The sequence below is a fragment of the Chlorocebus sabaeus genome, chromosome 11 (assembly GCF_047675955.1).
Source record: "Chlorocebus sabaeus isolate Y175 chromosome 11, mChlSab1.0.hap1, whole genome shotgun sequence".
Lineage (NCBI taxonomy): Eukaryota > Metazoa > Chordata > Mammalia > Primates > Cercopithecidae > Chlorocebus > Chlorocebus sabaeus.
Window position 1 is genome coordinate 26,559,154 of NC_132914.1, and position 143,923 is coordinate 26,703,076.

Below are 143,923 nucleotides of genomic sequence, written 5' to 3' on the forward strand. Positions count from 1 at the left end.
ACTCTGAAGCCCAAATAAAATAATGCTTGCACCCTACAATATTTGTGCCCATTTTGAATTTACATAAATTCTTTAATACCATGCCTTAATTTATCTTCTTTTCTTAAAACATTTCACAACATTAAGATCATTTTTTCCCTAATTTCAACCCATGAACTAATTCAACAAATGTTTGTTATCTCCTACATGCCAAGCACTATACAAAATGGTTGAAAAAACCTTCACACCAATTATGGCCTAAAACTATAAACCCAAAGCCACTTAACCTCTTGGGATGTCTGTATTTATATCTTCAAAATAATGGCTGGGCATGGTGGCTCATGCCTGTAATCCCAGCTTTCAGAGGCCAAGGCGAGTGGATCAGGAGTTCGAGACCAGCCTGGCCAATATAGTGAAACTCTGTCTCTACCAGAAAATACAAAACTTAGCTGGGTGTCATAGCACTTGCCTGTAATCCCAGCTACTCAAGAGGCTGAAGCATGGGAATCTCTTGAACCCGGGAGTCGGAGGTTGCAGTGAGCTGAAATCGTACCACTGCACTCCAGGCTGGACAACAGAGTAAGAACCTGTCTAGAAAAAAGAAAGAAAAAAAAAGAAACTTACTCTCTTCTGGGTTTTTTAACCTTTTTTTAACATGAAACCTTCTCGAATTATATTTTTTTCTTATTTCTGACAGAGTCAGAAATATTTTTCTTTCTTAATCCTACAAGAAAAAAATAATACAAACACAGTGATCAACACCAACAGACAAGAGTATTGCCAGCCCACAGGGGAGTACCAGGGTGGCCTCACACTACAAGCTCAGCCGCACCTACAGGAGTACCTGCTATCATGGCTGGTGTCTCCCACATGAAAGACAGGCCCAGTGCTGCCTCATATTCCAAATTTTCAAGAGAAGCCCAACATATAGATTTTTCATTTGAAATATACCCACTTAGAAACTTTGGCAACCAATTCAAAAAAGTATAAGAACTTGATTTGGGTCATTACTGTGAAGAACAAACAACATACAATTGAGGCAGCTTTGGCCTGGGAGTTGTCAGTTTGAGACTTTGGGACTAGGTGATCTCCGAGATCTTTTTCTACTTAAATAGTTCTATGGCTTTCATGAGAAGGCCTTGAGGCTTGGAACAGAGTGGCATGAAGCCAATTAAAATCACAGCTGCAACTGCCAGAAGAGACAGTCTCAGTGTTATATGCATCCTGAAAAAAGGATGGTCCTAAGAGAAGCCATTCATTATGTTTAATAAAGTGGCTGGTAACAAGAAGTTAGGAAGAAGATCATTAAATCTAAATTAGATGATGTGTATTTTTAGGTGTGGGTTATAATTCTCCTGAGAACTGTGGAACACCAGATCTTTGATATTTGATATTAATAGGGATTGAAATTGATATATCTTCTGAAATGGGAAGACCACTTTGGTACATTATTGATCAAATTTTTACATCATCAGCATTCACAGAATCTCACATCACAGAGAAAGTGCAGAACAGTTCCTTGAGAGCACTCACTGGACCATATTACATCACTGATCCCATTGGTTCAGTAGACACATGGCTTCCATTGTGATATGCATCCACCACTGTGTTAGCTTAAGGCATCTCAAACTGAAGACAGGCACCTAGTTTCAGAGTTCCAGAGAACATGAATTTATATCTTGGCAAAACGTTTATTAGTCGTGTGACCTTGGACAAGTTACTTAAATCTCTGGATTCATTTTTTCACCTGCCAGATAGAAATTGTGAATATGAATTAATACATGCATGTAGATCCGGGCACAGTGACTCACCCCTGTAGTCCCAGCACTTTGGGAAGTCAAGGCAGGAGGATCGCTTGAGCCCGGGAGTTGGAGACCAGCCTGGGCAACATAGCGAGACCCCATCTCTCTCTCTCCCTCTCTCTCTCCATATATATATATACACACACACACACACACACATACATACACACACATATATATGTACACACATGTAAAAGACTGACATAAGGTAGGTATATTCAGCAAATGTTGCAAATGTTGGTAAAATGAAAGAATGTAAGTAACCAATTGGTTTTGATTCCAGAAAGATTCCAGCAAATCTAAGACAGAGTTTCTCATGAGAATATCCTAACACACTAGAGGGTCAGACCAAGGGTAGGAAAAGGCTGTAGCTAGGGTCTGTGCATAGGAAATTACACATAACCCAGAGCTTACCTTATCTTTGCAGCAGCCAGCCTGTCAAAATCTGAACAAACCCATGGAGGTGTCAAGCATATCGAGAAAATGCAAAGATGCTTTTCACGTCTCAAGAAACAAAATCCTTTATTATTTGTGCACTTTGTTGTATCTCAAGTCATAACTAAAGCCCAGCTGAATAAGCCCACTTTATTCTATCACAGTATTCTGGTAGAAATTAAAGCAGAATGTATACAGCTAAGGGGTAGCAAGGCTGGACACTCATGCTGTCCAAGCTCTGATTATGCTAAGAATTCAATTTAGTTTATGAAAATGTCAGAGACTGTCTCTGTCACAGCTACTCTGACCTCATGAGATCTTCTCCATTGACAACCCCATAAAATCACTGCAGCAGCTAGTTTCTAGGCCACCATAATCCTTTAAATAATAGCTCAAACAAGACACAAGAACATTTATCAAGAGTAGAACTGAAGGTCAGGAGGAAATTTTTGGCTAATGGATCCTGTGACCCTTTTTTTGGTGGTAAAGGAGAGGGAGACTGTCAAAATAAACAATAATTTAAAACTTCTGATATTCTGAGTTAGTGCTAATATTTAGAACGTAATGTATTTTTATCTTGGATAGGTGTCCCTTCAGTGTTGATTTTGATTCTTCTAAGATTTGCCTCTAGCCTTCAGCTCATTTACAATCTCCCCAGCCTAAAAGATGGTGTACAGATTGCCTGAGATAGGGACTAACAGCTGTGTTTTTTCTGGCAATTCAAGCACTTTGAATATAGGTCTTGGCATTTGAAATGCTAGCCTGCAAACTCTGCACTGAAGTTCTTTGAGAATTTATCAGTTTGTGCTTAGGGACTTTTCAAATGGAAAAATGAAGTTATTCATGTTTTCACAGGCAGTTCCAAATTCCAAATTGTGTCAAGGGTAAAATGTTTCTGTGTTTGAAAGGCCAAGGCAGAATTGCGTAACCCAGAAGAGGACGATATAATGCTACCCAAGGAACAAATTGCAAGGCTTTAAATATTTGCTATTATAATTCTATAAATTTATGCAATAGGAAGTGGTTCTTTCTTGCCCCTTAGGGGAACTGAATTTGGTTTTCATAATAAATGTGCAAGGCTCTGAGAATTAGAAATTCAAATAGTTACTATAAAGAAAGAATGTTTTGCTTTATGTGTTTCCACACTTGGGAAGCTGTTTCTGAGTTTTGCCAGTGGCATGCTGTGTGAGTTTTTCCATGTTGTAATAGGTAATTGAGATTTGGGCAATTTTTATCTTTTCTCTTTTTAAACAATTGAGACTTCAGAGTCTGTGAAGCTGGACTGCCATATTGGTTCCCAGAATTCATTACCCAGACATCTTTCCAGGCCACGTACTTCTGACCACTCATTTTTTCACTCATGTTTCAAGCCACGGAATGGGATATGGACTACATAACATGAAAACTAAGAGAACTACGAGTGCATTGTAATGATTGAGAAGTTGTGAAGTGTGTAGAAGGATTTCTATTTGCAGTAAGAATTTTTATATCTAAGTTTGTACATGAGTAAGAGTTTCTACAAAACAATACACCAGTTAAACTAGCAATACTAAAGAAACCAGTACCAAGTTCTCAGTTAGTTTGAAACTGAGAGTTTCAAGAGGTAAATTCTAAGTAAGGACATGATGTGAAATGAAAATATAAACAAATAGGAAGAGAGGACCACTGAGAAAAATATCCTGGTCTAGTGGCTCTTAATCCCAAAGCTCAGTTTTCCCACATCACTTGTGCTGCATTCTGTCTGCAACTATTTTCATTTGGAAACCAAGCAACTGATTTCAAACTATAGGTATATATCTTGGAATATTTGCAAGCAATGGACTTGGTGAGGAAGGGTAGTTAGTTAAAACACACACACACACGGACACACACACAGAGAGAGAGAGAGAGAGAAATCAAGACAGCTATTCTTGTAGGTTCTATGTGTCAAGACTGTTTTGAAAGCTAACATTTTTTTTTCCAGAAACTCTGGTACACACCCTAGACAACCACAGTAAAAGCATAAGATTTTGTAAGCGCTTAAGAGGAGAATGATAAAGGACTTAGAAGTCGAACTCTCCCCAGAAGTTTCTTTCATCCAAACAGAACAAAATCATCAAAATTATGTAACCAAATACTTTTTTTTTTAAGGGTGGGACAGACTGTTTCTTTTAAAAGCATACAAAGTCAATCCAAATTTTATTCAGGCTGATATTATTTGTTGTGATTTGTTTGGCTTTATGGCGAGCACAGGTGTACATGTTCTTCTCTGAAGAGCCTGAAGATGGAAGACAGTGTGCTTGTTCCATTTCCCATTAGAAGGGCGTACCATCATTCTATCCATCCTGGCGAGAACTTAACATTTGACATAACAGAGTAATAGGCATAAATCTTGCAAAGGTAAATGTATTAAACAAACAGAAGATAGCAGCATACGATTGCCTAAAATGATTATGCTATTCTACCCACTTTTTTGTTTCTTTAACTAAAATGACACAAAAGCCATCTATGTTTTTTCCTTGCAATGTTTTGATTTCAGAGCATATTTCTCCACATTGCAATGTTCCAAACAAAGTTCTTTCTTAATCTGGCTTTCTTAGCAAATGAGAAGAAAAACTTAAAAATCAGTAATACATAAAATTTATAATCTGTAAGAATTGGGTGATTTGAAGTAAATAAGTTTGATCAACTTGTGTGTTTGAAAGTTCAATATAGTGCACACAGGTCTGCAGGTATCTGAACAGGTGTGAATTTCAGAAGAACCATAACTTTTAATTTTCACCCAATTTTTTAATTTAGCCATATATATTTTAATTTACCCAATCAGATAACAGCCTACCAACTAATTCATACTTAAGAGGTAACATTCCTTTCACAAATATTTACTAAGCTTCTGACATATGCTAGGCAATAACTAGTCATTAGGCTATGACGGTATCTAGAATGAATCATTGCCCTCCTCACACCTATAGTGATCCAGCATAAAAGGTAGGCAATCAGACAAGAAATAACACAGAGGTGCTAAAGTGTGATGACACAGTGCTTACAGAAGAGCACATATCCAAAGCATCTAACTTAGTTAAGGTGGGATAAAGAAAAGCTTATAGGAGGCACCACACACAAATATCTCCCTTCTGGTATTTGCCAGTACCTAAGCTTATGCAATTGTTGGTTGCCACGTTTATCATGTCTGCTCCTGCTAGCATGGAAGCTTCTTAAGGACAGTGACTATTTTGTTCATTGCTGTATCCCTAGGACCTAAAGCAAGGTCTGGTACAGAACAGGCACTCAGTAAGTACTTGCTGACTTAATGACTGACTGGTTAAAAAAAAAAATGGTGCTGGGGAGGGAGCCATCTGAGCCATACTGAGGAGTTTAGACTTCATCCCTCAGCCAGCGGAAAGTATGGGGAAGTTTTCAGGAGGGCAATGGCACAATCTGATATAATGTACCACACTAGCTCCACAGAGAAAATGGACTGGGCAGAGAAGGGCAAGGCTGATGGCCTTTAGTCAGGGAGCTACACCAAGTGTGGTTCAAAATTAATTGAGGGTGGTCTAAAGATTGTGATGGTGATAGGGTTGGAGAGAAGTGGGCAGATTCAGGAGATGTTTAGGAAGTGTCTATAATTAGACGTGATGGAGGGAGAAAGGGGAATAGTCAAGAAGGTTTCCAGGCTTGAGTCACTGGCTGGTTGGATAATGTTAATATTCACTGAGACTACTGAGACAGGAAGCAGTGGAGCAGGAGGGGTTTTTTTGGGAAAGATTAAGGGTTTGGTTTTGAGCCTGTGTACTTTGAAGTGTCTGCATGACACCCAAGTAAAAATTGTCCAATAGATAATCTGATAAATAGTATTGAATTTCAAGCTAAGAGTGAAGTCTGAAATGCAGATATAAGTTGAACTAACTCAACGCAGAAATTCAGTTGCACCCCAAACTTGTTAGGGAGTTACAATAACCAGAACAGAATTTTTGTCTTTCCGTTTTCATGCCACTTGATGTGCCTCACTTGCTAAGCATTAGCTGCTGATGATGACAACTTCTTGGTGTCAGACTCGTCTTCAAGTTGAAGTGCCGAACTGCATTGACAGGGACCTGGCCGAGTACAATTTCCAAATTGCTTGGCAGCCAAAAGAGGTGAAAAACTCATTACCAAGCCATCTGTCCTGAGATTCTGTCCTGGTTTCTAGGCCAGAGAAATTTGAATAATTTCAAAAAAACTTAAATAGCACACACAAATTAGTGTTCATTCGCTATCCGCCCCATATCCTAGTTTCTTGTGCATGAACAAATCCCTCAGAAAGTTGGGCATGGTGGCAGTATTAGCAAGTAGATACCCTAGCTGCAGCCTTCATTTCTATAGAAAACATAATTTAACAGAGGATCGGAAGCCTTTCCATTAAGTACGCTACTTTTGGAACATAAGTAACTTTTGTTACTAGTATTATATTTTACTCCCAATTCTATGTTCCACTTTTAATCCTGAAATAAAATATTCATGTACAATAAAATTAAAAGGTAATAATAGCAATGAAATTTATCTAATGGTCAATTTGATTCACTTGTAGAAAAACTTTGCTGGATTTTTATTTATTTTATTTTATTTTATTTTATTTTATTTATTTATTTTTTTTTTTTTTGAGACAGAGTCTCGCTCTGTCACCCAGGCTGGAGTGCAGTGGCTGGATCTCAGCTCATTGCAAGCTCTGCCTCCCAGGCTTACGCCATTCTCCTGCCTCAGTCTCCCGAGTAGCTGGGACTACAGGCGCCCGCCACCTCGCCCGGCTAGTTTTTTGTATTTTTTAGTAGAGACAGGATTTCACTATGTTAGCCAGGATGGTCTCGATCTCCTGACCTCGTGATCTGCCTGTCTCGGCTTCCCAAAGTGCTGGGATTACAGGTGCTGGATTTAAATCTTTCCTCCCCTCTTCCTTTTCTTTTCATTCTCGCTCTCATTTTCTGTCTCTCTCTCTCCCCTCCACTCCTTGCTTCTATTTCTTTTTCTTCCCTGTGAACCCAAAAGCATGTGAGACAGGTCTCAAGCAATTTAGAAAGTTTGTTTTGTGAAGGTTAAGGACACACCCATGACACAGGCTCAGGAGGTCCTGACAACATGTGGCCAAGGTGGTCAGGGTGCAGCTTTGCTTTTATACATTTTAGGGAGACATAATACATCGATCAATACCTGTAAGAGTTACATTAGTTCAATCCAGAAAGGCAGGACAACTTGAAGTGGGAGCTTCCAGGTCATAGACAGATTCAAAGATTTTCTAATTGGCAATTAACTGGTTAAAAGTTATTATCAATAGAAAGGAATGTCTAGGTTACAATAAGAGGTTGTGGGGATCAAGGTTTTATCAGGCGGATGAAGCCTCCAGGTAGCAGACTGAGTGAGAATAGATTGTGAATATTTCCTATCAGACTTAAAGAGTCTGTTCTATCAGTAATTCCAAAAGGCAGGAAAGTATAATGAGGCATGTCTGGCTCCCCCTTCCCATCATGGCCTGAACAAGTTTTTCAGGTTAACTTTGGAAAGCCCTTGGCCAAGAGGAGGGGTCCATTCAGATGGCTGGGCGGGCAGTGTGGTGGCTTAGACCTTTTTTGTTTGTTGGTTGGTTAGTTTACACTTTGTATAATAAAATAACATGAAATTTCGAGTCAGACAGAACTAGGTTTGAGTCAGGTCTCTACCTTATTTTAATGGAATGGCCTGAACCTATTCCTGAGTTTTAAATAATCATAATATTGATTATTTAAAATATCACAGGGTTACTGTGAGGGTTAGATAAGAAAATATAGACAAAGGACATTGCAGAAAGATGACTCACAGGATGTGTTCCACAAATGTCATTTATATTCCCTTTTCCTCCAATATAAAATGTCATTTATATTTCCATTTTCCTCCAGCAAAAAGGCTGTGGGGTATCAGCATCATGAAACTTGCTGGAAATAGTTCAATTAGTTTCAGTGAGTGGAGGAAGAGAAAACTAGGCGGCAATTGATTCAAAAGTAAATGAAAAATAATGATTTGTAGATAGTAAGTGAGGCAGCCACTCTGTCAAGAGGCAGAAGAGGGTATAAGAGTGGAGCAACCGTAGGAAGGAGAATCAGAGTCAAGAAACATTTCTTGTTGCTAGTGGTTGATTGCTTTTTTAGGATGAGACTTGAGTATGCCCATAACAAGAGAAGAGGGCTGATGGAGGGGAGGAATATAAACATGAGAGAGACCAATGATAGAGGAAAATCCTGAAGGAAATAGAATAACAGCAGCACTGATTAAAAGTAACTGTAGCTATGAAAACAAATTGCCAGCTGAACACAAGCTCCCCTTGGGCAATGCAAGCAGGACTTTGGAGACCTGGGATCGCTATGATCCTGGACTTCATTCAGACTTTTTCTATTAGCCAGCAGTGCCAGGGCCCTCAGTGGATCTGTAGTTCAGGGATGAAGGGTACTGTAGGAATCCACTGGAAGTAGCTGCCTTCCCCTGTTACCTTAAAAGGTAATTACTCATTGTATATCATATATCAAGTGATGAAGAGTTATAGAGCTTAGATAAATGCCTGTTTGTGGGAAGTATAGACTACAGTTGGAATACAAGCTCCATCATTTATTATTTGCATGATCTTAAGAACAGTTTTTAAATTTCTCTAACTTTCTTTAACTCTAAAATAAGAATAATAGCTCCTAGACACGAGAACTGGAGATAATGTATGCCAAGTAACTAATAATGATTAGCATACAGGGACCACTTTTTTTTTAATTGTAGGGTGTCAGAATACTATAATTTGCCTATTTGCCTGTTATTGAATAGTTCTTTGTTTTGTTTTCTTTTCTTTTCATAAACCTTTCAGCACATATAATATAACGTGCTTGCAGAGATTTAAGCTGTTATCACTATTATCGTTGTTACTCTAGGGTAGTCAAATGAAGAGATTGTCCCAGAATTCTGAATGTGGCCTGAACCAACAGACCTGTGACATTCCCCAGAAGAACCCAGGCCTTTGGTGCCACAGACACACGTGATGCAAAAATTACCATGACACCCAGTTTCAACAAGAGAAAAGAAGGGACATTTGTATTACAGCTGAGGACATTCACTCGAATAATCTTTCCTAAGACTTCAGCATCTATTCTTTATTTTCATCAGATTTAAAATCAGTATGATTCTTCCCAATGTAATAGTAATTATGACACCAACAAAAGCGCAAACTACAGAAATGCAGAGGTTAAAAGAGTGTCTAATTTTATTTCACTTAAGAACATTATTACTGTTATTATTATTAAGTATTGTATTTAGCCAGTAATTTCAGCTAGACTAATTCTCATTATGAGTAGATTTTTAATATGAAGAAATCGGAATGTCTGAGGCTTACTTCATAATAGTCCTATTTTTGTGCTGCCTTTCCTCAATCCTGACTTCCTGTTCCAGTAGAAAAGGCAGAATCTAAGATGTATTATGTAATTACATTGAATAGTGAAGAATCCTTGGAAAGATTTAAAGGGATAGGGCAAAGGTATGGGGTAAGAAAAGACCATATGGACCGATCCTTTGGTAAAGTAGAGAAGCACTTCGCAAAATGGAGTGTGCACATAAGTCAACTGGAGATCTAGTTACAGTACAGATTCTGATTCAGTAGGCCTTTGGTCAGGTCTGTGGTTTTGCATTTCTAACAAGCTTTCATATGCACTGCTGCTAGTTCCCCTCCCTCTCCCTGACACTCTGAATACTGGGGAAGAACCTAAAATCCAGTCATGAGTCGGGAGGAACAATGACATGTGCCCTCCTTCCAGCTCAGCATCACAGAAAGTGTCTGAAAACTTCAAGCACTGGCCCCTTGCCATTTGGAGTCTCCCACGTTGTAACACAACAGCTCTATGACACTTTGATGCTAGCAACCGACTTATACCCATCCAAGGCAGAGGGCATAGGCTATGGAAACACGTTATCTAGAAACCTGACAGACATCGGTCAAATAGCCAGAGGAGTAGCAGTAACAAGATGATGTCATCTGTGGAGGACACACAACAAAATCAGGACCAGGAATGTAATTGGTCGCCTTTCTCGGAACCAGGCCACTCACATGTGGGCCCAATAGTGATTCTCAAAGTAGATCTTCTGGGAAAACCCATCGCAAATCTTTCTCCTGAGATTTTTTTTTCTGGTGGGCCCTTCAACAGAGGGGTTCCTCTCCACTTTCTTTAAAATAAAACAAACTCAGACTCACAAATTATTATATACTAAGCATTTATTTTAAAAAGAAACAAGAAAAATATGTGAATAAATCAATACACTAGAAAGGCCCTAATTTCTTTTAGAATCATATACTTCAATGACAATGCAAGAATTATAGTGGAAATCCATACTCCAGTTTATCTCCTGTTATGGGTGTCTTTTCAATAGAATATTTCCTTTTCTAAAAGCAGTCACCCTTTTGGGGCAGTGGAGACAGGCCAGTTATACCTACTTGCTTTTCATTGTCAAAGGTAGTACGTATCCTATAATGATTTCAGGAAAGATTGGCAAAGATGTACTGTGCATAATGATGTTTACTCAACAGTGAGCTATCACAAATGTTTCAGTGGTTTTTTTTTTCTCTTTAACATTCTAATGGAATATCAGAAGCCTCATTTCCTGGTTAGTCAATAAGCATCCTGCTTTAGGCTTGGATGAGCACTAGGCACTCTTTCCACTGCTGAGTGAGTGATGGCTGTACTGTGACAGCTGACACCTTCACTAAATCGTTATTCTTGGAAACAAGGCAATCTATAAATTCAGGGGCCGATTTTGCTGGCTGGGTGTTTATATCTATATTTGCTACCTTGGGAGCGCACTAACATTATTTCAGGACAACTTGTATAAGTAGAGGTATATCCTAAATTTTACAATGGAATAGCAGCTTCTTCTGGGGGTTTCCTGGTGTGTTTTTTTTGTGTGTGTTTTTCTTTTTCAGTTATTTCAGTTTTGCCTTCTGGGTGCCTTAATATAAAAGAACCCCTGAAAGGGTCTTTCAGATTTATCTTCTTAAACTCTGCTCATCCTCTGGGCTAAAGAGTTGTTGCAATTGCTTCAGAAATGGAAGCACTGATTTGTATTTCACAGGTATTTTCAAAGGTGCTGCAGCACAGCGGGACCCACGTCCGCTTGTCTTCATTCCCTTGATAAGTAGGAAAGCATCCTGGAGGAGAGGCAGGCACAGGCTGTCACTGGGAAGCCGGAGTTCTTATTCCCTGTGAGAGTCATTCATCCCTGCACTAACATCACACCTTGTTTAAACCACCCAGACAAAAATAGATCTCCACTTGAGCTGGAAAAGCAGTGAGATGAAGAAGTACAGAACTACCAGTCTAAATACTTCGGTCCTTTCTGTAAAAATGACTGCCTGCTGGCAGGTAACCTTGGTCAGGTCAGTTCACTTAAGGCTGCAAAGAACTAATTCTCGTTTGCTGCCAACCCAGTGAACAAACACTTTTTAAAATAATGAAAAACATAGACAAAGAAAATGCAGCAAATTAACTTGAAGCTGATAGGATATGAGGTTAAAACATCACTGATGACATTTGGATAGGAAACAAGTACTGAACAAAGGCACACTTGCTTTTTTTTCTTTTTAAATAAGCAGCAAATCTTGAAAAAAATAACCAATTTTAATTAATAATAGTTTTATTGTATCAGTGAACTCTTTATAGGATGTAGCTATTAAAATAAAATCAACAGTTTGACAATTACCTTTTCTTCATTACTCTCCAATTGTTTTACAGGGATTGCTTTCTTCCCAACTAGATTTTAAACTCTTCAAGGGCAGCAATAATATCTTTTTCATTCGGGATTTAAGATCAGACCTTTGTGCTACCCATGTGCTCAACATTGGCAGAGAGGTGGGAAAAAATTCCAGTCTGGTCCCTAAAGAAGTGCTCCATGTATAATAAGAGAATAAAATGTGCTCTTGAGCTACTGACTTTCTAGTTCCTCCATTCTGACAGTGGCACAGCTGGATCAAACCGGAAGTACCATGGGGAATGGTAGGGCAGATGGAGCAGGTGAGGACATTTTGTACTCTGGTTCTCCCTTATGGGTATTGGCCCTGGTACTGTGGCAACAACTCATTATCTTGCTGCTCTTAATGAGATCTCATTGGGGTAATTTTTACCTTTCCTTGAGTTTAAAGTTCTATCCTTTTGTTTTAACAAAATTGAAATATCTATATACAGTGATTCTTGCCATAGCCATTTATTTTACAATGGTAATCCCACTAATAATTATCATTTATTGAGCATGTATTAAATGATGGGTACTCTAAGTTGATTTTCTAATTAAATCTACTCAAATCTCCTCTGCAGTAACTATTATTAATCCCAATATAGAGATAAGGAAGTGGAAGCCTAGAGATCTTATGCCTGGAAAATGAAGGAGGAGGTATTTGAAACCAGGTCTGTGTACAACGCCTGCACTTTCCTAATACAAAAGTCTTGAATGTCTGCAACTTATTCTTATCTTGGAAAACAGGCATTTGTATGTTTGCCAGATTCTATGGCTACTGAATAAACTAAGTGCAGCAGGCTAGGAAAATGGATGGAGTAACCATTTGTTCCAGGCACAGTTAAACTACTACCATAAACATTACTTAATGATGACTGAGATGCAGTTGAGTTTTGAGATGTAGTTGCTGCCTTCAATCAACAGAAATACAAACTCAACCTTCTAGGCTGATAGACCCTGGGTGATTTATGAGACGAGACACAGATTGACTAGACTGCCAAAACTATATCTTTTGTTCTTTCCCTCATGATTTCATCCATAACAGAAATGCAAAAAATTGTCGATGCAGACACCAAAAAGAGTGAAAAGAAAAGTCACAAACTGGGAAAAAAAGACTTGCAATCCACATCACTCACAGAAAGAACTCCACAAATTAATTAGAAAAAGACAAAGGACTCAATAGAAAAATGAACAAAACGCTTGAATAGGCTCTTCACAGAAGGGAAGACACAAATGGCCAATAAAAAGGAAAAGATACACAGCCTCATTGGAAATCAGGAAGTTGAAAATTAAAACCACAGTGAGCTATCATGTTATATAAACCAGATAGGCAAAACATTATAACTCTAGTGAGAACATGGAGTGTCCCAGCACTTTTACAAGGCTAGAGGATATGTAAGTGGGTAAATTTGAAAAGTAATTTAGCATTATCTAGAAAGCAATTTGGCATTTTCTAGAAAAGTTGTTTTGCTCTTAGGTATATGCCATAGTGACAATTTTTGTCCATATGTACAGGGAGACAAATGGTTCGAAGTAATACTATGTGTAATAACCAAAAAAAAAAAAAAAAAAGAATAAAATGAGAAGCAGCCAAATGCAACCTCAATCAACAGATTGACAGCAAATGGATAAATAGATTGTGGTATATCCATGTGATAGAGCAGTGAAAACATACAAAGTATAGCTACATATAACAATATAAATGAATCTGGAACTAAAGATTGAATGAAAAAGCTGTTGCAGAGGGACACATAGAAGAAGATTCCATTTATAAAGTTATTTCATGTGCAAGACTTTTGCTATCTTTGATAGCAAGTGAACGGTAACACAAAATTCAGGTCAGGACAGGATGGTCTGTGAAGGGACCAGGAGATCCTGGGAGGGCGCTCATAAAAGGTCAGAACTAAACATAGTACTCTTTTTATTAAACTTGTGCCCAGGTGATCATTGCATAATTATTTATTCTTTGTGTGTTTTTTTTTATTGTGGTGAAATATACATAACATCAAATTTACCATCTTAACTGTTTTTTAATGTATAGTTTCGTGGCACTGATTACATTCACACTATTGTGCAACCATGATAGTAATACTTGAATAAAAAACTTCATAGCAATGTTTGGTGATAATATCATCTTCATAGATTTGGTAAATTTTAGCCAGCTCACAATCATAAGAAAAGTCTCTGATTTTGGTAAATTTGTACAGTGAGAAACTTGGTTTTTGTTACTGAGAAAAGCATATTGCGTTTGGTTTGGGGGGAATCGGTATAATATTCGAAAGAAAGTTAAGTTGTTCAATCCCCTGAAGTCATTAAAAAGCAGCAACGTATTTTCAACGGCATCTGAAAGTTCAATGCTACTTGGAGTTTAAGGAGTTCTATCGACAACTTGTTGGATCAGTTATAAAATTTATTTTATGTCAAATAGTATTTTATTACATTAATTCAATTTCATCTTTCTTAATTATTTTATAGCCCAAAAGTTAAAAAAAGAAGCATGACACATTTACATCTGGACATTTTCCAAGTATTACATAATTAGAAATGGCAAGTAATTGTTTTATAATGATTTTCATAATACCAACTCGTCATGTGTTCTGTGAAGAATGAGGATAAAACAGCAGGTATGAAACCCACAATGGAGTGATCTCAAATTTGTCATCAGCTCGCCCATTTGAACATTATTGATCTCACCTTTTTTGTTAATGCTGGGATTTCAGACCCAAGTTCAGCAATTTCTTCTTGCAGTTATTTGTTCTCTGTGCCTGTTGCAGCATGACTTGATCATTGTTGAAATACATTTGTAACTCCAGAAACTGAGGGCCGAAAAAAGGGAGGAGAAGCTGTGTTAGGCAAGAATTCTGCTTTATAATAAAAGAAGCCATTGAATGCCCAAAGCTGATTATGTAACAAACTCCATTACGGTCTGCAAATTTCCACCAGAGAATGAAGCATGATGGGAATTTTCAAGTCAGTTCTAATTTCTTTTCTGCCTTCAGGAGTTCTTTGCGAAAAGCAATATATTAACTCATTAAAAAAAAAAGTCTGGCAAGACTCCAAAAAAGTAGTTTAATCTGCTACATTTTATGACATTTTATAGCCAATTCATTTTTAACAAGTTCATTCACTTAATAATTATAACAGATTATCTGACACAGTGATCTTTTATACAATAGATTTTTTCTTCTGAAATAATATTTTTTAATATTTTTTAAATCTCAATTTCTTTGTAGCACAGTTCATAAATATTTACAATGTGTGATATTGTGTTACACAGTTATTATGGAAGCCTTAGCCAACAATGCACCATGAATAATAACAGCAATAGCCTTTGCTGGTTCTGCTTCCTTAGGAGCTTAATTAAAAGCAAGCGCATGACATAAAGAAGGCAGCCTATGGATGATTTGTGACTAAAGACATGGCAAAGTAATTTAAGATTGTAAACAGTTGTTTCACCATCACAATACCTGAGCATTCTCTGAGTACTGAGAGGCAGCAGATGCTAGTGCAATTCCTTTGACAATGCATCCAGATTTCGGTTTTCTCAGTTGTAAATTGAAATAGCACCATCATCAACTCACCTTATTAAAGAATGAAATGAAACTCTAAGTGTAGTGTCTAAACGTAATGATAATCTGCTGGGGGCATTCACTTAAGCTTTTTCTGGAAACCCGTATCTAAGGGAATACATACAGACCCTATTTGATAACGCTGCACACAGTGCTAACTCAAATGTCTGTAAGTCTCTGAAATATTTTTCTTTACAAACTAATGGATATGTGTATATATATGTGTGTTTGCTTATCTATATAAAGCACCCATACACAATACATATACATTACATTATATGCATACATATACATATATATGGCTACACATACATGTATATACATATACAGTTACATATATTACATTATACATATACATATATATATGGCTCCCCCACGCCCCACACCATGCTTTAGGTGGTATCTTCCACACACTCTACCTTACATTTATTCCCAGCTAAGAGTATTAGTGCATCATATTGCAAAGGGATTCTGCCAAAAAAACCCTCTACCTCATTTTCCTGAGTTGTGTGAGTTCTAAAACACATTTGTTACTTGGCTGTGGCTGTTCTTGCTACTGTTTATTTTGTGTTATGGTGAGCAGTTTTGACCCATCATGTATGATAAAAAGTCAAAAGGCATCCACATGATACTTACACTCAAAAAAGGTGGTAAAGGAAGTAAGCAGACCACAGATGTCTGAGGAAACGACTAAGGAACCAGAAAGTAGAGATCAGTAAGCATTTAATGATTTTTGGCAGTCCTCTGACCTTCCTAAACATCGTAAAACATCACTGCACGCTGGGGGACTGACCTGCAAAGGGAGCTTGTTAATGTTGATGATCTAGGGAGCACCTCACTGGGGCTCTCCTGGAACCAGCCGACACAGAAATCATCTGGCCATTTCTGAGAATGTGATCCCTGAAGCGAACCAGCTGTGTTGCATCCAAAAGTTTTCTGCAGACGTGGTCTCCTTTGGAAAGCAATTTTTAAAATATAGTTTTTTGATGGACCAAGAGATGTTTAAGAAACTGACTTAATCACATGAGGCCCATTGCAGTGTGAAGAGATGGACCACATCAGGTGAGAGAGGAAAAGGCTGTACAAAGGTGGAATGTATGTCAAGAAAGAGAAAATAAATATTAAACGAATCTAAGTTTAAATCTCATGCCTAACCTGGCACACTAAATACAAAGTGGAAGCCTCTCTTACTAGGGAGTTGAGAGGTCTAACATGGCAGAAGACAGGAAGTAAACCAGTCCATAATAATTCATCTGACTCCACCAATGGTCCCTGATATATTTATATGCTAAGTAGTGAGTGAATGGATCCACAGATGGTCCACACCACCCAAGTAAAATTAGCCTCTTAGTAGAAAGTGAAGGCCAATCTTTTTTTCCAGGTGGCAGGGTAAATGTTACAAAAATTGCACAAGCAGGAAGATTCCACACCAAATATACAACTTATTTCTTTTGATATTAACAAATAAGGCTACATTTAAACTCTCATAGCTTAGTTATATACGTAATCAGAAGACAAAGGCTTCTCTCGTACCTGCTTACTCAGGGAAAAACTTTATGAGAAACCATAAAGGGTCTTTACTAACATATTTTTTTCCAAATCTCTTTACTAGGCCCACTTTACATAAAATGAGTCCATGGCAATCAATCAAATTGATTATTGGAAAAAATACTGTGCTTCCAAAAGCTGGACCTGCCTCCAAAATATTTGTTTAATATTTTCTACAATCATTTTCACCTTCTCATTTCTACATCTCACAAATTGGGAGAGAAAATATGTGAACTCTTTTCCATGCCTTTCTGCATCCCCACCTCTCCCATACACACATGTATTTGGGGGAAAACCGTTAAATAAATACAGTGTAAAGAAATTCTCTCTGTTGTAAATGAAACAGAGTGTTTTAACCACTGCCTATCATTTTTACCTGCTCCTACTGAATCATCAGAATTTTCAGGGCTGGAGTATTGAGAGAAGAGGCAGAGGAAGTGGAAAGGACCCAGAAGCAGTGACGAGTTCACCCTCCAAGCAGTGACCAGTGTCACTCACAGACCCGCAAATAGATACTATGGTTTATAAGTCACAATCCCTGTCACCATAGAAGTTTCATTCTAAAGGGAGAAAAGCTAAGAAATAGACAATAATCAAGTAAATATAAAATCGGGAATGTTATGAAAGAAACAAATGAAGCCTGATGGATAATCATGGCTGTCTTGTGTACTAGGTGTGAAGACCTGCTTTAGACAGAATACTCCTCAAGGTGGAATGAGAAGGAGCTGGCCATAGAAACAGTAGAGAAGCATTTTCTGGGAGAAACTGACCAGCATATAATTGGTCCTGAGGTGGAAAGAGTGTGAGGGGCAACAAAGGATTTTGAGCAGAGATCCACAGTGACTGATTTCCTTTCTGCAAAGATTGTGCTGATTGACTTATGGAGAACAGCTGCTGGAGGCCAAGCCAAAGGGTAGGGTTCGTTGAGGCATCTTGGTAAGAGAAGTGGGCAGCTGGGACCAGGATGGAACAGAGGACAAGGAGAGGAGTGACAAGGTGTGACTTGCTGATGGAGTGGGTGTGAGGATACCCAAGAAAAAGGAAGAATCAACAATGGCTCCCAAGTTCCAACCTTGAGTATTTGGATGGTGATATGTACAAAGATAAGTAAAACCAGAGACTAAGAAACAGATTTGGAGGGAAGGTATTTAAAATCTGGAATTCCATTTAATTCTCTTCTATGAATTGGCTGTATGCATTTACTGTCAGAAATGTCCATGAGTAGAAATTCAGCCATGAATAACCTTATCACTGATACTGTTTGAGCCATGAAATATCTACTTCATAAAATGAGGCCATTACAAAGCTAAATACAGCAATTATTCTTTTAAACTTGGTACAGCAGCGACCACTGACTTGACTTACTTGACCATTTGACTCACTTACTTGACTACAATGGGTTTCACTTAATGCAAGCACATCCCAAGGTTCTCAAAGGAAAGTATTGAAACATATGGAAACCTCATTAATTTATTATCCAGGAATGTATTGCTGAATGCAGTAGTGCTAAAAATAAGGGTAGAGGTCTCCACAGAATCAACTTAGGTGCCCATCAACAGTGAATTGAATAAAGAAAATATGGTACATATACACCATGGAATAGTATACAGCCATAAAAAAGAACAAAATCATGTCCTTTGCAGCAACATGGGTGTATAGGGAGGCCACTATCCTAACGGAATTAACACAGAAACAGAAAACCAAGTATCACATTCTCTCACCTTTATAGGAGAGTTAAACATTATGTACACAAGGACATAAAGATGGGAATGATCGACACTGGGTACTCCAAAAAGGGGAAGAAAAGGAGGAAGATAGGGGTTGAAAAACTACCTATTTGGTATTATGTTCACTATTTGGGTGACGAGTCCAACAAAAGCCCAAACCTTAGCATTATGCAATATATCCATGTAACAAACCTGCACATGTACACCCTGAATCTACTATTTAAAAAAAGAAAAAGAGTAGAGGTCTAAAATTAGTAACACAGCTTCTTCCCCGTAAAATGCTTTCTCTAAATGTTTAGCAAATGATTGTTGCTCTTGTTCATGAATCTTGGCCTAGTTTAAGAGTCTGTGAGTATCAAAACAAGTAATTTGACAAAGCACTCAATCTGGAAAGTTATTACTGCCTTGTTGGAGTAAAGCCCGTCATATTTTGACATGAGAGTCTTCCTATTTTCTTTGGATTTCTGTGCCATTGGTGTTGAGAAGATTCCTAGAGGTTACACATGGTTTTACTTAGTTTAAGAACTTGTCTAGAGAAAAAAATTATTAATTCTACTACTGTTTCAGGGGTATGAAAGATTACTAATAGAAAGCTACACATGGCTTTTCATCCATATCAGCTGTTCCATTGCATTGATAGTTTAATGTTTTACATGAAATAGTATATGGAGTAACAGGTATTACCTGAACTTAGTTGTCCCCTGAGGCATCCATCAACTAACCTTCAAAGATTTGAAGTGATGGGATAAATAGTTTGTCCTAGAATATCTCTAGAGAATGAGATTTCCCGATCAGATCAATTCAATAAACATTAAGAGAATGTGTATCACGCACCAGAAACTGTGCTAGAGGTCAGTTAATAGCACATGCATGGTGTTTTTGCAAACTGCCTCAAACTATCACTTGTATTTTTTCTAAACAGTAAGTAATGTATATAGGGCACTTACTGTGTTCCAGTGTTTTAAAGGCGTCACCTGTTAAGTGGTCAAGGAATAACTCAGAGCCAGTTATTTTGTGCACAGATTTTTTTCACATGTAAGCAACAGGATGACCAATTTGTTTCAGTTGGCCTGAGACTACGCCCACTTAATTTTGTTGAGGTGAAATTTACATAGCATAAAATTAACCATTATCTTTGGGAGGCCGAGGCAGGTGGATCATGAGGTCAGGAGGTCGAGACCATCCTGGCTAACATGGTGAAACCCCATCTCTACTAAAAATACAAACAAACAAACAAAAAACTTAGCCGCCCGCAGTGGCAGGTGTCTGTAGTCCCAGCTACTCGGGAGGCTGAGGCAGGAGAATGGCGTGAACCCGGGAGGCAGAGTTTGTGGTGAGCCAGGATCGTAGCACTGCACTCCAGCCTGGATGGCAAAGCAAGACTCCATCTCAAAAAAATAAAAAATAAAAAATAAATAACCATTTAAAGGGAATGATTTACTGGCATTTAGTACATTCACAATGTTGGGCAGCCATAAACTCTCTCTAGTACCAAAATATTTTTATCACCTTGAAATAAATTCCCTACCCTGATAAGCACCAACTCCCTGTTCCTGTCTCTCCCAGCCACCAGCAACCTCCAATTTGCTTTCTTTTTCTATGCATTTACTTTTTCTGGATAACTCACATAAATGAAATCATACAGATCTTTGTGTCTGGCTTCTTTCACTTAATGCAAGCACATTGCAAGGTTCTCAAAGGAAAAGTACTGATACGCATGGAAGGCTCATTAATTTATTATCCAGGAAAGTGTCGTTGAAAGCAGTAGTGCTAAAAATAAGGGTAGAGATCTCCATGGAATCAACTTACATGCCTATCAACAGTTGAAAAAAGAAAATATGGCAAATATACACCATGGAATACTAAACAGCCACAAAAAAGAAAACAAAGTCATGTCCTTTGCACAATGTATTTGAAGTTCATCAACATTGTAGCATGTTTCAATGCTCCATTCCATTTTACAGCTAAGCAATATTCCATTGAATGTATATGCCACACCCTGCTTAGTCGTTGTCCATGGATGGACACTGGGTTATTTCCACCTTTTATCTATCATAAACAGTGCTTCTATGAACACTCATGTACAAATATTTGGGTACTTGTTTTTTGGTTCTTTTGGGTATATTCTTAAAAGTGGAATTTTTGAGTCTTATTGTAATTTCATGTTTAACTTTCTGAGGCACCAACTACCAAATTCTTTTCCACAGTGACTGCCCCCTTTAACACTGCCACCAGTAAAGTACAAGGGTTCCAATTTTTCCACATCCTTGTGAACACTGGTTCCCCCCACCCCCTTTTTTAAAAAATTATAGCCATCCTAGTGGATTGAAGTGGTATCTCTTTGTGGTTCTGAGTTTCATTTTCTTAGTGCCTAGTGATATTGAGCATCTTTACAGGTGCTAATGGACCATTTGTCTGTCTTCTTTGGAGATATGTCCTTAACGAGTACTTTGCACATGTTTTAATAAGATCTGAGGTTGCTTTGGGGATTCAACACAAAGCACTTAGAACAGTGCTGGGCACAAATATTAACCATATTTCCAAGAAAAAAAAAGTAAAAATACACACGCTACTCTTTTATACAAAAGCTACTGGTTTTTAAAGCATTGGCTGCTATGGTTTCCAGTCTTAGCAGGGGAAGTATGTTTACCTGGACATGGACAATTCGTGGATTTAGAGGGATTCCTTTCATACACTGGCCACTGGTTTACACTCGAACTTATTAAGACAATGACTCAGAACCACCACCCTCCAACTTCCTAGTTGCTTCTAAAAGTGACTTGCTTCTCTGTGTCCAGCTCACAAGGAACAGATGTTCAAATGAGAAAAATAACACCATAACAATTTCCCCTAATTAGTACCTTTGTGAGCAAACTGAACAAGAAGATGGAACAATCCGAGAAACTAAATTACCCTCTCATCTGTGGGCGACCCTTCCAGCGCAGCAGGATGAGTCACAAGAGAGCAGAGATGGGACTTGCGCCTCTGCTGTGAATAAATGGGGCTCTCAGTCAAGTCTTTTAAGGCTATAAATCTGACAACTTTTAAGAGCACTTTAAGCTTTCTCTATTTTTTAAAAGCTGAGGTTTTCATACCATCTTTCTTCTTACTCTTCTCCTTTTCCCCTTTATACAAAGTGAGATAACTACACTTTTTATATGAAGACACAACAATTCTGTTATGTTTTTATGAGTGTCTATCAGGAGCAGCATAAATATATTTCCAAGTTAACAGCTAACACGGTAAACTTTAGGGCAAAAAAGAAAGGTGAGAGGAAGGGAAGAGAGAAACTTCTTTTACCACAAGAAGTTCCCAGGCAAAAATCAAACAATACCAAATGATTTGGGTTGTTCTAACATGAAATCCAACATTCATTTGAGAATACTATTTTATTCTACTTACCATTGGGCATCCCCTGACAGATGAACTTTAATATCATGAGAAGAGGCTCCAGCATCTTCACTGTTTTATTTGTATGCTATGATTTCAATATGATTCACCCTTGTCAATTTGAAGTCCAGGGGCCCAAAGGAAATGTGCTGTGTCACAGAACTACAACGTTTATTTCTCTGTCATTAAGAACCATTTATTCTTGAAACAAACGTATTCTAATCCAACTTGAAATCTACAGCCTTTATCACAGATTCTTGGAACTGAAAGAAAACTTAAGGGCCCCAGTAGTCTAAGCCAGATCACCTTTAGAATCCACTGGGTGGAGGGATTTCAAGCCCAGTCTTAGGATTCTCTAAGGAAGAAAAGTTTATCAAATCTTCCAATAATTTCTTCCATAGCTTTGACTGTTCAAGGTGTGTCCACGTAACAATGAAACATATTCCCATGAATCAATCTTGAAACTCTCATTTCATAGTTACATTTTACAAAGGGAATTTCCTAAGTTATCCGACGAATATCTTACTTTTCACGTAATTTTATACGAGTTGTTAAAATGAAAATGTTAATTATTTCACTCTTTTAATTAACCTCTTTCTTATTTTCGTACTTTCTTTCCTTGAGTACATTTTAACAGATAATGTAATCTTTCCCCCCCAAAATTATTTTGAGTTAAGAAATTTTTGTCTTATACACTCTTAAGGGGAATTTTTAAAAAACAAATTTATTGTCAAATGTATGGTCTCTTTGCTAATCCTTGATCATCATAGTCTGCAATGTCCTAAAAAGGCCCATATTCATTTTCTGATATAGAAAACAAAACAAAACAAAAAAGCCAGGTGCTGTGGCACAAGGCATGGTGGCAGGTGTCTGTAATCTCAGCTACTGAGGAGGCTGAGGCAGGAGAATTGTTTGAACTCGGGAGGCAGAGGTTGCAGTGAGCGGAGATCACGCCACTACACTCCAGCCTGGGACAGAGTGAGACTCTGTCTCAAAATAAATAAATAAATAAATAAATAAATAAGATTTTAAAATCCAGGTGTGGTGGCCTGCACCTGTGGTCCCAGCTAAGCTACTCAGGACGGTCAGGTGGGAGGACTGCTTGAGCTCAGTAAGTTAAGACTGCAGTGAGCCATGATCATGCCACCACACTCCAGTTTGGGTGACAGAATGAGATCCTGTCTCAAAAATAAAAAATAAAAAAACCCTTTAAATTAAAAAAATACTTCAAAATACACAGACACACAAAAGTGCTTGGTCCAAGGTCATAGCTAGCTTGAATATTTTTGCTGCAGGAACACTAACTGAACCAATCCCTTTTGGAATTATGTACAAACACAAGGTTATGAAAGTCTGTTTTGTAGCTTGTTAGATAAACATTCCTTTTCTTTAAAGACTCATAAATGTGTTTAATTCACAAAGAATGTTTATCTTCCTGAGTTTCTTTCATATACTCCCAAAGAGTACACGATGTGGTTTTTGATAAGTATTTATAATCAGGCAGGCACTGTCTTCAAGAATGGGGATGCAAAGATGAATAAAACTAGGTCTGTACCTGGTGAGGGCCGCCATCTTTCGGGAACCACCAACACGTGACATATTATTTCTGGACAAGTGGCAAATGCCATGAGGAAGATCTCTCTACTTCCTGTGGGGGCCAGAGGAATGAAAATCAGGGAAGACTTTCCAGAAGAGTTGCTCTAATAGTTTAGTTATATGATCACATTATAAAAATTTTAATTTAGTTTTTAAAGAATTATTCTGCATAAAAGAAATTTTTTTAAATAATGTTTATGTCAGAGAATCTGGGAGGGCATGTTAGAGGATAGCAGTGAGAAGGAGGCAAAGTATTTGTCAATTGCGTCACTGAAAAAGGGAAACGTTTTCCTCTTTAGAACGTGAATGCAGATTAGGTGCACACTCACAGGTCGGTTCCAACTCTGCTTACTGTTTGTTCCCAAACCAGACTAGGCATCATTACCACATGGACAGCTTTCAACAGACAACCTACCTGAAGCCACACCTACAGAGAATGAGGTCTGGAGGGCATCCTGGGATCTTTTTTTTTTTTTTTTAATTTTTTATTTTTTAGGCAGGGTCTCACTCTGTTGCCCAGGCTGGAGTGCAATGTCAAGGTCTCGACTGACTGCAGCCCCAACCTCCTAGGCGCAACCAATTCTCCCACCTCAGTCTCCCAGGTAGCTGGGACTACAGGCGTTCACCATCATATTCGACTAATTTTTAAATTTTTTGTAGAGGCAGGGGTCTCACTGAGAGGGCTCTCACTAGTCTTGAAGTCCTGGGCTCAAGCGATCCTCCTGCGTTCGCCTCCCAAAATGCTGAGATTACAGGCCTGAGCCACTGTGCCCAGCCTGGATCTCTTTTTAATACAAAATCCCCAGATGATTGTTTCATAATGAACTCTCGCCTTACCTCTGCTTGAACCAGTATTTAGGAATCATCTTCTACAGCAATGACTTGAATTTTGGTGCAGTTTCGAATAAGTAGGGTCTCTGAGTTGTGTCTGGAGCCATTTTTCTATGAGATTCTGACACTCACCTACTGTAAGAAGCCCTGATCAAGACAGAATGTGATTAAGATTAAGTTCTTTTTCGGTGCCATCTACATGTATGAGGAACTGGAGTTTCTAGACAAAATAGTAATATAAATAAAGCACTGCCATATTTGTTGTTAAGTTTTAAAACATAGGAGACGTTATCAGCCCCCACCTTTACTTTCTGGCTTTCGATGTGCTTGAGCCTCTTCCAGCTGCCAGTATTTCCATCTCCTGCCTGAGGACTTTTCCCAGAACTGAGGACCAATCTCACCATGTACCTAACGAAATGGAAACAGAGCTGGGTGTAGTGGCTCACACCTGCAATCCTAGCACTTTGGGAGGCCGAGGTGGGAGAGCCGCTTGAGCATAGCAGTTGGACACTGGCCTGGGCGATATAGTGAGACATCATCTCTACAAAAAATAAAAAATCACCCAGGCTTGGTTGTGTGCACTTGTGGTTCCAGCTACTTGGGTGACTGAGGGTTGCTTGATCACCCAGGAGTTTGAGGCTGCAGTGAGCTATGATCGTGCCACTGTGCTGCAGACTAAGTGACAGAGCAAGACTCCATGTCAGAAAGATGAAAGAAAGAAAAGAAAGAAAGAAAGAAAGAAAGAAAGAAAGAAAGAAAGAAAGAAAGAAAGAAAGAAAGAAAGAAAGAAAGAAGGAAGGAAGAAATGCAAATGGCAGGGAATGAGCAACCTTCAAAAGCAGCCCTCAATCAATGCCTGTCAGGGGTTCATGTATAAATGTCCCAGCTCCCTTGCCTCCTGGCAGGGTGATTCTGAGAAATGTGTTTGCACTGTTTTCTACAGTTTCCTCATAAGAGTAAGCCCCAGTCACTTACTATGGCAGCTGGCTTCTTTCATTGGCTGCCTTCCCTTGCCTCTATAATTTTCCTTCTCCTTCTCCCCTGTTGGTGCTTGCTACACCTCCTAAATATTTCTTGTACTCAAATTCCTTTTTTTTTTTTTTTGAGATAGAGTCTTGCTCTGTCACCAGACCGGAGTGCAGTGGCACAATTTCAGCTCACTGCAACCTCTGCCTCCCAGGATCAAGAGATTCTCCTGCCTCAGCCTCCCGAGTAGCTGAGACTACAGGTGCACGCCACCATGCCCAGCTAATTTTTGTATTTTTAGTAGAGATGAGGTTTTATTATGTTGGCCAGAATGGTCTCGATCTCTTGACCTCACGATCCACCCGCCTTGACCTCTCAAAGTGCTGGGATTACAGGTGTGAGCCACAACGCCCGGCCTCAAATTCTTTTTTTGTATATTATTTTAACTTGATTTCTTTTATTATTATTATTATACTTCAAGTTCTGGGATACATGTGCAGAACATGCAGGTTCGTTACATAGGTATACACGCACCATGGTGGTTTGCTGCACCCATCAAAATGCTATCCCTCCCCTAGTCCCCCTAGTCCCCCACGCCCTGACAGGCCCCAGTGTGTGATGGTCCTCTCCCGTGTCCATGTGTTCTCATTGTTCAACTCCCGCTTATGTTCTTGTACTCAAATTCTTATCTCAGGGTCTACTTCTGAAGGGGCCCAAATCCAGAGGATATGGCCCATTCGATGTAATAGTATCATTAAGTTCAAATAGCATTTTATAAGTACTTCCCCTCAAAAGTAAAACTACAATGCAGACATAATAAATAAAACAGATAAGCCAACTTGACACCTGTGTTTTATAAGATATGTTGAAAATAGTCATTTGTTCAATTGCATGATTTTTATTCCAGAAGCAGTACCTGGTTTGCACACACTTGGAGGAAAACCACAGTTAGGACTGATAGGAAGGAAGGACAAGTTAGTCATCATTCTAGGTATAAGGCCAGATAATGGGACAGATGGACTGAGGTTTCTACTTCCTAGTAACAAAAATAAATAAATTTATTTAAACCTGTGATCAATTGGTCAGGTGGAAACCTGAAGAGCGGTGCTAGGTTTTGAAAAGCATGTAAATATACACACTGAAAAATCCAGGGGTCCTGCAAAATGTTCCATCTCCAACTGACCCTGATCTGATTGTAAATGAATGAAGGTTCAGTGATGTGCTGGAGCTGGCTCATACCAATCTGTGAGAGCCTGAAAGCCACTTGTGAATTTCAGGAATTTTGCAAGCCAGATAACTTCACTTCATGGCTTAAAATAGGCCATAGCAGGAGTATTTACACCACAGAAATGGGCAAACACTATACATCTGAGTTTCTTCCTCCTCCTCCCTGTAAGAGCCAGTTGTGAAGCATTTTCCAGCATAGCATTGAATCATGAAGTTGTCATGATCCACCTGTTCTATTAAGAGTCAACCTGGCTACAACAAGGAGACCAAGCACTGGGCATAGGTCAAGACTCATTCTCCTGATGCCTTGTAAAATTGTACTCACATGTGAGAGATCAGGAAAAATATTGCCTAGAAAGGTGGTCCTTCATTGGGCTTTGCAGACGCACAGGGGTTTGCACACACAAACAGTTTTAAGGCATTCAGTTTCCAGATCTTCAACTTCCAAATACGCTTTCTAAAAACTGAGTTGCCTGAGAATGAGACCACCTCTCCACAGTCCCGCTCCCACTTACGGCTGTAAGGACCGTCTTCTCACACAAGTCAATTCTTACTACTGCGCATTTTCCTGTGGTGCAAAGGCTCCAAGACCCCAAATGAAGGCATATGAGGGAAAGATGGGTTTGGGAAAAGATTCCTTTCATAAATACGTGGGGCTCCTACCTTACCCTGTTTGACACCTGTATCCCTTAATGTGAAACTTGGCATTAAGAAGGAAGGCATTTGAGCTTATTTTGTAATTTTTCTATATTCAAAATAACTAGAAAAATATAGATTTGTGACAGTCATTCTTTTAATTCTAATGGGAGTGCTTTACACTACCCAAAATTTTTAGATGCTTTGGAAAAACACCAGGCTACAAATCTTGCATGCCTTCTTTATTGTAACACCTCAGCGTGCTGCATTTCATAAGGTAGTTAAAATGCACTTAAACCATATTGTAAAATATTGTAAAATATTTATCCAATGGCAGTCAATCTTCATCTTATTTCATTTTATAAGATGTTCAATATTTTCTACATCCTAGTAATACAAATAAGTAAATTTATTTGAACTGGTGATTGAAACACTTTTAGAAGTCAACTTAAAAATGACTGAAAAACTGCACGGTTTGTTGAAGTTTCTTTAGTGGGCACATGAGCAGAGAAGTCTGGCACTGAGGTGGGGCCGCTCTCACAGCCCTCACCTGCAGAGTCTGCCCGTTGCAGGGCGTATAAACACTCTTTTAGCATACCCAAAGTAAAGAAGAGGAAAAAAATCACTGTGAATAATTAAGTTGTCATTTAGCAACCCTAAGTAATGTATAAAAAAAGTTTGTGGAAAAAAAACCTAGAAGACAATAGTCTTAATGCATCGTGATATTCAAATATATATACATATATGTATATATATATTCAGATATATCTGAATATATATATTTGAAATAAAATTTCAATATCAGAAAATGTATATATATTTCTCTGAATATTGACCTTTGTCATTTCATTTAAGAAAACTATAAACCATAAACCAAACTATAAACTATAAACCAGGGAAAAAAAGAAAAACCTCTGATTTTTATAGTCACTAATCCTCAGCCAAGAATAGATCTCATTGCTTTGTTTCCCCGTGAGTATCCAAAAGTGAGCTTTTCTTATATCCTATGATCTAAATGTACCTGATGTAAGCTGTACTATGGAGTCATACCAGATAGTAAATGTCTATATTATTAATAGTATCAAAGCAATAAATGTGTTCCTGACATAGGCTAACCTTTGGATATTTACGAGACACCTGCACAGTCTTTTAAGAGTTCATGTTGGCAGAATATGTTGAATTGTTTCTTCTAAAAGCATGTACTAAAAACAGTCCTCTTCTTATTCTTTATTAGGAATTCCAGAAGTTATAGTCTCCTATAAAATCAAAATCACGTGGGAGTAAAATTTATCTTCTTCCAGAAAGTTCCTTCCAGCATTAAAGATGTATTTGTAGAACTTCAAATTGTGGAGGCAGCAACCATCTATGCCGGATTCCAAGAGAATTCTCAATCTCAAGGTATCTTGTTTTGGTAACTTGATGACTACATTCAGCCAGATTGGAAATGGTGAAGGCAGATGAAATATCCTTGATCAAGAAAACAGAAAATGTGTTGTTGTTGTTGTTGTTGTTGTTTTCATCAAAAAGCAGACAATCTCAGGGGCAGCATTTTATCCAAATGACTGCAGACGTTGCCTGACTTTTTTGGCATAAACAGTGTAAAGAATGGCAAGAAATAAACTCTGTTTTGGTGGAAATAATCTATTCCTATTATGTTTTCTAGAAACCCGAGGAATAATCCATCCAACAGTTCATCTATTTGTGTGCCTGGGGAAATTTATTCAAAAAAATTCTTTTCTCTTGCAAATGTGTGAGGTAGTATTGATTTAACCACCATTTCTAACATTTGAGGCATAAAATCAAATGATTACTTATATGCATGAAGAGTAACAAAAGACTTAGAAAATGATTCCTGCTAAATTACTCGAAAAAAGCCAAAGGGACCACATTTTAGAGAACAAAGAAAGGGGAATAAAAATGATTAAAGATTTTGGTGATGAAAGGAGCTATGCGTGTTTGATCCAGAGGAAGACACTTAAATGACAATCATGAAGAGGAACAGCCATCGGTTTTGCTTGTTATTCAATGATTAGACACAGTGCAGTAGACTAAAGAATGCCCCAGCGACATGGGCACCGTGGAGGGCAGTCCCCATTACTGCAGCTTCAACAAGCCCTCTACTCGGCAGAAGCAGATGAAGGCTGTGCTTGCCCCTCCCTCATCTATTTCCTCTCTTTGTTTTCCTTCTCTCCCTCCCTTCTGGGTCGCAGACACATTGCCCATTGCACAGTATTCATTACACTCCTGAGCCCGCTCCGTTCTATTTACTGAGGAGCCTCTATTCATTGTGGGTGTAAACAGAATACATCCTATTTTGTCCAAAAAATAACTGCCTCCAAATATTTCTGTGGATCTTCTCCCTTCCTCCTTGCTGATCAACTTCTTGAGAACATTTTCAGCTATTTTTTTGTTATTAAAACAGTCTAATGAGTGTTTAAGACATGGTACTATTTGTTTTAAAAATTTCAATGTCGCTGGATTCAAGCATTTTTTCCTTTCCTGTCCTTGGCTCAGGCAAACTCACTGTATGTGCACGTGTGTGGTGGAGACAGAGGGAGGGTCCTAGGGAGGAGGTAGGTGTTGATCTGCCCTCACAGGGCTCCCCTCTTTCCTCTCCCAGGTGTTGGCCCCTCCAGTGTCAGGGCAGTGAGGAGAAAGAAGAGACAGGCCAATGCCTCCTTACTCAGCTGGCAAGGTGGGGTTCTCGTTGTCATTACTGTTGCTCTGTTACTGTGACCTAGAGACATGACTTTATTGCTGTTTTTGTGTCAAGGGCTCATGCACAGGTCTCCAGGAGAACACATGGGGTTATTTGTAGGGTCAATCTTCCTCCATAAGGCTTCTGGACCTGGGTAGTGGGTTCTGGCCAGACCACTCACCCGCTCTTAGCCCCTGCCACCAGGCACCAGCCCTGCAGCCTCTTTGTGCAGGGAACTCTTCCAGAAAGTAGCCTCCCCCCTATCCTAGGGTGTCCATGCCACTCTCGCATCCTTGCCACTCCTCAGGGTGGGAGCCTGGCTGCATCTGGGCCACCTGCCCCCTCAGCCTGCCTCTTTGCTGATCTTCTTCGTTTATATCTCCGTGTCCCAGCAGTAACGAGCACTCAGCAGCTCCAATGGGTCATGACTTTCAAAGAGGACGAGATCCTTTGTTTCTGACTCTGTGTGAAAGAGTCACCCACCCCCCCTGCAGACTTTCTTGGCAATTATCTTAGACACCTTCCTTGTCTTGGAAGGTAACAGTATTCTCAGCACTGGTACCTCTCACTACACTGTGGGGAAAGGTGACTGGCTCACTGGCTGGTGTCACTCCAAATGTAGAATGTGAGGTGCACAGTGCCTTTAATTCTCCATTAGCACAACAGGGAAAATCCCTTTTGACATTCTGTTACACCCACACTGATCTGGGTAGGTGACTGAGGCAACTCCCTGGCCTTTGGCCACTTGAGAAAGAGTCCTGGCCTCTGGTCCCTGCCTCGTTCAGTCCTCCTGACAGATATTTGGCACTCGTCAAGCAGTTCATTGGTCCTTGTCAGTCCCAGAACAGTACCTGGTACATGGAACATTTCTTCTTGTATTCACAAGATAAGAACCAAAATCTCTTACTAACTCAGGTCACTAGTAACAAGAATATACAAGAGACTGAGGAGGAGAGACCCAGGGACAGAATGTCCACTGAGAGTGCAGCTCCTCTTGCCATTTTCTGAAGGACATTTGCATGTATCCCAGCTCATCTCCCCCACCCGCAACTGTCTCTGTGTATCATTTATTATATTCATCAGAATATTCTGGGATTATTCCTCCCAACTCTGAAAAAAGGAAGCAATTGGATTTATCTGATTCATGGTACCTTCCACACTTACCTCGAATATTTATGCTTTTCATAAGTATTCAAAAGTAACAGCTTCCTTTCAATTTCATTGACTGTGTCAGATTATCCAATTCTCAATGTCTCAAGGCAGAAAGCCTGCTGACAATGTTTCAGCCGCATCATTCTAAATTGTGCCAGAGTTAAATGTGTAGAACTATCATTATCACAGAAATCAAAATGTGCACTTCTTTCTTTGTTTGAGACAGGGTCTCACTTTGTCACCCAGACTGGAGCACAGTGGCGTGATCACAGCTCACTGCAGCCTCGACCTCCTGAGCTCAAGAAATCCTCCTGTCTCAGCCTCCCAAGTAGCTAAGACTACAGGTGTGCATCTCCACACCTGGTGAATTTTTGTATTTTTTTCTAGAGACAGGGTTTCTCTATGTTGCCCAGGCTGGTTTCTAGCTCCTACAATCAAGCAATTCGCCTGCCTCGGCCTCCCAAAGTGCTAGGATTATAGGTGTGAGCCACCACACTGGGCCCAAAATGTGTATGTTGATGCAAGGCCAACCAGTGGCAAATCACAGGCAACTACTCAAGACCCTGTGCTCGGGAACCACAAAAAAACACCAGTGTCTGTGTAGCAACTTAGAAGATATCTATTGGTGGAAAAGTGACAGTTCAGTAATTGTTGGGGAAGGGATGACATACAAATCTTGAACACATAACCAATCTGTAATTTCCAACATAAAAATCTTAAACACACAACCAATCTGTAATTGCTAAAAGTATCACCAAGGAAAAGGGATAAGACTGTCCCTCCTCTTAGACACACTCTCCAGGGAGTCAGTTTGTGACTTTTTTCAGCCTTCTCCCAACCCCTGCAGTGATTATAGCATTGTCCTTAGTGGTTTTGCCACCAAGATTCCATCTGGCTTCAGTGTGAACAGGGAAAGGAAAATGAATGAAGAGATATATTTGCCTGGAAGTAACTTCTAAACTTCCAAATTACAGAAATGTTATAGATGGGCATCTCAGTGAATATGACTCCAGAACTTTTTCAGTTCTTTGATTCTACAGGCAAGAAGCTTGTCCATGGCCACGGACATACAATTGGAAATAAAAGTAAACTTCAAAATGTGTCTCTCTTTTCTCTACAGATTCATGTCATGAATGAGTAAGGGAGAACTAGAACTGCCTAAGAAAACTGTGACCTGGTCTGATCTCCTTTCTAAATAGTGCGAATACAATGTCACCTCATTTCTCAATTATATTCTTGCCTACAAAACACACTGAAGGTTTGTTTATGGCTTTGATTTCTTAATTTGCCTGTCTTGATAACAAATTCCTATTGCTATAAATCATTGTATTACATAGTATTAATCTCTAACTCGATCTCTTGGTGGCATAAAACAACTAATCCACTTTTTCTTTTTCTTTTTCTTTTTTTTGAGATGGAGTCTCACTCTGTTGCCCAGGCTGGAGTGCAGCGGCGCAATCTCTGCTCACTGCAAGCTCCGCCTCGCAGGTTCATGCCATTCTCCTGCCTCAGCCTCCTGAGTAGCGGGGACTACAGGTGCGCCTGGCTACTACTGCATCCGGCTAGTTTTTTGTATTTTTAGTAAAGATGGGGTTTCACTGTGGTCTCTCTCTCCTGACCTTGTGATCTGCCCGCCTTGGCGTCCCAAAATGCTGGGATTACAGGCGTGAGCCACCGCTCCCGGCCCAAACTAATCCACTTTTTCCTGATTGAGTGTATCAACGATTCCCTGGAAGTAAGTTGTCATTCATAAGAATATTTAGAGAGAAAATGTTCCGTAGGAACTTAAAGAATAACTTTAGGCAAGTCACTCTGTCTTTCTAAATCTTAACATCATCATACATGTGATAGTAATAATGATGCTGTATTATAACCTACAATGATTGTTCTAACAATTTTTTTATTTTTTTATTTTATATATTTATTTTTGAGACCGAGTGTTGCCCTGTCACACCCAGGCTGCAGTACAGTGGCTCACTGTGACCTCTCTGACTCCTGGGTTCAAGCGATTCTCCTGCCTCAGCCTCCCAAGTAATTGGAATTACAGGCACCCACCACCATGCCTGGCTAACTTTTTGTGTTTTTAGTAGAGACGAGGTTTCACCATATTGGCCGGGCTGATCTCAAACTCTCAACCTCAGATAATCTGCCTGCCTTGGCCTCCCAAAGTGCTAGGATTACAGGCATGAGTCACTGCATCCGGCCCCAATAATTTATAAACTATAAAATCTGATATAAATATTAGTTATCTACAAGATCCTGCTATAGGGCTCTGTACTACTCCACTTCACCCTGTATTATTATTTATTTACTATTCTGGTAATGGAAGGAGACAGAGCAGGTAAAATGAACTCGAGAATGACTCTCAACTAGATAAGCATTTCCACATGTATGATTATACACATGGATCGTCACAAATTTATTTGGATCATTTCTTACCATTGCCCTTAAAGTCGAGCTGTATTTGAAAGCACTCGACACATTTGAACTATGTTAAGAACCTCCAGCTTCAGAGTGTTCTGTAACTCTTGTTATAGAGCTCAGCCATTGCTAACTGGAAGCAAAAAGAATTGGATGTTATGATGCAAAAGTCATATCAGGAATTAACAATGTGCTCCAGGCACACAACTCTGACTTTTCCAGAGAAGCAGAAGTAAAAATAATATCAAGAAGCGGCTCCATGGAGCCCTTTCAACTTGTGACAGCCGCTGGATAACCCCTCCTTCATTCACAGCCAATGTCTTCAAATTAGCCTTGACCCATCCTGCACTCCTACTCCTGACCTGCTCCCCCAGGCACAGTGCTAAAGAATTCAGTGAATTTCCACTTAACTTTTACAACAATTTTCCCCTTTTTAGAGATGAGAAAATCCTTTTTTTTTTTTTTTTTTTTTTTTTTGAGACAGAATCTTACCCTGTCACCTAGGCTGGAGTACAGTGGTACAATCATAGCTCACTGCAGCCTCCAACTCCTGGGCTCAAGCGATCCTCCCACCTAGGCCTCCCTAGTAGCCAGGACTCCAGGTGTGAGCCACCATGCCTGGCTAGGTTTTTCTTTTTTGTAGAGATAGGGTCTCTCTATGTTGCCCAGGCTGGTCTCAAACTCCTGGGCTCAAGCAATCCTCCAGCCTTGGCCTCCTAAAGTGCAAGGATTACAGGTGTGAGCCACCATGCCTGGCAGAAAATTATTTTTTAATGAGAAAGGAGCAGGGACTGGCACTCATGACAGCCCCTGAATATCCTCTCCTTCATTCGCAGCCAATGCCTTGAAATTAGCCTTGACCCATCTTGTACTCCCTCTCCTGACCTGTTCCCCAGTACTGAGCCCTTAGCATAGCTCCACCTTCTATCACCCACAGGCTTCTCCCAGACTAAATGCAGTGGTTCTTTCCCAGCCAGGTCTGCACTGCTTCTGGCCACTCTGTTAGACACAGTAGATGGAGGTGATGCCCTTCCAAGAAAATGTAAGGGTGACATTAACCTATTCGTTTATCAGGCTTTTGCCTCTTTTCACACCTACGACTAGGAGAGAAAGAAGAGAAATCATAAAGCAGGTAATTTTTCTATTGTAGATCAAGTTTTTAAAAGGTTCGCTCAAGAGGTACGTCATAGTCCCAGTTCTGAAAGTAGGCTGGGATACCTTCCAGATTTAGTCTGCTTTGTCTGTGCTTAACACTGAGACTCTTCCAAATGGCAGCTCCCTCAGGAATATGTGAGCAGCACACACTCTCCCTAACATTTGTCAAACTGCGTTAGCAACTAATGCTTCATTCCCAGTAATATTTTGAAAATTTCCCTGATGTTAGAGTGAAGGGCCTTTTTTCCCCCATCAGCAACACCCCAATCTTAACAGCCCACCATGCATTTTTCTCTAAGTATCACACCAAGGCCACATGATATTCCTGTGCCCAAGAAACTAGAATGTATGTAAATAAACAAGTAGGATAAAATATAAAGCCACAAGATCATGGAAATTTAGAATGAAAATTTAGATGGGGTTTATTTACTTCATAACTCAGCCAGGAGTTCCATTTGCCTAGACACAAGAGATAACATCTTTATCTATTGTTGTGTGACAAATTTTCTCAAACTTAGAAGCTTACAGCAATGTCGACTAATTATCTCACATTTCTGTAGGTCAAAGGCGGGTGGTCTTGGTTGGGTTCTCTGCTGGAAGTCTCATAACCCCGAAGTCCAAGTGTCAGCTGGCTGAGCTCTATCTGGAGGATATAGGAAACAATCCGCTCCCAAGCGCATTCACACATTCAGGTTATTGGCAGAATCCAGTTCCTTCTTACAGTAGAACAGAGGTTTCCATTCCCTTGCAGGCTATCAGCCAGAGGCCATTCTCAGCTTCTGGAGACCACCACCAGCGTTCCTCATCATGGCGCCTCCTCCATCTTCACGCCAACAACATCTTGTGAAACCCTTCTTGTGTTTCATATCTCTCTGCCTCCCTCTTCTGCCACCAACAGGAGAAAGCTCTATGCATTTTGTTGTTGTTGTTGTTGTTTTTGAGACGGAATCTCGCTCTGTCGCCCAGGCTGCAGTGCAGTGGCGCAGTCTCGGCTCAGTGCAAGCTCCGCCTCCCGGGTTCACGCCATTCTCCTGCCTCAGCCTCACGAGTAGCTGGGACTACAGGCGCCCGCCGCCGCGCCCGGCTAATTTTTTCTATTTTTGGTAGAGACGGGGTTTCACCATGGTCTCGATCTCCTGACCTTGTGATCCGCCCGCCTCGGCCTCCCAAAGTGCTGGGATTACAGGTGTGAGCCACCGCGCCCGGCCGAAAGCTCTATGCTTTTAAGGGCTGATGTGTTTAGATTAGGCCTACCTGGATAATCTCCCTCTTGGAAAGTTAACTGTGCCATATAACACAGGTTTTGGGAATTACAGGACATGGAATCGTGGAGGACCATTTAGAATTCTGCCTACACACCTAGCAAGTAGAATTAATACAAAAATTAGCTGGGTGTGGTGGCGGGCGCCTATAATCTCAGCTACTCGGGAGGGTACTCAGGAGGCTGAGGCAGGAGAATCACTTGAACCCAGGAGGCGGAGGTTGCAGTGAGCCAAGATCGCGCCACTGCACTTCAGTCTGGGCGACAGAGCAAAACGCCCTCTCAAAAAAATAAAAACAAAAGTAAAAAATAATTTTGCTGTATCCTCGAAAGATAAAGGTGTTGTAAGTACCTTTATCTGTAAGTTTTAACAGTCAGAAGCAGTTAGAAATAATACTGAGAATGATGTTTAGATCTCTGCACGTGAAAGTTTGAAAGTTAGACTGAATTGGTCTACCGTGTGCACACCAAAGAAGTATCTTTTATTTTATTTTGTGTTTGTCCTTCCAACTTTTATTTATTTATTTATTTTTTATTTTGTGGGTACATAGTAAGTGTGTATTTTTATGGAGTACACGAGATGTTTTGATAATTGATGTGAAGTAAATACATCATGGAGAATGGGGTATGCATCCCCTCAAGTACTTATCTTTTGAGTAACAAACAATCCAGCTACACCCTAAGTTATTTTAAAATATACAATTAAGTTATTATTGACTATAGTGACTCTGTTATGTTATCAAATAGTTAATCTTATTCATTCTTTCTCAAAGAACTATCTTAAAGAAACAAATTCGCATCCTCCGAAGAAGGTACCAATAATACTTTAGTAACCGATTTTTCTTAATACACAATTTTATAAAATATTCTAAAATAATCCCACCTTGTTCTACAAAAAATTTGAGGCCATAATTGTCCTGCTGACCCCACACCTTTAATTTGACAGCCCCTGAATATCTACCCGTTCGTTCACAGCCAACGTCTTGAAATTAGCCTTGACCCATCTTGCTCTCCCTCTCCTGACCTGCTCCCCAGTTAGTGAGCCCTTAGCACAGCTCTACCTTCTATCACCCACAGGCTTCTCCAGGATTAACTGCAGTGGTTCTTCCCCAACCATGTCTGGACTGCTTCTGGCCACTCTGTAAGCAACCTGTGACGAGGTCCAGTCACCGCAGTTTCCCCCTCTCAGCATCACACTGCCTGTCAAGGAAACCTGCTCTAGGCCCCAGGGATAACTGCTTCTTCCCTGGCAAACTTGTAACTCATGAATTCCCCTTGTTTGCCGCCCCCCCCCCATTTTAGTGTATATTCTTCTTCCATTTAACCGTGACTTTAAGGATATACAATTTATTATTTTACTAATGGCTTATTTAAAATCACTTGTATATCCCTTATGTTTGGGTCAATATTATCTCTCTTAGATTATGCACCTTCACAGGTTGGTAAAAAGGTACCAGCAAGTGTTAAAGTGCTTTGGGAAGTATTTGCCCAGGAATGTGGATGATCATGGTGTTGAGATGTTCTGGGCAGATAGTCCCAATTCAATACCTATGTATCACCCCATATGCCAAAACTTTCAAAGTTAAGATAAGCCCAGGTTTATACATGGACCATATTGTTGAAAGCTGAGAAGTTGGAAATAAGAATTTTGAGGTGCCTTTTCCTGTGTGACTGGAACAAAAGTTGTTCCCACCCAATTTCCTGGTATGTACAGCCCCTGGGTCCTGTAGACTCAAACCCATCTCAGAGGCCAATGTCAAAAAATTATTTTTTTCTCACTATTGAATATGAGTTTTTAATTTTGATTAATAATTGATATATTTGTTCAAGTAAAAGAAAGTCTTCTTCCTTATTCATTGCATTCAATTTTTTTTTAAAGTGTTGCCAGGTGTGGTTGTACGTGCCTATAGTCACAGCTACTTGGGAGGCTGAGGTGGGAGGTTCACTTGAGCCTGGGAGGTCGAAGTTGCAGTGAGCTACGATGGCACCACTGCACTCCAGTGTAAGTAACAGACTGAGACCCTGTCCAAAAAACAAAAAATGTTGACCTATCTTGGCTCTCTAAATTTAAATGCAAACCTTGTGAACTTCCATACTTTTTTAAAAATGGGGGAACTTAAAGCAGAAAACTTTGCTTCAGAAATAAATCTTGGGAATGTAAATACAAGCATACTTTATCAATTTTTTAAAATAAAAAACATTTCTAAGTACTGCAGTCTTGGCTACAGACTGAAAATAGTCTCTAACATCTTTTAAAATGTTTTGTTTCTTTTTTACTCTCTGTCACTAGGTACATTATCTTTGGTCCCAGATAACAAAAATGAAGCAGTACGACAGCGAGGGAACCATTTTCTGATAATATTTCCAGGATCGTCACAATCAACTCGGGGAACTCGGTGTGCAGAAGCCCTGCGGGAAGGAAGGGGCTGTCACTCATCAATGGTGTCATTCAGAGCTTTGCCCCGGACTTCACCCGGCAAAATCCCTGTCACGTCTTTTTTCCTCCTTCTGGATTCCAATTAAAGCTTTGTGGCCAAAATATGCAGTGACAGATGGCTCATTTCATTGCTGCAATGTCAGCCTTTGGGTCTCCAAGGGGATGATTCCAGGAATAGAAAGTGGAGCACATACAGGAGTGGATGTAAAACAGAATCTAAGACAAGCAGGGTCCTCTGGTTCTCAGAAGAATAAGGAACTTCCCTTCTAAACTCATCTAACAACAGGGAGCAGCCCCTCCTCTCTCTCAATGTGGTAACTTGTGCATAGACTGAGACTTGGGATCAGTACCTCCTCTGAGCCTTAGCAGCTTGGTTTTGAACGTGCTCCTCAATTTTCTCATAAGTAAACTGGACATCATCATTGTACTTATCTTCTAAGATTCTTGTGAGGTCTAAATAACATCTGAAATGAATTCAGCTAAGTGCCCCGCCCTAGCTAAGCACACAGTAAATGGTAATGCTACTCTCCTCCCACTATTAGCTTTGTTTTATATGAAAAACAATGCATAACGTAACATAAAACAAGAGGCACAACATAGAAAGCGTACTAATCGAAATGCTATCTTGTTAAAATTCCCAATTCAGATGGGACTTACACTAAATTAGACTAAAGCCAGCATTTTATTGTGTTATTATAGAACCAAGGGGTTTTCCCACTGAAACAGGCCTGAAGAGACAATTAGTTTTTCATATCACAGTTGAGGTCTCTAAAGCTAAGACAGATTCTGGTGTACCCATAGTTAGATCTAAGAAGCTTCCCTGATAACAAATGTCCCATGTTGCTCATCGGAATTAGCCCTAATTTTCCATTTTTGTTTGCTTCTGTTTTTGAGAAAACATGTAAAGTTTTCTATCACATGCATTTACAAAGCTATAATTTATGAAGGATCCTGTTTTTCTCTAATTTGGTATATCCTGATCTTTTCCCTAGAGGTCTGTATTGGTGCTGCTGTTTTCCAGTTTGTCAGTTTGTCTTGGCATCGGTGCCTCACCATTTGGCACCTGACTCAACATAGTTTTACCACCATTATCTAAACAGTACCACCCCATCTGAATGTATTTCACAACCGGCCGTCTCCGTGCCATGCCTCTGCCTGGGTCTGCTTTCCATTATGTTACCCATCCATCTGCTCCAAAAGAATGTCAGGAGGGAGTGATGCTGCTTTGTGTAGCGTGTTAAAATCTTGACCTTTACTTGGATTTAGTCACTGTGCATCACTGGATTCCTAACTTTTTTTCTTCGAGATTCTTTCCACACTGAGAGTCATGCAAAGTTCATCAGATTCATAGTTTCTGAAATATCCTCATAAGCCTCCTCTCTTATGATTAATGTGAGTTTAATACCAATTATAGTTAACTACTGGGTGCCACAATCTTTACATACATGACTTTTAATTCTTATAATAGCCCTATGTGTTCCTAAGTGCTATTATCCCTGTTTTATGGATGTGGAAACTAAGATTTGGGGAATTCAAGTGACTTCCCCAAGAGCCCACAGTTTAAGTGGTAGCTTTTCCCGCTAAGCCAAGATGCCCAAGAGGTGCCTTCGAAGGGCAAAACAGTTGTTCTCAAATGTTGGCATGCATAAAGTTGCCTGGTATTATTAAAAGTATACCCCACAGAAGCCGGGTGCAGGGTCTCACACCTGTAATCCCCACTACTCGGGGGACTGAAGCAGAAGAATCACTTGAGCCCAGGAGTTCAAGTCCAACCTGGGCAACATAAGGAGATTCCCCTCTCTTAAAAAAGTATAGCCCATAGAGTCCATCCCTTAAATTCCAGGCTCTGTTCCCCAATTCTGATTCCATGGGTGGACCCAGGCTCGCTCTTTTCTGCACACGCTCCTGGAGATTCTGATGCAGACCATCTGTGCAGCACACCAGCTCAGGTGAACCACAGCTTGGCTCTGCGTCCCCAGCTATGCACCAGCTCCAACCGAAGCACCACAGTTCCTCCCTTCCTTCTGCTTAAAGCCATAAATTAATCAAGTGCTGAGATTCGCTTTTATAATAAAACGTAAGCTCAATGAGGTTTTCCGGAATTCAGGTTCTGTTGGAGGCAGAAATCTAGCCTAGGGATTAATAGAACTGGTTTCTTTGTCTCTTCCCCTTACTGACTTTTTGTATGTCATTTGATAAAATAACCTCATTGTGTTTTTATTCTTCTCCTCTGTAAATGGAATGTGAAAATCCATGTCTACTACACACCATAAAAGACTCTAAGGAGGAAGAGGAAAAATGTGTCCATGAGAGTTGCACGCAAAGCTCCAGGCAGAAATCATAGTGTGAGTCCTCAGGATCGAATTACTCTCTTATACATATTGGACATGTTGATTTTATCATGGTTGCTATTTACTTCACAAAATACAAGGGATAACACATTTGGTTGGAGTTGGTGAGACGTGAATGTGCTGTCTTGCAATGCACAGGTTTTGTACTCTTGGGAGGGTTATGTATTGTCTATGTACCTCATCCTCTTAGTGTGTGAAATGAGAATAATAATAATACTATTATCAACTTCATGGGGTTATGTCACTTAGTGCTTTGCATAAATGAACTGTAACAAATTGCTCAGCCCAAATATTTTCATTCTCAATAGCCTGACTTCAAATTATTGACAATAGCAACATATTCATTCTTAAGTACGTGCTATACCTGCTGCAATATTAGGTGCTACAGAAAACAAATATGCCATTGTTTCTGCTCTTAGGAGAGTTACATTGAAGTAGATGAGATGCTCTTACCTGATACCTAAAGCAACTGACTTGGGGGGGGATTTTCACAATGTGTAGTTAAGGGTGAAGAGCCAGATGCAGAAAAATACATATAATATAATGTTGGTTTTAAAAATCATGACCAAGTCTCCCTTTTTTTTCTTTTAGAGACAAGGTGTCTCTCTGTTACTTTACTCAGGCTGTGGATTGCAGTGGTACAATCATAGCTCACTCCAGTTTCCAACTCCTTGGGCTCTCAGCCTCCTCAGTGGCTAGAAGTACAGGTGCCACCATACCTGGAAAACTTTTTATTTTTGTAGAAACAGGGTCTCACCATGTTGCCCAGGCTGGTCTTAAACTCCTAGGCTCAAGTGATCCTCCTGCTCCAGCCTCCCAAGGCGCTGGGATTATAGACATGAGCCACTGTGCCCAGTCCCCCTGTTTTTATATGTATATTTATATATACAGATATAAAATATTTTATATTAAATATAATGTACTAAATAATTTATATTATATATAATGTACTAAATATATGTGGATAGATTATGCATATAGATGTATCATTAATATATGTTGTTTAGGACAGAGAATAAAGGAATAAAGAAAAGGAGAGACACAAGGAAAAATCACAAGTAAACAATAAACAGGACTGTTCATGGTTAAAAAAATATATTATGACATGATTACATTTAAATAAATTAGTATCTGTGTTTGTGTGTGTGTGTGTGTACATAAAGCAATGCACAAAAACATAGTCAAATGCCAACAGTGTCTAAATCAAGGTAGTGAGATGTAAGTGATATCAACTCTTTTTCTGTATTGTTAGACTCCTCTATAATAACAAATGTGATTTGTAATAACTAAAAACATTTTAGGGAAGACAGACCATGTCAAATATATTTATTATTGTACATGATACATTGTTTTATCTTTTTAAAATTGTCACTAACAGGTATGAATTATTTTTGAATAGGAAAAATGTTATTCTTTAAACAAATATTCTCAGTAATCATAAAATGCAGTGGAACAGTTATTCTAAATGGAAGGTCAAAGCTCCTTCAGTTACCCAAATAAAGTGCACAATGAACTTGCTTTGCAAGAAATAAATCGTTACTGAACTATTTTTTTCCTTCCTTCTTTTCCTTCTGTAGACGTTTCAATTATATAATTCCTGGATTTGTTGAAAGAATTTCAATTTTAAGAAAACTTTACGATATGATTTGACTTATGTTTTTCCAACTCATCATTTTTTTCTACAACTCAACATGTCCCAAACAGAGCTCATTGTCTTCTCTTCGACCTTAACCTACTTCTCTTCCCATCTCCCTTTCAAAAGGAATGTCACCACCATCCTCCGGTCACCCAAATTGGATATCTGGGAGCCACCACGGATATCTTGCTCTAGTTCTAGGTCCTCTGCAGACAATGAGTCAATCATTTCTGTAGATGCTACATCCTAATATGAGGTCTCTCCTTATCACATCCCTTCTTCTCCATAGCTATTGTGCTCATTGATCCTACCTAAATTGTAGCAATTATCTTTAAATCAGCCCCCCGTCTCTACTTTGAAATTTTGATCAAGAAACTCCACAGAAGAATATTCAAACTTCTTCACTTACTATGCAAACAGTTATGAGTTGTCTGCCCAGATTCACATCCTTCAAAGAACCAAACTTCTCCAAAATGTGTTATCGTGGGGTCTATCGGTCACAGTACCCTCACTCCCCATCATATTATAAGCCAGACAGTGAGCATGTTCTCTCCCCATAGGCTCAGTCATTGCTTCAGAGTTCAGAGATAGGCATATGTAAGAGAAGCATCAAGCATTCTGCCCCAAGTCTTTTCTGCTAGAGTTAGAGGGAGAACCCTCTCTTGCTTTTGGTGGGTTACAGGTTAATTTAGCAAACTCCTTTGTAAGACTTATTTCCTCGAACTTTCTGGGAAAGCTCTAGTATGGAAACACAGAACAAGAGAATTATTTTAGTTGTCCTATAAATAGGACATAGATTTTCATCCAGTTTAGGAACCAATCTCAATTCTAGAAAGGTAGCCATGTTATGTGGTGCTTTATGATGATTTCTACATTATTATAAATGTGGTGGCTCCAAAAAAGGGAAGCTATTAATTCTAACTATATTTTCAACTAGGATATAAATGTATTTAGGTTTTTACACCATACATTATACAACTGCCATAAAATTGTCTACTTTTCTGTTCTTTTTGTTGATTAACAATAGGCATAAAAATTACACATATCTTAAGTATACAATTCAATGCATTTTCACAATTGAATGCAATTTTGCTGCTGTATCTTTTTCATGTACATAACTAAATTTTAAGATAGCTAAGGTCAGGACCATGTTTTCACTTTCCAAAACACCTAGGTCAGTCCTAGGTCCAGCAGTAATGCTGCCCAATATTGATGTTGTTGTCTTTTACTTACCAGACAGGTATTGTGTACCAGAAAGTCATTGGGTATAAAGGTAGAAGGACTACTTCAGCATAAATTCATTTAAAACAATAATTACATTAATCTCTAACAATTATCAAGGATTTAAAGGTTTTATTATTATTTCTGTTTTACAGATTAGGAAACTGTAATAGAGAGAGATTAAAAAATTGACCAAGATTAATTAGCCAGAAATTGAAGAGCAAGACCTCAAGATGAAACTTCATTTCCAAAAAATAATTTAAGCCATGTAGTCTCTCCACTATGATAATTCTCTTTTTCTTTGAGGCTGAGAAAAAACTCATTCCTATCTTTCTTAAGACCAAGAATAGAACACACTTTCTTTAGTAAACATTAGTGATGATGCAGCCTTGGAGGAGGAAAGAAGTTGAAGAAACTGTAGTAGCATTTAAAATTCTGCAGAAAAGACAGGCAAGACCACATGTTAGAAATGACAGACTTACTTTTTGATTGAAGGTATCTTCCCTTTCTTCCTGGATCCAGATCACCTCTGCAGCACTGGCTTCTTTTCCATGCTGTTGCTTGTATGTAATTGCTACGATCCTTAATTTGGGCGCTCTGCCTGATGGGTGGAATGATACTTTTGAGTGGGCAGCAGCCTGCCTCTTATCTCTTGAAATGCCTGTCATTTTAGCACAAGGAGATGGAAGAGAAAGTGAGATTGTCCTTGAGTCCACTGAGACGATATCCACCAAAAAACTCACAAAATCGCATTTGTTTAAATTGTTTAAGGTAAGAACATTTTTCGGATTCTTGAATTATATGTTTAAAGTAATCCAAGATTTTTCTTGGAGATATGTAGTCTGGAAAGCTGTATATACTACTAAGAGAATTTTGGACAACATCTTTATATTCTGACTCAGAGTGTATTGTCAATATTTCTGTTAAAAAATTAAAAACAAGCAACAGGCATTAAGGATTTGGTAACTAACGTTCTTTGGCTATATTTTTCCTTAATATAGCTAAGACAAAGAAAATCTTAGCAACATTTTAAACATAGTCAAAGTGAAGAAAATAATATATATGCTAATTTGATGTCACTGCCATGTAATGCTCTAAATAGTACAATAGAATTGACATATTTGATTCTGAACTAGTAGAGACTACACATGAAGAACATGTAGATTATGAATCTGTAGACAGGAAGATAAGGTAGAATTAAAGAATGATTTTGAAATTCTCTTATAATTAAAGTTATGCATCACTTTAGCTTTGAAAGCAAAAAGAAGTCTAATATTTAAAAAATTATCTTTTTAAAGTAAGATTTCCACTTTTTCATTACTAAACAAAGTATGGCAGTTGTGAAAGACAACGTTAATCCACACTAGGGAGAAACATGGCCTTAACCTTTCACAGATATCTCTTGGTCTTTCTATCTCTGTTAATGAATGTCTTTCAAACGAAACAGTAGAAGCACAGCAGCCATATCAGTGTGTGATTGTTTTAATAATTTAATGATCTGAAGAACAATCACTCTTAGTGGAGTGATAACTCCACTAAGCTATCAACCCAAACTGCCCTGCATATAGCCCTATAAATTACCAGGAAAGTTATATTTTTCCCGATAACATATTTTTGTAACAAATATTCCTGATGGATTGGGTTGAGAAGAAGGCAGAATGAGTCTGCAATTCTCTTTAAGACTTGCATGGTGATAAAATTTTAGAGCTTAAAGGGACTTTAGAAGTCATTTCATCTAACTTTCTCATTTTGCAAATGAAGGAACTGAGGCTTAGAGAAGGTCCACAACTTACCCTGAATAATTAAGTAAATTCGTAGTAGAATCATAACCCCAACCTTCCTCTATTGATTCTTAACAATATTAACTAACAGTTTTAAGCATAGACTGTATACAAGCACTGTGCTTAAGTGCTTTACATGAATGTTTATTGCCCTATGAAATTGGTGGTATCATTGTCTCCATTTAACCCCAAGGCTCTGGCCAAAGGGAGTAAATGAGAAGTAGACCATTCTTCACAGAAACAAAAGCCTAACTTCAAATCATCTCTGAAGTGGAATTAATGTGATCCTTTATCTCCATCCTTTATCTCTACTGCTTCTGGCCACTTGCCAGTAACCAAGGTTAATCCTCTCTGAGAGAAGATAGCATCTTAGACTTCAAATTGTTTTTACAATTTTCAAATCAATGGCTAGCATGTACTCATAAATAACCAGATGTATCAGTAGCCAAGATGACATGCCCACAAATCCAAAGAAACAATAGTTGATAAAAACAGAGTTCAGGAGAATCAGGCTAATGTTCAAGGAAGTAAGATACAGGATTGGACACTTTGGCAGAGAGCTGGAAACTACAAAAGTAAATGAAAATCTGGAACTGAAAAATATCACCTTAATGGAGATTACACAGTTGATAAGAAAATTAGAAAGCTAACTAGAACATAAGTCAAAAGAAAATATCCAGATGAAGGAGAGACATAAAACGATGGAAAATTGAGCAAATAATTTAAGAGACATAGACAATACCATGAGAAGCTCTAATTCTTGTTATTGAATTCCTAGAGAGAAGAGAGAAAATAGAGTAGAAGCAATATTTAAAGATAAAATGATTGAGAATTTCCAAAATTGACCAAACACATAAAGATTGAAGAACTCTAAAATATTCCAAGAAAAACAAATAAAAAGGACAACCCTAAAGGTACACAACAATAAAACCACTGAAATTCAAAGACGAGGAGAAAATCTTAAAAGCAGCCAGAGAAATAAAAAGACAAATTGACTTTGAAATAGCAACTGCAACAATGGAATCTACAAGGCAACAGAATATCATTCAAATACTGAAAGAAAATAGCTGTCAACCTATAACCAGCAACATGTACTTTAAAAATGAGAAAAAAGACATTTTCAGACAAATCAAAAAAGAAAAATCACTATAAACAGACTGCACTAAATAGTAAATATTTTAAAATATTGTTTAAATAGAATCAGAATAAAGTCTGCATTTTTTAATTTCTAGATTAATCAGCAAATAAAAGAACAGTAAAAGAGTATATAGCCATCAAGCTAATGATGGAATAGATAATAAAGAAAAGAAACAAGAGGAAAAAGAACATGAACAGACTGGGCATAGTAGCTCCCACCTGTATGTAATCCCAACACTCTGGGAAGCTGAGGCAGGTGAATCACTTGTGCCCAGGAGTTCAAGACCAGCCTGGGCAACACAGTAAGCCCTCATTTCTGAAAAGAAAAAAAAGAAAAAATATATATAAACAAGGTGAGACAAGAATAAACTAAATATTAAAATGGCGGCTTTAAACCTAAGGATAGTGGCAATTACATTAAACATAAATGTACAAAATCTTCTAATTAAAACAGAAAAAATTATTAAGAGAAATATTTTAAAATACTACTAAAAATAGCAATATTCTGTTTCCAACATATACAAAATACAGAAAGGTTGAAAGTAAAGGGATTTAAAATAATATACTATGCAAAAATATTTATCAGACTGCCAACTACGGTATGGTACCTGATAAGTACTCAGAAGTCCTAAAATCAATTTCCATTCGATTGGGAGTGGTGGAAATCTGAGAGATCATAAATGACCCCAAATCATAGTTAAACAAACCTAATATAAACAAATCTGGTCTCAGTATAGAAAAAAGTTCTCTATTAACATAGCATTAAGCAAAACCCAGGTAGGTAAAGACATTCAGTCACAAATTAAAACTGACACCCACAATTTAGCACACTTCTGTTCTTACGCACAAATCAGGATCACACTACATAATAAGTTTTTAAAGTTTAGAATTAACATTTATCACATAACTTTCTTTATGAAAAACTATTAAAGAAGTGATTACTATAGATGTCACAATAGTATTTAAGTTTAAGGCAGGAAAAGGAAGTGCTGTTGAGGAGGACACATGAACAGTTTCTAGAGCGCTGGCACTGTTCTGTTTCTTTGTCCAGATAGTGGTTTCATGAGTTTTTCCATTAAAATAATTAATCAACTTGTATATATATTTACTATTTTATAAGTATTTAATATTTATGTAAATATGTGGTCATATATGTATATTAATAAATACATATTAAATGTTTTTTTAATCACAAGAGCCATTTTCTTGATTATGCTCCTGTTTTCAATTAAAGCAGGATCAAGTTAGGCCAAGAAAAGTCCCAGAGGCATATTCACCACCCCAGCCTGCCCTGCCTCACTGCATCCTCCATCTTCATGACCACGTGATATCTCAAACTTCATCTTGCTAAAGTCTCAAGGTCACATTGATTGGTTTCTATTCATTTCTTAAAAATAGGTTTCTTTTAATATGCCTTTTTCTGTGATACATAGTAATTTTTACATTATCATAAATAGGCACTAAATTTCTTTATCTTTCTAAATCAATAAAACCTGGTAAAAGTCCTCATCATGCCCAGAATAAATTTAACACTTGCTTAGGCAGAGTGAGCTTTCTGTCAGTACAATACTAAGCCATTAAGCAAAGTATTAATAACAGGTAGATAAAGACTATATTGATGGTTATAAGATTGTTCGTATTAAAGAAATAACATCGGCTGTTGAACATTCACTGTTCCATGCATTATGCTTATCTGATATCTCGCAACAACCTATGCGTTAAGTACAGTTGTTTTCCCAATTTTACAGGTTAAGAAACTGAAGCCTATAGGATTTCTCAGTGACACTGGTAGTAGCTTGAAGAAGAAGGATTTGAACCCAGAACTTCTTGGGAGTTGAGTTAAGACATCCTCACACAGAAGGCTGTGCATGACAATAGTCCACCATGAAGCTATGCTATAGAGAAGGGGGAATAGTGGGCTTTTCTAATACTTGTGTCTATGAAGATGTTACACAGGGAATTATCTAAATTCCATTATGGAGTAAAGTAAAATAAAAGCTAAAGAGCATGGAAGGCAGTCTTCCTTCAAAACAGTACTCATGAGGTAATGCCCTGAGAAACCCCACTAAAGGTCTTGGCTTTCTTTTTATTTTTAGTTTCTCATCTGTGTTCCTGCAAGCGTGAAATTGAATGGAGAGATGTATGTATATTTCCAAACACTCGCATTCCCAATAGACTCAAATTCCTTATCTAAATTCCCTAGAATATCTCCTCCTCCAACCTCCTTATTTTTATTTTATTCTTTATTTGGTTCCACTGCTTTCTATAGCAAAGCAATAAATAGTTAAAAGCTTCCCTTTCAAGTCTCTAAATCTTCTTGTCTTTATTGAATTTCTCCTCACTCTATTCTGATGTTTTCATTTTCATGGTCCATCTTGCTCTGTATTTTCTTCTGTGACAATGAACATTATAAATACTCCTGCCTCTGTCCCTGTGAATATTATCAATCCTTCTGCCTGCATCATTTTTATTTTTCTGCCCTTCTGACTGGCTTCGTTAAAATAAACTTCACATTTACATTATAGAAAATATTTATACACCCTTTCTCATATATATTTGCCAAAGATATAGTTCTTAATTCACGGATTTATGTGAGGTTGAGATCGTAGTGTTTATTACAGAATACAGATTAATTATATAGATTCACTGACATTTAATTACACACCTAGCAATGATTTTTTTTAATCACTAGAAAATGAATTATAACAAATGGTAGATATGCAAGAACCTCCTATAATCATGAAAATTATTGTTATGGTAATTTGTGATATTACCATTATCACACTGATAATGATAAAGGTACTGATGATGATGATGGTTATGATAAATCTGTGAACTAAATATCACTATATTTGTATACACACACAGAAATTCCATGTCTTCCCAGGGGGTAGTAAATAGAACAAGCCTACAGTGATAGTTAGACTGTAGTCAGGCCACTAACAATTATTTTTTGCACAAACTCCTGTTTAGTTATTTTAAATTTATTGTATTTCCAAAGGCATTGCCAGATGCCAATCAATACCTAAAGAATATGAAAGAAGAAAAATAGAACAAATGCCTTGAAAGATTATAAAGTATCAACATAATTTTCTATTGCCAACTTCTAGAAAGCTGAAAAGCAATTCCCATTATACCATGAATTGTGATAATCTAGGTTTACATCTTACTTATATAACTGCTTTTGCCAGGTTGCTCTGTTATTACCATTTATTATTTAGGAAGTGCCAACAGGATTTTAAGACTTTGTCCATATTTGTTGAGTTATGCACTATCTGGATAGGACAAAAAAGATGACTCATAAAAACCCAGGAGTGGGTGGGCGCAGTAAATTCTCATTTTCTTTTTTGTTTGCTTCTATGCTGCTTTCTTAGATGACAGAACAAGAGCTCACTGTCCTTCATCAAAGAAGGAAGGGAGGAAAAAGCAGAAAATGTGGCCAAAATCAAGACAAGTCAAAGAAATGTGGAAAATTACCTTAATTCATCCATTACAATTCTAGCTTTAGTAGGAATAAAAAAGGGATATTGTTCTTTTAAGTCTCAGAAAGAAAAAAAGAAAGCTAAGAAATGAATTTGCGGAGTCAAACTAAGAAAATTAATGAGTAAGAATAGCCAAGGTTTGCTTTGAAGCTTGATCAAATGAATTTTACTAGTGCTTTCTTTTTACAGTAAAAAACACTTAATTCATACTCACTTGCCATTAATTTGACCAAATAATAAAGAGAAATAAAAATAAAATTATGATAGAACTGAGAAATAGATATTGTGGCCCATGGGTCATTTTCAATACTAGAGATACAGTAAGATCCAGGATTCTAGAACCAAACCGTTTGGGTTCAAATCCTGGCTTTGTCACTTACTAACTGTGTGACCTTGGGCAATTGAACTAACCTCTCTGTGTCTTAGTTTCCTCATTTGTAAAATATGGAAAAGAGTAATATGTACCCTGTAGAGGTGCTATAAAGATTACATTAGTTCATAAATGAAAAATTTTTAGAACAGTGCCTTCCATATATTAAGCACAATTTAAGTATTTACTGTTATCTGAAAGTCATTTTCAGAAAGACATTTGGTTGATCATAACACTCCTTTCCGGTTTTAAAAATACTCATAAAGCTAGGAATAGAAAAAAAAAAAAGTTTTCTTAACTTGTACCAGTTAAGAAGATTTCTGGCAGCTCATGACTATAATCCCAGCACTTTGGGAGACCAAGGAGGAGGATTGCTTGAGCTCAGGAGTTTGAGACCAGTATAGGCAACATGGTGAAACTCCATCTCTACTAAAAATAAAAAAATAAAAATAATAGCTAGCTGTGGTTGTGGTGCGCGCCTGTAGTCCCAGCTACTCAGGAGGTTGAGGTGGGAGGATTGCTTGAGCCTGGGAGATAGAGGCTGCAGTGAGCCGTGATCACGCCACCACGCCACTGCATTCCAGCCTTGACAATGGAGCAAGACCTTGTCTCGAAAAAAAACAAAAATGCTTCTGGTGGAAAGAAACAGAAAACTATGAGTAGTGGTTTAAGCTGTAAAAACATTTTGTGTTTATTTTACAAGAATTTCGGAAGCAGACAATCTCAGAACTGGGTCAGTGAGCCAAAAATATAACCCAGGACTCAGGCTCATTCTAGCTTTGTGTTCTCACCATGCTTAGCTGTCTGCTCTTCATTCTCACATATTGGTTGCTTACAATCAGAAGGGTTGCCATAGCTCTAGGCATCAAGACTGGAAGTTGGGAACGAAGAATACCAACGAGGTCTCCACTCACACATGCTCTGATACCTACCCCTTAAGAGGCTTCACAATCTGTCTCCCCCATAAGAAGTGGGTAGACTGCCCTTTAATGGAGGAAGTAAGTATCTAGCTTTCCATCATCTACAGTGGGAGGCCACAGAACGGCTGTTGGGTTAGCCCACTAGCTGTGTCTGTTTCTTTGACAAAAAGAATGTATCAGTAACCAACAAGAAATGTCACACATATGGTGAGACCCTCAAAGTGTTTTGATTAAAATTCAGAAAAAAAAATCTGCCTATTCATAGCTATTATTCAATATTTGTATAAAGGTCCTAACCGATGGCTATCAGCCAAAAATACTGACTGAAAATGCAGATTTGAAATGAAGTAAAATTAAAATTCAATTCCTCAGTCTCACTAGCAACATTTGAAATGCTCAACAGCCACATGTGGCTAGTGGCTACCACATGGAAAACACAGATAGAAAACATTTTCATCCTCTCAGAAAGTTTGATTTGACAGTGCTACAGTTGCAGAGGCAGTTGTCAGTATCTATTTGCTTTTAAAATGTGAATATTTGTTGAATGTACAACAATCTCTTCTGAAATACACAAGTATACATAAATATATGTACAAGATGGCAGCATTATTAGCAGTACTCACAAAACTGGAAATGATATAAGTGCCCATCAACAGAGGGAGAATTTAATAAATGATAATACATTCATATGACATTGTATCATGCAACTATTTGAAAGAATAAGTAGCTTCTGGATAGTTAAATTTACGAAGGTGTCTGAGAGTGGTGCACTTGGCAAGGGCGTGGAAGTTCTGCCTTCGTTCTCTCATATTTTGCCTTATACAACTCTTCCATCGTGGTGTTCACTGAGGATAGAATTTTAAAATATGTGCACAGCTATGGTTTCATATAACCAAAAATTAAATATCAAGACTGAATGGGGAGGCTGGGTGCGGTGACTCACGCTTGCAATCCCAGCACTTTGGGAGGCTGAGAAGGGCAGATTACCTGAGGTCAGGAGTTCAAGACCAGCCTGGCCAACATAGTGAAACCCCGTCTCTACTAAAAATACAAAAATTAGCTGGGCATGGTGGTGGGCACCTGTAATCCCAGCTACTTGGGAGGGAGAATTGCTTGAACCCGGAAGGCAGAAGTTGCAGTGAGCCGAGATCAGGCCACTGCACTCCAGCCTGGGTGACAGAGAGAGAATCCGTCTCAAAAAACAAACAAAAAGACTGAGTGGGAAAAAAAGGAAAGGGAAAAAAAGAGTGACATTGATGTATGTATTGTCTCTGGGCAGATGGCTTGCCATGGATTGTGGAGTGACTCAGTTAAGTTACGGATCACATACACAGTGTGATCTCATTTTGATTTTAAATATATTCTATATAATTTGTATAAATATGTGTATGTATATTTGCATATGTTTAGGACCAGGACTAGAGGTGCCTGGGGCACAAAGAGTAAGGCACTACCTCTCAGTACCTTCTTAAATTTTATACCCTGGAGTCCTCATTCTCAGTACCCTAGTCCCAGCACTGACATGTTTACATGCACGTAGAAAAATGTTTGAGAATAATTTCATCACACAAAAGTAAAAGAGTATTTGCATTTTGACCCTATTCATCCCTAATTTTTTTATTTTTTTTAATTTTTTTATTTTTTATTTTTGAGACGGAGTCTAGTTTTGTCACCCAGGCTAGAGTGCAGTGGCACAATCTTGCCTCACCGCAACCTCCACCTCCTGGGTTCAAGTGATTCTCCTGTCTCAGCCTCCGAGTAGCTGAAATTACAGCTGCGTGTGACCATGCCCGGCTAACTTTTGTATTTTTAGTAGAGACGGGGTTACATCATGTTGACCAGGCTAGCCTTGAACTCCTGACCTCAGATGATCCACCCGCCTCAGCCTCCCAAAGTGCTGGGATTACAGGCGTGAGCCACCACTCCCAGCCTTGCACTTTTTTAAGAAGGGATACGACCTGAAGCAAGTCATTTAACAAGGGCTGTACACAAAGGACCAATGGAGACTTACAGCAGCAGTAAAGATCTGCTTTAGCCCAGGGATTCCTTCTAGTAAGCAAAATGTTAATATTTGAGCTCCCTTCAATATGTTCACTTCCGGCCGGGCGCGGTGGCTCTCGCCTGTAATCCCAGCACTTCGGGCGGCCGAGGCGGGCCGATCACGAGGTCAGGAGATAGAGACCATCCTGGCTTACATGGTGAAACCCCTTCTCTATTAAAAATACAAAACATTTAGCCAGGCGTGGTGGCGGGCACCCGTAGTCCCAGCTACTAGGGAGGCTGAGGCAGGAGAATGGCCTCAACCCAGGAGGGGGAGCTTGCAGTGAGCCGAGATCTCACCACTGCACTCCAGCCAGGGTGACAGAGCAAGACTCTGCCTCAAAAAAAAAAAAGTTCACTTCCACATCACTTCTAAGGATCTTCATTTATCTTATTCCTTCTCTAACTCTTTGAACAAAGGAAATACTGCCAGCACTCTTATTGTATAAATAGTCATACTTGTTCCTATTTGTATTTTTTTCATGTTGTAGTCTCAGGGCTTATTAGTAATAGCTCTTTTGGATCACAGTTTCTGTATAATTACATGCGATAAACTGAGAAAACATTAATGACTCTTTAAAAACACAGAAAATGCTCAGTTATTTGGCAAACATTTACGGGAGCTCTATGTACCAACATGGCTGCTAATTCTGAAATTTTCTACATGAATATGAGTGACTTCAGTCCTTTTCATTCAAAGTCTCTTTGTATTTCCTTCCAAGCAATGTTCATACTCTTTGCTGTTTTCTTTTTTCTGCTTTTAAGCTTTACATGGTTATTTCAAAGACACTTAATAGCCTCATTTTTTCAGGAGACCCTGTTTGCTGTATCCTGTTACCTTTAGTAATTAAAGCTAACAATTAGCTCAGCTTTATTTTCATTATGTATACTCTCCATCAAAGGAGTCTGTATCTTAAGATAAAGAATAGGAAGTGTCCCCTGTGTTTTAGACTTATAATAGCACAGTCCTTTTACTATTTATGTATTATCTCCATATGATGTAAACTATTTCCATTGTGTTTTCTTGTTTTTCAGAGATAGGGCTGATAGTTTCCTTTTCTCTTTTAAAACCTTTCAAAGCTGCCCATAAAAAAACCCAACCCATAATTCCACTATTCAAATTCATGATTATAAATGAATGAAAGACTCAAATAAATTAAAAACGTATTTCAAAATGTAGATGATTTAGTTTTTATTTTTCCCAAGTGTAATGTTTAAAGACAAATTCAGTATCTCCAAATCCTCTCTTGTGACTCCAGTGTGTCACATGGTCAGTTTACAGAAGACTGGAATCTTTATCTAAGTCAGCCAGCTGTTTGGTCTCCATGATGCCAAACAATGGGTTTGGTCATTTTTCCTAATGACTTGATAGACTTCGGTAACATGAAAATACTGATAGTTGCTTAGAAATTAAAGGTAAGATGATGCCAATCCATAATTTTAACCAAAGGTTCATTTCAGTCAGGTGTTTGTTATTCCTTTGAAGAATAAACAAACTAAATTAATATTTTTTAAAATCAAAAACAATTTTTATTACAACTGTCAAAGAAAATCAAGATTAAGCTGCATTACATGATGTTGGCTTATAGATTAGGTATACTTCATAGATGACAAATTTAATTCATGACAGTTTTTGCAATCCCTGCACTAAGGAAAGAGTTAGCAAAACATGTACTACTGAATAAAGACAATCATGGAAATATAAAGACAGAGTGGAAAATGCATATTAAAAATTTAAATAAATATCTGTCCCTCAAAAACAGTTGTTCAGAATTTCATGCAATTAAAGCCACCTAAATAATATAATTTCTAGTGCCCACAGTTTATAATTCAACTTTTTTAAAAAGCAAATTATCTCATCAGTCCAGTAACAATCCTTTACTCCTGTTTGTTCGTACCACGTGACTTTCAGTCACATAAATTTAACTCTAAAATAATTGGGAGTAATTTAGGTATAGACTAGTGTCAAGTCGAGATGGACTGGTCTGTAATGAGCAGTGTTCACAAAATAAGTCAATATCCCCAAGTTTACAGAGAAACATATACAAGTAAATCTCAACTGAAGAAAATTAAATATATAAACGTTCTATTTACAAAATAGGCAAATCCTGCTTTATTTTCATTGTGGAAGGCTCTATCGCCACTCCTTCCAACACAGCTAAAACAGGTATTAGTTATTAAGACAACAGGGAAATTTACAATCAAATTTCCCAGGTTCTAGTGAATATTTTATCTGAAGAACTTCTATTCTTGATTGTTGACTGCATTTTCTGTTTTAAAAAGAATCTTCTTTCATCTCACTCTCCCAAAAAAGTTATACTCCTGCCTAAATTTCTAAGTAAATTTGAAAAGTATCTTCACATATGTGGCATTAAAATATACACTGATTCTTCAAACTTAAAGTATCAAAGAAAATGTTCTTTCCGCTGAACAACAAGCCCAAAGAACAGACTACACTGGTCGCCAATCTTTAGAATGCATGAAACTTTTATAGGACCCCAGAGGGATTTTCCTGAAGAGGCTGCTCCTGTCTTTCAGTTTAAAGAAATATTTTAATACTGAACAAACTGGCTCATATTTTTAGGTGCATATCTGTTCGTAGATTTTGTCTACATTTCTTGGTTGAAAGAAGGGTGAAGTCACACTTAAGGAAAAGGAATAAACTATTTCTAAATTAGATTCATTCTATTTCATTCCTGTGTTTCTTTTGATTGGATTAAATTGGATGAAAAATGGCATTGATTCGGTTGCCTTTTTTTTTAACTTGTCACTGACTTGAAGCTCATGGTTTCACTATTGGGCCTTGAGAAATTTAAATTTTTTAAGCTCCTTCAGCAGATCATTACTCATTTCCATTATTATAATCCTATGGGAGCATTTATCAATAAGCTTTATTAAATATTTTAGATGCTTCCTTCTGGACCTCAGTTCTCTTACCTATAAATTTAAAATTAGAAGCTTGAAAGAATTAATCTCTACAGGACTAAAATTCTATAATCCTACCTAAATTTGAAATAACCTAATAAAAATATATTCTGCTTCTCGTGCTTTTTGATGTGCTTTTTTTTTTTTTTTTTTTTTTTTTTGAGATGAGATCTTACTCTGTTGCCCAGGCTAGAATGCAGTGGCACGGTTGTATCTCATTGCAGCCTCAACTTCCTAGGCTCAGGCGATCCTCCTACCTCAGCTTCCCGAGTAGTTGGGACTAGTGCACACCACCACACCTGGCTAAGTTTTGTATTCTTTTGTAGAGATGAGGTTCAGGCTAGTCTTGAACTCCCGGGCTCAAGCAATCCTCCTGCCTCAGCCTCCCAAAGTGCTGGGGTTACAGGCATGGGCCACCATACCCAGCCCTAATAAGCATAAATTTCTTTGTTTTATAATTTCTACCTAATTAGCACATTTTTCTGTTACTATTATATACCCAGCCCTGATAAGCATAAATTTCTTTGTTTTACAATTTCTACCTAATTAGCACATTTTTCTGTTACTATTATAAATTAGTTACTTATTGCTACCACTATTTGAGTTAGGTGTATCCATGAGGCAATTTTATTTGGGAGGGACACTAACACAATTTCACATTAGTTAAAGCAAAAACAAAAATTAAGGCCCACATATCTGGATATTCAATGCATTACTAGCTTTGACAGAGCAGGATCCAAGTGTTCACGCATTTCAGGTGTTTGTCTCTCTTCTCCTCTCAACTCTTCTTCCTTCCTGTTGGATTCATTTCTTAGTATATCTCCTATGAGTAACAGTTAAAATGGCTACCGTCAGCTTCATTCATCTGTAGATCCTATGAATTCAGCAATCCCATTGTTGAAAAAGTGCAGCTCTTTCCTGACAGCTCCAGAAAGTCTAGGATGGATTCTAATTGGCCTGACTCAGGTCATGCAGCCAAATCTGAATCAATCCCAGGAGCCAAGAAATATTGTGTCCTCCTTGCCCAGGCCTGGATCTTGTACCCTATCACTGGCATCAACTATTATAGTCACCACAGTCAGCCTTACTGGAACCACGTGCACTCAGAGTGGAGAGGTGTTCTCCAAAAGGAGTAAGAGTGTTATGGTTAAAGAGAAGAGATTCCGAGCAGACAAAATGCCAGCTGGCCACTGTGCTAACTCCTGAGAACATCCTATCAACCTGAGTTCCTCAACAACGTATTTTAGTATTCAATCTATTCGTGAAGCTATTGTTCATGCAGTGGAGTCCAAAATGTTTATTTTATGTCATTGACTTGATATTTTCCATAATATAGTACTTGAAACTTTTTTTTTTTTTTAGACGGAGTTTCCCTCTTGTTGCCCAGGCTGGAGTGCAATGGCGTGAAATTGGCTCACTGCGACCTCTGCCTCCCGTACTCAAGCAATTCTCCTGCCTCAGCCTCCCAAGTAGCTGGCATTAGGGGCACCACCGCCACGCCTGGCTAATTTTGTATTTTTAGTAGAGACGGGGTTTCTCCATGTTGGTCAGGCTGGTCTCAAACTCTCGACCTCAGGTAACCCACCTGCCTCAGCCTCCCAAAGTGCTGGGATTACAGGCATGAGCCACCGTGCCCTACCTTGTGAAGAAACATTTTTAAAAACAAGTGTAGAATACATTCTGTGATACAAACTTATTTTATTAAAATTTCACACATTGTTCTCAACTGTTTTACTTCTGTGTTATATACTTTATAATTTAACATGATAACAAATCAGGCTGGGCATAGTGGCTCATGCCTGTAATCCCAGCACTTTGGGAGCCCGAAGCTGGAGGATGTCTTGAGCCCAGGAGTTCAAGACCAGCGTGGGCAACACGGCAAGACCCCATCTCTAGAATATGAACAATCAGCTGGGTGTGGCAGCAAATGCCTGTAGTCTCAGCTACTTGGGAGGCTGAAGTGGGAGGATTGCTTGAGCCTGGGAGGTTAAGGCTGCAGTGAGCTGTGATCACAACATTGCACTCCAGCCTGGTCAACACAGTGAGATCCCATCTAAAACAAACAAACAAAAAACAGATCAGTAAACATTATTCATTTGTTCACTTTCAAAAGTTCTAACGTTTGAGGCCCATGAAATTTTCTACTCATCCTAAAATTATTTTATTACTAATTCTTCATAGGGGAAATAAAACAGCATTCGTTATATTTGCTATTATATTCTCTTCAAGGATCTTCTTTCTGTAATTCACTTATAGCATCTACCTACGTCTTCTTTTTTTTTGTTTGAGATGGAGTTTCTCTCTGTTGCCCAGGCTGGAGTGCAGTGGCGTGATCTGGGCTCACTGCAAGCTCCGCCTCCCAGGTTTACGCCATTCTCCTGCCTCAGCCTCCTGAGTATTTGGGACCACAGGTGCCCACCAGCACGCCCGGCTAATTTTTTGTTTTGTTTTTGCATTTTTAGTGGAAACGGGGTTTCACTGTGTTAGCCAGGATGGTCTCGATCTCCTGACTTCGTGATCCACCCTCCTCGGCCTCCCAAAGTGCTGGGATTACAGGCGTAAGCCACCACGCCCAGTCAGCTTCTAATAAAATATTTATATTATCATCAACTAAAGAGTCTTGTATAAGGTCCAAGATAGAAATACATTAGTCAGCACCTAGATTCTAAGATGCTTACAACTTTTTAAAAAATTAATTTTGGGCAACTATACCTTTTAAATAAGTTTCTTTAATACTCAAAATTGTCAATAACAAAACAAATTTAGTACACTGGTTCAGAGCCATAATTATACTTTCCTCAGCATTTTAATTGTATATAATTGAGCAACTTCATAACTTACGAAAAATATTTTTACCATTAAGTTAACAAGTTCTTTAAAGAACTCTTCATACGTGAGCCTCTTCAGACAAGATCTACTGCATTTGAGGTAAACAGTATTATTTCAGATGCAAATGAGAACAGATTGGAGTCTAAAGCAATTCACAGAGCCAGATATTCTGAGCCTCCAAATACTTATATGTTGTAAATTTTTTGACACCTTTAGGCCATTAGGGGACCAATTTACCAGGTTAGTGGTCATAAATAACAAGTCATATAATTTTTTCCCTTTCTCTTGACTTTTTAAAGAACATGTCGCTTATTTCTCTTCGCAGTTAATCAGGTTCTGAGTGGGTGATTTTTTGCTTTTTAGGGTAAACAATGCAAATGCATGCAATAAACCAATGGCACTAATTCAAAAAAGTTGTGCTGGATAAATGCTAGCCACCTTCTATTCATGGGATTGTAACACTTTTATGGAAGCAAAGGTAACATTCATTGTTTGCCTTTTAATACTGTATATATGGTCAGGCACAGTGGACATGCCTATAATCCCAGCACTTTGGGAAGCCAAGGAGGGGGGGTAATCACTTGAGGAGTTCGAGACCAGCCTGGGCAACACGATGAAACCCCACCTCTACTAAATATATAAAAATTATCGGCCGGGCACTGTGTCTCACACCTGTAATCCCAGCACTTTGGGAGGCCGAGGTGGGTAGATCACGAGGTCAGGAGATCAAGACCATCCTGGCTGACATAGTGAAACCATGTCTCTACTAAAAATACAAAAAATTAGCCGGGCATGGTGGCAGACACCTGTAGTCCCAGCTACTTGGGAGGCTGAGGCAGGAGAATAGCATGAACCCGGGAGGTGGAGCTTGCAGTGAGCCGAGATCACGCCACTGCACTCCAGCCTGGGTGACAGGGTGAGACTCGACCTCAAGAAAAAGCATCCAAGTGTGGTGGTGCACACCTGTAATCCCAGCCACTGGGGAGGCTGAGGCACGAGAATCGCTTGAACCCAGGAGGTGGAGGTTGCACTGAGCTAAGATCATCCCACTGCATTCCAGCCTGGGTGACAGACAGCAAGACTGTCTCAGAAAAATAATAAAACAAAATAAATAAATAAATACTGTATATGTGCATGTCTATATATATAATCAAATATATATGCAGGTATATATACATGCAAATATATATGCATGTATACACATATATATACACATGCATGTATATTTGATTATAAAAATGTGGTGTGATCTGAACTACTGAATATGGAAAAGGCTCTTGGGCCCTTCCGATGGGAGAAATTTGGGCAGTAGAGTTCAGCCCTTTTGCATGAAATGAGTTCTCATTGGAATAGCCAGAAGGTGACCCTAACTCTGACCCCTTATCCAGCGGGAATAAGAACAGATTGTTGCTGAGAGAGATGAACCATTGGAATGGTCTTTCTACCAAAACCAAAGGCAGTGGGCAGCCAGGTATGCTTTGATTTTCCAGCCTCTCCTGGTTTCTCCCCTTTAGGGGGATTTCCCTAGAAGTCACATATCCTGGGTGTGTACCCATGGTCAGGGGGACTGCTCCCTATAGTGGGAAGTAAGAAAGGGCAGAGATGCTCCATTTTACAGACTGGGTAGGCAGGATCTGACTGTAGTGGGCAGCCGCCCAGAATATGTCCTGGGACTCCACCCACAGTGGAAGCATGGAAGAGTAAATATAGTGCTTGAGAGCCTAGACTCTGGGTCAGACAAACCTACGATCCCAGAGTGGCTTTACCCCTCACCAGCTGAGTGACTTAGGAAAGTTGTCTCACATTTCCACACCCCACTTTCTCATCTATAAATTGGAGATTGTAAAATAGATGGTATCAATCTTGCAGGAACGTTGTGAGTTCCTAGCATATAAGTATCCAATACAGAGTAAGGAGAAAATGGTAGCCCAGAGGACTAATGGAGAGTGGTGTTAGAAAAAGGTGAGACAGGGAAGGAAGGAACAGAAATAAGAAATCACGTGTTCCTTTACTGAAAATGGCCACATTGTCACAGCAGTGGGGAAATGGGCACCCGTCCGTGTCCGCCCTGGATGGATGGTCCATTAGTCAACTGACCATCTTTCTCAAAACAGAGCATGGAGCTGCAGTGCAAGTCACCACCAAACAGATGTCAAGATTCCTCCAGCAAAGTTTAAGCATAGATTAAAAAATAAAATAAAATAAACCCTCTGTTTTGAAAATAATTTCGCAAAATTGTCTGGTCCATCTTCCTTTCATTAGGCAGACTTCAGTTTAAACAACTCAAAAGATACAACGTGACTTTAATTTAAAGTGTTTGTAGAGAAATAATTTTTATAATCTCCCTTGACAAACTATTTCAATGGGTCACAATCTTTACTTCAGAAAGTTGTTTTGTTTGTTTGTTTGTTTGTTTTTTTAATCTGAGTGGTCTGGTCAGGCGGGGTGGCTCATGCCTGTAATCCCAGCACTTTGAGGAGTCCAGGTGGAAAGATGGCTTGAGCCCAGGAGTTCGAGAGCACCCCAGGCAACATAGCAAGATCTCCTCTCTATAAAAACAAAAACAAAAAATTAGGCAGGTGTAGTGGCTCACACCTGCGGTCCCAACTACTCAGGAGACTGAGGTAGGAGGATTGCTCGAACCCAGGAGATTGAGGCGGCCGTAAGCCAAGATAGAACCACTGCACTCCAGTTGGGGCAACAAAGTGAGACCCTGTTTCAAAGGAAAAAAAAAAAAAAAGCTGAGTAGTCATTACTAATGCGTAATGACATTCTGCCTCTAATGGTCAGTCATTATGCTTTCTGAAGGGTTTATTTCCTTGACCAACTTTTGGGTTAGTAAATTGATTCCCTAATGAAGAAAATGTATAATATTATGAGAAGTTAAGAGTTCCATATAAAACATCATATTTAGAATATTCAGATTTGAGCCCTTAGAAATGATTTAAGTTCCAAGCTTATCACTGTAGTTCAGATTGACTCTCATAAAGGGTGCTAGTGAAGGTGGTTTCCTATTGTTCCCTCCATAGCATCTCTTGGATTAATTGTCCTTCACCCAGCTGCCCATAAGAATCACCCTGGGAACACTGAAAAACTGCTGATGCTAGGGCCCCACCCCCAGAGATTCCAAGTTAATTGGCCTGGGATGAGGCTTGTCATTGGTTTATTTTTTAAAGTTCCCAGGTGACTGTAGCAGATTTGAGAGCGAGTACTCTCTGCAGAATTATAAATGCAAAGACATGAAATATTCTTTCCTCTTTCTTTTGTCCTTTAGTTTCACAATGTAGTCATTTAAGAAAGATTATGATATGAACATAATCTCTTTAGTTAAAAATACTTAAATGATTGCATAATGATTCTGTCTTCTCATTTGAGTGATTTAGAGAGGAATGATATAGTAACTCCTACATCTACTATGAAATGGTCTCATAAATTGCATTTGAAAATTATTGAAACTATGTTCACCAGCTAATGAATCTTTTTTTTTTTTTTTTGCTATAAACCAAGAAGACAAAAATTTCTATTAAAGTAGTTAATAAGCATTTTTCACCTTTCCTTGAGAGATGCCTTTTCTGTTTCTAATAAAGCCACCAGTTTCTCAGGTATCCATACCTTAATCTTGCCACCTCTACCACAGTGCCTTGTCATGGGCAAAAAGTGAGCTGTTTTTTTTAATTTTTAAATGTTAATTTTTATTTATTTATTTATTTTGAGACAGGGCCTGGTTCTGTCACCCAGGCTGGAGTACAATGGCGTGATCACCGCTCACAGCAACCTCCACCTCCTGGGCTCAAGAGATCCTCCCACCTCAGCTTCCCAAGTAGCTGTAACTGCAGGTCAATGCCACCATCCCTGGCTAATTTTTGTATTTTTTGTAGAGACAGGGTTTCACCATGTTATCCAGGTTGGTTTCAAACTCCTGAGCTCAACTGATCCTCAGGCCTCAGCCTCCCAAAGTGCTGGAATTATAGGCATATTTTATTTTCAACGTATAAATGAAAATACCCCATTGGTGGTGGTGAGGGTGGAGGGAGGGGTCATTTTCCCTCTCTGCTTCAGAGTGGCTTTCATCTGTGATCCTCTTTGTGAACCTTTGTCCCTGCCCTTTCTGGAGCTCTCCAGGTTGCTGCCTCTCCATGTATTCACTGAAACGTCATTTAATAAATCTTCATGAGGACCTTGATATGTGTCTGGCACTATTTAAGACTGTGGACCTGTGGCAGTGAGCAAGACAGGCAAGATAAGCCAATTCTGTCATGGAGATTGCTTCAAAAGAGGAAACAGAGAATTAAACAACAAATAAAAAGAAAATAAATATCAGGCAATACAGAGAATGTAATATATTGCAACCTTGTATTTCATGCAATACACTTAGTACAATTCTGGTCTATTTTATGTATCTAAGTAAAGTTGCCCCCCATTCCCTGTTTATCATAAACTAAAATGGCTTTGTTATTTTCTCCCAAGAAATCTTTCATTTTTCTCTTACTAACAAACTCCTATAGAATTATATCTAGCTTCACAGTTTCCAGAATTTCATCCGTTGAAAGCTCACTCAGAATATTACTTCTTTAAGTTCAGTAGAGAAATGTTGAACAAGGCATGGCCATAAAATTTCAAGTGAACTTACTCTTGCTTGGAACTCACAATATGTTAATTTTCTCTTCTTGCTTCTTTGTCACTTTCTGATGGCTTTGACTCTAGATTTTCTTTATATTCTAGATCTTACATTGACCAAAGATGAAATTTTCCAGCTCCTTCGCCATATTTGGATATTTGTTCTCTTAACTTAGCTCCTGAATTCAATTTGCGATGTGCCATTTTCACTCTACACTTCTGCAGTTTTGGTGGAAGGTCCAGTGACGCCCCAGTATAATGACTCAGAGAAAAAATAAATGCTACTCTCTACTCTATTGACATAACAATTATTCAATAAACATTTCTTGAACATTCACCATGCACTGTGTTCTAAGAGCTGTATGATGCACAGGGATTACAAAGATAAACAAGATACGGCCTCCTTTTCTGAAGAATCTTACGATAGAAGATCTGTGGTCAGTTGTTTAAACAAAAAACTCTATTAAAGTGGACAGTCTCATTCTTAAGTTTCTCAATGTAAAAAAAAATGTGGACACTCATAACACATGCATAGCTGAAATGTTTAATTTTTAACTTTAAACCCTTAAAGATACATTCACTACTCATCAAACTTTAGAAATAGGGTCGGCCGGGCACGGTGGCTCACGCCTGTAATCCCAGCACTTTGGGAGGCCGAGACGGGCGGATCACGAGGTCAGGAGATCGAGACCATCCTGGCTAACACGGTTAACCCCATCTCTACTAAAAAATACAAAAAAATACTAGCCGGGTGAGGTGGCGGGCGCCTGTAGTCCCAGCTACTCAGGAGGCTGAGGCAGGAGAATGGCCTAAACCCGGGAGGCGGAGCTTGCAGTGAGCTGAGATCCGGCCACTGCACTCCAGCCTGGGAGACAGAGCGAGACTCCCTCTAAAAAAAAAAAAAAAAAAAAGAAATAGGGTCAAGGCCTTTTCTTTGATTGATGATTGAACTTTGCATGGTCTTTCTTGCATAGCCATAACACGCCATTAATAATTTCTAATTTTAGTTTGTTTAAAATAGAAAAAGAATGTACCACCACTGTAGAAGTGGCTGAATACTAAAATCATTTAGATTTCTGTGATTTTTCCCAAGTCTTACACAGTTGCCTTGCTCATATCTATTCTAACAGCACTTGTTTTAGGATCTCATGTTTATAGTCTTTCCAAAGTATTAAAATAAGTTTTCAAGAAACTTTTTTGAAACAGCAAACTCTCTGTCACTCTACACTTCATATTTCATCAGCCTAATAATATTTAATTCAATTACAAGTTTTGAAAGATCAAATACGACCAACATAATCAGATTTGAGTACAAACCGAACTGACTCTCGGTAAGCACACACTCCATATGGAGGGAGACAAGGAGGACAGGAGAAGGAGCCCTCCCAGTTGGGAGCCTTCAGTGTACATTGGGTCTCTATCCGTACATTCCCCAGACAGCACAGAATGCTCTGGGTAATGTGACAAGTTGCTTAAGAGATATACTCATACTATATTATTGTAATATGATATTATTAAATTAAGTTTCACCTAAAGCTGCCTCCTTACATATTCTAAGTTCAGCCTAAAGGTTTCTCGTCCACAGTGAACTGTAACCCAACTGGATGTGTAAACAGGCCAGAACCTACTCTTGTGCCGATCACCAAGTTTCAGCCAAAGGTGGCCAACTGTTCAAACCAGGTTCAAATAAGGCAAGTGCTGAGCTGTTATCAACCTGGCTGTTTCTGTACCTCACTTCCATTTTCTGGATATAACTTCCTTTTTTCTGTCCATAAATTTTCTTCCACCATGTGGCTGCACAGGAGTCTCTCTGAATCTGCTGTGCTTCTGGTGACTGCCAATTCATAAATCATTCTTTGCTCAGTTAAACTCTGTTCAATTTAATTTGTCTAAGGTTTTTATTTTAACAAAATGAATGGTTTAATAAAGGCTTGGGCAAAGGCTTAACAATATAAATTGTTTAAAAGGCTTGTGCAAAGCTTTTGGTTTTGTTTTTTTGTTTTGTTTTTGTTTTTGTTTTGAGACAAGGTTTCACTCTGCTGCCCAGGCTGAGTGCAGTGGTACAATCATAGCTCACTGCAGCCTCAAACTGGGGTCAAGCAATCCTCCCGCCTCAGCCTCCCAAGTAGCTGGGACTATAGGTTCGCACCACCACGCCCTGCTAATTTTTTAAATATTTCGTAGAGATGAGGTCTTACTATGTTGCCCAGACTGTGTGCAAAGTGTTACAGTATATCTTAAAAGGATCCTCCCCTCTTACCAGCATAAATATTGTTTTGAAATTTTCTCTTACTTTTTTTTGGTCTTTGATTATTTTAATTTGTTTTTTTGGATATGCAATGCAATTGCATAGTTCAACATTTCTAAAGTAAAACAGTGAGAAGTGTCTCTGACACCCCTGGCCCCAGCCACCCAGCTCCCTGTCCCAGAGGCAAGCAGTGTCACCAGCTGAGATTTCTTACGGATTTTTTTTTTTTGAGACAGCTGTTGCCCATCTCAGCTCACTGCAACCTCTGCCTCCCAGGTTCAAGCAATTCTCCTGCCTCAGCCTCCTGAGTAGCTGAGATTACAGGCACCTGCTACCACACCCAGGTAATTTTTTTTTTTTTTTTTTTTTGGTAGAGATGGGGTTTTGCCATGCTGGCGAAGCTCATCTTGAACTCCCGACCTCAAGTGATCTGCCTGCCTTGGCCTCCCAAAGCGCTGGGATTACAAGCATGAGCCACCGCACCTGGCCTCCTTACAGAGATTTTTTAAATGACTATAAAAACATATCAGGTGCATAATCAAATTCATTATCTTCTATTTTCCTTTTCATAAAAATACAGAGTGTTAGCACACTAGCTTCTGCCATTTCTAGGATGAGTTTTGACTTCATTCTCTGGGACAGAATTGTCATCAAGCAGGTTAATACTTGTCAGATGCTCTGAGTTTCCCTGACTAAGTCTCCAGCAAGTGGCCAGATTACGTCCTAATTACTACCATATCTTGATTACGTCCCCCTTTTGTAACATATATCAAGAAGACATTGTGTGTTTCCTCTCTTAGGTCAATTAAACATCATTTCTCTCTTTTTTATTTATTTGAAAGCAGGTTAGTATATATTTTGTGGATTTTCTTCAAGGTGTATCTTCTTGACATATATAGCACTGTTATGTTTTTCTCACTATCAAATTTTTAATTCTTTATGTATTTGTTATGTGAACAAACTATTCCATGATAGCATGTCCACTAAATCCTGGTATTTCCCCTTAGATTATTCAGATATATACATGTTTCAATGTGTATTCATTTTATTTCCACGTGCTTTATGTTTGCCTTGATATTTGACTTTCTAAGTAATTCTTTCAGTGTCTTCTAATGATTCTCTCATGTGAACCCCTGAGAAGCTCCTTCAGTCTTTTTTTTCATTCTGTGTCCTATCTGTTCTGCCCCAAAAAAATCAGCCTCGTGGCTTTATCCAGGAGCTTATTTTGCTTTCTCTACATTTTCAGTGGTGAGCCCCCTCAGACAGGCCAGCTAACTTCTGGGAAAACATACTTGTTCTTCCTCATTTTTGCAATATGCATGTAACCTCAGCCAAGAGCCAGGATATTAAGTCATGGTTCAGGTATCTAAGCCCATTTCACCAACACTAACTGCATTGTCAGTAGTTCCCTCCCCAGAAGTGTCTCTATCTTGCAGATATCCTACTCCAGTGAAAAAGAAACAGTGGAAACACGGCCTCTATGCCACGAGTTTCCTGCCTAGAAATGCACAGTCCCTAATGATGTTTCCCCAGTCTTTTGTGTGTCTTTCTTCTGTTCAAGAATGATTAGTTTGCTAATTTGCCAACTTTGTTAATCAATTCATTAATTTATCCAACAAACATTTAGCACCCAGGAATGCATGGGTTTAAATTAATTTATTAATTTACTAAATCTTACAGTAATTTATTACTGTATGGCTATCCTGGCTATCATTTAAATTGATAAGCATCACAGAAAAGTGTGTTACAAAAGATATGGGAGCAATGAGGAAGAAGCCCATAACTCTTCTGGGTAGCACAGCAAATAAGAAGCGAATAAGAAGGCTTACAGAAGAGAAAATGTGGGACTGAGCACAGTGGTTCATGTCTGTAATCCCAGCTCTTTGGGAGGCCGAGGCAGGCAGTTCACTTGAGGCCAGGAGTTTGAGACCAGCCTGGCCAGCATGGTGAAACCCCATCTCTACTAAAAATACAAAACTTAGCTGGGCGTGGTGGCATATACTTGTAATCCCAGCTACTTGGGAGGCTGAGGCTTGAACCCCGGAGGCAGAGGTTGCAGCAAGCTGAGATTGTGCCACTGCACTTCAGCCTGGGTGACAGAGCAGGCTGTTTCAAAAAAAAAAAAAAAAAAAAAAAAAAAAGAGAGAGAGAGAGAGAGAGAGAAAATGCAGAATTTTAGAAATAAGTAAAAGCCAGTCGAGGGGGAAAGTGCATGCAGACAAACAGGATTTTCTGCAAAAGCATGGAGGTGTGAACACACACGTAAAGTCTAGACTAAACCAGGCATGGTGGCTCATATCTGTAATCCCAGTGCTTTGGAGGCCAAAGTGAGAGGACCATTTGAGCCCAGGAGTTCAAGGCTGTAGTGAGCTAGGATTGGGCCACTGCACCACAGCTTGGGTGACAGAAGACCCTGTCTATAAAAAGTAAAAGAAAATAAAGTCTAAACAAAGGCAACATCAGTACCAATCAAGAGGTGAAAAGGAATTAGGAGACAGTTTAGAGTTAGAATTTGTAGGACTGGTTGGGCATGGAGGCTCACACCTGTAATCCTAGCACTTTGAGAGGCCAAGGTGGGTGGATCACTTGATGTCAGGAGTTCGAGACCAGAATGGCCAATATGGTGAATTCCCCATCTCTACCAAAAATATAAAAATTAGCCAGGCGTGGTTGCATGTGCCTGTAATCCCAGCTACTCAGAAGGCTGAGGCAGAAGAACTGCTTGAACTCGGGAGGCGGAGGTTACAGTGAGCTGAGGTTGCACTACTGCACTCTAGCCTGGGCGACAGAGCAAGACTCAGTCTTAAGAAATATATATATAAGATTTTATATATATATATATAAGATTTTATATATATATATATAAAAAAAAGATTTGTTGACATTTAGGATATGGAAATGAGAAAATGGTAAGATTTAAGAATAACTCTGAGTTTGGGGTTATGAGTAGAATGATGAATGGTAAAGACTGAGATAAAAAACTCAGGAGATGGAACAAGTTTGCGTGTTGGATTGATGATAATGAAATCAGTTTATATAAATTGATTATATAAATGTTGCACATATAAATGTTGAAGTAGCTGCAGGCTATTCTAGCAGAGGTGCCCTCTGAGAAGTATTGGTCTGAGCCCAAGGGAGAAGGCCAAATAAAACATAAGTTTGGACAGTTAAGTTCATAGGAGTGACATTTTCTGTGGACTGAGAGATTCTTGAGAGGTAAGTGAAACATCTTAAACATTCTTCCAAATAAGAACTGCCAGCAATTTTTTTTTTTAATCCATTGATCTGTCTTAATGGGCTAGTAATGGGAAAATATACTGTAATGGAAATAGAAAACATTAGTAATAGAAATGGAAAAAACTTTGACCCCTAACAGAAAATAGTAATAGAAAAAAATATATTACAGTGTGATCTAAGGTTGTCCTTTGGGTCAAGAACACCAGTTCCAGCTCACTTGTTGTTTGTGACCCCAGTTCTGAATCATTCTTTTCAACCTTTTTTGGCAATATTCCACCAATCAAGTCCTCCCTGGAAATTAGAAGAAGGCTAAAATCAATACGACACTTCAGACACCTCCAATTGAATTGTCCAAGTCATTGCACCCGTTCACTAATTTAACACATGGTCTGCAAATTTCAGTTACTGCTATGGTGGTGAACTAGCAACTGGCTACTGTGGATGGATATTTACACTAGAGATTTGTAAATGCCAAAGGAATAATGGCCGCAGTGAGTCATATGACTCCTTATTACTACTAAGAAACTACTCCATTTACCCTACAAGTTGATTGCAAAAGTGATTTGTTATTCAACGCCTTGAGTTTCTCACTAAGTTCAATGTAAATTAAGAGGTTTAATATGTCCTCAATCTGTCACTCTATGAGTTGGAAGTAGTATCACTTGCTTTTTAAATTTTGTAACCAACTATAAAGTGGCCTAATTCAATAAAAATTTTCAAAGAAATTTTATAGCATGTCTAGAAATTCCAACATGACACCAAAACCTATATATGGGAGAAGGAATTCAGGCAAAGTAGAATTGTAAAATATTGTGTTGAAAGTAAGTAGGTCTCTGTTTCATGAGGAAGCACCCTCAGGGGAGGAGCTGGTATGAGTGAATTTTTGTTGTTGTTGTTCAGTTTGGGCTCTCCAGGGAAATCGTCAGGGGTGTGACAGAAAGCTAAATTTTCAGATTTCTTCCACTTCTCTGTCATTTTCAAGAGCAAATTAAACCTGTTGAATAGTTTGGTTATACCATTTCTACCATCGCACTCATTTATAGAATGGAAGACATTCTAATACAAAAGGTCTGAGGGCAGAGAGCTTGTTCAATTTAAAATTATATCACCAAATCTAGGTCAGCACCTGACCACTATAGCTGGTCAAATATTTGTTAAATTAAATGAACACATTTTGTTATCCCTATGCCCAACTCCATTTAACTGTCATAGACTTTGATGACTCCCTTGCAAGCCTGCACTGGAATCCCAGGACAACTGACTGGAAGACTTTAAATCAATGTCACAACAGCTATTAGTTGGATGAGCAATTCTTATTCTTGTCTAACTATCAAGAGGCTACTGTGATACCTTCGAAAGCTTTGGAATTTTAAGGAAAAAATTCCCATAAATATGCAGATCTAACAAATGCATATGTTGTAAAAATCTTCATTTGAAACACCAGGGGCAATGATGGTAAAAGAGCAATAACTTGCAAGTTCTGCTTAATATACTTGCATGACATATATTTTTTAAAACAGCTGATCAATTCTGGGCAAAAGAGAGAGCTAACCCAGTTTCTTTTGCCTCATAGGACTTCAGTCAGTTGTTAGCATCTTTATTCCATTTCTGTTACAATCCAGGACAGCATTGATGTTTACATTACAGACCAGTCTCCTCTCCTTACTTTCTTTATGTTACTTTATCTCCTCTAGGGATCATTTATTTATCACCTACCATATGTTAGGTCTTGGAAATACAAAGGTGAATAATATTAACATTCTCTCTTCATATAACTTATAAGTCAAGGGAGTAAACCAGCAGTTAGAATAATTGCAAAATGTGCTGTGGTTATATATAGGAAAGGCAGATAACCCTGGCTTCTCAAAAGAGATAGCACCTGGACTGAGTCTTGGATGACAGATAAAAGCGAACCAAGAAAGTAGCATGTGCAACAGCATGAGATCAAGGGAAACCACAGCATATTCAGGAAGCTGTACGTGGTCCTTTACAGACAGGTATAGACATTGCGAAATGAGATGAGCAGACTAGATAAGGTGGGCAGGACCAGGTGAGAGCGTTACACCTCTGTGCCATCCTAAGGAGACTGATGTTAACTGCATTTCTATAAAAGAAAAAGTTCTCTGATAACACAATTGAAAATATATCAAAGGCAAAGCAAGAAAGCAGGCAGAAAGACAGGTTAGAGGAAGCTTGTTGTAGTCCTTTAGAAAAAACCCAATACCTTAACTATGGTATTGGCAGAAGGGAAGTTTGGTTCAAAGCATCTAAACCAGTTAGGAAGAGATTACCTCAATCCTCCAGGGAAGAAATGATGTCATGAACCAAGGAGGTGGATTTAAGAGAATTAATCTCTCTCCATTTCTATCCAACATGCCAATTGTTCTGCATTTTTCCTTAGAATATAAGACATGTGAATAAAACCTGTTAGCTTTCTGATTCCATGGACTGGGAAAATGTTGTCAAATGTTACTTTCATTTGTGGTTATCTTAAATTAAGATCTCTATGTTATGTGCATTTTAAAACATATTTCATCAACTGCTACCTGGAAGTACACACTTTAAAATAATGTAATGGTCAGTCTGATCCCTGGTGAATCGACTTCTTTAAATGGATGACAGCAGCTGGTGGAGGAAAGAGCTTGAACAATGATCCTGTTAAAATGTAAGTCAAGTCGGCCGGGCGCGGTGGCTCAAGCCTGTAATCCCAGCACTTTGGGAGGCCGAGACGGGTGGATCACGAGGTCAGGAGATCGAGACCATCCTGGCTAACACGGTGAAACCCCGTCTCTACTAAAAACACAAAAAACTAGCCAGGCGAGGTGGCGGGCGCCTGTAGTCCTCGCTACTCGGGAGGCTGAGGCAGGAGAATGGCGTAAACCCGGGAGGCGGAGCTTGCAGTGAGCTGAGATCCGGCCACTGCACTCCAGCCTGGGAGACAGAGCGAGACTCCGTCTCAAAAAAAAAAAAAAAAAAAAAAAAAAAAAAAAATGTAAGTCAAGTCATCTCACTCTTCCGCAAAATCCTTCCCTTCTCCCCATCTCGCTCTTAATAAAACTCAGAGTTTACAACGACCCACAAGACCAAGAGCAGACTCCCAACTCTCTGACCTCAATTCTTCAATTCCTTCTACTCTTTCCCTGTCACTCATTTTGGGACAGCCACGCTCGTCTCCTTCTGAACCTTTTCCCCAGTTATCCTCCTGGCTTGCTCCCTCACTTCCTTCAATTCAGGTCTTTTCCTTCCCTTATCACTTTACTAAAAAATAAAATACTCCTCCCACTCTCAGTACTCTCTTCACAACTTATATTTTTCTTAACACTCACCACAATCTAACAAACTTTTTATTTTTCTTCTCTTGTTTATTTTCTAACCACAGCTAGAAAGTAAGTCCTAAAATGGCAGAAGATTTTAATGTTTTGCTGTATCTCTAGTACCTAGAAGAGTGTCAGTGACTATTTGCCCAACGAACAAATTGCTATTTCAGTGTGACTATCAGTCATGCAAACATGGTGTTCCAAGACCTCACCGATTGACAAGCAAAATCATTACCATGGAAAGAACCCTGCAGTTAGTTATTGTTTTTTCCACCAGGAAGCCTCTGGCAAAGTCAGATATAGTCTGAACTGTTTCCATCAACACAGACTTTTGTATAAAGCACTATAATTAGGGCATGGTTTCTAAGAATAATTAATTTATAGCCAATCTTCACCTGATCCTTAATGACTATCAAGCTGTATTAAATTCTTTAGCATAACAGAGAATGTGTACTTATTCAAAACCGCAACTTTCAATTATATCTGGTAGCAACAAAATGCTCTTTGTTCATTACTATAGAGAAAGGTTTTTGCTAAGAGTGATTCCATTGCCTTCAGCTTTATAGTTAAACATCTTCGAGGCTTCACTTGAAGGTGACCATGTCAGCCAAAGCAATCATCACAACTAACAAAACCAAATTACTGAGTAATATTTCTAAAGACTCTTTTCATGGTCTTAAGTTTTGGAAGGTTTATATTGCTACTTCATTTTGTAACACATAAATGATTGCTCATTGTTTAAAATAAATCAATTATTACAGACATAGATTGAGTTTAAAAGAACAAGTTTACCTTCAACCTTCTCACCAATTCCACTCTTTTCCCCACAGTAAAAAAAAGTTAGCAGTTTGCCATGTGTTTTCTATACCTTTCTATCCATTTACACAAAGATGCACACATAGAGTTTTAGTATTGGAAGATTAAAAGTTTACATACGTATTTGGTAAAGTGCTCTCTTTACCTAACAATGTGCATTGAACGTTTTTCCACATCAGTGCATGCCGATTTCAGTGATCATATTTTCAGGTTTATCCGATTTTCCTGGATTAATTATTCATGGTGCCATCTTTCCCTATTAAAAGTAACTTCATTTGGAAAATAAATTATATGGTCCCCTAATAGAAAGTTATCTGGTTAATGAATTCATAGCAGTCTATATAACCACAATTTTTGTAATCATTGCCTTATAAATGAACATTCAGATATAGCCTTTTTTGGCATCATGAACAAGACTGCAAGGAACATTGATATACATATATATTTGCATATATGTATGAATATAATTACAGGATAAATTCTGTAAGTCCAGTTGTGAGTTTAAAGGATATATGCATTTAAAATTTTAATATAGTCTCAAGTTGTTCTCTGAAAAGTCATATTGTTTTATACTTCCATCAATAGCACCTATGTTCCCATAACCTCATAACTAACACGGGCATTATACCTTTTTATGCCAATTCAATGGGAAAGATACTATTTTATTATTGTTTAAATTTGTATTTCACTGATTACAATTGAGATTGAGCATTTTTTCATGCAACTGTATATTTTGCCTATTTTACAATGAGGTTGTTTTTTCTTATTAATTTGTAGGTATTCTTTTGTGTTGAATGTAATATGTGTGGGTTATAAATATTTTTCTCACAATATCTCACACTATTTTTCCATCAATATGGAAAACAAATGTACCAATTCCAAAGCTGCTACACCCACCAATTTTTATATTCTCAAAAAAAATTGGTTAAAATATATATAACTCAAAGTATAGTGTCCAATTTTCTTATCTTCCATTACGTGTGTGTGTGTGTGTGTATTTATCTCTAAACCATACAAAAGTATTACAATCAATGGACAGATATGGTCTGCCATTGAATATGTTGTGAGTCATTTTATTTCTATATAATATTTCTTCAGTTTTTTTCCAAAATAAATATTTTAATTACAATTTTGAGTACAACAAACAAATATGGATGCCTGTGAATCACTCTGGCTCTTATGCTTAAAATCTCATTTCTTTAGATAAAGCAAAGCTTAACCAGATTGTTTTGTATCTTTCCCACTTTTACTATATTTCCTAATTTTATCAGGGTTGAGTTAACCTTTACCTAGAGGTCACAATGGATTGAATGTATGTCATCCTAGCATGGAACTGACACCCACAGTGTTAGTCATCTCATTTTTTTAAATAATTCATGAAGAAATGGAGATAACAAGCTTTCTCAACTGGAGAAAATGTTTATTGATTTCCAGAGGAACAGAACATGAGCAATAAAAAAAATTTGCAGGCTGGGCGCAGTGGCTCACGCCTGTAATCCCAGCATTTTGGGAGGCCGAGAGGGCAGATTATCTGAGGTCAGGAGTTCAAGACCAGCCTGGCCAACATGATGAAACCCCATCTCTACTAAAAATATAAAAATCAGCTGGATGTGGTGGCACACACATCCCATCTACTTGGGAGGCTGAGGCAGGAGAATTGCTTGAGCCAGGGAGGCGGAGGTTTCAGTGAGCCAAGATCATGCCATTGCACTCCAGCCTGGCTGACACAGCAAGACTCTGTCTCAAAAAAAAAAAAGAAAAAAGAAAGAAAGAAAAAAAAAGAAAAAAATTTTCAATATTTTGTAGGCAAAGAGATTTCCCCCCCAAAGACTCTCTCATATGGATACAGGCTCATGACAGTTGCCACTGTTGGTTGTCATATAGTTTTTATCTTTCAGTTGTATGAAAAAGCTATTGAATGAGATACTGTCTTTTCTCCGAATAAACCACACAGTCTGTTAATTAATAAAAATTAAAAATAAAAACAGGCATTGGCAGTCAGAACTCTGATTAAGAAGATAGTCTTTATCTTTTCGATGTAATAGGCCTGTGTTTTCTCAAAATCCTCTTGCAAATAATAACAGGCATTATTTCAATATTTTCATTTCCACATTTTCATTTCAGCGTTTTCGTTATGATCTGATTTATGTCTAACAAGGCTTTATCATTTCCACACACTACCCTTTTAACCGGTAACACAAACGCTAAAGCTGGGCTGTTCAAATGATAACCAAGGAAAAATAACTGGAATTAATTGACCTCTCCCTAGTTAGGGTCTGCTTAATAAGCTGTGGGAAATTAGCTCAATTGAACTTGCAGGGCTGTCTAATTTATCTTTGTACATGTACAGACAAATTCTAGAACAAAACTTTAAAGCTATTAGATGAATATTCTTTTTAACCACACCCAGTCCACACCCCTGTCCACTTTGCATAAAGATCACTTGCACTAATTTATGATATTCTTCAGACTGTCAAGATTTTCCACAGCAATTCACTAATGACAGTCTAGGAGTAAGGAATAAAACTTGGTTTTTCAGACATTTGACTTCGTGCAATTGTGATCATTCCCTCTGCTCAGATTCCAGTTGTAATTATTATATTAGATGAGATTGGAAAGGCAGTATCTTGCTGGCTAATTCTTCTTAGTATTTCAAAGCATTGTCATCATAGCAGGAGCTGTGCATGGTAATCGTGGTTCATCTTTTAAAGGACAGGAGAAAAATGCTTAAAAAGCAAAAGACCTTTTTTTATCCCTTAGAGTAATAAAGCATTCATCACATCCAGCCCCACCCAAACTCCAGTCTGATAGAACTCAGCTTGTTTTCTGCGGGATTTTATCATTATTTCTAAAATGCAGTTCCTGAAAAAAAAAAAAAAAATCATTCACAGACTTTTAACCTAGATATTGATTTGAGAATTGTTAACAGTCTGTAAATTAAGATAAAAATTTGGTATGCTTGATTGGTTTTCTCCATCACCATTTATTAATAGCTGAATATTGGATTTGGAACCAATAGATCGAATGGTTTTTCCTATATGCCATCTGCTGATGCTGAGAAAGAGAATGTTCTGATTCTGCCCTTTATTTATGACAATGTATGAGCCTGTTAATCATTTAGGCAAATCAGCTCACCATCACTGAACAGTGAATTGTTGCAAGCTTTAGAACTGAAGAAAATGGATTAAATTAAATTTCAGTTCTGCCACTTATTAATTATGTGACCTAGGCAAATTGCCTCCACTCTCCAAGTCTCATAAAAATGGAGATAATGATACTCAGCTCATAAATTATTATGAGAATAAAATGTTAAATGTTCAGCAGAGTGCCTGGCACTTTTTCAGCACTCAAAACAATGATGTTATTATTGTTACGTCTTTTCTTTGGTGGATTGTTTTATATTAATGAAGGTAGTTACATTTCTTTCAAAACCATGGTAGAAATTTAACTCTCATATCAATCTGCATCTATAAAACTAGGAGAAAACTCAAAGTCTAATATGCTAGGGCATCTTTTGTAATGAGTACTTTTATGCACATTACCAGTGAAAGCACATGTGGGCGTGTCCCTTCTGAAGAGCAATTCGGCAAAATATGTTAAAAGTCTTAAATATGTTCACGTATGTCATGTCAGTATGTTTTTTCCTAATAACGTATCCTAAGGTTTTAGTTATAAAGATGTTCATTGAAAAATTACATATACTAATACCAAAAAAACAGAACCAACCTGTAAATTCATTTGTTATGAATTACGGCTTACAAATAGGCACAGTAGGACAGGCGCAGTGGCCTATGCCTATAAACCCAGCACTTTGGGAGGCCAAGGCCTGAGGATGGCTTGAGCCCAGGAGTTCAAGACCAGCCTTGGCAACATGGCAAAACCCTGTCTCTATAAAAAATTCAAAAATTAGCCAGGTGTGCTGGCACACACCTGTAGTCCCAGCTACTTAAGAGGCTGAGGCAGAAGAATGGCTTCAACCTGGGAAGTCAAGGCTTCAGTGAGTCGAGATCGCACCACTGTACTCCAGCCTGGGTGACAGAGTGAGACTCTGTCTCAAAAATAAACAACTAAAAAAATAAAGATACAATAGAAGTAGAATGAAAGCCACACTTGGTGACTCACACCTATAATCACAGCACTTTGAGAAGCCAAGGCGGGTTGATTGTTTGAGCCCAGGGAGTTCGAAACCAGCCTGGGTAACATAGTGAGACCTCATCTCTACAAAAGATTTAAAAATTAGCTGAGTGTGGTGGTGCGTGCCCATAGTCCCAGCTGTTTGTAGGCTGAGATGGGAGGGTTGCTTAAGCCCTAGGAGGTGGAAGTTGCAGTGAGCTGAGATCACTGCACTCTAGCTTAGACAACAGAGCAAGACTCTGTCTCAAAAAAAAAAAAAGGTACAATGAAAACTCTAGGCATTATATAAAAAATAAACATGAAAAGACTTTAAAAGGTGGAAAGAAGAAGGCAGGACTTGCTTGGGGCCTGAGGAAAGACATGGCTGTGAGTTTCCTGGTTTTCTTTTTGCAGGAGAGGCAGTAATTTCTAAGTGTCAGTGGGACAGACCAAAAAAAAAAAAAAAAAACCCGAAAAAAGCCAGCTCTCTCTAAGCAAAGAACTAAGGAAAGGGTAGCCTAGAAAGACAGAAAATGTTGATGTAATAGCCTCCCCTATCCCCAGCCAAACTCCACAGAAAAATGTGCAGCCCCACCACCAATCCTGTCAGCAAAGTCTGAGTGGGGATTAGTGGGGATTATAGATCTTGCCCAGCTGTAACGAGGCACGCTGCTCTAGACCAGCAGAGGCAAGACTTTCTTCACTGCCTGACAGTGACAATCCGCCTTCCTCACAGTGTCAAGAGAGATCACAAGGGAGTCTAGACTTTCATCCCCACTTGAAGGTAATAAGGTGCCCCTTCACCTCCCTACTGGGGTGGTGTCGGTGGAGGCTAAGTGAACTTCTACTTCCATTTAATGGTAACAAGGCAGTCCTCCCCACAGCAGTGTTGGTGGAGATCAAGTGGGGAGCAGGAATGCCTGAGGGGCACACCCTCTCCCTCTGGCCACACCCTCTTCCTCTGGCCAGGGTGATGTTACAGTAGCCTAGTAGGAAGCCTGACTCCTCTTCCCACTCATCAGTGATGAAAGCCCTACCTTCAGGGTGGCAACAGAGGCCGAGGGGGGAATCCAGACTTGCACGACCACTTGACATTAAGGAAGCAGCTTCCCAACCACTTCCCTTGCCAGAACAGTGTCAGATAAAAATCTTCTAAGCCAGAAGATTTAAATAAGATCCAGAGTCTCATCCATAATACTCTAAACATCTAGGATACAATTAAGTCACTTGCCATACCAAGAAGCAGGAAAATGTCAACCTGAGTGAGAAAAAACCATGAGCAGATGAAATATCGAGATAATATGGATGTTGTAGTTATCTGATAAGGATTTTATAGCAGCCATCATAAAAATGCTTCAACAAGTATGACCATGGTAGAATAAATGAAGAAGCAGAAAATCTCAGCAAAAAAAAAAAAGAATGTTTTAAAAAAGAACCAAATGGAAATTTTAGAACTGAAAAATGCTATAACCAAAAGAGAGAAAAAAGAAAAACTTAATAAATAAGCTCAACAGAAGAATGAAAAGAAAAGAATCAATAAACTTGAAAATAGAACAATAGAAATAACCCAATCTGAACAACAGAGAGAAAATAGACTGAAAAACAAAACAAAACAAAACAAAAATGAACAGAGCCTTAGGAAACTATGGAGCTAAAACAAAAGAATTAATTTATGTCACTGGAGTCCCAGAAAAAGAGGAGAAAGAGATCCAGGCTTAACTTTTTTTCTCCCAAGACAGAGTCTCACTCTGTCACCCAGGTTGGAGTGCAGTGGCACGATCTCAGCTCACTGCAATCTCTGCCTCCTGGTATCAAGCGACTGTCCCTCCTCAGCCTCCCAAGTAGCTGGGACCACAGGTGTGCACCACCACATCAGGCTTTTTTTTTTTTTTTTTTTTGTAGAGATGGGGTCTTGTCATGTTGCACAGGCTGGTCTCAAACTCCTGGGCTCAAGTGATCCACCCACCTTGGCCTCCCAAAGTGCTGGGATTACAGGCATGAGCCACTGCAACAAGTCTTAAAATTTCTAAAGATGAAAATCTTTTAGAAAACGGCTGAAAATTCCCCAAAGTTGACAAAACACATGCATATTGAAGAAGCAGAGCAGATTCCAAATAGAAACTGAGACAAATCTACATCCAGACATATCATAATCAAACTTCTGAAAACTAAAGATGAAGAAAAAACCATAAGAGTAGCGAGAGACAAATGACACCTTAACTTTGGGGGAAAAAAAAACCATTCAAATGACAGGGAATTTCTCATCCAAAACTGTGAAGACTGGAAGGAATTGGCACAATATTTTTCAAGTGCTAAAAGTAAAAAACAGTCAACTGAGAATTCTATATCCAGCACAAAGACCCTTCAGAACCGAAGAGGAAATCAAGACTTCACCAGATCAAGGAAAACAAGGAGAATTTGTTAGCAACAGACTTACCCTAAAAGAATGCCTGAAGATATTTCTGAAACAAACAATAAATAATAAAAGAAGGAATTTTGTAACATCAGGAAGAAAGGAAAAACAACAGAAAGCGCAGAAAGATGGGTAAATACAATAGACTTTTCTTCATTTCTCTAACTTGTGTTTGTTGAAACAAAAATGGGAATTTTTTATTTGTAAAAAATATATGTAAAATGTATGTATGTAAAAGAATAGGCAAAACACATCCTATGAAACCAGTATTACTCTGATGCCAAAACTCAGCCAAGATATTACAAGAAAACTAGAAATCAACATCTCTGATGATTATAGAAACAAAACCATCAACAAAATACTAGCAAACCAAATCTAGCAACATATAAAAAGGATTATACATCGCCACACGCTAGGAAAGCAAGATTGCTGGCCTAATATAAGAAAAGCAATCGTGGTAATATACCATACTAACAGAATAAAAGGAAAAAAACATGTTATCATCTCAATAGATACATAAAAACCATTTGACAAAACTTCACACTGTTTCATGTTAAAAACATTCAACAAACTAGGAATAGAAAGGAGCATCCTCAAATTGATCTAAGAAAATGTTGGATCTTACTGAATGATGAAAGACAATGCTTTTCACCTAAGAAAAGGGACAAGACAAGCATGTCCACTCTCACTCTTTCTATTCAGTATTGTACTGGATATTCTAGAGAGAGAACTTAAGAGAAGGCATTAAAGGAATACAAATTTAAGAGAAAGATATAAAACTATCTACAGACCTAAATATTCAATGTAATTCTCATTAAAATCCAGGCTGGATTTTTTTTTTTTTTTTTTTTTTTTTTTTTTTTTTTTGCAGAAATTAACAAACTGATCCTTAAATTCATACAGAGGCCAGGGACAGGGGCTCACACCTATAATCCCAGCACTCTGGGAGGCCAAAGGGCCAACATGGCAAAACCCCATCTCCACTAGAAACTACAAACATTATCCAGGTGTAGTGGTGCATGCCTGTAATCCCAGCTACTCAGGAGACTGAAGTGGGAGGATAGCTTGAACCTGGTAGGTGGAGATTGCAGTGGGCTGAGATCACACCACTGCTCTCCAGCCTGGGCCACAAGCAAGACCCTGTCTCAAATATATATATATAGAAATGCAAGGACCCAGAATTGACAAAACAATCTTGCAAAAAGAACAAAGTTGGGGGACTCAAACTTCCTGATGCTGAAACTCACTATAAAACTACATTAATCAAGACAATGTAGTACTGACATAACAATAGACATCTAGATCAATAGAAAAGAATTCGGAGTCCAGAATACATTTATAGTCAACCACTTTTTGGCACAGGAACCAAGACAATTCAATGAGGAAACAGCAGTCCTTTCAAAAAATAGTGCTAAACAGTCAGATACCTACTTGCAAAAGAAGGAAGTTGGACCCCTTCCTTACCCCAGACACAAAAATTAACCCAAAATGGATCATGAACCTAACTGTAAGAGCTACAACTATACAACTCTCTGAAGAAAACATAGGAGTAAATATTCATGACTTTGGGTTGGGCAAAGACTTTTTAGATATGACACAAAAAATACATGTGATAAAATAAATAAATAGAAATTCATCAAAATTAAAAACTTCTGTGCTACAACGCACATATACCATGCAAGAAAGTGAAAAGACAATCCACAGAATTGGTGAAAATATTAGCAAATCATATATCTAATAGAGGACTTGGCTCAAGAATACATACACACACATGCATGTGTATGGTATATATGTGTATATGTATGTACATATCTTTTACAACTTAATAACAAAAAGATAAATGACCCAATTTATTTTTTTCTTTTTTTTTCCTTTTCCTTTTTTTTTTTTTTTTTTTTTTTGAGATGCAGGGTTTCACTTTCATCACCCAGTCTGGAGTGCAATGGCATAATCTTGGCTCACTGCAACCTCCGCCTCCCGGGTTCAAGTGATTCTCCTGCCTCAGCCTCCCAAGTAGCTGGGATTATAGGTGCCCGCCACCATGCCTAGTTAATTTTTATATTTTTAGTACAGACGGGTTTCGCCACCTTAGTCAGGCTGGTCTCAAACCCCTGACCTCAGGTGATCTGCCCACCTCGGCATCCCAGAGTGCTGGTATTACAGGCATGGTATTTGACCATGCCCGGCCAAATAACCCAATTTCAAAACAGGCCAAGAATACAAAATTGGCCAGGTATGGTGCATGCCTGTAATTGCAGCTACTAGGGAGGCTGAGACAGGAGAATTACTTGACCCGAGGAGGCAGGAGGTTGCAGTGAGCCGAGATTGCGCCATTGCACTCCAGCCTGGGCAACAAGAGCTAAACTCCATCTCAAAAATAAATAAATAAATAAATAAATAAATAAATAAATAGCCAGGTGCGGTGGCAGGTGCCTGTAATCCCAGCTACTCTGCAGGCTGACACAGGAGAATCGCTTGAACCTTGGGGGTCGGTAGGGTGGAGGTTGCAGTGAGCCGAGATTGTGCCACTGCACTCCCAGCCTGGGCGACAGAGTGAAACTCTGTCTCAAAAAAAAAAAAAAGCAGAAACAACTCAAATGCCCATTGATTGATGAATGGTAAATAAAATGCAGTATACCCAAACAGTGAAATATTATATGAAAATACAAAGGAACTTGAAGAGCTGATACATGCTACACATGGACAAGTCTTGAAAAATATGATCTGAGTGAAAGAAGCCAGTCAGAAAAGATCGTGTATCGAATAATTCCGCTAACATGAAATCTCCAGAAAAGACAAATCTATAGAGATAGAAAGTAGATTAGGCCAGGCGTGGTAACCCACGCCTGTAATTCCAGCACTTTGGGAGGCCAAGGTGGGTGGATCTCCTGAGCTCAGGAGTTTGAGACCAACCTGGGCAACATGATGAAACCCCATCTCTACAAAAAATACAGATAATTAGCCAGGTGTGGTGGTACTGACCTGTGGTCCCAGCTACTCAGGTGCGGTGGTACTGACCTGTGGTCCCAGCTACTCAGGTGCGGTGGTACTGACCTGTGGTCCCAGCTACTCAGGTGCGGTGGTACTGACCTGTGGTCCCAGCTACTCAGGTGCGGTGGTACTGATCTGTGGTCCCAGCTACTCAGGTGTGGTGGTACTGATCTGTGGTCCCAGCTACTCAGGAGGCTGAGGTGGGAGGATTGCTTGAGCCTGGGAGGCAGAGGTTGCAATGAGCCGAGATCACACACTTCAATATGGGTGACAGAGTGAGACCCTGTCTCAAAAAAAGAAAACAAATGTAGATTAATGATTGCCTGAGGTGGGGTGGGGGGAATGTTGAGGGGAGATAAGAGGAATGGGGAGTGATTTTTAGTGGGTAAGGGGTTTCTTCTTGGAGTGATGAAAATGTTCTAAAATTGGTTGTGGTAATGGTTATACAACCCTGTAAATACTGTAAAAACTACTGAATTGCCAATCGTAAATGGGTGAATTGGTTGTATGTGAGTAATATCTTACCAAAACTGTTAAAAAAAAAAAAAGTGTCAATACAAAATAAGGACAAAAAATTTTAACGACAGAGGTAAATTATTATGTGATAATATTAAGCAAAAAAGATGAAAGCAAAATTATTTATCTTTATATGTTCAGCTATGCATAAAGTATACACATAGAAGTAATTTTGAAAGCAAATATGCCAAACTAATTGTAATAGTTCTTTCTCTTTACACTTTTGTATTCCATCTAAAATTACCAGAGTGAGTAGGAACATTTTAACCAAAAATAAAATTTTTAAAACAAAAATAACTACTACAGCACTTTATTATTTTAAAACCAAAGTAATAACACAGCACTTTTCCTTTTATTAATTTGGTTAATAGCAAATTAGCCTGTTTCATCTGTCTATATTCATTTGCAAGTTTTCTTCTAGCCTTTTCTGTCTTTATCTTCTACCTCTTTTACTTGGTAAGAGGAGTTCCAAGACTAATAATTTTGCATTTCTTTCTCATTTTTCACACAGCATCTGCTAAGGTAAAACTGTTACTAACTTATTGGATGGTTGACTTCAGTATATTGATTTTGAAGATTTTGGACTCTATATATGCATTTAAGGATAGCATTTCTATCTCTATAAAGTGGAATCTGGAACCAGATCCAACAATCCAGACCACTCGGAAAAAATACTTTGTTCTCTTATATTGGATTCCAAGTGTTTTCATTTATATAATTTGTACCAAATGTTAGATTGGAAGCCAAAAAGAAGTTTGGGAGCACAGATGATTCTTCAATCAATTTCTCTATTTTAAAGACATAGTTGAGGCAATTAGATATCAAATAATCTGAGAAACGAAAAATTAGATTTAAAATAATCATATTGGTAACAATAGCTAACATTATTGAGTATCTACTGTATGTCAGGCATGGTTCCAAGCACTTCATGTTCAGTCTTCATTGAATTATCCCAATAATCCTAAAAGATAAGTGCTATTGCTATCCTCTTTTTGTTGTTGCTGTTGTTGATGTTGTTATAGGGTCTGGTTGTGTCACCCAGGCTGGAGTGCGCAATGGTGCAATCTCAGTTCATTGCAACCTCCACCTTCCGGGCTCAAGTGATCTTCCCACCTCAGCCTTTCAAGTAACTGGCACTACAGGTGTGTGCCAACATACTAGTCTACTTTTTCTATTTTTTGTAGAGACAGGGTTTTGTGATGTTGCCCACACTGGTCTCAAACTCCTGGACTTAAGCGATCCACCCATGTCAGTCTTCCAAACTGCTAGGATTACACGCGTGAGCCACTGTGCCCAGCCTCTTATCCTCTTTTTATAGATAATGAAACAAAGGCTTACAAATTTTATGCCCACTTAATTTAAGTTTACAAAGCTAATAAGTATCAAAGATTCAAATCCAGGTTTGTCTGACTCCAGAGACAGAACTTTAAACCATAAAGCTTAGAGAACTGGATTTGTGGAAAAATAAAAATAAACCATAAAGCTATATATCTTCATTTTCCCATAACACGTTTTTGAAAATCATACAGTTCAATCAATTCTCTTCCTCCTGGAATAAAGCTGATTAAAGAGTTAGAGAAGTTGATGAGTTATAATGAGTTACAAAACAAGGAGTATTTTCTCTCCCTTTTTTTGCAAATGAAAAATGAGGTATTTGGAAGAGATGCTTTTTTTAAGCTTCATGACTTTGGTGATTTGGGAATAGAAACAGTAATTCTACCTCATTCCAATCCCTTAAGTAAACTCAGCCACCTCGCTGAGCCACATTGGTCCCTCCTGAAGTGACCCCGGGATCTGCATTACAGCTTCAGAATTCCTCATCAGTATCCACCACGCTTAGAGCTCTGCTCTCCTGATGCCAACATCCTCACTTTTTTGGTTCTTAGCAAACTCTTTCTCTTTGTGGAGCATTTTCCTTGGTGACTAAATTTAGACTCCAGCACACAACAGAATCTGTCCTCTGGCCTTACATGCTAATACGTTTGATAAATGATGCCTCAGTAGCCTCCCAACTCTGGTCCCTATGGATCCCACCTTCACCAAACTGCTACCCCTCCATCCCTAGCCTCACACACACACAGCAGGGAGGAGGGTCGGGTAAGAGAGGGAATACCATACCCATGGAAGCAGGTAACATGCTTCTCTCTGGCAATGCCTGGCCATATCACATTTCTAGAAACTTGGACATTCATCAGCATAAATCTTAGAAAGAGGGGCCTAAAAGTATTGTCAGCCTCTGGACTGGGAGTCCAGGGATATCACAAAACACAAAGTTGTCTTCAAAAATCCAGTCACACTCTGCATATTTATCTGAGAAAAAAAAAATCTTGAAGAAGAAATTATTAAACTTCTCTGCCTCACCCATTTCAAGGTCTAATCATGTATTTTTCAGGAGGAATAGCCAAAAGTAAGGCAGTTTCAAATGAAGACACCAGGAAAAAAATGTGAAGTGATTGTAACTAGTGGAAATAAAATTTAGGTTTGCTGACAGTGTTTGTTGAAGAACAAGGAAGAAAAGGAGTAGGAAGAGAGAGAAGGAAGGAACGAGAGAAGGAGACGAGGAAGAGGAAGGAAAGAATAAGTCTGGTGGGGAAGAAATGAATCCTTTGTCAAAAAGATTTCAGATGCTGAAATTTCATTATTGTTTCTAGCTAACTAGAACGTTCTCCGTTTCCCTTTTTGAGGGATTATTTTCCTCTCATTCTTCAAACATCACTTCCTCCTTCAGACTTCATTGATTCATGCTTCCCTTCACTGATATCCATTCAGTAATATTTATAATCTATTTATACATATGGCCTTTGATTTTTGTTTAAATTTCAGCAATTGCTCACTGCCTATCCTGATTGGCCTCCTCTAGCACAGCTCCTAACAATTCTCACCCTGCTCACAAACACTCGCCGAGTCCAAACCAGCCTGGCAGGTAAGGCTTTCCATAATTTGGCTTCAACTCGTGCTTCCAAACAACCTTATTTTCAGCTCTTTACTTCTTATTAATAACCATACAGCAGTGACCTTAACGTTTTGATGGCAAACAGTAATGCTTACCAGGTTCAAGTCACAAGCACATGTCTTGCTATTAGGAGATTTGTAAAGGAAACAGTAGAAGCAGTCCCGCCCCAGAAAAATGCACAGTCTAATGGAGGTGAAATTAACTTCAGCAACAAACTTAGAGTCATACTGAAGAAGCACTTGCACTGACTCAGACACTCTGCAAAGAATCTGAAGAAGAGCAGGAGCTGCAAGACATAAAGCACTCAAGAGGTGACTTCGGAGGCTCAGTCACCAAACAATAGCAATGTTGTTCTCTAAGCCTTGTACCAAAACTGATGGGGTAAAGGGTCTTCCAAATAAAACTTTATTTATTAACAATCCTCCTTTATTCTGGTCCACCTGAGGCTACACAAATGTATCCTCTTCTTGAAGAAATGGATTTGGATAGACAGGGAATAGGAGATTTCGATCCTGCTGAACTAGGTTGCTTCTCTTATGAAATCAACCTGCAATACACTTTCAAAAGGACTTCCAAGTAGGCTTTGAAAATAATGGGAGGAGTAAGCAGTCCATCAAGCCAACATTTGCTTGAGCCACGAGAGGACTCACTCACCGAAGACATTGCCAGATCTGTTATCTGACTAGTCAGTCAAGGATATTTACTTTGATGACCATAAATCGACATTTTTTACAATGATCATTATTTACAGATGCAAGTGCTGTGTTAAATATAGTACTTAAACTCAACTGTAATTTAACACTACCTATTTCCATAATGAGTGTTCAAAAGGATGAATCAATAGACCCTCCAAGAGAACATATAATAGCTTTTAAGAATATAGGTCTGCTTCAATTATTTGAATTAAAATCAAAATTGAGGAATACAAATTTCAGCTTTTCTTTCTCTGTAGGGTTAGCGGTAAATCACCAAAGAATATACTCAATTTCATTAGTTTGTATAAACAAGACAAGACATATCTGATTTGAAAAGTAGTAACTCAACAAAGGAAATATATGGACTTGCTTTTCATTCAAATATAGATATATACTTGTAACATGAAGAAATTGACTATTGGTGTGGCTTGTTTTGCACTGAAAATAAACTAAGAAACCCCTATGCTGATATAACTTGTGAACTCAAAATATCTGAGACAGGTCTCAGTCAATTTAGAAAGTTTGGTTAAGGACACACCCATGACACAGCCTCAGGAGGTCCTGACAACAAGTGCCCGAGGTGGTCGGGATACAGCTTGCTTTTTAGGGAGATATAATACATCAATCAATACATGTAAGATTACATTGGTTCTATCTGGAAGGGTGGTGGAGGGTGGCTTCCAGGTGATAGATAGATTTAAAATTTTTCTGATGTCAACTGGTTGAAACACTTCTTATCAGTAGAAAGGAATGTCTGGGTTAAGATAAGGGGTTGTGGAGATCTAGGTTTTATCATGGAGGTAAAACCTCCAAGTAACAGGCTTTCAAGAGACTGTAAATGTTTTTTATCAGACTTAAGGACTGCATTGATGTTAATGCTGGAGGGGGTATCAGGAGACATGTCCAACCCCCACTTTCCATCATGGCCTGAGCCAGTCTTTCAGGTTAAATTTTTTGAGTGCCCTGGTCGGGGAGGAAGTTCATTCAGATGGCTGTGGGGGCTTTCAAATTTTATTTTTGGTTAACAAACTCATTCTATCCTCTAAATATTAGATTCTTCTATTTTGGAACTAAAGTAAGCAAGAACAAACGTTTGTTTTTAGTAATGTTTGTTTCTTTGCTTTTTACATTACTCTAAACCAGTTGAAAATTTTTCATTTAAAAATTATGTTGAGATTTTAAATTATTTGTTATCATGTAGGTTAAAAAACAGTTATTTGAGCTACAGTTAAACTCATTTGTGTGTGTAGACACAATCATTATCATCATCACATGATTTTACATATTTTTTTAAAGCAGGCATTTTCTACTCATACACAAGCTACCAAAGAGAGGTGTCCCTACAACTCACATAGATGGCAGTAATGTTGACTGAATTTTGTACCTTCCACTCTAGACTCTTCTGACACAGCAAGTGCAATGATATGGTTTTATTTAATGTTTCCCCTTCCTGGACCCACGGATACCATGACTTAAAAGCATGGATTAATGTTTTTTTCTTGAAATTTCTAAGCATAGTTACAAAAGGTAGCAAAGAAAACACACCAATAACATTGCCACAGTTTTAGTGATCATCTCTTGAGACATTGATCACATTCTGCTTTGTGTCACTGTTATTTTCTTTAAACATAGGCAGGTTGTGCCTTGTTCATCCTTCTATCTTCCACAGTGCTTAGCTATGCACATTATAGGTACTCACTAAATGTTTGTTGAGTGACTGACCAAATAAATGAATAACTAATGATTGCAGCCATACTTGTATTCAGAAGAAAAGAGTAGAACAAACCCAGTTGTATGCCTTTCCTTGACGAAATAAAAAAAAAAAATAGATTCTAATGGAGCAGTTTGGATTTCAGTATAACTAACCAAGGTTCTTCTCAATTAACTTTACTCTCAATCGCAAATTAAAAACAGAAGAAACATGAGTGCCCCTCTGAAATTTCTTCGAAGTCTTTTATAATTCTGACGAAGAGTCAATGGCTTATAGAGTTTGGGGGATTTTCAGAGTTGAAAGTTTGGGGGACGGTTGCTTTGACATTAAAGTACATTCTCCAATCCCTTCCCTTCTTTATAGACACACACACACACACACACACACATATCAGATGTTATATCTGAAGAAGTTCTTGGGTGCCTCCTGAGTTAAGGCTGGCCCATAAATACTGACACTTCCCTAGGGTCTTGTCTTTGGCCCACATTTTTTCCTATTTTTCATGTTCTCACTGAGTGATGCTATTCACTTCCATGGTTTTAACCTCCATCCATATGCTTAGAACTTTTAAATCATTACCCCTAACAATGACACTGTCTTAAGCTTCAAATTTATATATTCAGCTGCCTAACAAATCTCTATTTCTGGACATTTCTTACTTTCCTAAATTCAAAACTTTATTTTATTATCATTATTGTTGTTATTACTATTATTAATTATTTTGTAGAGACAGAGTCTCCCTATGTTGCCTAGGTTGGTCTCCAACTCCCAAGCTCAAGTGATTCTCCTGGTACAGACTCCCAAAATCCTGGGATTACAGGTGTGAGCCACCACACATGGCCAATTTAAAACTTTCAAAACCTCATCTCCCCACTCTCTCACACCAGAAACAAAACAAAATTTAAAAAGGCTAAATGTCTTCTTTCAATTATTAGCATTTCCATCTATCTAGTCATATAACACAAAAAACTTGGATTGTTTTCTAAGCTTAGGGTCAGAAAACTATAACCCATGGACCTGTTTTTATAAATGAAGTTTTATTGGAACACAACATCACCCATTTGTTTTGTCAATGGCTTCTCTCTCCTACTGCAATGGTAGAATTGAGTTCAACTGAGGCCAAATGGCCCAGTCTAAAATATTTACTATTTAGCCCTTGACAAAAAATATGTTGCCAATCCCTGTTTTAGACCATTCCCTCTCTCTAAGATGGCAAAGCTGCCTCCTCTATTTTTCCCTTCTAGATATTTCTCAAATTCTTCCCTGTCATCTCTTGAATTTTGGCTCTGATCATCTTTCACCTGGATTATTGCAACAAAACGCAACTCCATCACTCACTTGCCACCAGAGTGATACACCTAAAACACATCCTGATTGTTATACTGTTGGGGGCAATTCTTCATTTGCCTGTAACATTTCTGCACATCTTGTGAGCTGAGGTACTAACAGCTTTTGTTCCAGACTGTTTTTTCAAGAATATTTTATACAAAAATATGTCTCCCTTCCGGGAAAAAAGCACACCTGCTTGCTGTCCACTATAATAAAGATAATATATCCCTCTAAGGCAAAGGTTGGGCAGGTTTGCATGCATCTCTCTCACAAAATATTGGTAAATCCTAAGCTCAGGGTTTCTCGGCTGTAATACAAACCCACTGCATGCACAGCACCTACCTGGACCCACCTTCCTGTGGTCCCCTTAGAATTCAGAGAACAAGATAAACCAACATAGACATGAAGCTCATGTTGCCTGTTGTGCCATGAGTAACATGACTCCAGTAGTCTTGTGTCTTCTACAAGCATCTGTGAAACTATAGCAGCCTAACTTGTTAGCTTGCAAGCAGGTTAAAATATAAGACACTTCACTGTTCTTGACAATCATCCCATTCTTATTTCTCTTCATCATCTGTAGACTGAAGTCCATGCTCTTTAGCCTGGGATATAAGGCTGTCAGTGACCTGAGTGCACCTCTTCCTGTAGCCACATCTTCTCCATTCCCCCATCACAATATTCACTGATAGTTCATAGCTGGTCATAGCTCTCTAATTAGCACATCCTATTTTGTGTCTTCCCACCTTTGCTCATACTGAATTGTTTTCTAATCTCCCCAAACAAATTTCTCCTTTTTCTCTGACCCGTCCCAGCCTTCCTTGGCCTACAATCTCCTTTTTATACTTCAAACCCAGTTCAGGCATTATCTTCATCCAAACTGGCCAAACTCAGTGCTCTTCCTCTAGGTTCCTAGAGCACCAGGAAAACAACTCAACCATAGGCTTTTCCATGGTTTTGGAAGTGTGAATTTGTGTGCCTGTCTCATCAATCAGACTTTGAGTTCCTTGCATAAAGAGACAGTAGCTGCTTCATGTTGGTGCCTCCAGCACCTCATTCAATGGATGCTCAGGAAATCGTCATTTAACAGACTTGAATTGAAATAAACTAAACTGATGTAGTAGCTCTAAGACCTTTAATTCTCGCTTGGAAGAAATAAAAAATTATTTTTACTTCTATTCTTTTTTTTTTTTTTTTTTTTGAGATGGAGCCTCACTCTGTTGCCAAGGCTAGAGTGCAATGAAGCGATCTCAGATCACTGCAACCTCTGCCTCCCAGTTTCAAGTGATTCTCCACCCTCAGCCTCCTGAGTAGCTGGAATTACAGGCCTCCATCACCACACCCGGCTAATTTTTGTATTTTTAGTAGAGATGGAGTTTTGCCATGTTGGCCAGACTGGTCTCAAACTCCTGACCTCAAGTAATCTGCCCTCCTTGGCCTCCCAAAGTGCTGGGATTACAGGCGTGAGACATGGCGCCCGGCCTTTATTTTTACTTCTGTTCTTACACTGAGGAGATTTCTTTCCTGCTTCCTTTTTAAACACTATTTTTCCATTTAAAATATGATTCATTAAGACTAAAGACCTTCCAGAGGAGGTAAGAAATATCAAACTCTAGAGGTTTGATTCCTGATATCAGTAACTGAAAACAGTCCAACTCTTTAACACTATGCACTTAAAGAAATGTACCAAATAGGCTGGGCGTGGTGACTTACAACTGTAATCCCAACACTTTGGGATGCCGAGGTGGGTGGATCACCTGAGGTCAGGAGTTCAAGACCAGCCTGACCAACATGGTGAAACCCTGTCTCTACTAAAAATACAAAAATTACCTGGGTGTGGTGGTGGGGGGTGCCTGCAATCCCAGCTACTCGGGAGGCTGAGGCAGGAGAATCACTTGAACCCAGGAGGCAGAGGTAGCAATCAACCAAGATTGTGCCACTGCACTTCAGCCTGGGTGACACAGCAAGACTCTGTCTCAGGAAAAAATAAAAATAAAAAAATAAAAAAGTATATAGGTAGAAATGGGACATGTTCTACCTTCAGTTCTTTTTTTTTTGAAACAGAGTCTCGCTGTGTTGCCCATGCTGGAGTGCAGTGGCAATCTCGGCTCACTGCAACTTCTGCCTCCCAGGTTCAAGCAATTCTCCTGCCTCAGCCTCCTGAGTAGCTGGGATTACAGGCACGAGCCACTACCCCCAGCTAATTTTTGTATTTTTAGTAGAGACTGGTTTTGCCATGTTGGCCAGGCTGGTCCCGAACTCCTGACCTCAAGTGATCCACCCACCTCAGCCTCTCAAAGTGCTGGCATTACAGGCTTGAGCCACTGCGTCTGGCCTCTATCTTTACTTCAAGTTACATTAGAAAACCAAAAATCTTGCAGCTCCCTAGTTCAAATGCAGAGCCTTAGATTAAATACAGATCCACATTGTTAAGACAACCAGTTCACAAAAACAAGATCATCCTTTTCTGAATGTTTTACTTACTACCAGTGGAAAGTGTAAGGTGTCAAACTACATAAACATAATCCATCATGTGCTAATAAATTAATGACTCCAGAAATACACATTTAGACTTCACCAGTGGTAGTGGTTCTAGAACTTGAAATATCTTATTGAAACATTTAGCTATTAATAAGTAAAACAGAAAATGTTTGCTATGAGAATATGTTTCTCATTGTCTTGTGAATACTTTAGTATTGGATAGGAAAGTCTAAAGCATTCTAATCTCTTTTGCTTTCTTATAAAAATTTTATGGTTAGCATATTGTTGAGGCTCAGAAACCAATGGCTCAAAGTGTGGAGCTTTGACATGCTGAACTGAAGAAGGCTTAAGGTCACTTTGACCTCCCCTCTCCCCTGACACTGTCTCTCCCAAAGCACACGATGAAGTTGAAGTTCCTTTATTTACCTAAGATCCAGACCCATCAACAGGAACAATTGTTTTTTCTTCTCTTTCCTGTAAGACCAAGAATGTAACCACCCCTGGCCAGACCCTGTCACAAGATAATGTATAAATTAATCCCTATTGCCTAATCTACTCATTCTTCCTAGTAATCCTCCCAACAGAATTTCTGTTCTCCTTCCTCCCATAATATGCTTTGCCAGGATGACATATAAACTTCTGAACCATCTTGGGGGATGAGTAATCACTCTGTGGTTCTCCCTTGTACACACGTTAATTACATTTCTATGCCTTTTCTCCAATTAATTTACCTTTTGTGAGTTGATTTTTCTGTGAAACTTCAGGGGGCAAAAGAGAAGTTTTCCCTTCACCCTACAACATCTTTTAAAGACAGCAGGAGAAGACTTTCAAGCCTATGACAAAAACAGTTTACAGCCGATTTCAAGGCTATGGGTAATGAAACACACATACACACAACATGTATTTGTCTATTTCCTCAGAAAAAAATGCTATGAAAACAAACGTTTAGGATCTTGAAAACTAATCAATGCATTCATCATCAAAATTCTAAAGGTACAGATGCTCAGTAGGGAAATATGTTCAAGACAGAAAGTAGCTTTCCAATAATGTTGACAATGCAAAATTATCACAATATTTGCAAAAGAGAATTGCAACAAAAGACTTGCGTATTAAATTCATTAGCTTTAATTTCTCCCTGAATATCAAGGGGATTAAATTAATTTGCATCAGACTTTGATGTTAATCCTGAATAATTTATTAGCCCTTTTCTAGCATTGCTTCAGACGTACTTTCTTCTCTTCTAGATATTCTGAGATTTTAACCACTCAGGTACCAGGAAGGTTCAGGAGAATACCAATGTAAAATCACCAGTCATTCCGTCTTGGATCCCTGAGACAGCTGCAGCCAGATTTAATGTGGGACATGTCAGGCACCTGCTGTGCTGATAGTTTGCAGGGGTGTGAAATATTCTCCCAACGGGGTGAGGTTTCCTTGTATGCTGGTATTTAACTGGCCATGGTCCACTCTGTTAAATATGAGTAAATAACAGGCAAGGTACAATAGCTGTCACAGGCATTTGAACCAGAGCAAGTCCGTCTTGAACAGGGGCTGGGTAAAATAATGTTGAGACTTACCAGGCTGTATTCCCAGGAGGTTAGGCATTCTGAATTACAGGATGAGATAGGAGGTTGCCACAAGGTACAGGTCATAAAGACCTTACTGATAAAACAGCTTGCAGTACCGAAGCCGGACAAAACCCACGGAAACCAAGATGGCGACAAAAGTAACCTCTGGTCTCCTCACTGCTCATTACATGCTAATTACAATGCATTAACATGCTAAAAGACACTCCCACCACTGCCATGCCAGTTTACAAATGATATGGCAACATCAGGAAGTAACCCTATACAGGGTTACCCTAGTCAGGAAAGAGGAGGAACCCTCAGTTCCAGGAATTGCCCACTCCCTTCCCAGAAAACTCATGAATAATCCACCCCTTGTTTAGTATATAATCAAAGAATAGCTATAAGTATCCTTAGTTGAACAGCCCAGGCCACTGCTCTGCCTATGGAGTAGCCATTGTTTTACTTCTTTACTTTCTTAATAAACTTACTTTCACTTTATGGATTTGCCTCAAATGCTGTTTTGCGTTAAGAGCCAAGAACCCTCACTTGGCGTCTGGATGGAGATCCCTTTCTGGTAACAATAACTACAGCATTCAAACATTTAACATATGGAAGTTTGTGCTTTACTGTCTCAAGTATACTTATAATAGTGACAGCAGCGGGGGGCCATTATGCCGGCTGCAGCAGAGAGCCGTGGGAAGTGGCAGCAGGAGCGACTGCAGGAGCAGCAATGGCAGAGGTGGGCCCCCTTTGCCCCATCCCCGAGGCAGCGGACTGCACCGCTGCACCACCCCTGCCCTCGTGCACGGAGGGGCAGGATCCGCCCCCAAGCCCAGAGCCTCCCCAGTTCTGGAGTCCAGGCCCTACAACGCTGCTCTGGCCCGCTGCTGCGGGGAAGGCATGGGGAGGAGGTGGAGCTAGGCCTGGGGCAGTGAAGCACTCCATGGAGACAGTGGGAGCCAGGGACAAGCAGCAGCACCCTTAGAGCTTGCCTCCCTGAAGCCCCTGTGATGGGGCCCAGCCTAGCCGCCCGCTGGAGAGGGGGCAGCGCTGCCAGGCACCGAGGGGTGAGCAAAGACCGGCCCAGTGAGGACCTGGTTCCCCCTAGGCGGGGAGGAGGCGCGTTGCCTGCCGGAGCTGCCTGCACACTCCACAAGAAGCAGGCTCGTGCAGGACTCAGGCATCTCTACGGTCTGCACCCTCGGGGCCTGGGAAGACCCCCAATGCCTCTGGAGGCTTGCGGGCGTCTGCGCCACTGGCTGGGCTCTTCCTGCTCCCAGAGCTTCAGAGCAAGGTTGGGGACGAGCCTGGGCACTGCAAAAACCTGGCCGGGTGTGCACACGCTCAGGGCAGCACTGAGACGCGAGCCCCATCCGGACTTTGGGTGCTGACGAGCTCGGGGTTAGGGGAAGCCAAGGAGGTGCTGAGGGCGGCTCATTGCTAGCCTGCAGATGCCCCTTGGCACGAGCAGCCTGGGCACTAAGGGTGGCGGCAGGACGCAGACAGGCTCCTGGGCGGAAGGGCATGTGTCCTTCAGGGAGGGCCTGAAGACTGGGGACTGGGCTGCCAGTCCCGCAGACCAGAGTGGGAAATTGTGGTGCCTTTTCCAGGTCTGCCCATGGCCGCTCATGGACCAATAGGGGCACAGTTCCTTCCCCCTGAGGCCTGTAAAAGCCCCAGACTCCGCTAGAGCTAGAGAGATGATGGGATGACCAGCTGCAGAAAGGAGACATACTCTACGCTCTAGAGGCTGAACACTTGTTGGGATGACCTGACGGCAGAGAAGACCTACCCTCTCTGCTAGGAGCTGAATACTCACAGGACACCCTGGTTGCGGAAAGGAGCTGCCCCGCGCTGGTCTCTGAGCTGTTCTATCACTTGATAAAGCTCCTCTTCATCTTTCTCACCCTTCACTAGTCTGTGTACCTCATTATTCCTAGTTGCAGGACAAAAACTCAGAACCCGCTGGATGGTGAGGCTAAAAGAGCTGTAACACAAACACAGCTGAAAAATGCCCCTTGCTTCCCACATTGCAGGCAAAGAGGAGAGAATTGCTGCGGCCCTTGGGTGAGCCCAGATTGGAGAGCTCGCTGAGCCAGGGCTGTGACTCCCTCTTTGGGGCCCTGCAGTTCCTGGCATCTTCAAGCTTCCAGGTGCCACTGCATCCCCTGTTGCCAGCCAGGGAAGCTGCTTGTGGTGCACCTGGTCCAGCCACAGTCTTGCAGAGAGCCAGTGCCCATGGCAGCACATGAAGCTGCCTGCCCCACGGCAGCTGTTGGCGTGTCTGACTACGCAGTGGCCAGACCCCACGCTCACTCACACACCCCTTGCCGCTCCACACCTGACTTGCAGTCTCGCTTGGAGGCATGGGATCCAGGCCAGTAGTGTGGGCTGAGTGCAGCCTGCCAGGCTGAGTGGGCAGAACGAACCCAGCGGACCCAAGGAAAACTAGGGCAAAGGCGCCACCAGCCACAAGTTTCTGCCCAGAAAAGCGATACCTCAAAGATCCCGTAACAACAGACTTTAAAAATCAGGTGGCGTCTGGTTACAAAAGGGTGGTGGCAATCGAAACATCTGTAGTTTATTTTGCAGATCACTATCCACCTCCCCAGTCACCACCTCTTTTGTTCCAAGAAGAATGACCATTTGAAGAAAAAAGCTCTGGGGCCGAGCATGGTGGCTCATGCCTGTAATCCCAGCACTTTGGGAGAAGGAGGTAGGTGGATCGCCTCAGGTCAGAAGTTTGAGACCAGCCTGGCCAACTTGGCGAAACTCTGTCTCTACTAAAAATACAAAAAATTGGCTGGGCATGGTGGTGGGAGCCTGTAGTTCCAGCTATGTGGGAAGTTGAGGCAGAAGAATCGCTTGAACCCGGGAGGCGGAGGCTGCAGTGAGTCAAGATTGTGCCACTGCACTCCAGCCTGGGCGACAGAGTCAGAATCTGTCTCAAAAAAAAAAAAACAAAAAACAAAAAAAACTCTGCGTCTGCGGGATGCCTAATATAAAAGGTTGTTTTTATGATTGCTTATCATTTCTACTATCTCAGAGACATTATTTCATCACTAATTTTCTGATTCATCACAGTTTATTTTTCTTACTCCAAGAATTATACCATATTGCACATCAAGTTTTCAGTATGTTCATGTTTTTCACAGTTTTACTTTACAGATTCATTTTACTTTTAGATTCATATTGTAGTTGCATCCTTTAGTTGCTGATTGACATTACAGCATTTTCTCCAGGGCAGATAAAAAGCACATACATGTGGTCACGCTTCCAAATGTTCTCCTTTGAAATGAGTCCCCCTACTAAAGAAGAGGTTTTAATGACAAGACTAATTCCAAAACAAGGTTTTAAAGACTTGCAAAAGACAAGTCAGAAACTAGAAAGTTATCCTATTTTCTGACAGTGCTGCAGATATTACAATGTTGTGTTTATTTCTTTCTACATTTTATGACAAAGAAAACATGAATATAAATTAGCCCTTCCTTCCTTCCTTCCTTCCTTCCTTCCCTCCCTCCCTGCTTGCTTGCTTTCCTTCCTTTCCTTCCTTCCCTCCCTCCCTCCCTTCTTTCTCTCTTTCTCTCTTTCTTTCTTTCTTTCTTTCTTTCTTTCTTTCTTTCTTTCTTTCTTTCTTTCTTTCTTTCTTTCTTTCTTTCTTTCTTTCTTTCTTTCTCTTTCTTTTTCTTTCTTTCTTTCTTTCTTTCTTCTTTCTTTCTTTCTTTCTTTCTTTCTTTCTTTCTTTCTTTTCTTTCTCTCTCTCTCTCTTTTCTTTTCTTTTCTTTTCTTTTCTTTTCTTTTCTTTTCTGACAAGGTCTCACTCTGTCATCCAGACTGGAGTGCAGTGGTGCAATCATAGCTCACTGCAGCCTCAAACTCCTGGGCTCAAGCGATCCTCCCAACTCAGCCTCCCTAGTAGCTGGGACTACAGGTGCGTGCCACCATATCCAGCCAGTTTTGCTTTTTATTTAATGTTTTTGTAGAGACAAGGTCTCACTATGTTGCCCTAGTTGGTCCTTTATTTTTTAGAAAAAAATCAGTGGTTGTCTGTGATTAAAGACCATGTTTTAATTTAAGCCTGAAAATATCTAAATGTATAACTCCTAAATTGAAAAATCCCAATGAGGAACTAACCTTTGAGTTTTTATCTTGCCCAAACTCCTATCTAAGAGGTCTGGGAGGTCACGCCCTACAAATCGTAAATTCTCATCAGAGGGGTTTTATTTAACTGGGTATATCAATACTTATTTTCCAACCTGACTCTGGCATAACATTATAAGACAAGCAAGGAAATAAAAGTATTTTACCCCAAAACATGTTTCTTTGCCAGATTTTGAAATGGCCCCTGCAAAGCTGTTCTTTGTGGGGGAAAATTTGCATCTGTAAAGAATCTCTATTAACATAACTAGATCTTTTTCTTCCAGACGCTTCCAACCCTAAAGAGATTAAGATCTGAATAGGAAACATTTGTCATCTATGGTCTCTAAGGACAGCCACTATAAGACTTCAAAAGAACGGTGTTCTTCACAATCTTAGCCTGAACATTCCCTTTCTATCAATCTCAGGTCTTTAGACAAACGCAACCAATTGTCTACCAGAAAATGTTTAAATTCACCTATAGCCTGGAAGCTCCCCCACCACCACGGAGTTGTCCTGCCTTTCTGGACCAAACCAATGTATTTCTTAAATGTGTTTGATTGATGTCTCATGCCTCTCTAAAATGTGTAAAACCAAGCTACCAAGCTATGCCCCAACCACCTTGGGCACATGTTCTCAGAACCTCTTAAGGGCTGTGTCATGGGTCATGATCACTCGTATTTGGCTCAGAATAAATCTTTTCAAATATTTTACAGAGTACGACTCTTTTTGTCGACACTAGCTATGGCTAACTCTATTTTGATAGATGTATGTACATAACTAGCATAATTTTATATTGGCTAGTTTCTGTCCAATTGCTGGAAACATTAACAAGCAGCAATAACATTTGCCCTCTTAATACAAGGAACTTAGTCCAGGTCTTGTCATCAAATCATTGAATCTACTTATCCAAATATATCTGTCCAGATTCTTGTCTCTAAATGCATTTTAGTCTAAGCCACTCATAGTTCTGATCTAGTTTGTGTCTGCATATTAGATTATTCTGCTGTGCTGTTAAAAATTCAGCTTCAGTAAAATGGGATTGGATGATTTCTAATCTTATATGCTCAAAGGAAACAGATACCATGTTCAATGGTTTTACAAGCCTAAAACTCTGACGTTCTTTCTTAAATCTATTCTTAATCATTTCTGCAGTAATAACTGCGGCCTTTTACTATCATCTACACAGGAAATACAGCTCAGTATTTGCATGGGAGACAGCACAAGTTACGACAGATACAAATTGAAAGAGAAATACTAGCAACATTCTAAGAAGCAGAAACTTTCTGATGCCTTGTTGTTATTAAATTGAAAGTGATGTGAGCTAATGAAAGCAGCAAATCTAAATGTGACATGAATATGGAGACCCAAGATATAAAAAGAGGAAAATAAGAATTCTTTCCAACTAAGTTACAATATGAGGAGATATCAGTACTTTCAAAAGAAGGTAAACTTCCAGAGGAACATAGGATCTCATGGTGTTCTCCTAGGAAGTCTGTGGGAAAGAAGAAAAAAGAAAGCTGCCAATATCCTAGCAATAACCCCGGCTCCCTGCTGTTATGTACACAGGAGATTCAACTGAACAGAAGGATGAGTGAGAGTAGAGCTTTTCATATCTGTCTACATTAGCTTGAGAAATTTCACAGTGAAACTCCTCATCCATATTTATGTATCATATTCACAGTTTTGTTATAAATACAAACAGTAAGTCCTCACTTAACATCGTCAATAGGTTCTTGGAAACTGCGACTTGAAGCGAAATGGCAACGAAGCCATTTTTACCGTAGGCTAATTGACATAAACAAGACATCCTATGGCATATTTCTGATGTAGAGGCTAAGAGAAAACTTCCCCTTTTACCCTCTGAAGTTTCACTAAAATAAACCAACTGACCAAAGGCAGATTAATGGGGGAAATGGCATATAACCACACGCACGGGAGAGAACCACACAGTGATTACCCCTATCACCCCAACCAATGGGGTACAAAAGCTTGGATAGCCTCTTTTCAGACGAGAGGGAGGAGATGGGGAACATAGGTAATTCTGTTGACGGGCCATAAATGATTACTAGGTAGAATGAACAGAGAATAGAGATTAAGTTGTAAACGGTTCTTTTTCGAAATTCAATGAGCCCCAGAGACAGACATGATCTTGTGAAAGGGTTCATTCAGGTGTGGTTACATTCTTCAGTCTTCTTTTCTGCAGTAGATAATGAGATAATAGGGAGAGGAAAGTCAAACAATTGTTCTCATTGATAGGTCCATCAGGTCTTTATGTAGATGGAAGAAAATTATCTCCCAGTGTCTATTGATCTTTCAAGGGGCTTTAATTCAAAATACGCTTTATACTAGGAAGCAATATTTTGAGATGAAATAATTTTGATTTCCTTCATTGGTCACAAAAATATCACCAAACTTCCAAATAAAGACCCCAAACTTATAATATTAAACATTGAAATAAAGGTGATATATTTGTAAACCCAAAAGTATCTGAGACAGGTCTCAATCAATTTAAAAGTTTATTTTTCCAAGGTTGAGGAAGTGTCTGGGAGACAGGTCTGTGCCTTTCTTCAAAGATGATTTTGAGGGCTTCGGTATTTAAAGAGGAGAAGCAGGCTGAAGGGGAAAGAGGGAGGGTATGGTCACATCAGTGAATCCCCATGTTGCAAGAGAAAAGGAGCAGGTAGGAAAATAGTGAACTATGTACTCGCTCAGTAAATTGACACTTTGCATAATAGAAAGTGAACATAGAGTAGCTACCTGTGCAGATATTTAACCTTTTATCTGTAGCACTCTGCTTAGGAACAAAAGAAAAAAAAAGGCAGCTTCTTGCATAACTCAGCTTTCAGCTTGATTCTTTTCCTTTTGGCATAGTGAATTTTGGTCTCCAGCTTTTATTTTCCTTTCATACATTTAAAAAAGATTAATAAAAACAAGAAAATTATTTATATGTTCTTGTTGTAACATAAAAAATGAAAACAACAACAAAAAAGACAATTATTTACTCAATTTATTGTGTATCAGTGACAGAGTGAGATCCTGCCTCAAATGAATAAATGAATGAATAAATAAATGAAAGCAATACGTGCACATAAAAAATAAGTAATACAGAATTATACAAATTAAAAAGTGAAAGTCCTCCATTAGCAATTGCAGTAATGGTGGCAGAAAAAATCAAAGAATAAAAGTTTGTCGAGCGAAAATTCTAAGGAGCCCCTCCTCCCACCATGCAGTTCAAAAACAAATAACCAATGTGGTGGACTACCTGAGTGCTTTCACCCATGTCATTTATTATTATGTATTTGTATAATTATTGGATACTTCACAAATTTTCATTTTACAATAATTTGTGTTCATTCATTCATTCCTTTTCCAAGCTGCTTATTTCAGTTCAACATCTCTGACGGCCAGAGCCTATCCTGACAGCTCAGGGCACAAGTCAGGAAGCAGTCCTGGATAGGACACCATTCTGTCCTAAGGTGCACTCACACAGACCCACACTCACTCACACTGGGACGATCTAGACACAGAATTCACCTCATATGCACATCTTTGGCATGTAGGAGGAAATCAGAGTAACTGGAGAAAACTCACGTACACATGCAAACTCACGAACATGCAAACTCCACACAGTTTCTCCAACTGGGAAGGAAGCAATTTTCCTCTCATCAACATTATAATGAAAGGATATCACTAAAGGACGCAATACACATTCACGCATTCTCCCAGATATACACCAAACTCTTAATGGTGACTATTTCTGAGGAGTCACATTGTGGAGAATGGGATAATGGAGGACTTTCACTTTTTAATTTGTGTAATTCTGTATTACTTATTTTTTATGTGCGTATTTTTTTTATTCATTCATTCATGTATTCATTTGAGGCAGGGTCTCACTCTGTCACTGTTAGATATGAGTTCTAAATTTCTCTTCAAAGAATCAATATGTCAATATGTTCAATTCTTTGCCTTCTACTTTTAAACTTAACTTCCTCATAAAGCAACCTTTTTTGATTACCTGCTCCACCCTGACTCATTCCAATTATCTGCTCCGCCCTGACTCATTCTCCACCTTGACTCATTCTGATTTCCTGCTCTGCCGTAACCATTTTTCCCGCCAAACTACTCACCCTGTCACTCTCTTTAAATTAGCCAATCAGAATTAGTTTAGCCTGTGCGGTCTAACACTAGCCAATAGGGTAATGACACAGCAGCAGGGGCCAAGTGCATCAGGAATAAGAACCCCTTCCCCTCCTTTGTCCAGGTGTGCACTCACCATTGCTCCATCTGTGAGGGTGTACCCTTCTATAGAAGTAAGTATCCTTGCTGAGAAGAAAAAAAGAAAATTTTATATTCGAGTGCTATTTCTTTTGAGGCACCAAAACTTTATTTATAACATCACCCAGGCTGGAGTGCAGTGACATAATCACTGCTGATTCCAGTCTTAACTTCCCAGGCTCAAATGATTCTCCCACCTCAGCCTCCAGAGTAGCTGAGACTACAGGTGTGTGCCACCATGCCCAGCTAAATTTTTGTAATTTTCATAGAGATGAGGTTTCATCATGTTGCCTAGGCTGGTCTCCACCTCCTTGGGCTTATGGAGCCTCCCATCTTGGCCTCCCAAAGTGCTGGGATTACAGACCTGAAACACTGTGCCCAGCCTGAATTACATTTAAATGTATCTGTTTCCTTTGTACGCTATAAACAGAAACTATGATATATCCTATAATAAAAACAAACAAACAAACAAAACACCTGTCTTGGCCAACCAGGCTAAGAATTAATTTATGATTAGCTATGCCCTTGTGGCAAGTTTAATAACTAAAATCTCTTTATTTTAGTAATTTAGTGCGGTTTTCTCTAGAACAGATCATTTTCTTTATTTTTTTCTCCCCATAGGCCAACCATGAGCAAGCAACTAGGACAAATCATTGTAAAGTGAAATCCCAATGTAATATGGACAAGTAGTATATTTTTCCTAGTATTATTACCCTTTTTCAATTAATATAAACGCAGCCCAGTACTTAATCACTGTCTACCAGGGAACATATAATCATAACACATGGTTTACCAATTTTCCTAAGAGTGTACCACAGGCAGGAACCTTGAGAACTTCTTTCACTATCCATATTTGCATTTCCCAGTATGATACAAGTGATGGAAAATATGAGGGGTCTTCAAAAAGTTCCTGGAATATGTGTATTATGAATAAACTATGCATGGATTTTACAAATTTTTTGAAACAGTAAACTTCCACTAACTTGTTATAACATGTCTAAACAGGATCTAGTTTGAGGCAATAAGAAAGATAGGATGTCAGGCTGAAAAGAGTTCCTATCGGAGCAGCATGAATTCTACTAAAATTGAAGCAAGAACAAACATCAAATTTATAGTGAAGCTTGGGTAGAAGACTGGTGAAATTATTCAAGCTTTACAAAAATATGGGGAGAATGTCCCCCCAAAATCAGCAGTTTTCAAATAGATAACCCTTTTTTTGTTTTTGTTTTGAGACAGAGTCTTGCTCTGTCACCCAGGGTAGAGTGATACAATTAGGGCTCACTGCAGCCTCAAACTACTGGGCTCAAGCAATCCTCCCACCTCAACTCCCTGAGTAGCTGGGACTGCAGGTGCATGTCACCACGCCCAGCAAGTTTTTATATTTCTTTTTAGAGATAGGGTTTTGCCATGCTGTTCAGGCTGGTCTCAAATTCCGAGGCTCCAGCAATCCTCTGGCCTCAGTCTTCTAAACTGCTGGGATTACAGATGTGAGCCACCACACCTGACCCGATAATTCATTTTAAGAGACGAGACAATGTTGAAGATGAAGAGGACTGACAATTAGAGCAGAAACAATAGTCAACACCATAGACATCTTAATCATTTCAGCTTACATAATTCTGACTGAAAAATCAAGGTTCAGCAAACTTTCCATTTGATGAGTGCCAAAACTGTTGTGTCCAGATCAGCTGCAGACAATAGCTGAGCTTTCAATGGAAATTTTAAACAAGTAGGATCAAGATCCTGAAGCATTTCTTTAAAGAATTGTAACAGGGGATGAAACATGGTTTACCAGTGCAATTCTGAAGACAAAACACAATCAAAGCAATGGCTACCGAGAGTTGGAAGTTGTCTAGTCAAAGCAAACGTGAACTGGTCAAGAGCAATGGTCATGACAACAGTTTTTTGGGGGATGCTCAAGACATTTTGCTTGTTGACTTTTGAGAGGGCCAAAGAATAATAACATCTGCTTATTATGATAGCTTTATAGGAATGCAAGAATGGCCTAATACAGGGTTTACATAAGAAATTCAGAAGGTGGCCAGGTGCCATGGCTCACTCCTGTAATCTAGCACTTTAGGAGGCCAAGGTGGGTGGATCACTTGAGTCTAGGAGTTTGAGACCACCATGGGCAACATGGCAAGGCCCCGTCTCTAAATAAATAAATAAAAAGAAAAAAGAAGGAGCCTACAGTGGGGTGGAATGGAGTTAGACTGTGGCGAGGAAAGGCCAAAGGGCAGATGATTACATCAGTTTGCACTTGTGTTACAGGAAATTATGGAACATAAAAATAGATATATGTCCACTGGACAACTGGATATTCAGCTCTGGAGTTCAGATGAGAGGTGAGGGCTGGATATAGTCTGGAGACTTACAAGAATGTAAGTGGTAATTAAAACCACTGGGATAAATCACACTGTGACTTTGTGATAAATGGCTGCATTCAGCACTATTCACAATAGCAAAGACTTGGAACCAACCCAAATGTCCATCAATGATAGACTGGATTAAGAAAATGTGGCACATATACACCATGGAATGCTATGCAGCCATAAAAAAGGATGAGTTCATGTCCTTTGTAAGGACATGGAAGAAGCTGGAAACCATCATTCTCAGCAAACTATCGCAAGGACAAAATACCAAACACCACATGTTCTCACTCATAGGTGGGAATTGAACAATGAGAACACTTGGACATAGGAAGGGGAACATCACACATCAGGGCCTGTCATGAGGTAGAGGGACAGGGGAGGGATAGCATTAAGGGATACACCTAATGTAAATGACAAGTTAATGGGTGCAGCACACCAACATGGCATATGTATACATATGTAACAAACCTGCACATTGTGCACATGTACCCTAGAACTTAAAGTATAATAAAAATAAAAAATAAATGCCACATTCTACATTGAGTATAGAAAGCAAGAGCAGTGGACTGAGGACTAAACCTTATGGCAGCCCAACAGGGAAGAGAAGTTTACAAACCCAAACAGTTAGAGATGCTGGAGGAGTGTGCAGTATCATAGAAAGAGCTTTAGAATGAAGAGAGTAGTCTCCAGTGTCAAAGGCATGAGACAAATCAGAGAAGCCCAGCACTGAAAAGTGTTTGCTGAGTTTGGCAATAGGTCAGTCACTGCTGACCTTTCCCAGAGCCACCTCCTGGAAGTGGATAGCCTGGGAATCTAATTACCCTGAATTGGAAAGGTGAATGGGAAGTAAAGGAGTGGAGCCAGGTGGTGCTGAGAATTTGTTCAAGAAGATTGAAGAGGCCAGGCCCAGTGGCTCACTCTTGTAATCCCAGCACTTTGGGAGGCCAAGGCTGGTGGATCACTTGAGCTCAGGAGTTCAAGACCAACCTGGGCAACAATGGTGAAACCCTGTCTCTACAAAAATACACAAAAATTAGCAGGGCATAGGGACATGCACCTGTGGTCCCAGCTACCTGGGAGGCTGAGGCAAGAGAACAGCTTGCGCCCAGGAGGTGGTGGTTGCAGTGAGCCAAGATCATGCCATTGCATTATAGCGTAGTCAATGGGAGTGAAACCCTGCCTCAAAAAAGTAAAAAAAGATTGAAGGGAAACAAGTGCAAAATGGGGACCCAGTGTCAGAGGTATGCTGTTCTTCTTTAAAAAAAAAAAAAAAAGATTGTTTTCCAGATAATTAATGTAGTCAGAAACTAGGGACACAAGAATGATTGAGAAATGGCTTCTGCCTTCAAGGAACTGACGGTCTAGTGCAGGAGACGAAAAGATAAACAGTCACAGTAAAAGGTGATGAGGAGAGCAGTAGTAGCAGTGTGATTAAAGAGCCACGGGAAGAGGAAAGAGAAAGTCCCTGACTCTGCTTACAGGCCAGGGAAGTCGGTGAATTAGCAGATCAACAGATTGCAGCAGAAAATTAAACAGCTGTGGAACAGCGTGACAGCATGTGAAAGATGGGCACGTTTGTTGAAATGAATGTTCAGCATGGCTGAGTGCAAGAAACTGGTGGAGACAAGAGATGACACGAGACGGGTAAGATTGAGTTCAAATCGCATTGGGCTTTGTTTGCCACATTAGGGAATTTGAAATGTTTCTGCTAAGTGATGAGGGAACTTCCCGAAGAGCTTTAAGCAGGTCAAGCAATATGAACAATCATGTTTTATAAGCTGGTAGGAGAGAAGAGTATGGTTTGGAGGAAGCAACTCAAGAGTCAAGAAGACCGGTTATGAGACCACTGTACCAGGTCATTGATGATGAAAAAGACCAAAGCAGCAAAGATGGGCATGAAAAAGAGATACAGATTTTAAAGAAAACTAAAATAATTCACAGAATATGATTATGCTGATGAGTGAGAGGAGCTGAATGGGAAGAAGCAATAAAATTATCATCCGGATTTCTGAATTGGTGGCTGGATAGTTGCTGTTAGAATTGAACTGTAGGACCTATCACAACAAAGTCTTTGGGTTAAAATATAATGAGTTTAGTCCTGAGATCTCTGTGTGACATCCCAGAATAAAAATATCCTAGTAGCCAGTGCAGTAGGCATGGGTGGGGCCAGGGGCTGGGTGGGATTTGGAGGAAGATACTCAAATGAGAGTAGTTAAAGCAGAATGAACAGAGAGAGAAGGGACTGAGAACAGAATGCTGGAGAATACATGTTTATGGGGTACAGAAGTAGAAACTGTGTGGACCAGCCAATGTGGGAAATGACAGGGAGAGACAGCTAGGGAAAAGTAGGAAGATTATTGAGTGGCAGTGAGCCTGGCCTGCAACAGAAAGCTTATAATTTTGTAGGGAGTCTATCCATGTATTTGTATGAGTTTATATAGCATTTTAGGTGACCCATAAAGATGCATGAATTGAACCATGGTAGGGAGTTTGCTGTACATGTAAGTCAGGAGAAAGCAGTGTCAAGACATATGAGGGTGCTAGTGAGATAGCAGTTGAATTTAGATTGTATAAGGAAGGATGCTGAAGAAATCAGGTGTTCTAGGGGGAAGTGAAGGAGCTGGAGCTCTTGATGGTGTTGAAAAGGAGTATTGTGGTAAAGGCATGAAAGAACTGGAAAGAGAGGCAGTTGTGGTCAGAGGATGAAATCCGGAATTTAAGATTCCAGAGGCTTAGCTGTTCCAGAGAGTGACAAAGTTTAGGGTCTGGCTTCCTAACTGTAGCAGAGCTGAAGGCCATTAGAGTAGGAAAGCTCTATAAGCTCCCATAGCACAGAATCATATCTTGAATGTGCATTCCATATTTCCTAGCAGTGCCAAGCACAGATGGATTTTCTTTTTGTCGTACAAACAATGTGACTACATTTTGGAAAATAGAGGGGGAGAATTACTCACATTCCCACCACCTACACAACTCATGCTCTCAATTGATGTATCTCCTTCCACATGATGTATATAGCTGCATCCCTAACTTATATATGATCATCTATTCTTTTATTTTATTTATTTATTTATTTTTTTGTTTTTGAGACAGAGTCTCACTCTTGTTGCCCAGACTGGAGTGCAATGGCAGGATTTTGCTTCACTGCAACTTCCGCATCCCAGGTTCAAGCAATTCTCCTGTCTCAGCCTCCCGAATAGCTGGGATTACAGGCATGCGCCATGCCCGGCTAATTTTGTATTTTTAGTAGAGACGGGTTTCTCCATGTTGGTCAGGCTGGTCTCAAACTCCCAACCTCAGGTGATCCACCCGCCTCAGCCTCCTAAAGTGCTGGAATTACAGGTGTGAGTCACCATGGCCGCCATATTATTTTATTTTAAATTAACATTATAATGTAAGCATTTTCCATGTTATAATGAATCTGCCTTTGCAAAATTATACAGTAAAAGAAACCTGACATAGTGGACTCCATCTTGCTTCTGACCTTCACACTGTTCTTGGTCATTCCTGGGTATGGTCCAAGCTAACTTTAGGAGGAATTTAGTACATAGTTTAACCTTAAACCAAGGAGTATGATAGCCCTTCCGAAAACTAAACCATTTTTGCAAGACTAATGAAAGGCCACAAGGTTAAAATTATCCAAGGGACTTGAACTCTGCTAAAATGTAGGTGTAGTTTGTATAATCCCTTACTGCTCAGGAGTCCTGTTGCCAGAGGTCACAATATTTGTGACTTCCCCAGTTGTTCCTATAAATAATATCACTATTGTAGAACCTAAGATTGGTTTTTTGCAAGATGTTTTTCAGACTGCCTTCCCCCAGATTTATGACTCACGATTCAGTCGATCCTGTGGCCCCACCCAGAGGCAGACTCAGTGCATGAGGACCATTTTTCCACATCCCTGTGATATCAGCCCCTACCAATCAGTAGCACCCATTCCCTAGCCCCCCGCTCACCAAATCACCCATAAACACCCCTAACTTCTGAACCTTCAGGAAGACTGAATTGTGTGGTAACTCCAGTTTTCCTTTATGGGATGGTCTCATTTCAATTAAACTCTCTCTACTGCAAATGCCTTGATTTCAACAGATTGATTTTGTCTGTGTAGTGGGTAGGACGAACCCATAGATAATTACAATAATATAGATTAATTGTTGGGTTCTAGATAAGTGGGTTTTTGGTTTTGTTTTTGTTTTTGAGACAGAGTCTCACTCCATCACCCAGGCTGGAGTGCAGTGGCCTGATCTCAGCTCACTGCAACCTCAGCCTCCAGGTTCAAGTGCTTTTCCTGCCTCATCCTCCTGAGTAACTGGAATTACAGGTACCCACCACCACATCCAGCTAACTTTTGTATTTTTAGTAGAGACAGGGTCTTGCCATTTTGGCCAGGCTGGTCTCCATCTCCTGACCTCAAGTGATCCACCCATTGGGGCCTCCCAAAGTGGTGGGATTACAGGTGTGAGCCACGGCACCCAGCACTCTTGATAAGTATTTTAAATAAAAATTTTGGAATACTATAGATTACAGATGACGATCCTCATTTTTGTGAAACTAAAGAAGAACATTGTGAAACTTCAACCAAATTATCAGGAATAAATAGGGATATCACTCATTTTTGTCTCACTGTTAGAGACGCATGGTCTTCTGACTTCTTTTATCTTGATATTGCATATGTTGCTTTTATCTTTTTTACTAACTGCATTCCTCTATCCTTTGAAGTTAGGAATATTATAAAGTTGTTTGGAGTACAAATCAAGGTCTGTAGCTGGTAAGTGCAGAGATGACACTGGATCTGTCTTCCTCTCTCTCCCTTCACTCCCTCAACCCCCAAGACCTGGGGCTTCCCCTTAGAGGAGTGCTAAGAAGACACTCTGTATATCCTTACCCCAGCCACAAGATAATACAGTTTAAAAATTTCGTTCAGTTATCGTTTCTCTAGCTGGGATCAAAGAACATCTCTTGTCTTTTTCTGGGTTGGAAAGATTTATGTTTGCTAAAAGACTGGCTGATTTCACGGAACAATAATTCATTTTTCCTACTGCTAAACCTCTGCAGTCTTCTCTAGCAAGAATGAATTAAAAAACATACAAAGAAAAATTCTCATTGTTCAAATTAGAATTAAAGATGCAACAAAATTTGCAAAAATCAAAACACACACTTGGGAATTTTTTCTTTCTTTTCTTTTCTTTTTTTTTTTTTTAAGACACAGTCTCACTCGCTCACTCTGTTGCCCAGGATGGAGTGCAGTGGCACAATCTCGGCTCACTGCAACCTCTGCCTCCTGTTTATGTAATTCTCCTGCCTCAGAATCCTGAGTAGCTGGGAGTGCAGGTGTGCACCACTACGCCCAGCTAATTTTTGTATTATTAGTAGAGATAGTGTTTGCCATGTTGACCAGGCTGGTTTTGAACTCCTGACCTCAAAGTGATCCACCTGCCTCAACCCCCAAAGTTCTAGGATTACAGGCATGAACCACCATGCCTGACACACTTAGGAATCTTGAACCCCTGTTTTTGATGGTGAGCACTGTGTTAATAAGAGTTGATAAAAACATGATCTTGATCCGTGATCTAGAGAATTTCAAAAATGTTATTTGAAACACTTAAAGCCCCATCAATTAATCATAAAAGGTATGGGTGAATGCTTTTGAAAAAATACTTATAATGTTAAATTGAAAGGATAGATAATCACATATAAACTGTGGTTACAGCTATGTACATCATGTGGAAGGCAACACAACCAATTGAGAACATGAGTTGTGTAGGTGGTGGGAATGTGAGTAATTCTCCCCCTTTATTTTCCAAAATGTAGTTATATTGTGTGTACAGCAACAACAACAAAATCCATCTGTGCTTGGCAGTGCTAGTAAAGTACATTCAAGATATAATTCTGTGCTATGGAACCTTATAGATCTTTCCAGTCTAATGACCATCAGTTCTGCTGCACTTCAAGAGCCCTAAACCTTGCCACTCTCTGGAACAGCTAAGCCTCTGGAATTGTAAATTCCATATTTCATCTTCAGATCACAGCTGCCAATTTCTTTCATTGTTTCATGCCTCTACCACAATACTTGTCTTCTAACAACATCAACAGCTCTAGTTTCTTAATCTCCAGAAGACTGACTTCAGCTCACAGTCTCATTTAGTCCTAAAGTACCTGATTTCTCCTACCTGGACATCTCCAGATCCTTGACTCATCATTCCTATCTAGGATGACTGATATAACCCCTTTTCATATTTCCTTGTCTCACTTCCAAATCGTGGATTTGGATGCATTATATTGGGAGATGCATTATATTGGGAGAATATCTAATCTTGTGGGTATAGCAACAGAACCCCATTAGGAGGCAACATTAACTACAACTTATGGCAGAGAGTGGCAATACCCATCCTATATTCTTCTTCCTTCTTCCTCACTAATCAACTCCAATTTTCTTTAGTTTGACAATATGCTCTCTAAAGATTACATTGATCAGACTCCCTACAAAAAAGGTGACCAATGAGAAGTATGCAGTGGTCAAGTAGGTAGGTTTTCCAGAAAGCTCTTTAAAGGGAGTTGACTCATCTGTGCTCTTATTGTCCTTTACCCTTTCTTCTCCCTTCACGTCTTTAGCTGAGGTATGATGGCTGGAGCTTCAGCAGCAATTTTACAACCAAAAGGAAACCTTAAGTAGGTCCCTGCATGCTGAGAATAGTGGAGCAAAAACCTAGATGCAGCCTGGGGACATGGATGATGTTGCATAATTACTGCATAGTCCCAGGCTTTCAGCTTGCAGACTATTTTTTTAATGTTAAATAAAATACCTCTATGATTTTAAAGTCATTCTTATCAGGTAATTGTTACTAACAAGTTGGTGATTCCTAATAGCCACACGATTTAGTTCACTCATTCACTACCACATATTTGCTGACTGTTGTCACGAGTTTGGCATTATGTTACAAGTTTGGGTAAAAACAAAAGAAGTATAAAAATAGTTTTAGGGTACAAATAAATCCTCATTTCTTCTATTAAGAAAATGCTTTTGTTGTTGTCATTGTTGTTTGTTTTTTGAGACAACGTCTCGCTCTATTGCCCAGGCTGGAGTGCAGTGGCTCAGTCTCCGCTCACTACAACCTCCACCTCTCAGGTTCAAGTGACTCTCCTGCCTCAGCCTCCTGAGTAGCTGGGATTACAGGCACCCGCCACCATGCCTAGCTAATTTTTGTATTTTCAGTAGAGATACGGTTTCGCCATGTTGGCCAGGCTAGTCTCGAACTCCTGGCCTCAAGTGATCTACCTGCCACAGCTTCCCAAACTGCTGGGATTATAGACTTGAGCCACCACACCTGGTTTAAGAAAAGGTATGCTTTTTAAAGATCATAATGAAGTTCATGGTAATCTATGATTTTTTTCATTTAGTAAAATGTATAGGCAATAAACACTATGGGCTATCAAAGATGACAACGGTGGGAGAAAGGATGTAGTGATTGAGAAAGAAGGTGACAAAACTTGAGTTGAACCTGAAAGGAAGGAGAAGAATGGGGGAAGAGTTAAACCAATTCTTCTCATGCCCAGAGGAAAATCATGCACAATGAACCAGAGAGAAAAATAAAAAGCTTGCCAGATGCAGTGACACATGCCTCCATTCCCTGCACTTTGGGAGGCCAAGGTAGGTAGATCACTTGAGGACAGGAGTTCAAGACCAGCCTGGGCAACATAGTGAAACTCCATCTCTACAAAAAAATTTAAATTGTTTTTCAAGGTATGGTGGCACACACCTGTAGTCCCAGCTACTAGTGCCATTGCACGTCAGCCTGGGCAACAGCGTGAGACCCTGTCTTTCTCTCTCACTCTTTTTTTTTTTTTGGTCTTTTACCTGCAGTTTCTTTGCGTATAAGAGACCCTGTCTCTTAAAAATAAATAAATAAAATAAACCTTACATTTAGGAGATACTAAGGACTGTAGCCTGGCTGGACTAATTCTGTTGTGTGTCCTCAAGTAAGACAGTCAGCCTGTCTGTTCTGGAGGTTCCCCCTTTCAAAATCACTATGTATTAGGCAGGGTGCAGTGGCTCACACCTGTAATTCCAGCATTTGGGAAGCCAAAGCAGGTGGATCACTTGAGGTCAGAGTTTGAGACCAGCCCGGCCAACGCGGTGATATCCTATTTCTACTGAAAATACAAAAATGAGCCAGGTGTGGTGGGGTACGCTTGTAGTCCCAGCTACTCGGGAGGCCAAGACAGGAGAATTGCTTGAACCTGGGAGGCGGAAGTTACAATGAGTCAAGATTGTGCCCTCCAGCATGGGTGACAGAGCAAGATTCCACCTCAAAAACAAAAAACAAAAGCAAAAAAAAAAAAAAAAAAAATCCAAAACAAAACAAAAAATACCACATGTTTATAGCATGCTTGGAGACTGTCAGCTGAACTCTGTACAACAGTCAGTGACCCTGGAGTTTTATTATACAATCAACCTTTCTTCATAAGAATGTTACCAGAATAACAACTTTATGTGAGATAAATGTTTCACAGCCCTTTGTCTTCATATCCCAAGTTGTCTGCCAATGCCTATGGCTCTTATGCTGAATGAAATCGCTCTGTGTGATGTGTACTTTTTTGGGTTCCTCTTGATACGGTGGGAAGTGCCTGTGGCTTCCTTTGCTCAGTAAGCGTGTCTTACTGTGTTTTTATCCTGCTGTGCTATATCCATGAATGTGTATCATGTTGTCACTAAAAGTTTTGTCGTTATGTTTTACCAATGTCATAACCAAATCTTCCTGTGGTCACCGTTTAGAAAGCTACACTGGCTGTTGAGTCATTTAAGTTACTCAAGGACAATATTTAACCATCTGTGTACCACTGATGTGAGAGAAAAAATCCAAACCTGACTACAGTAAAATCAATGGAGTCTTGCTCTGTCATCCAGGCTGGAGTGCAGTGGTGCGATCTCGGCTCAGTGCAACCTCTGCCTCCCAGGTTCAAACGATTCTCCTGCCTCAGCCTCCTGAGTAGCTGGAATTACAGGCGTCCATCACCACACCCAGCTAATTTTTGTACTTTCAGTAGAGAGGGGGTTTAACCATGTTGGCCAGGCTGGTCTTGAACTCCTGACCTCAGGTGATCCACCCGCCTCAGCCTCCCAGAGTGTTGGGATTACAGGTGTGAGCCACTCAGCCTTTCCGTGAGTCTTTAATCTCCATGCATTTCTCTGATTACTTCTGTAATCACTTAGTGTTTCAGCATAAGGCTAAGTTTTCGGTGACTCGATGCATTCTTGAGTAAAGGCCTTAACCTGCGTACACATCCTGAGCCTGTTTTGATTTTGACAACCTGACTTCATTTTCTAAAACTTGGTTCTGTTTAAGGAAAAAAAAAAATTCACAGACTATATGCTAATCATGTCACAGACCAAACTTACATAACCTGTGGAAGTAAGTTCTTTGGGGAGGCTCTTGGGAAATGGAAGAGTACACATTTTTTTTTTTTTTTCTTGAGACGGAGTCCCCGCCTGTCGCCCAGGCTGGAGTGCGGTGGCGCCATCTCAGCTCACTGCAAGCTCCGCCTCCTGGGTTCACTCCATTCTCCTGCCTCAGCCTCCGAGTAGCTGGGACTACACGCGCCCGCCACCGCGCCCGGCTAATTTTTTTTGTATTTTTAGTAGAGACGGGGTTTCACCGTGTTAGCCAGGATGGTCTCAATCTCCTGATCTCGTGATCCGCCCGCCTCGGCCTCCCAAAGTGCTGGCATTACAGACGTGAGCCACCGCGCCCGGCAAGACAGTACACATTTTTATCCACTCTTGCTCCAAGATAAGGACTTACTGCCCTTGCCCCTGCTTTGTTTTTGCTCCCAACCTGGGAGCTGGTGGCAAAGATTAGGGTCCTTCTCTAAGGCGAAGGTATCAAAGCCAAACCTTTTCACCATGAGGACCAATCCTTTAGGTAATGGCTTTCCCTTTAGATGGCTCCATTAAAATAACAGCATGAAAGGGTCTTAAATCTTTAGATCACCAGCTTTAAGTTTACCAGCTTTCACTTTAGGTGTGGCGGAAAAATCCTATAAAGAACATTTAAAGGCAAATGTATTTCAGTTTGGACCATGACATTATGCAATTGTACATCGCATGTTCTTACTCCAGATCTTCAAACAGATGAAAAGTTAACTATTGTAATATAATTGAAGCCCAGACCAGCTGTGAGAGGAAAATTTACCACTTTCTACCAGGAAGATTAGAGGCTGTTCCTAGCAAGGCAAAAAACCAGTTATTAAAGTTTTCTCGTTAAAGACCGTGTGGGTTACTGTGGGTGTGTAAACAATGAGTGCCTGCCATCCCACACAGGATACACAAGGTGGACTGCAGGAGAATGCGAACAGGGCAGAGGAAAGTCTTATTTATCCACGTGTAAACTCATTTTCCTGACTTTCAGGGCTAACATCTGCCCCAAGACTCCCCAAATGAAACTCAAGGAGCTTCAAACCCCTTTTTAAATATTTTCACAAACTCTATATGGATTTGGGATGTGGACAGAGTGCTTAAATGTTCTTATTCTATCATTTACTGGCTGTGGGTCACGAGCAATTCACTGAAACTCTTTGAATAACAAACTCCTCATCTATAAAACAGGGTGAATAATAGCTACTATGCAGGTTATCAGTTTGTTTAGCAACAATATGCATAAAGTGTCTGTTGTGTAGGAGACTTTTAATACATGATCAGTGTTGCTGTAAATATAACACATCTTCATGTTTCTCCCAAAACACACACACATGCAAACGTGGCAAGGGGGTGGAGGAGAGAGAGGAAGAGGGAGAGACAGGCAGACAGAGAGAGAATGATGCAATAAGTCTATGCTGTTGAGTAAGAGGAGGCCTATAGAAACATGTTTTATTGCTTTCTCATTTCACCATTTCAGGTATAATATAGAGCTTCCCTGAGTTATGGCTTTTATATCAAGAGTCAGCTTCCATTCCAAGGGACATAGTAACATCTGAGAGAATGAGAAAAAAAAAATATTCCTCAAAGGAGGGAGAGAGACAAATGGTTCATCAGTCATAGCCTCACTGAGGGACAGACCAATCTGAATCCACCCAGCTGAGCTACCTGTGCAAAGTTTTGCAAGAGCCTTGGTAATCCAGCTGTAGAATGAAAAAAAGTGGGATGTGAAAGGGGAGGCAACAGGTGAGCAGTTCCTTCCATTCCTTCCAAGGCGGAGAAACACTGCAGAGAAACAAAGTAGGGACTCCTTTCTTAAATACTCTCTTCCATGCCTCTCATTTCACCCTGACTTTGCAGGTCTACAGTAGATATATGGTGCACTGCCCAGATGCCTTCTTTATGGCTAAGGTTCTTTTTAAATTTTATTTATTTATTTATAGACAGAATCTCACTCTGTCACCCAGGCTGGAGTACAGTGGTGCAACCGTAGATCACTGCAACCTCGAACTCCTGGGCTCAAGGGATCCTCTCACCTCAGCCTTCTGAGTAGCTGGGACCACAGGCACACACCATAATGCCCAGCTAACTTTTTTATTTTTCTTTTTGTAGAGATGGGGGCCTTGCTATGTTGCCCAGGCTAGGACTGAAGTTCTTATTCCCTTCACTGCTGGGAGAGTTGCCTCTTGATGACTCACCACTAACTCCTTCCTCAGGAATTGCTCTCAGTTAAAGGCAGCTGCCTTGCTCTCCTAGGGCAGCCAGCATCCAGTGACTCCTTGAGATGAGGGTACAAACACCCTGCATCCTTGCCTCACTTCAGGATGGGCCATTCCAGATCTAGAGCTCCCCAAGGGATCTGCTAAGGCCTCCATTGCAACAGCATCATGGTTCAGGCCTCTCCTCTGAACAGATGCTGGCCCTTCCTGAATCCTCCACTCCTTAAGATGTTCTTGAGGGTTCTCCCTAGTTAATCTCCTGTATGCAAATCTCCACTTCAGAGGCTATGTCAAGGAAACAGCCTACAACAGTGGCCTTAGACAATAACAGGCAGAGTCTGGCAGGTGCTGGTGAAGCTCATGACAGTCCACTCATCATGTGCTGAGCTGTTCAGGAAGACCTGGAAGGGACAGGTGTGTGGGAAACCTGCATAGATGTAGTCCAGTGGATGGGTTAGGTCACTGGGCTCTGGTGCTGGCTGCCTGTGTGAAACCTAACTGTGACACTTACTGGTTATATGATCTTGAGCAAATCCCTTAATCACTGTGTGATTTAGTGTCCTCCTCTATAAACTGAGCATAATAATAGGACCTACCTCATAAGTTTATTGGGAGGATTAACTGAGTCAATATGTGTAAAGCATTGAGATTGGTTTTGGTACATGGTATACACTCAGTAATGATAGCTATCATGAAACATTTGGATAATCCATGTGAGTATCTGTTATTTGGGAATACCCAGGTTCTCAGAGCACTTAAATTAGTTGTACATTTTAATCTCAATTGTTCAAGAGAGTAAATTCCTTGAGGTTAAAGATAATATTAGTTAATAATTAGATAGACGCATCTCTAATTGGTGATTTTTTTTTTTTAACCACCTAGGGAGACACTACAGTAACATCATAAAAATTTAAAGTTGGAAAAGACCTTATGAGGCATGTAGTTTAACCTCCCTCACTTTATAAATGAAGAAACCGAAACTTGAAAAGATTAAGTGACTTGCCCAAAGTCATATAAAAATTTGTAATGTTTTGTGAAATTCTAAAGATCAAGCAGAAACCAGACAAATAAATACTCAAATACTTAATTGCTTGTATATATCTTAACTGGTGCAATTTAAAGCAGGACTGTGGTGAGTCCAAGGGGAATCTGAGCTTACATTGGTCTGCAAGATGCAAAAGAGGAACCCAACTCTAGGTCTTGAAACACCAACCAAGGGTTTTGCATTGTATATTTCTGGACTACATAGTCATAGAAAGCAGAGTGGGGATAAACGCCAGTCATTGTCCATTTCAAACAATTCAGAATCCCTCTGTAGGACAGTTGAAAAACTAGCTTGGGGAATAACAATGGCAGGAGCATTGTTATCCAATACAAGGAACAATAACAATAATGAACATTAGTAGGGTGCTTTACAGACTACAAAATATTTTCAAACACAACCCTTTTTGTCCTTATGATAGAAAACCACCAGATACGAAGGCTTGTTGTTGTTATTACTACTACTATTTCCAAATGAAGAGACAGATTGGCTAAGAGAACTTCGAGTCACACACCTTGGGCCACAAAATAACACGCAGTTCTCACTCTAACCTCTGGGTACATTTTTCCTATTCAAAGATGCTTATCCCCAACAGTAACCAGCGTGATACTCCCTGCTGAGCTCTCATCCCAGTGGTAGGTAGGCAAGGTAGGTAAGGAATGAAGTTAAATGTGAACCACTTACTTCACATAGATAGGTTATCTCTCTGCCCAGAACAAGGTCTCACTCAGTATTAATTTTTTTTTTTAGAGAGATGGTCTCTCTCTGTCACTCAGGCCATAGTGCAATGGTGCAATTATGGCTCACTGCAGCCTCAACCTCCTGGGGCTCAACTGATCCTCCCGCCTGCATGTAGTAGCTGGGACTACAGGCACATGCTACCACACTTGGCTAATATTTTAATGTTTTGTAGAGACAGGGTCTCCCTATGTTGCCCAGGATGCTCTCAAACACCTGGGCTCAAGCAGTCCTCTTGCCTCAGCCTCCCAGTGTGCTGGGATTATAGGCGTGAACCACTGCACTCAGCCTCAAAGCTTTTTTTATGGCTGTGTGTGAAGAACCAAGTCTGAAATTCCTCAGAGACTACCTAACTTAACTCATTAGGCTGGAAAGCATTTAGTGTGTCCCTATGGAACTTTTTTGCTCTCATACTTAATAAATTCAGTTTTTGTTTCCTGTGAGAAAGCACTCAGACTCTTTCCTCAAGATCTTTCCTGAACCAAGAGGCACACAGACCTCTTCTTCAGTGCATGAAGGTGAAGGAATTTGGAGTAAGGGATAAGGCAACTGAATAGTGATCCCCTTAGAAATCTGAGTAGGAAAACGGAATTTTATCAGCTATAATTGATTTCATGATTCAACCTCCTTGTGCCCAACCCTGTATCTCATGGACACTTATTATTTTTACTGTTTGACCTAAGCGTGGACCTATATGAGGAGGCAGTCATGACAGCAGTCTTCAATCATGGCTTTTCACAACCTCATAAATGCACAGGCAGCTGAAAAAAAGAGCTCAAAGACAATCTAGAAAGGATCGTTATGCATTCCTAAATGTGTGTCAAGGTATACAAGTCATATACCAAAGAAAAGCCTGTGGTTATCATATCTACTCTGTAAAGCCATTTTCATTTTTTAAGCTTTGCATTTCAAGGTCCCACAGGGAGGATCAAACCTGACTTTGTTAATAGGGTATGTTCAGAGCTTAAATGTTCTATGATTTGGGGAAGTGTATATTTGGCTACTGCTATGTGGATCTCACATTTACTCCATTTTGATTTGTGAGAAGCAATTCTTAAATTGTTCTACTTACTAGCTTTTCTGATCTCTAGGGTGTCCATTTATGGCATGCCGGAGGGGACCATAACATTAGGAACAGATTTTTCTTCAAGCCAAGTGGGAAATCTGCATGAAGTTTTTAAACAGAACTTTGAATGCACTCCAATCTGGAACACATAATTACTTCATGCTGACTGAAATCAAGAAGAAGTAAATATGTGCCTATACCCACAGATGTAATTACAAATTACAACCTGTGCCTCATCATTGCCATCTACTCAAAGATACTCTTTGCTGGGTTTCTTAAAATAACTCCTTACTTCTGTAATTTAATGGAATTGTGAGTAAAATGTAATACAATGGCTTCCTAAGCAACTTATGATGGCTGCTGGCATTGGTTGGAACTTGAGGAAAATTTCTAAGGACATTAAAATTTTTTGTAGACACACACCCCACCATAGTCTTTTTCTCCTTTCTTATTCGGTTCATTTTCCTTTTAAAAACATAGGAATACTCTACAATAACTCCCAGATTCCTTTTCAGAAGTGCGACTGAATGTTGAATTCATTATTTTATAGATGTCGCTTGAATTATTTTTACCTAAATGCACGATAATCAATATTTGTCAAAAGAAGTCCATTGACCACTTTCCTGTCCTCTAGTCCAGTCTCTGAGAAACTGCCTCAGATTTTCGCTATGCAACTGTTGTCTTTTCACATGAAAAAAAAATCACATTATTTGTGAATTTGAGGTTTTCACTCATTTATAAACACTTTAAGTAGACCCAATTCTAATACTCATCCCAGGTAATCCCATTATTGGCACTTCTATATTATATTAAAAATACTTATTTTTCTTTTGTTTAGAACTCCAAACTAGTCTGTCTGTCCTTTTTTTTTTTTTTTTTTTTTTTTTGAGATGGAGTCTCTCTATCATCCAGGCTGCAGTGCAGTGGCATGATCTCAGCTCACTGAAACCTCTGCCTCCCAACTTCAAGCAATTCTCCTGCCTCAGCCTCCTAAGTAGCTGGGATTACAGGCATGTGCCACCACACCTGGCTAGTTTTTGTATTTTTAGTAGAGATGGGTTTACCATGTTGGGCAGAATGGTTTTGAAGTCCTGACCTCAGGTGATCTGCCCACCTCAGCTTCCCACAGTGCTGGAAGGCATGAGTTTCCATGCCCAGCCCAACCTACTCTTTTATCCATGGTAGTACTTGCTCTCTAATCCCCTGATACTGGTAACTTTTTAAAAATCTTCCTCAAAGAGTCTACCCTGACCAAATGCTTATTGTCTATTAGAGGAAAGAAATCTTTCCCTCAATGAATTATGTTACTTGGTCCAGTAAGTCCCTACTTAATCTTGGTTTCCATCAGCTTTCCAGGTATAGAAATGAAACACTGTAGGCTGTAGTTTCCGTTGTCTTCTCTGTAACCTTGCCAATGAATGGAAGCCATTTTGGAAATCTGTCCAGGATGCTGTGGCACAGGACTGTGACTAGAAAACCTTTTCCTCCCTTTCCTCCATGGTACACTCATCCTTACCCTGCAGTATCCAGGTCAAATTTTCTTTGTGACATTTCCTACAATTCATCCTATTCTGTCAAGAGGGCTAACTGGATGGATGAGCTTAGGAAGGCATTTTAAGGGGCATAGGCAGGGTACTAAGAGAGTTTTGGTGGACAGTCATGACCTCCTTATTGTAGTGGCTTTGGAATCAGACAAGTCTAAGGTAGACTCAGTTAGATGAATACAAATTTAACTACTTATATAGGTATAGGGCAATTCATGTACTCTATTCTTGTTGAGTGAACTTTAGTAGTTTGCATGTCTTTAGAAATCTGTTAGGTTCATATAAGTTGTTCATAATATACCTTTATTATCCTTTAAATGTTGATGCTGATGAAAGTCAAGATTAAGAATACATTCGTTGAATGCCTAAGTAACATAATTTAATTTGTTGCATCTGTAGTGAGGTTCCCTTTTTCCTTTATAATATTGGTCATGAGTATTTTCTGTCTTCTTTTTTCCCCTGTTTGGTCTGTCTAAAGTTTGTTTTGTTTTGTTTTGTTTTGTTTTTTGAGACAGAGTCTCATTTGGCTAAAGTTTTATGAATTTCATTGATATTTTTGAAAAACAAGTTTTTAGTTTCGTTGATTTTCTCCATTCTTTTGTTGACTATTGATTTTTGCTCTTATCTTCATTATTTCCTTCCTACTGCTAATTTTCCATTAAATTTGTCCCTTTTTTTCTAGTTTTTAAAGATAGTTGATTTGAGATATTTATTTTCTAGTGTAGGCCTTTAGTGTTATAAATTTCTCACTGCATTGGCTTCATTCCACACACACTTATATATTATATGTTCATTTTTATTCAGTTAAAATATTTTCTTTTTTTAACTTTTATTTTAGGTTGAAGAGTAAATATGCAAGTTTCTTATATAGGTAAACTCATGTCACAGGGGTTTGATGTACAGATTATTTTGTCACCCAGGCACTAAGCCTAGTACCCAATAGTTATTTTTTCTGCTTTTCACCCTCCTCCCATCCTTCACCCTCTGTTGGCCCCCGGTGTCTGTTGTTACCCTCTTTGGGTCCATGTGTTCTCATCATTTAACTCCCACTTATAAATAAAAACATGCAGTATTTGGCTTTTTGTTCCTGCATTAGTTTGCTATGGATAATAGCCTTTAGCTCCATCCATGTTCCTGCAAAGGGTATGATCTTATTATTATTATTATTATTTATTTATTTTTTATGGTTGCAGAGTATTTCACGGTATATATGTACCACATTTTCTTTATCTGGCCTTTTCTTTTTATGGTTGCAGAGTGTCTCATGGTGTATATGTACCACATTTTCTTTACCCAGCTTTCCATTGACGGGCATTTAGGTTGATTCTATGTCTTTGCTATTGTGAATAGTGCTGCAATGAATATGCATGTGCATGCATCTTTATGACAGTAAGATTTATATTCCTTTGGGCATATATCCAGTAATGGGATTGCTGGGTTGAACAGTAGTTCAGTTTTTAGCTCTTTGAGGAATCACCACACTGCCTTCCACAATGGTTGAACTAATTTACTCTCCCACCAACAATGTATAAGTGTTTCCTTTTCTCCATAACCTTACCAACCCCATCTGTTGTTTTTTGATTTTTTAATAATTGCCATTTTGACTAGTATGAGATGGTGTCTTGTGTGGTTTTAATTTGCATTTCTCTAATGATCAGTAATATTGAGCTTTGTTTCATATGCTTGTTGGTTGCATGTATGTCTTATTTTGAAAAGTGTCTGTTCATGTCCTTTGTCCACTTCTTAATAGATTTGTTTTTTTCTTGCAAATTTTTTTTTTGTTTGGAGACAGAGTCTTGTTCTGTCGCCTAGGCTGGAGTGCAGTGGCACGATCTTGGCTCACTGCAACCTCCACCTCCCAGGTTCAAGCAATTCTCCTGCCTCAGCCTCCTGAGTAGCTGGGACTATAGGTGCACACCACCATGCCCAGCTAATTTTTTGTATTTTAGTAGAGATGAGGTTTCACCATGTTGCCCAGGCTGGTCCCAAACTCCTGAATTCAGGCAATCCACTCACCTCAGTCTCCCAAAGTGCTAGGATTACAGGAGTGAGCTACCGCACCCAGCCTTTTCTTATAAATTTGTTTAAGTTCCTTATAGATGCTGGATATTAGACCTTTGTCAGATGTAGAATTTGCAAAAATTTTCTCCCATTCTGTACGTTGTCTGTTTACTCTCATAGCTCTTTTGTCTTGCAGCTTTTTTGTTTAATTACATCCCATTTGTCAATTTTTGTGTTTGTTGTAGATGCTTTTGGTGTCTTCATTATGAAATCTGTGCCAGTTCCTGTGTCCGGAATGGTATTGCCTAAGTTGTCTTCCAGGGTTTTTATAGTTTGGGGTTTTACATTTAAGTCTTTAATTCATCTTGAGTTGATTTTTATATATGGTGTAAGGAAGGGGTCCAGTTTCAATCTTCCGCATATAGCTAGCCAGTTACGCCAGCACCACTTACTGAATAGGCAGTCCTTTCCTCATTGTTGTTTTTGTCAGCTTTGTCAAAGTTCAGATGGTTGTAAGGGTGTGACCTTATTTTTGGGTTCTGTATTCTGTTCCATTGGTCTGTGTGTCTGTTTTTGTACCAGTACCATGCTGTTTTGGTTGCCCTATAGTATAGTTAGTTCAAAATATTTTCTAATTTTTGTTGTGATTTCTTCTTTGACTCATAGATTATTTAGAATGTGTTGTTTAATTTCTGAATATCTGAAGATTTTTCAGATAATTTTGTACTGATTTACTTAATTCTTCCCCTCGTACTGAGTTTGAAGTTGTGTCTTTGATATTGCTCTCTAGCTGAAATGATGGGTCCTTATTAGTATCTGATCCCTGAAATGTGCCCTCCAGCTTCATTCCCCACCTTCTTGCACTTCGGCAGTCCTCATGGGACTCATCTGCAAGTGCTCACTCTCTATCTTCTACCCCATCTGATACAAAAACTATAGTAAATTTGATAGAAAATCAAATACAGACAAATTAAAAGACTCTCAAAGTGCATTGTTTGGCAGAGATTAGATAAAGTACACACTACCACGAATTTCTCTAGAAATGCTCTGTAACTGAGGAATAGGAAACTGAAGATGTTTTACTTAAACTCAACAATTAAAAGTATTGGTAGGATCCCAATGTAAAGGACTTTCAGTTGTTAGTAAGACTCTAGTTGACATAATCCAACATATCTTTCAAAATTATCTTTCAGGTTTTTCCATTAGCTTCTCAGTGTAGGGATCAAGTGATTTTTTTTTTTTTTTTTTTCATTTTGAGACAGTCTTGCTCTGTCACCCAGGCTGGAGGGCTAGAGTGCCGTGGCACTATCACTGCAACATCTGCCCCCAGGTTCAAGTGATTCTCCTGCTTCAGCCTCAGAGTAGCTGGGATTGTAGGCACCTGCCACCATGCCCGGCTAATTTTTGTATTTTTAGTAGAGACGGGATTTCACCATGTTGGCCAGGCTTGTCTCAAACTCCTGACCTCAAGTGATCCACCCGTCTTGGCCTCCCAAAGTGCTGGGATTATAGGCGTGAGCCACCGTGCCGGGCCTAATTTTATGTTTTTAGTAGAGACAGGGTTTGTCACATTGCCCTAGCTGGTTGGAAATACATTTTTAAAATCAGTAAATTAACTTGTAATGCTGTAAAAAGTGACTAATCAATTTTATTACAGTTTTAAATTATTTGTCCTTATAGGAGATTAAAAGTAATTTTTAAAAATAATTTAAACATATAATTTCCTTTTTGGATTAATGCTATGAAGCTATCTGGCCCCACTAACTGAAAGAATATTGATTACATTTTGTTAAAAACTTCTGGACATCTTATTAAAAATGTTTCATAATCATAAAATTTATTCTTGAGATAAAATCAGACTCCATTGTATGATCAACATGACTTAGGAAACTTGGCTGAACTAGAAAGAAAAAAGTCAAAGCAGAGGAGAAAAAGAAAACAAGCATAAGGCCAGAGGTTGAGATTTTAACTCTTAGGAAGGATAAAATCCAGTACTATAATCAAAACTTCTGATGTTTTTTATCAACATGGTAGAAAGATCAAATAAAAAATAATAATAATGAAAGGCTTGCATTGCTAGCCATCTGTCCACAGTCTGTGTGTTGCTGCTGCTCCGAGGAAAAAGAAATACATCCTGGGTTAATCCCAGGAATGGTGAGTTTATTTATTAGTGATGTTGTCACTATCGTGCCTTAGTCAAGCCTCCTGCCATCTAAGCTACACGAGATGAAAGTTAAAGGTATGGTATGATGAGTGTGAATTGATCAGGAGCTTTCATGTCATGCTTAGCATTTCAGCTTTTTTGTTGTTTTGTGGGCCCCTCCTGGGGCTGCAGCACTGTCATCCGTCCCAGGAACAGACACCATACTATCTACATTTGAGGTCATTTGGCCAGATCTTTTAGTATCCATGGTGGTGGATCGACCTATTTCCATGCCTGGGTTATACTTAAGAAGAAAGAGCTGGCCCATTCTATATGTGTCCCAGATTTTCAAATGATGCCTGAAATATCACTTGGAACAATGACTGAGAAGTAAAAACAATAAAGTTTGCTTTAACAGTTGACTGACAATAATATTATAGTCCACATATGTAGGTCTATAAATATTATACATCTTGCAGTTCTATTTTTCTTTTCTTTTCTTTTTTTTCTTTTTTGTTGAGATAGGGTCTTGCTCTGTTGCCCAGGCTGGAGTGCAGTGGTGCAATCACAGCTCACTGCAGCCTTGGTTTCTCAGGCTCAGACAATCCTCCCACCTCAGCCTCCTAAGTAGCTGGGACCACAGGAATACACCACAATGCCTGGCTAATTTTTATTTTTATTTTTGTAGTGATGAAGTCTCACTATGTTGCCCCAGCTAGTCTAGAGCACCTAGTCTCAAGCAATCCTCCCCCCTTGGCCTCCCAAACTGCTGGGATTACAGGAGTACACCACCATGGTTGGCCAGCTCTTTCTTCTTAAGTATAACCCAGGCATGGAAATAGGTCCACCCACCACCATGGATACTAAAAGATCTGGCCAAATTACCTCAAATGTAGATAGTATGGTATCTGTTGCTGGGATTGATGACAGAGCTGCAGCCCCAGGAGGGACCCAGTGTCCCCAGCAATCCCCATTCCCATGGGTCCTGCTCGCAAGGTTTACCTTCCCCTGGCTCTGTGGGATCTCCTGAGGTTCTCAAGAGAGACCCACGGGTTCTACTGTCCACCTGCACAGGGATCCAATGACTCCAATGACACCACCACTGGCCCCAACTGTTTGTCTAGGGATTTACCAATTTCTCCCTTCATCCAAACCAAATGTGAAAAATCTCTTTGACTTTTTCAGCTTAAGCAGAAAGCTTATAACAAAATATTTAGGCAAACAGCGAATTTAAAAACAAAACTTCATTCAAATTATTGTTCTATCTGTAACTTATTATGGCCGTTAAGTTACTTCACTTTTCATGTGAATATTTGACGAGTATTTGCCAAGGGCCTACTGCATCAAACATGCTTAGGCATGCCAGGTGCGGTGGCTCATGCCTGTAATCCCAGCACTTTGGGAGGCCAAGGCAGGCGAATCACCTGAGGTTGGGAGTTCGAGACCAGCCTGACCAACATGGAGAAACCCTGTCTCTACTAAAAATACAAAATTAGCCAGGCATGGTGGTGCATGCTTATAATCCCAGCTACTCGCAAGGCTGAGGCAGGAGAATCGCTTGAATCTGGGAAGCAGAGGTTGCAGTGGGCTGAGATTATGCCATTGCACTCCAGCCTGGGCAACAAGAGTGAAACTCCGTCTCAAAAACAAACAAACAAAAAAACCAAAACACACACACACACACACACACACACACACACACACACACACACGTTGAAGCAACAGGTATGCAAAGAAAAACAAAAAGCAACTCTGGTTCTCAAGGTGCTCTCAATGGGAAAGAGAAGACAGATGTGCACACCAGTGTTCACAGTGCTGGGTGACATAGATCACAAAAGAAGGGAATGAGAGGGTCACATGGCCCAGACTGAGGGGGTCAGGGTGGGCTTCTAGGAAGAAGCAAGTCTTAGGTGAGGCCTGAAGAGTGAGTAGGAGACAGTCAATCTCAGGGGGAAGGAGGGCAGAGAGGAGAGGAAAGGGTAAAACGATTGAAAGGGTAAAATGGAAAAAGAAAATGTTATCCTAGTGTGCTACTTGACCCAGCTCAAAGAATTGTCATAATAATATAAATGCCATTAATTAGCTTTTAAAGTCAAACTGTAGATAAAAGTATTATTGTTGGTTTCAGCATAAAATAGTTAATAACATATAACCAACATACAAGAAAATCTTTACATCTACCCTGTGACCTAGTAATTTCACTCTTAGATATTTACCCAAGACCAATGAAAACATGTCCACACAAAGTCCACAACAAAGATATTCTTAGCCACTTTATTCATAGGAGCCCAAAATGAAAACAACTTAAATGTCTATTAACAGGAAAATGCATAAACAAAGTGTGTGTATTTATACAATGTAATACTCTTTAGTGATATAAAGGAATACACTTTAATACATGTAACAATATGGATGAATTTCAAGACATTATCCTCAGGCAAAAAGGCCAGATTTACACTCAAAAAGAATACTGTGATCACATTTGTGAAAATTTATAATTCTAGAAGAGGAAAATCTACTCCATGATGAAAAAGGTCAGATAAATTATTGCCTCTGATTTGGGCAGGGAGCTGACTAGGAAGGAGCACAGGAGAAATTTCTGTGATGAAAACAATCATTTTGTGATGAAAATGATAAAGTGATGTGGGTTACACAGGTGTATGCATTGGTTAAAATGCATTGAGATGTATGCTCCAGATTCGTGGCTTTCACTGTATGTTTTTGATCTAAAAACATTGAAGCATTAAACTTTTGTAAGTTTGCTTTCTTTCAGAGGCATGAGTTAGCCATTTATGAAGTTACCTCCCATGTATTCCTGTACTCCAGATTTCTTCCTGTTGGAGAATAGAGTAACAAATATAAGAAGGAAAAAGACAGAACTGTGCTGTCCAATATGGTAGCCCTTGGCCACATGTGGCTGTTGAACACTTAAAATTTGGCTAGACCAAATTGAAGATCTTCTATGCTTTTTTTGTTTGTTTGTTTGTTTAGACAAGAGTGTTGCTATGTCGCCCAGGCTTGAGTACAGTGGAGCAATCTCTGCTCACTGCAACCTCCACCTCCTGGGTTCAAGTGATTCTCATGCTTCAGCCTCCCAAGTAGCTGGGATTACAGGTGTGTGCCACCATGCCCAACTAAGTTTTGTATTTTCAGTAGAGACAGGGTCTCACCATGTTGGCCAGGCTGGTCTCAAACTCCTGACCTCAAGTGACCCGCCTGCCTTGGCCTCCCAAAGTGCTGAGATTACAGGCGTGAGCCACTGTGCCTGGCCTGAAGATATGCTTTTAAAAAAGTGTCAAATACACGTTGGATTAGGAAGGCTTAGTACAAAAAGTACTAAATATTCTGTTAACTTTTTCATATTGATTATATGTCAAAATGATAAAATTGGATATATTGGGTTAAATATATTTTTTAAAAGGATTTCAACTCTTTTTTTAAACATGGCAACTGGAAAGCTTATAATTACATATGTAGTTCATATTTGTGTCCATTGGACACTGCTGGACTGTAATGTAGCTTGCGGTGTTGGTCTAGAATTGAAGATATCGTATTCTAATATGTAAACGAGGCTTCTTTCTATATTTTTCCCTGTAAGGGCCTGGACACAATGATATTCCAGTAGCAATGAGCACACTGAGCACCCAGATCTTGGCACCATTCTCCATTACATGGAAATATAGTTGCAGGGGGAGATGGCTGATTTCAGGACTGGGCCAGGGAAAGTATAGGATGAGCCTGGAGCTTCCTCTTTCCCCAAGAATGTAAAGAATTGACCAAAAAACATGACAGCATATGTCAAAATGACACAAAAGAACCATATTTAACAGGCTCCCACTGGCCAAATCTAGGGTAAGTTGAGCATCAAAATAAATGATGATAGTAATGGATTATAACTTACTGCACTGAATAAAATAAGAATCCATGAGTCAATAGTCATACAAATAAATAAATAGATGAGAAGGATAAGTGCTTCCCTGAAGTAGAATGCCAACTAATAAATATAGAAAAGAAAAGAATTGTGGAGGTAGAAAATCATCAGTGATTATGAAAACTGGAGAGTAAAAGTTTGATGAGAAACAAGATTATCTAGCCTCAAAGTATCTCCCCAAATATTAATTACAAAGAGAAATTTTCTCTAGAAATATAATTTTTAAAGTTTACAGGTAGAAAAATTATCAAAATAAAGTCAGAATTATGTAATTTTATGCCTTTGTGTTTTAAATATCACTAACAGGATTCAAAGTCTCCCCTTTCCCCCAGTGTGATGCAGGAATATCAACCCAACCTAAGTTTGGCTTTTTTTTTTTTTTTCTGAGACGGAGTCTCGCTCTGTCGCCCAGGCTGGAGTGCAGTGGCCAGATCTCAGCTCACTGCAAGCTCCGCCTCCCGGGTTCACACCATTCTCCTGCCTCAGCCTCCCGGGTAGCTGGGACTACAGGCGCCCGCCACCACGCCCGGCTAGTTTTTTGTATTTTTAGTAGAGATGGGGTTTCACAGTGTTAGCCAGGATGGTCTCGATCTCCTGACTTCGTGATCCACCCGCCTCAGCCTCCCAAAGTGCTGGGATTTACAGGCGTGAGCCACCGTGCCTAGCCTAAGTTTGGCTCATGAATCACCGTTAGAGTCATCTGAATCCTTTTTAGAAAACCTTTGTAAGACATAGGAGGCAGAAAGTCTTGATATTCCTAGGAAGTTGGCAGCTGTGGGCGCAATTAAAAATATTATCTGTGGCAGGGCGCGGTGGCTCAAGCCTGTAATGCCAGCACTTTGGGAGGCCGAGGCGGGCGGATCACGAGGTCGGGAAATCGAGACCATCCTGGCTAACACAGTGAAACCCCGTCTCTACTAAAAAAAATACAAAAAACTAGCTGGGCGAGGTGGCGGGCGCCTGTAGTCCCAGCTACTTGGGAGGCTGAGGCAGGAGAATGGCGTAAACCCGGGAGGCAGAGCTTGCAGTGAGCTGAGATCTGGCCACTGCACTCCACCCTGGGAAACAGAGTGAGACTCCCTCTCAAAAAAAAAAAAAAAAAAAATATATATATATATATATAAAATTTGCAAAACCAATTAGCAAATCTGATCAGGAAACAGGTAAGAAGAAAAAACAATAGGAAAATACATTGTTATTTTTCATAGTTACACTTATTATACTTTAAAACACCATACTTTTAAGTAGTGTCAAAAAAATCTTTTGTAAATCCTGCACTGACACTTCTTAAAATACTTCATGTAATTAAAATATCTCTAATGTTAATACATCATAAAGGTTAAAAAAATTCATAGGGATAGGGCAAAAATGGGCAATTACCTATAAAATTAGATATTTTATTCTTAAAAAGACTCAAATGGCAGAAAAGCTGAGTTTATTGCCCATCTAAATAATTTCTACATTAAAAAACAATAGTGCCATTACCTGTGTACACATTTTGAGGCAGAACAATTTAAATCAAGTAACAAGTTGTCAGCTATTACATGATATTTAGCCCAAAACTTTACATTTCGGTCATATCCCAAAAGCTCTTTAATTAAAAAGAAGAGGTTCAGGGAATTTATTTATTAGTTTATTAGTGAATTTATTTATTATTTATAAATGTGTTTATAAGATAATCTCTTTTCAAAAGATTTAAGTTGATTATGACAGAGGGAATATAGGTTATTCAAAATGGAATATAAAAACCTTCCATGTTAGGTCCATGGCAGATTTGTATGTGAAGAGGAAGATGCCTGCTTTCCAGAGTTTTCTGAAAAAGCAAAAGAATGTCATAGAATTGACAGCTGGCCAGGCACAGTGACTCATGCCTGTAACCCCAGCACTTTAGGATGCCAACACGAGAGGATCACCTGAGGTCAGGAGTTCGAGACAAGCCTGGCCAACATGGTGAAACCCCGTCTCTACTAAGAATACAAAAATTAACCAGGCGCGGTGGCAGGCGCCTGTAATCCCAGCTACTCAGGAGACTGAGGCAGGAGAATAGCTTGAGCCGGGTAAGCAGAAGTTGCAGTGAGCAGATATTGTGCCATTGCACTCCAACCTGGGCAACAGAGCAAAATTAACTCAAAAAAAAAAAAAAAAAAAAGATTTATTATTGGAATAAGAAAATATTCTAGTTGGCCAGGCGCAGTGGCTCACGCCTATAATCCCAGAACTTTGGGAGGCCGAGGTGGGCAGGTAACTTGAGGTCAGGAGTTTGAGACCAGCCTGGCTAACATGGTGAAATCCCATCTCTACTAAAAATACAAAAATTAGCTGGGCGTGGTGGTGGGTACCTGTAATCCCAGCTACTCGGGAGACTGAGGCAGGAGAATCATTTCAACTTGGGAGGTGGCGGTTGCACTCCAACCTGGGTGACAGAGTGAGACTCCATCTCAAAAAAAAAAAAAAAAAAAGGACAAGAAAAGAAAATATTCTAGTTGTTGAGTGCAATGGCTTACACCTGTAACCCTAGCACTTTGGGAGGCCGAGGTGGACGAATCACCTGAGGTCAGGAGTTCGAGACCAGATTGGCCAACATCATGAAACCCTGTTTCTTCTAAATATACAAAAATTAGCTGGGCGTGGTGGCATGGGCCTGTAATCCCAGCTACTCAGGAGGCTGAGGCAGGAGAATTGCTTAATCTGGGAGGAAAAGGTTGAAGTGAGCTGAAATCACCCCCCAGTGCACTCCAGCCTGGGCGGCAAGAGTAAAACTTCGTCTCAAAAAAAAAAAAAAAAAAAAAAAAAAGAAACAGAAAATATTTCAGTTCTTCAGAAAAGGAGGGGCTTTCCTTGATTTTAAATTTGAAGAGATATTTCTCATGTACAGAAAAGAATACTATATACGTAACATAGTATATATTATCCTTAAGTGGATTTTTATTGCTATTGTCAATATGATTGCCTAAGGCCAAGCACATAATATTAATGTACAGCTCCGTGAAGGTAAGTCTGGGGTTTACACAATGTTCATTAACCATCCAGCCTCCCTGTGCTCTAGGAATACTACTGTGGAAAACACGCTATGCTCTCCAAGGTTCACCTAAGTGAATCCATTTTTTCACTTGATTATATCATGTCAGTCAATAGAATCAACTGGCATGAAATTCATTCACTGGTTTGTTGGATAGAGATAAAGACTCTGAAAGTTGGAAAAGATATTAGAGATCTCCTGGTCCAGTAATAAATGACTAAATGATTGCAGTCAATATCCTAAAAGGCATTTCTGACAATCGGTATAGGAACTTGGTTTGTATACCATGACAGACAGTAGGATCACTCTGTCACAAGGCCATCTGTTCCACTATTGAAGACAGATTTTTTTGTTATGCTGAAAACTACTGGACTGTAATTTCCACCAGCTTTTAAAGTCTGTCCTGCAGATCAATTGAAAAACCCTTCAAATATCAGATGACACCTTTGACTCCACTTCTGCCTTATTTTACTAAGCTAAACATCTTCAGTTTATTAATTCATTTAAATTATGATGAATCATCTTAAAAGTCAGGTAACACTTTAAATTTTTTTTCAGTGCTTTATGTACATTATGTCATTTTACCTTTATAACAAATCTCTGAATGCTACACAACAGATATTTTAAAACTTAACTTGCTCAAGATCATACCACTGGTTTATGGCAGAATACAGACTAGAAGCTTGATCTCTTCACTTTCTTCCTATGTTTGTTCTTAAATGAGAATTTATAAACTAGACTGAACAATAAATGTAACGAATATTTAGAAGAAGGAAATTTTGAAGGCATTCCACTAATACCTAGGAAACATCAGGAAGACACATTTATGGTAACATACATTTCTGAATGTTTACAAGTATCGAGAATTAATTAATTAATTTATTTATATATTTATTTGAGACAGAGTCTCACTCTCTCGCCCAGGCTGGAATGCAGTGGCGCGATCTCAGCTCACTGCAACCTCTTCCTCCTGGGTTCAAGTGATTCTCCTGCCTCAGGCTCCCAGTAACTAGGATTACAGATGCACACCACAACACCTGGCTAATTTTTTGTACTTTTAGTAGAGATGAGGTTTCACCACCTTGGCCAGGCTAGTCTTGAACTCCTGACCTCAAGCGATCCACCCACCTTGGCCTCCCAAAATGCTGCGATTACAGGCATGAGCCACTGTGCCTGGCCTAAGAATTTCATACATGTCTTTGCAACTTCAAGAGGAGATATTAAAACAGTTTCTCTTCTCTTTTTATCTAAAAGTTTTGACCAAACTAGAGCTTTGGGTTCAGGTTCAGGTTTGGGTTGAAGTTCAAATTTTCTGATCATCTCAACTGTAAGATAATATACTCAAATAAACCTTTCTGGCTTGCTAAATAAAACTAGAATTTGTGGAGGTTTTTTTTTTTTTTTTTTTTTTTTTGGAGACAGGGCCTTGCTCTGGAGTGTAGTGGTATGATCTCAGCTCACCGCAGCCTCAACCTCCTGGGTCCAAGCAATCCTTCCAACTCAGCCTCCTAAGTACCTAGGACTACAGGCATGCACCATCACGCCCAGATAATTTTGTTTTTTGTAGCTATGAGGTCTCACTCTTGCCCAGGCTGGTCTCAAACTTCTGGACTCAAGCAATCCTTCTGCCAAAGCCTCCCAAAGTGTTGGGATTACAGGCATGAGCTACCATGACGGCCTCTTCGAGTAACCTTTTTTTTAGAAGTGTGAAGGTTCTAGGACTTCTGGTGCTTCAGTCAATTCAACCATTTTCTTGCTATTTCTCCTATACCCATCTTCATCTGCTCTTATTCACTGAGCTCCTGGGCATCTTCCGGTTCATCTTCTGTGTTCTTGGCAAAGAATATCAGAATTCAAACATTTTTCCTTAAACTATAATAGCAGCAACCAAAGCCCACTATAAACGTAAAACTTCATCTGTTGGGATAAAATCTTTAGAACTAAATATAAAGCACTCAAGAAGCAGCAGTAGTTAATGGTATGTAATTAAAATATCAGCTTTAAAATATACCTCTGGGGACATTTTAACAAAGTCCAATTTAAATAATTTTCACTCTGCCAAAGAGGTGCTCTGTTGAGCCTGCGTAGATTGAAAAATCAACTGGCGAGAGCTCGCCATGAGGTAAGCCCGCCCTGCATGCCACTGTAAGTGGAAGTCCTGGACACAATCTGGCACTGTCACGGCAGGCCTGCAGGAGACTGCAGACTCTCAACTTCTATGGGGCCAGGAGCACAAACCTTTGATGATGGGATGTGTTGGGACTCACAGCAGGCTAGACCAGGGGAAATATTAGCCTGACCACACATCCTGTTTAAACAGAAGGGTTCTGCTCTTTCATTTCCTTTTTCCTTTCATGAATGTGTCCAAATGCCAATTTGAGCCATGTTCCTAAGGAATAAACTAACAGACATCAGTATATAGAAAATGAAAACTAGTCATTATGGCCTCTGGCTACAAAATATTCACAATTAAAGAGGAAGCATAGGCCAGGTGCGGTGGCCTACGCCTGTAATCCCGGTGGCTTACGCCTGTAATCCCAACACTTTACGAGGTCGAGGCTGGGGATCACCTGAGGTCAGGAGTTTGAGACCAGCCTGGCCAACATGGTGAAACCCCGTCTCTACTAAAAATACAAAAATTAGCCGGGCGTGGTGGGACGTGCCTGTAATCCCAGCTACTTGGGAAGCCGAGGCAGGAGAATCGCTTGAACTCAGGAGGTGGAAGTTGCAGTGAGCCCAGATCGCACCATTGCACTCCAGCCTGGGCGACAGAGCTAGACTCTGTCTCAAAAAAAAAAAAAAAAAAAAAGAGGAAGCATACTGAGAAGCCATTTATAAAGTGTAGACCATTCAGCCTCTACTTGGGTCACCGACCCAGCCACTAGCCAGACCCATTTCCAATGTTCCGTCTTGCTAGCAATGAACACTTGTTGAGCACCCGCTAGTCAAGTTACCATGCTACTGAGACAGTATGTAGTTCTTTCATCGACATCTTCCTGGTAAAGAATTCTCACTTTTTAAAATACCATTCCCAGCTGGGCACAGTGGTTCACACCTGTAATCTCAACATTTTGGAAGGTTGAGGTGGGAGGATCTCTTGAGCCTGGGAGGTCAAGGCTGCAGTGAGCCGAGACCGTGCTAGTGCACTACAGCCTAGGGAACAGAGTGAGACCCTGTTTCAAAAAGAAAAGAGAGAGAGAGAGAGAGAGAGAGAGAGAGAAAAACAACAAAAGAAGAAATTTTTTAAAAAAAACATAAACTAGGCTGGGCATGGTGGCTCACGCCTGTAATCTCAGCAATTTGACAGACTGAGGCAGGCAGATTACTTGAGGTCAGGAGTTCGAGACCAGCCTGGCCAACATGGTGAAATCCCATCTCTACTAAAAATACAAAAAAAATTACCTGAGTGTGGTGGTGGGCGCCTGTATTCCCAGCTACTTTGGAGGCTGAGGCAGGAGAATCACTTGAACCTGGGAAGCGGAGGTTGCAGTGAGCTGAGATTGCACCACTGCACTCTAGCCTGAGGAACAGAGTAAGACTGTCTCAAAAATAAATAAAATAATAAAATAAAATAAATACCATTCCCCACTCCTCAATCTCAGGTGTGTTTTCCTTCTAGAGCAACAGAATCATTGAAAGAAAGGAGGCTTTAGAGTGAAGCAGCCTGCATTTCACTTATTCTCCCACCTGTAAGGTTTTTATTTGGAGACCTCAGTTATCTGGAGACCTCAGTTAGTGTAACATTCCTGGCTTCTTCACTCCCTTACCACTCTGCCTCAGGAAATGAGGAGCCGATTATTTGGTTGGTACATTTGAGAAGAGTCAGCAGCGCTTGCAGAGCCCAGCCCTTGCCATACTCTCCTTGCTTGAGGAATGAGTGGCCACAATAAAGCAGATGTTTGGCCAGGCACAGTGGCTCACACCTGTAATCCCAGCACTTTGGGAGGCTGAGGTGGGCGGATCAGCTGAGGTCAGGAGTTCGACACCAGCCTGGCCAACATGGCGAAACTCTGTCTCTATTAAAAACATAAAAATTAGCCAGGCATAGTGGCACATGCCTGTAGTTCCAGCTACTCAGGAGGCTGAGGCAGGAGAATCACTTGAACCTGGGAGGTGGAGGTTGCAGTGAGCCGAAATTGTGCCACGGCACTCCAGCCTGGGTAACAGAGTGAGAGTCTGTCACCAACAAAAGAAAAAGAAAAAGAAAAAAAAAAAAGCAGATGTTCATATCTTCTCTTCCATGCTCGAAGTTTTACAAGGGGAGGCCCCCACAGGAGGAAGCACGTGTCATCTGGCTGGGATTGGTGGATAAGTCTATTTCTGAGACACAGAATTAGAAAGCTCACAGTTGTTGCAATCGTAAGCCTTATTATCCCTCCCAGCCTTAATCAGTAGTAAGTACTGCGTGGTGTTTTGATCTCCATCTGTCCTATTCCTTGTCTTGCTCTTAAGTGGCTTAGAACTCAAGACCCCTTTTTAGTCATGTTGACCTCGGCAAGTTATTTTACAATAGCCACCATTTCCACTCATATTTGTCAAGCTTTTGTGCATCTTCTGGTTCCTATTCTGGAGGTTATCATTATTTTATCAACCTGGCAAGGTTGGGAATATATAAAGTGTCTAGCACAAGACTTGGCATTGCATTAAAATTTACCTTTTCTATTATTTTAATTCAATGATCACTCCATTATCCTAGTTTCTTCTTCCCTTTAGTTCCCTCCAATAAGTTTTCTTCTATCTCTCCTCACTGTCTTCAACACTTTCTTATTAAATGCTTCTGTCTCTAGATATTGCCCTAAGTTAATGATTTTTAAAGTGTGGTCCCAGAACCAGCAGCATTAGCATTTTCTGAGAACTTAGAAATGGAAATTCTTGGCCAGGCTTGCTAACTCATCCCTGTAATCTCAGAACTTTGGGAGGCCGAGGTGAGAGGATCACTTCAGCTCAGGAGTTTGAGATCAGCCTGGACAACGTAGTGAGACCGCATCTCATATATAAAAAAAAAAGAAATGGAAATTCTCAGGCCCCACCCCAGATCTACTGCATCAGAAACTCTGGGAGTGGAACCAGCAATCTGTGGTTTAAAAAGCCCTCCAGGTGATTCTAATGCATGTTCAAGTGTGAGAGCCAGAGACCTAAATCATTCAATTTCTGTTCAGATTAATGGCTTGTCTCTGCCCCTTAAATTTTCTTTTTATGAGTTAGTCTCTTCTATGATTACTAACCATTTTGTTTGGTAACATTATCAATTGTTTCATAACTCAAAACCCTACTATCCCCATCTGCATCCAAAACTGGCTGCTGGCTGGACTCACATCTGTAATCCCTTAGTTTGTTTTTTGAGACAGAGTCTTGTTCTGTCACACAGGAGGGAGTGCAGTGTCATGATCTTGGCTCACTGCAACCTTCGCCTGCAGGGTTCAAGCAATTCTCCTGCCTCAGCCTCCTGAGTAGCCTCCCGAGTAGTACAGGCGTCTGCCACCACACCCGGCTAATTTTTGTATTTTTAGTAGAGATGAGGTTTTGACATGTTGGCCAGGCTGGTCTCAAACTCCTGACCTCAAGTGATCCACCCTCCTCCGCCTCCCAAAATGCTAGAATTACAGGTGTGAGCCACAATGTCTGGCCTCACATCTGTAATTCTAACACTTTGGGATGCAAAAGCGAGTGAGTCACTTGAGCCCAAGAGTTTGAGACGAGCCTGGGCAATACAGGGGTGAGACTCTGTCTATACCAAAAAAAAAAAAAAAAAAAAAAAAAAAAAAAGCCAGGCATGGTGGTACCTGCCTGTAGTCTCTCAGCTGCTTGGGGGACTGAGATGGGAGGACTGCTTGTGTCAGGAGGCTGAGCCTGCAGTAAGCTAGGATCATGCCATTGCACTGCAGCCTGGGTAACAGAGCAAGACCCTGTCTCGTAAAAAACAAACAAAAAAACCAAAATGGGCTGCTATTTGGCCCTGAAATCATTTTAAATTAGGATCTACAGATCTCTTTTGTACAGATTTTTGTCACTTCCTAATTATGATATCTGATTAATTGAAAACTTGCACAACTTAGTTTTAATTTAGTTTACCAGGTGTTCATTTTCACAGCCATTGTATAACACAAATCACTCACAAATCTATAAATCTTTGCCCGTGTTTTGTTTTGAATGGGTAAATAGAAAATCTCCTATCACAGGACAGTATAGGTAGCACTGAAAAAAAAATTAGTTTTCACAGCACTAATTCCCTAACAACTTGAAAAGCATCAAGCAATTCAATTATCCTAAAATTGTCATCCAATTTGTTTCACTGTGGGAGAGCTAGTATGCTTATGTCATGAAGACCAGGAAATTAGTTGCTTTCTGGAATAAGGGAATTTTTGCCTTCCCATCTTTGCTGAATCTCTAAAATAAATATTTAAAGACAGTAGGGATTGGAAGGGTTGAGGCAAGGGGAAAAGGAGAGGTGAAATAGGATCTGAGAGAACAAAGATGTTTTATATTTCAAATGACTCTAAAATATCAAGAGTTATTCAATGTGCTGAATATACTCTTACATGATACTGTAGTAAATGTTCGTTTATACCTAGGTACTTCAAATAATTGAATAATTCATGTATTTATTAACTTCCCTGCAACATTCCCCAAATGTTTACACAAATTAATTTTCAATCAATGAAATGTGTAGACATTCATGATTCTGCTATAAATGTTAATGTGTAACATTTTGGGGAAGTGTCATTCTTGTGCCATTCACTATGAGGCATTTTTTAGGGTAGCAAGTCATTCACTTAAATTGTAATGAAAAGCATTTAGTTTTTATTAGTGTGTAGGAGTCTTGTTCTCAAGGGAGTATTTCACAGCTATTATTCATTCAATCTCAGTTTCCTTGGGAGGAAGGGAAAGGGGACCCAGTGAGCCAAAGTCAATGAGTTGAGTCATTGTTCAGCTCCATTCCAAAGTACTCAGTTTCAACTAAACCCCTTAGGTTCAATTTAAGATTCCTGGCAAAGGCTTTCCTTTGTGATTTATTGCCATTGACAACAGCAGACATCGCCTCTCTGTTTTCTATTTGTCTTCCACCTGCAGGACCTTGGGAGGATCCCTGGAAGCTTCCTGAGGAGCAACAGCCTCCCAGGGTCGAGCAGACATTCCCAGAGTGGCATCTTCCGATTACTTCTGAGATCCACAGAACCCACCAGAATGGCCAGCCTTGTACCTTATGATCAATACTCCAAGATTTTAAATTTGGTGATCGTGATGATCCTTTCTGATTTTATCTTCACTAATTTCTATCTTTTGTACATCCCTTCACCTTAAAGAAGCGGCACTTTGGCCTCATGGACTGGAAAATGGTGGCACAATTATGGCTCACAGCAGCCTCAAACTCCTGGGTTCAAGCAATTCTCCCACATCCTGGGTCTCTAGGACTACAGGTGCACACCACCATGCCTGGCTCTTCATTTTTGTTTTTTTCTAATCCTAGCTAATCACATTCTTTTAGTTTCCCTTGCTTCACCAAGGAGTCTGGACTCCAAGTCATTTCTTTCCTTTTCTTTTTTCTTTTGAGACAGGGTTTCTCTCTGTCGCCCAGGCTGGATTGGAGTGCAATGGTATGCTATCAGCTCCCTGCAATCTCCATCTCCCAGGCTTAAGTGATTCTCATGCCTCAGTCTCCCAAGTAGCTGGGATTACAGGTGTGCACCACCACGCCCAGCTAATTTTTGTATTTTTTGCAGAGGGAGGTTTTCGCCATATTTTCCAGACAGGTCTCGAACTCTTGGCCCTAAGTAATCTGCCCGCCTTGGCCCCCCAAAATGCTAGAGTTACTGGCATGAGCCACTGCACCTGACGGGACAAGTTATTTCAACACTGTTTTCTTGAACCCTCATTCCACCCTTTAAGTTTTCTTGATGCTTCCACATTAATTACAACCCCGATCATCTCCACTTTCTTTTCCATCTCCACACCTAAGCATCCAGATTTCAGGGAAAGGTTACGAACGTATTTCAGATGATTCTCATCAGTCTTCCTACTCTCCAGTGGGCCCTCTGCAGCTTCCTGCAGGATGGCATGCCTCATCATACTCCTGGCTCTCTTATTCTATGCAAGCGGCCTTGCCACTTACTGCCATTACACCTTTCCCGCATTCCCTCTCAAGTTTTCTTTGTATTTTCACCATTTTCCTTCATTTCACTTCAGAGGGAGTGGTATTGCTTGCAACTTGGTCATCTCATCAACCTTTTCTCTCCATTTCTTTCCTTCACCTTTACTCTGCCCTGTCTCCTCTTTTCATCTCCATCTCTTGAATGCTTTTGCTAGGCCAACGAACACTCTCAGTACTCTCCCACAAAAGGCAACAAATAAGTAAGCAAACAAAAGTCAATTTCCCTTGGTTTTGTAATCCCTTCAGACTATTATCTTCCAGTTTCCTTTCCAGGGTAAACCTGTTCACTCCCGAACCTCTTGAAAACTGGCAAATGCGCCACTGTTTCACAGAAATGGAAACGTTCTCAGAGGCAACCAATGACCTCTAACCACTGCCAAATCCAATGAACTGAAAAAGGATTCAATTTACCTGATCTCTCTGAATGTCTGCTTTTATGTATCAGCTCATCTGGAACTCACCCCTGATTTGGCTTTTGGGAGCCTACCATGCTCTTCCTGTGCCTTATCTATTCTCTCCTCTCCCATCTTCTCAGAAGACATCTCCCACCAGGTGCTTTTTCCAGACCTCTGTTCTCTAATCTCTTCCTTGACTTCATTGGCTCCCACATTTTAAACTATTGCTTTTGTGAATAATTCCAGAATCTAAATTCTAACTGCCAATTGGACATTTCCACCTTGAATATTCTAGAGAAAAGACTGGCAACCTTTATCTATGAAGAATAGTTAGTAACTTTTTAGGCTCCGAAGGCCCTATGGTCTCTGTTATGACACTGCTATTTGAAATTTTTTTATTTTTATTTTTTATTGAGACGCCGTCTAGCTATGTTGCCCAGGCTGGTATCAAACTCCTGGGCTCCAGTGATCCACCTGCTTCAGCCTCCCAAAGTACTGGGATTATAGGTGTGAGCCACTGCGCTGGGCCTGATACTTGAATTTCATATAATTTTCATGTACCACAATGTAGTCTTCTTTGAATTAAAAAAAAAATCTTTACACATGTAAAAATCATTCTCAGCTCTTGCAAACATATGGCAGGCTGGATTTGACCCTCAGGTGGTTTGCAGACCCCTGTTCTATAGATCCCCACAGCACTCATGCTCCTCAGACATTTATTCCTCCCTCGCTGGGATTTTGCTTTCTCTTTAGGTCGGTCGGTCTATCTATCTGTCTGTCTATCTATCTATCTATCTATCTATCTATCTATCTATCTATCTATCTATCTAGTTATTTAGAGGCAGGTTCTATGTTGCCCAGGCTGGTCTTGAACTCCTAGCTTGAAGCAATCTTCCCACCTTGACTTCCCAACGTGCTGGAATCACAGGCATGAGCCATCACACCCAGCCTCTTTATTTTAAAACAGTTGTGTTTTGTGTTATTTCCTACAGGTACTGATTTGTCTAAAGTGGACTTGGGGAAAAACAAGTATGAATACAGCATTCCCATTTTCAGATAAGGACAGTGAGATTCAGCCTGGGATTTGTCAAGGAGTTAAGTCATACTGAAGCCAGCGTTATAACTCAATTTTCTGGACTTTTCAGCACAAGACTCTAGATGGACTGCCACACAGCAGTCAATTGCCTATAATGTGTTGCTTATATATTTAAGCACAAAAAGAGAGAAATGGTTAGAAAACTCATCAAGGTTCTTTTCAGATCTACAATCCACATCATCTTGCACCCCGCCTGCTACCCATGCACTCTCTTGTCATTCTGATGCCTGGTTATGGTGCTTCTGTTTAGCTTAGTTGGGCAGCCAGGAGTGGGTAAAAGAGGGGATCCAATGTTTACTGAGACACAAAGTCTCACAGGAGTCACTTTAAGACTACAGTAGAAAGCTTCATATGAATAATGAAGATCTGCTTAACAATTACCATAATCATCCTGGTACAGGAAGAGAGAGTTAAAGTCCATTATTACATTAAAAAAAAAAAAAGGTACAATGAGTTTGCTATGAGTTCCAAACATGTTAAACAAGAATGAATTATTTTCCTGTAGCCCATCTTATCCTTTTAAATGTATTTTCTTAGAATTCATTCAGAATTCTGCGTTCCACTAAGAATATTGTAATACTCACTTAGTTTTCATGAGGTGATCAAGGCTACGGATTCTTCTGTAACCCCTCTCCCTACCTCTTAAACTTTAGGACTGTGAGAAATGAATTCATCTTGACTTCATTTGGGGCCTACATGTTTGTTTTTTAGCCCTGGGCCAATTTGGCACTGTGTATTTTAACTTTCATACTTTATATTATTTTGATAATACATATTTTGATTAAATAACTTTACAAAAAAACATAAACTTTAGATGATATTTTGCTCTGTGAGGAAAAACACAGCACACCAACGAATGTACAAACAAAAATATTTAGCAATTTGTAAGAAATATGACACCAATTGTGGTGGAAATTATGGAAACAAGAAACAAATCATGAGCAGGTACGATTTTACCCTTATTCCAATTTACACTTCTTTTTAAAAATTTTAATGATGTTAACTTTGCTTTATGCTTCGTTATTTTATTACCAAGTGACCCGTGAAGAGTTTGGTTTCTTGAGAGGTCAGTTCATCATAACAGAATTTGGTCCTAATTAAAATGAGATTATCACAGGACACTAGATCCAAGAAATGTGCTTCTGAGGTGGGTATTCTGTTACTCATTTTCGTTTAATAGACATAACGAAGGCCAGAACAAATTGCCCCTTTCAAATAACAGCTCTTTGGGAAATATGTCTGGCTTTGGTAAATTTTTATGTTTGAATAGAAGATTAAATTAGCCTTATAAATTCCGTAATGTTTAGAGAAATTCATCATCAAAACCAAAGTAAAATAGTTACAAATGTCTAGAACTTCATTTTCTGAAGAAAATTACTTTTTTGCTTATATATTTTGATTTTTCAGTATATTGGGGTAAATTAGTTTCCAACAGGATAACTTGTAAACTCTCTTTTGACATAGTATTATAGAGTAAGCTAAGCTGCTATATGAAAGACAGCCTCCAAAATTCAGTGGCTCAAAGAACAGTCAAGTTGATTCGTGTCCCAAGTAACAACTCAGGTAAGCATCCTAGCGTGGTGGGCAGCTCTGCACCCATCAGTCACTGGAGACCAGGCTGGCAGAGGCTCTGCCACCAAAAGTCAGCTTCCAGGGTGCTCTGGCCATGGGCATTCCAGCTGGCTGAGTGGGGGAAAGAGAAGTCCCTGGCCAGAGGTTTCCTCTCATGCAGATGAGGCAGAAGTTCCTCAAGTCTCCCATACTCATATTCCAATGGCAAATGTCCAGTCACATGGCTACACCTCACTACAAGGGAGACTGGAAAATACAGCGTCTCCATGTGCCCAGGAAGAGGGGAAGAACAAAAATAGCGGAAAGCTGCTGTCTCCATATACTCTTTGATTATGGAAAATTATAAATAATAGCAACATGCATTGTGAGGCCTCTGATACGGTTTGGATCTGTGTCTCCACCCAAATCTCATATTGAATTATAATTCCCAATGTTGGGGGAGGGACCTGGTGGGAGGTGACTGGATCATGGAGGTGGATTCCCCCCTTGCTGTTCTCATGATAGTGAGTGAGTTCTCATGGGATCTGATGGTTGAAATGTGTGTAGC

General features: G+C 39.6%; 1 long non-coding RNA gene across 1 annotated transcript; it reads right to left on the reverse strand.

Annotated features, from left to right (window-relative positions):
* Positions 1 to 440: 440 nt before the first annotated feature.
* Positions 441 to 83,097, reverse strand: LOC140712746 (uncharacterized). The gene is made up of 5 exons (XR_012094470.1): positions 83,007 to 83,097; positions 46,917 to 47,013; positions 44,262 to 44,440; positions 14,652 to 14,773; positions 441 to 570 (listed from the first exon to the last, which is right to left on the reverse strand). It is a non-coding gene; the product is annotated as an uncharacterized lncRNA (long non-coding RNA).
* Positions 83,098 to 143,923: the final 60,826 nt, after the last annotated feature.